Below are 128,069 nucleotides of genomic sequence, written 5' to 3'. Positions count from 1 at the left end.
CTCTGCACGGGGCAAAGTTTACTCCTTCCCCGGTTGACCCGAAGGCCCAGACGAGCTAGGTGCCGGAGCACTGGGTCCCTGTATTCGCAAACCTGGTCTCAGGAGTGAGCTTAAGACAGCCAGTCACCGAGATAGTTCAGGATGCGAACCCCGTGTTCCCATGGAGGAACAAAGGCAGCCTCAACAACCTTATGAAGGCGCGAAGAGACAGGGCTAGCCCGAATGGGAAAACAGCGTACTGATATGCGCGCGCCCTGACAGCAAACTGTAGGTATGGTCTGAGTCAAGGGAGAACGGAGACATAAAAGTAGGCGTCCTTCAGGTCGATCGCTGCAAACCAATCCTGTGGCCGCACACATCCAGAAATGCGTTTGGCCAGGAGCATCTTGAACGGCAGCCTGTGAAGGGAGCGGTTCGGACCAGGATTGGCCGTAACCCACCAGACTTCTCCGGGACAATGAGGTAGGGGCTGCACCCCTGGACCTCCTTTCGACTGGAGGGACAGTCTCAATCGCACCCTTCGCCAGTAGGGTAGCAACCTCCGCTCTCATGATAGGGCATAGCCATCGACCAAAGTGGAGCGGACTCCCCTGAAGTGGGGAGGAGACCGTGCGAACTGAATCGCATAGCCGAGCCGATGGTTCGTGCGGAACAGAAGGGAAGCTCTAGGCAGGCTCCCAACTGTGCCAGCGGCGTCGAGAACCACAGACGTCCCTCCGGTGGTGCAGCGAAGCGGAATGACCGGCCCAGACGTGGACGGCATAGCGGCCCGGTGTGGGGGCAAGGTCAAAACCGCACCCTGACAGAGGAGGCCAGGGAAGGACCAGCGTTCCACAGGGGCCTGCTCTGTCAAGGGTCTGGCGACAGAGGGGGACAGAGGCGAAGCGGTCGTGGACGGCACGCCATGTCAACCACCTCCGGGACAGAGGGGGACGAGGAGAGCACGGCATGTGGGCGGCGCTCTGTGTCGTCCGAACTCTCTGTGCTCAGAGACGGGAGAGTCAGTTCTTTGGAGAATAAGGATTCTTCCCCGGCCCTCACCCGGGGAAAGGAGTGGTCCTGCTACCAGCTCCTGGAAAGAACTGAGTCCCATCTCTGAGGAGCCCATCCCAAGAGCGCCGCTTAACCCGGCGTGTAGCGGGGGGCGGGGCTGGAGAGGACTGTTTTGGCGTCCGACCGCGGCCTCCAGAGCCGGCCCGGCTGAGCGGGCGGGGTGGGAGCCGCGGGGGAGCGCCCACGGCGGTGGGCAGACCGAGGGACCTGAGCGGACGGCGGGGCCGTCGGGACAGAGTCAACCTCAGTCTGCTCCATCCCCGAGGAGCCCGTCTCAGGAGCGCCGCTTAACCCGGCGTGTAGCGGGGGGCGGGGCTGGAGAGGGGCTGTGGCGTCCGCCCGCGGCCCCCAGAGCCGGCCCGGGTGAACGGGCGGGGTGGGAGCCGCGGGGGGGCGCCTTCGGCGGTGGGCAGACCGAGGGACCTGGGCGGACGGCGGGGCCGTCGGGACAGAATCAACGTCAGTCTGCTCATGAGCGGCTGAGAGCTGTTGGTTAAGCCCTCAACTGCACCGCCGGAGAGGCCGACCTGGGATATGGGAATGTCGGACAGACGGGTCCGTGCGACATCCAGCACATCAGACAGGTTCAGCCACAGAATGGTGAGCATCGTCGCTCGGAGAGCAAGGTCAGTGACGGCGCGCAGCTCAGTGAAGAGCCCTGGGTCAGTCCCGCCCTCGTGCAGGTCCATGAGCATCTGGGTCAGCCATGGCATGCAGAGAGGCGGCTGCCAGTCCCGTGGCACTATAGGATCTCGCCACAAGCGTAGACGAAAAACTACAGGCCACGGGCGGGTGCTTAGGATTGCGGCGAGAAGAAGCACTCTGAGGACACATAGCATCGCAACAGAGCGTTCAGCCGGGGGAACCCCAGTGTACCCAAGGGCAGCGGCCCCATCGAGGGGAGGAAAGGCGGATGAGATCAGCGAGCGGTCCTGAGAAGACAAGGGGGTCTTCTAGGACTTCGAGATCTCATCATGCACGTCCGGGAAGAGAGGTATTGGGGTTTGCCACGGACGAGGGTCGGCGGCCTTACCCAAAACCAATCGTCCCAGGAAAGCATGGCCGTCATCTCCGGATCAGACTCAGGCACAGCCGTATGCACACCGGAAGGTGGCAGCTGTGACGAGCCCTCACTTCCAGAAGACTCAAGCCCACCTAGTGATGCTGCAACAGACATGGCATCTTCCTCTGTAGCTTCAACTGAAACACGCGGGCCACCAGAGGGTAGACTCGCGGAAATCAGCAGTTCACTAGCGGGCACCGTCATTGAAGAGGGGGGCTGGGGTCACGGACACGTAGTCGGCGCCTTGTTCCAGACCGTAACCCTCAGGTCACCCTGGCCACCAGCCGAAGATCGGGGGGTGGATGAGGGGACTCTCACTCTTGCGAGTTCACCGAGTCTCGACCTACAGTATATATGACGCGATGATCACGTTCCCTTGCGAGAACATGAGTCACCCACGAGCGCTGTTCAAGCATGATCAAACACACTAGACAGCGCTCGTGCCCATCAGAGTCCGATACCAGTCCGCTGCAACCAGAAATGCACGGGCGAGCCGTCTTTAAAAAGACGTGCCGCGTGCGAGCTCTTTTATGAGAGGAGAGAAAAAAACTCCGCGATGTTGAAGCGCACAGGGAGACACACACACACTGGCAGATTACTGCACAGAACAGCAGGCACTGTGAGCTCGCTGCAGATCGCCGTCACACCAACACCGGAGAGAGAAGCTCGTCTCGTAGAGCGAAGTCAGAGATGACTGTGGAGTGAAGAAATACTCTTGGCTCCGAAGCGAAAACATATCTGCCTGTTGCCGGCGTCCTCCTTTTATACCCACGAGGTAAGGCGGAGATACGCTATGCAAATTCCGCAGACCCATGGCATTTCTTTGCCATTGGCTCGTTTTCTAATACTCGAAGTCGATAGGTGTTCTAAGCGAAACCCCATTCGTCGTCATCCGACGTAACTCGGAGTGACAACGAAAGGGAACAATGTTATTCACTTCACCTGTCAGTGGTTTTAAGCTTGTGGATGATCAGTGTACTTGAGAGTGCATATTTCGTTACAGCAAATGTGTCACAGCTCTATAGCCATCTTTGCTTGCATCTGAAAAATGTTGCAACTGTGCAGTATTGATAGCTCCAAAGTTGAATGGTTTTTAAACATCTTTTAAGCTCAAAGCCTTCCAGATGGTAAAGTTATTGCAGCCATCTGATCCACTTTTTAACAACTGATACTGGTAAGATGTCATCTCAGCCCAGATATTGTAGGATTGTATTAGCAGACAATACCACTGGACTCAATTCCCAAAGGAACATACATGGAACTATTTGTTGACGGTGGTGAACAGTAACTTTTTTTTTTTACTTTGTTACTGTACTTAGATAAATAACAGATACTTAAAATATGTACTTGAGTATTTTCATTTGGGGAAACTTTTACTTTACTACATTCCAAAGCATAATATCATACTTTTTACTCCACTACATTTCGTAAATGAAGAAATCGTCACCTGCTGCAAGATGCGATAGTGGTGTCCGATTCGTGAACGAGCTTATTCATTTCAATTTATCTGCTAAATCAGTTCGCAAATCACACTGAACGATTCATTGGTGAATTGGACCAATTCCAGAACTCGAGTATATGAAGGAGTATATAAAATTATAAATAAAACATCCAATGTCGTGTTTATTTTTCCAAATTGTATCTGTTGTTCTCTTTTTTTTTTTTTTTTTTGAAAAGATATGATGCCAAGTGTGATGTCTAAGCCCACAAATGTCACAGGAAAGATGTTTTCTGCATTCTTTGTCGATGTGCACAATACATAAACTCCACTTTCTTTTAAGAAGCCTGTCTTCTCTTTGTGGGACTGTTCCCCCAACTGAGAACACAAATCCAGTGTACGTGCACATCCACAGCATTCTTCTTTCCTGTAATTTCAGATTTTTTTAATTATAGTGGTGGTGAAGCTAGATCTTTTTATCCCAGAACAAGAATGTTATTTAAGTTTTACGAGCAAGAACCACGCCAAAACCATGAATGTTGAAGAATTGTTGAATTGAATAGAATTTTAGGGATGAATATGGAGATGATGAAGTGAAAAGGGGGCAATAGACAGGTTGATATGGGCATCTGGTGTTGGTGGATCATAGAGACTCAGGGTGGAGGTATTGTCTCAGTTATATGTAAGCCCAGAGATTAGGACCCCCTAAGATTGGAAAGAGTGATGTTGGCTTCGACTTGATGGAGATCATGGAAATTTTTCATGATGACCACCGGCCGAGGATTCAGATCGTCTCATTGGAGATACCTCATCGCCAAGGTCGCTGCTCCAATACAGAAGGAATGAAAGGAATATTGTTCTGGGGATATGCCGGAGATACAGAGGATGTGATAGGAGTGCTTGCTGAAACAGAATCTTGAGACCAATTTTCCCAGTTTCAGTAAGAAAGAGCGGATCTTTAAGAGATGCTTGGGCTGCGTGCGAATGGGTTGATGAAGGAGTTTAAACGGAAGATGTAAATAGGGTATGATGCTCCTGACTGGTCTGTTTTGCTTCTCCGAAGAGTGAATATGAGATGCAGGGATGGATGGATGGATTGAAGATAGATGAAGTCAGGGCAAATTCTGAGCATCGCAGGAAGCTGAAAAATGAAATTAGGAACAGGAATACAAGGAATAAGCCTTTACATGGTGATACGCTTTAAAACATTTTCAGCCAGTTAAGTATGCAGAAATCATGCTTGGGGCAAGGCAATTAAGGATCGCTTCTTAAGAAGCGCTAGTGAAATTTTTAGTTCAGCGGTGTTAGTTGAAGACAGTTGTCGAAAACAGTGGGACCGGTGTTTGGATGAATGTTCGAATCTGGAGCCAAGAGTCTGAGTTTCTGAAAAGAGAAGCGAGACAGTGAGTCAGCTATGAGATTGAGGTGTCCAGGTATGTGAGCAGCTCAGAGGAGAAACTGGTGTTGAGCAGAAATTCGAGTGAGCCTGCGCATGAATGAGTGGATGAGTGTTGATTTTCTAGACCATTTGTGCCCCCAAAGAATGGTGGCTATGATTCTTCTTCTTCTTCTTTCTCTATTTATAAAGCACAATTAAATACAACAACAGTTGCCCAAAGTGCTGTACAAATAACTTAAATATAATACTAATGATGCATAGAACAAATAATACAAAAATAGCATGCATACAAATAAACACAAATTCAGAGTAAAACATGCCTCAGCACCTAATCGAGATTAAAAGCCAGGGATAGTAAATGAGCTTTTAACCGTGTTTTAAAAATAAATATTGCAAATGTAATATTTTCCACAGTTTAGGTGCAGTGACTGAAAAAGCCTGAAGTTTCAGTCTTGATCTGGAAATGGTCAAGAGCAGTTGATCAGAGGTCCGAAGAGATCTAGCAGATGTGTGCCGTTTTAGTAAGCCAGCAAGGTATAGTGGCGCCAAGCCATTTAATGATTTAAAAACAAATAATTAATGGATTATCACTTTCGACCAATAGGTGGCGTAGTTACAAAATTGATGTGATGTGGTCAGAGTCTGGTGACCATGACAAACCTTAAGACCAGTGGCATTACAATAGGCAGATTTATTCAAAAGTTATTAGCATTTTTGGAAATTTTGTTATAACTTTTTTACCACAAGGTGGCGCTGCCCTGAAACTTTTTAAGTACCTTCAAGGCATGGTGCTGATGACTCATATCGAGGTTCGTAATGATGCGCTAATGCATTCGTAAAGTATAGAATTTTATATCACAGTACTGTATTGAAGTCAATGGGAATTTCATGTTTTGTTCTATTATAGTGCCACCAAGAGGCTCAATCCCACCATTTTTTTATATGTCCTCATAGTGAGCCCATACATCTGTGTGTCAATTTTGGTGAAAATATCTCAATTTGCTTCGGAGTTATAGACATTTATATGAAAAACACGTAAGAAATGACTGACACCTGACATGGATTGGATTTGACTATCCCTTACTATCAATATTTTGACATTTGGGCAGTAATTTATGGCCAACAACCTATCTTTCCAAACTTCTGACGGTGGTTTCGTCTCGATCGGTCTAAGAGTTTCGAAGATATTGGCAAATGTTTTTTAAGCGCTAAATCACAACTCTACACAAACCGAAAGGCGAAACCTAGCATGTTTGATATCATTGGACTTGGCAAGGATTCAGGAGTCTAAGGAGACGAGAATAAGTGAGAATAAGTCGACCACACCCAAAGTTATAAGCATTTGGAAAAAAATCCCCACTAGGTGGCTCTGTTTCGAAACTTCTCAGGCTCCTTCAGGGCATCGTGGTGATGACCCATACCGAGATTCGTGACAATCCGTTCATGTGTTCATTAAATACAGCATTTTAGCACATAATTCAAAATGGCCGATCTGGGAGAAATTGGATATTATGTCGACTCAGCATGATGCCCTGAATCTAACAAAATTTCGATTTTTGGACAAACCGTTCAGAAGTTATAAGCAAAAAAAAAGCCATTTTTTTGTATCTCTGGACCAGTAGGTGGCGCTGCGCCGAAACGCAGCATGTAGTCTCCGGTCATGCTTGTGATGACATGTACCAAGAATGGTCTGAATACGATAAAGCGTTGCGGAGATACAGCCTTGTGCCAATTTGGGGTGTTCTACATCAATTTCATTTGCGTGTTATTCGATAACAGTTGGGTATATCAAAAAGCTTTTGATAGCTTTGTGCTATCATAGTCTGGAGATGATCTGGTTCAATTTTGGTGAAAATCGGAGCAACGGCCTAGTAGGAGTTCTAAAAAGTAGGTTTTTCTGAGAATTCAAAAGGGCGGACAAATTTTCATGACGGAAAATGACGTCATAGGGTGCAATCAAATCGGCTTGAGCTAAGGAATCATAGGAAAAAAGATTTTTTTTTTCCTAGACCTTATGATTCAAAAGTTATTAACATAAACATGAGTGAAACTTTGGACAGTTGGTGGCGCTAGAGGGATTGAGTTAGAGACTCCAAATTTGCTATGGTGACAGTTCAGACTATCCTCTATTAGTGAGCCAAATTTTATAACTTTCCCGCAAGCGGTTCTATGGGCTGCCAGGAAGAATAATAAGAACACTAACGGATAAAATAGGTGCCTCCACACCTTCGGTGCTTGGCCCCTAAAAATATATTCTGTATAATAAGTAAGAAATGCAATGTAAAACATACATTATTTTATATAATTTCTCTCATCATTCTACCTTCTATCATGTTTTCACACAAAATCGAAACCTATGCTGCGTCTGCGTGAGACTGTTACTAACTTTGCTTGTTGCCAAGCAGTATTTACCATGGGTTTTTCAAATCGTGATAATTGGATGATGATTTAATGATGATTATAATATGAAAAGTTTTATTAACCATGGGGACTTTTTATAGTCAAACCGTTTCATCCCTGATTTAAGTGCTAAATTACAAATCACAGTTATTAGCAATAACAGCAATATTTTAATTTCTATAGTTTAACTGCAACACCATTATGACGTAGACTCATATTCCATTTCATCCCACTCATTTGAATGCTCGTCCAGGCTCTTCTTCCTCAACTATGTCACCTGTAAAAAAACACAAAAAAACACACACAAAATACCATGTAGTATGAATACTAAACCAACAATAAACATTGAACATTACTCACGTTTACAGGTATGTTTCTATTAATGCTGCTTTAAATAGTAATGCATAAGAACTCATATAATACACTTTACATGTTAAAGCAATGCTATTTGAAGCTGTTTAAATAGGCTATTGAATAAATTCATGTGTGTGTATAAACATCTTGAATTCATTATAGCTGTAGTTTTATGCGTAGTGTTTGCATTTAGGAATTGTTTAGTAACATCTCACCCAAAATACCCGTTCTGGTGTTTTTAAACATTTAAAATGTTTCATTTTTTTGTGCTGATATACTCACAGTTCCTATTTGAATATATAAAGAACATTTTAGATTTTGGTTACAGAAATCACATCACATGTATTACAGTAGTGAGAACCTTCTGAGGATTCCTCATCTGATGATGTCAGGTCTGTTCCTGTTGAATTCACAAGATCCTGAGCATTAGACCAGGATGTAAACCATCCACCAATGAGGTTTAGACCACTTCTGACCAGAGTCTGTTCACTGTCTACTCTGTAAGGAGGAATCAAAAGAGAAAATCAATGTTAAGTGGAACAATTTGCAAATTAGTTACTATATTTCAATTACGTTGAGTACAAAGTGTAATAGATTATAACTAACATTACATTACTGATTTTACATTATTTGTCATTTCTAGAACAATATTTGTTACATTCATATGTTTGTCTGTGCAAGACAAGTGTGACTTTGACAAAGTGATGTTTACTCACTTCAGTGTACAGTTTGAGTCTCGTATCACGTCTCTGAGCTGCTTTGAGTCTCTGATCATATTGTTACTCAGATCAAGCTCTTTTAAAAACTGAAGTGCATTCGTCTTATCCAAAGACTGAGTTAAAGGGGCAAAATCTGTAATGCTACAGTCATTTAGACTAGAGAAAGAGACAAACAGAAAGACAGGCAAGAGAAAAGACAGAATTGTTACTTTCACCCAGAGTACACAGTCACATTTGCCTTTTTCTTCTTGCAGGTTAAAATGGTCATCTCAATGTGAATCCATGTGATGAGGATTTCCCTCTAATGGACTTCCAATGCCAAAGAAATTCCCCTATATGAATTTTGCATCAAGTTCAAATTTGACAGGAAACCGATAATTTTATAAAAAAAAGAGTAAAAGACCCAAATAATTTAAATAACACTAACTTATAATTAATAAAGAAAAATAAAAGCCCAATCGAAGGTTCTGCAGGAACACACATTCACTCCTCTGCAACTTGTTATTTTTCTGTCAATGTTTTTCTGTCAATCCCATTACAGTTACTCTCTTATCACAAACATCATTTCATGAAGACATTTTAGAAAAATTCAACAACATATTGCAACCTTCTGTCAATTTGTTTCTGTGCTCCTTTGCTTACACTCTGTCTGGTTTGAGGCGCACGTGCTTTGGGCAACCTGGGTAATGGAGTTATCCTACTGTTATGCCATTTTTTGAAAGCTTCTAATACTTGCACATTTTTTATGGCTGTTAGTGAAGTTAGTGACTGTCAGAGATTCTTCGTGCCACAGTGCATATTTAAAGCTTAGTTGTAAGGAAATTATCACCCACCATAGTGGTCTGTGCAAAATTCAATGGCCAAAATGTACCTGCGCTTGGTACCTGGTGGGTGTTTATATCAGACCCTGTTTTCATCAGATCACAAAACACATCACTATTAAATTCCACAAATATAATGCAAACTCAGTCTTTTCATGAGATATTGAGTAAATGTGTTTTGATTCAATTCTAATGTTGAAGAGATTTTAAGCATTTTGATTCTTGTAGGTGAATGTTCCTCACTTCAGTCTCTCCAGTTTACAGCATGAATCCTTCAGTATGTCACACACGGCCTCCACTCCTTTGTTTTCTATTTGATTCCCACTGAGGTCCAGCTCTTTCAGGTGTGAAATGTTTAAACACAGTGTTGGAGTCAGGATGAGAACCTGTTTCTTTTTAATACTGCATTCACACAGACTGAAGACAGAAAGAGAAAATAATAATTTTAGTGTAATTTACCATCAATAAATACTAGTGGTGTGACGAGACACTTATCTCACGAGACGAGACACGAGATTGGGTTCATGAGAACGAAACGAGATTTTTGCACAATATTTTATAGAAATTCTCAATGACAAAATTAATGACTGGAAAAACTAATAATCTTGTAATGAATGTAATTTCAGTTCCCTTTCGTAGTCACTACGAATTACGTTGTGACGGCGAATGGGGTTCCGCTTAGAAAGCCTATCAACTTCGAGTATTACAAAACGAGCCAATGGCAAAGAAATGCCATGGGTCTGCGGATTTTGCATAGCGTGACTCAGCCCCACCTCGTGGGTATATAAGGAAGTACGCTGTCAACATGCAGTTATGTTTTTGCTTCGGAGCCAAGAAGTCCTCTTCACTCCTGCAGCCTATTCTCTGACTATCTTCGAGAATCTTCTAGACGAGCAGATTCCAGTCGGTGTTGGTGTGATGGCGTGTTCCAGCGGGTTTCACATTCCTGCCTGCTGAACTGAACAGCGTGAGTGTTTCTCCCCGGGCGCTTCAGCACTGCTGCAAGCTTTTCTCTCACAAAAAGAGGGTGCACGTCGCACGTCTTTTTAAAGGCGATCTGCCCGTGTATTTCTGAGTGCGGTAGTCTGATAGCTTCAGCTCATGTTTTGACGTGTTTGGGCTTCGATCAGGCTCAGACAGCTTTCGTGGATGCATGGACCATAGCAATGTAACAGTCGAGACTCGATGAGCTCAATAAAGCGAGAGTTCCCTCATCCACACCCCAATCTATTTTCTCCACGCGAGAGAATACTTTGGCTTGTGGCCAGGGTGACCTGAGGCGGCTGGTGTGGAACTAAACCAGAAAAATATCCTCGGTCCACACCCCCCTCTTTCACATTGCAACCCGTGTGGTTCTGAATGAGTTTGCTGACCAGAGCCGCGTTCGTGGACGCCGGCGGGCCCAGCATCTCATTCGGTTGGAATAACGAGGACTCGGTTCGCGCCCGCCCAGAAGCAAATTGAGGCTACCAAACATGTTCTGACCCCGCAGCCAGCTGCTGCCACCCAGCTGCCGGTTCAGACGCCTCAGTCCGCTTGCCGCCGAACGTGCCCTCCTGCGACTTCCGCCCCCTCCTGCCCGGCCCCAGCAGCAGGCTTCACCCGGGCCGGACTGTGGAGGTGGTCGCAGGAATGCGCCCCAGCCCGTACCAGTCCCGCAGCCTGCCACACCATGTATCATGGGTTGTGGAATCCCTCCATCTCCATCACTCTGTTTACTAAATAATAATTGCATGGAAGTTGATAATCTCCCACTCAGATACAAAAACCCATTCCTAATTTCTTTAACTATCGCCAAGAAAGTAATTTTGCAAGTCCAAAAACTGTATACATATCAATCACTGGACTAATCTTCTAATATAATACATCACATTAGAAAAAATAACATACACTAACAAGAATATTATATCTACATTTCTTGATATCTGGAAACCATTCCTAACTCATCTTCATGTAAATCAGTAACCTGGAACCGGACCAACGCACTCTCTCAACCACATGTTTACAAACTAATAATGAATAATCTCTGAGTATTACTGTACAGTACTACAATTATTCAGTATAGATGTCCTTTGTATGTATGTATGCATATGTGTATGTATTTGTTTGTATGTGTGTGTGTATGTATGTATATGTGTATGTGTATAGATGTATGTATACGTATATATATATATATATATATATATATATATATATATATATTATAACAACTTCAGCGCGCGAGTCTCTTCAGGCCAAATAACATCCTCCTGGCATCAACTTGAAAAAGGGATAATCACCGGCTGCACAACTCTCAGTAACTCTTTTCTCACTGGCCATGAACATGATTGTCAAGTCGGCCGAGGTGGAATGTAGAGGACCCAAGTCAAGATCTGGAACCCGTCAGCCCCCCATAAGAGCTTTTATGGACGACTTAACAGTGATGACAACATCCGTTCCAGGGTGCAGATGGCTCCTCCAGGGGCTTGAAAATCTCATCTCCTGGGCAAGGATGAGCTTCAAGCCCGCTAAGTCCAGGTCTCTGGTCCTAAAGAAGGGTAAAGTGTCCGACCGTTTTCGCTTTGTCCTGGGAAAGACTATGATTCCATCAGTGTCTGAAAAAACGGTTAAGAGCCTGGGGAAGATCTTTGATAGTTCCCTGAAGGACTCAGCTGCCATAAAACAAACCAAGTGCGACCTTACTTCCTGGCTCACAGCGATTGATAGATCTGGCCTCCCCGGAAAATTCAAAGCTTGGATTTACCAGCACGGAGTCTTGCCAAGAATACTCTGGCCCCTTTTAGTCTACGAGGTACCATCATCAACAGTAGAGGTTCTAGAGAATTCTATCAGCCAGTTCCTCAGAAAATGGCTGGGGCTCCCTCGGTCCTTGAGCAGCATTGCCCTGTACAGCCATTCCACCAAGCTGCATCTTCCTTTGAGTGGACTAACAGAGGAGTTCAAAGTCACCCGCTCTAGAGAGATATTGATGTACAGGGACTCCAGTGACACAAAAGTCGCAGCAGCAGGAATCCTTGTGAAGACTGGGAGGAAGTGGCTGGAGCAAGAAGCTGTCAATAGAGCGGAGGCGCGACTAAGGCACAAAATGCTGGTGGGTTCCATGGCAACGGGACGAGCAGGTCTCGGCTGTTTTTCCAAGCCACGTTACGATATGGCTCGGGGAAAAGAGAGGCGCAGACTGATTCAGGACAAGATACGAGCAGAGGTGGAGGAAGAACGCCGCACCAAAATGGCCGGCATGTCCAAACAAGGAGCGTGGACCAGGTGGGAATATGCAGATCCACGCAGAATAACCTGGGCAGAGCTCTGGAAAGCAGAGAATCAGAATCAGAATCAGAAGGTGCTTTATTGCCAAGTAGTGTTTTACACATACGAGGAATTTGCTTTGGTCGTAAGGTGCTACATGTAGACAAATATACAGTTGACATAAATAAATGTAGGAATATATATAAATATGAAATGAAATATAAATTGACTAAATAAAATATACAACAATAAAGATTAACTACAAGTATGTGCAATGTGCCAGGTTGTGCATGAAAAGAGAAGAAAGTTTTTACATGTGCAGAGACATTTGAGTAATTTACAAGGGGGGAGTGTCAGTGGGGGACCAGGCCCTTGTTAAGGAGGCTAGCTGCCGATGGGAAGAAACTGTTTTTGTGGCGAGAGGTTTTGGTCCTGATGGACCGCAGCCTCCTGCCAGAGGGGAGAGACTGAAACAGTATGTGTCCGGGGTCAGCTGCAATCTTTCCTGCTCGCCTCAGAGTCCTGGAGGCGTACAGGTCCTGAAGTGATGGAAGATTGCAGCCAATCCCCTTCTCTACAGAGCGAATGATACGCTGCAGCCTGCCCTTGTCCCTGGCGGTGGCAACAGCGTACCAGATGGTGATGGAGGAGGTGAGGATGGACTCAATGATGGCGTTGTAGAAGTGCAGCATCATTGTCTTTGGCAGGCTGAACTTCTTCAGTTGCCGCAGGAAGTACATCCTCTGCTGGGCCTTTTTGGTGATGGAGGTTATGTTCAGCTCCCACTTCAGGTCCCGGGAGATGATGGTGCCCAGGAAGCGGAAGGAGTCCACAGCAGTGACTTGGGAGTCACACAGGATAATGGGGGAGGGTGGGGCTGAGCTCTTTCTAAAATCCATCTCCCGATCTCTGGGTCTGGATCTGGGTCGATCTCCCATCTGTAGGCAGACTCATCTCCACCAGAGATGAGCCCAATGAGGGTGGTGTCGTCCGCAAACTTCAGGAGCTTGACAGACTGATGACTGGAGGTGCAGCTGTTGGTGTACAGGGAGAAGAGAAGTGGGGAAAGAACACAGCCTTGAGGGGATCCGGTGCTGATGGTCCTGGAATCAGAGACGTGTTTCCCCAGCTTCACGTGCTGCTTCCTGTCCGTCAGGAAGTCAGTGATCATCCTACAGGTGGAGTCAGGCACGGTCAGCTGAGAGAGCTTGTCCTGCAGCAGGGCCGGCATGATGGTGTTGAAAGCAGAGCTGAAATCCACAAACAGGATCCTAGCATAGGTTCCAGGGGAGTCCAGGTGTGGAGGGTGTAGTGAAGGGCCATGTTTACTGCATGGTCTACAGACCTGTTGGCTCTGTAGGCGAACTGCAGGGGGTCCAGGGGTGGGTCTGTGATGGATTTTAGGTGGGACAACACAAGGCGTTCAAAGGACTTCATAACCACAGAGGTCAGGGCGACGGGTCTGTAGTCGTTTAGTCCTGTGGACCTTGGTTTTTTCGGGACAGGGATGATGGTGGAGGCTTTGAAGCAGGCTGGCACATGGCATGTCTCCAGTGAGGTGTTAAAAATGTCTGTGAACACCAGAGACAGCTGATCAGCACAGTGCTTCAGGGTGGATGGAGATACACAGTCCGGCCCAGCTGCTTTGCGGGGGTTCTGCCTCCTGAATAGCCTGTTGACTTCCCCCTCTGAGATGGAGAGAGGGGGGGAGGGGGTGGAGCTGGCCAACTCTGATGAGGGGGGGGAGGAAGTGGTGGACTGAGGCTGAAGCTGAGCGGAGGAGTCAAGGGGGATGGTGTCCGATTGACTCTCAAATCGAAAGAACTGGTTCAGCTCATTTGCCAGACGAGAGTCATTTATGGAATGGGGGACTTTGGGTTTATAGTTTGTGATCTAGGATTTTTTGTTTATGAGACTTTTCGGATTAAGTTTCTTGTCCAATCGGTCTACGATGTCCTCCCAAGCCCAGCTAACCTGCATATCTGTGGCATGGCAGATACTCCTTACTGCAAGCTGTGTCAGAAGAGGGGCACACTGGAGCACATTTTTAGAGCTGCTCAAAAGCGCTAGGGGAGGGGCGGTACCACTGGCGCCATGACCAGGTGTTAAAGGCTTTGGCTGACTCTATCCGCACAGCGATCCAGTTCAGCAAGACCCAGGCAGCCCCCAAACAAATAATCACCTTCATCAGAGCTGGGCAGAAGGAACAACACCACCGGCCTAGCTCTACGAGGGGGCTCCTCTCCACTGCTCGTGATTGGCAGCTTCAAGTCGACCTTGGAAGACAGCTTAAGTTTCCAGGCAACATCACAGCCACTTTGCTCTGCCCGGACATGGTGCTAACATCTGAGTCTACTAAGCAAGTGGCCATCTTGGAACTAACTGTCCCCTGGGAAGATCGTATTGAAGAGGCCCATGAGCGCAAGAGGGCTAAGTATGCAGAGCTCAGCTCGGAGTGCCGTAACAACGGCTGGAAAGCTCGCTGCGAGCCAGTCGAGGTCGGGTGCCGAGGTTTTGCTGGTCGCTCACTGCTGCGAACCCTCAAACTCCTTGGAGTGAAAGGACTACAGTTGAAGAAAGCCACCACAAACATCTTAGAGGCCACAGAGAGGGCTTCTCGTGGCTGTGGGTCCGTGGGGGGGAAACGTGGAGCAACACGCCACTTGGACACAAGCCGCGGACTGATCACCCCCGGCTGAGGGTGTATGAAGATTAAAGACCCGAAACACCCTATGACCCCGGGTTCTTCACTGATGACGTGTCCAAGTAGCACCAGAAGGTGTATTCTAACTCTACTTTTATTTCATTTAAAATCTGCATATTATTACTATTGCTATTTATTTTTATTAAATATGGTGGTAGTAGGGATGATGATATTGGTATTATTATTATTATTATTATTATAGAATTATTAGTCTTCCCTTCCTCTCTCTTCCTATATAAATAACAATTCAGAAAATATTACGTATAAATATTAATACAATTTTGTTTAAAATATAAATGGTCTGGGTCGGGCATCTGTTCTAGGTGCTGTTGGTGGGTGCAACTGGCATGCCCTGTTGGCATAATCATTACAGACTCAGTGGTTGGGCTGACTGGCCCTTCCCTTTCACTGCCTCTGGCCAAATCCCTCCCTCATGTAAAATAATTGTATTGAATTGATACCTGGGTTGGATGTGGTGTCTCTGGCTGGGGAGCTAACCAGTGCACACCTTGGTCCAAGCCATGGAAGAAAAAAAGAAAAAAAGAGGGCAAGAGGGCCAACCACCCATAACAATTGGTTGCTTGGTTTGGAGGTGCCTGTTATGTTGCCCCGGCATACTTTTTAGAGGAAAACTTAATGGAGCTTAGAAGCTTAACTACGGGGGTTGGGTGTCGCTGGCGGCGGTGGGGGGGAATCGGGTTATTGAATTGGTTGTGCTCACTGGCAGTTGTGGATCAGCCCCCTGACCTAGAGTTTAGAGCAAATGTACGGTGACATTATTGACTGAGCTAAATGTATTGTTATTGTTATTAGTACTATTGTCACTATTGTTGTAGATTGCTAGAGCTAATGTTACTAATGTTGCCATGAATATTATCATTGTGAAAATTATCATTGATACTACCACCACTAATACTAATATTAATATATTATTGTTGTTGTTGTGATTGTTGGGTGATTATCACAGGTGCACAGGTAGACCTGTTTGCCTCCCATGACTCATCCCATTGCGACCTGTTTTACTCCCTGACCGAGGGCACGCTCGGCACGGACACACTGGCGCACAGCTAGCCGCGGGGCCTCCGCAAGTATGCGTTTCCTCCAGTGAGCTACCTTGCCCAGACCCTGTGCAAGATCAGGGAGGATGAGGAGCAGCTCATATTGGTTGCTCCTCATTGGTCTAGCCGGACCTGGTTCTCCGAACTTGTACTCCTCGCGACAGCACCTCCCTAGCCAATTCCTCTGAGGAAGGACCCTTTCTCAGAGACGGGGCACCCTATGGCACCCTCGTCCCGATCTTTGGAACCTCCACGTGTGGCTCTTGGATGGGAGGAGGCAGTTTTGAGTACCCTACCACCAGCGGTGGTGGCTACCTTCACTTCCGCTAGAGCATCGTCCACGAGACATGCCTACTCGTTGGAGTGGAACCTCTTCGTCAACTGGTGCTCTTCTCACCGAGAAGGCTGTCTCCCTCCACCCTGAAAGTGTATGTTGCTGCTATCGTCGCACATCACGATGCAGTCGAGGGTAAGTTCGTGGGAAAGCACGATCTGATCACCAGGTTCCTGAGAGGAGTTAGGAGACTGAATCCTCCTCGCCCTCCTCTCGTTCCCTCTTGGGACCTCTCAGTGGTTCTAACTAGGACTGGGCGATATAGCCTCAAAATTATATCACGATATTTCAAGAATATTTGCGATAATGATATTTATGATGATATATACATTTTTTTTGTTGTTGTTTAAAATTTTCTTATTATGTTTATCTCGCCTAAATGTTTGCTCACTCATTGTGTTTTTACAATGTGGTAATTTTGTTGTTAAGAGTTTACACAACACAAGGAAGCTTGATTTCAATATTTGAATTAAATGTTAAATGTGTGTAGGTCTAACACCAGTATTCAGAAATACTACAGAAACATAATAAAGTAATCAAATGTAAAATAACACATAGTCTTTTAGTTCTGTTTCCTGATTAAATTAAATACATAGGCTAATAATTCTCATTCATTACAATTAAAGCTATCTTTTGTTGTTTTGACGACAACATTAATGACAGACGCATAGCCTATGGCTGCTGTCACTTTTACAGCTAGTGCAAGGATCCATTGCTGTTTTCATTATACTGTCTGTCACACTGTCACATGCGTTTTATACATAACCGACTGTGTTTATGAGTATACTTACCAAGACCGGAAGTTTTACACAATTTTGCGTTTTTCCCCCCATTAATATGATCAATATAATCCGCGAAAAATTACTTTAGTTTCTCGCGAGCTGTACTCTATGTATGCACGCAGTGCAACTCTCTCAGAGAGTGCGCGAGTAGATAACTGGATAGTTTAAAACCGCTTGAATGTTTAAACTGATAAGAATTAAGAAGACTTGAAAATTATAAACTTTAGTTACGATGCACTGATGGCCCGATTGTGCAAGAGACCATTCAGTCATGTCCCGACTCCTAAACGCGCGCGTGAGAAGACGCGCGTCGGCAGCCCCGCTGAACACTCAAGCTGTTTGTGAAATTGCTAAATCGTCTTCAGAGGCTGACAGGCTGCTCTCGCGCTCAGACAGGTGTTGTTGTTGTGCGTGCTAGGGAACGTAAATGCGCCATACGTCATTGGGTCGCTATATCATTGATATCGCGATATGACACTTTTTTATCATGTAAAAATGTATACCGGTATTATCGTGGACGGTATGATATGGCACACCCCTAGTTCTAACTGCCCTGCAGAGTGCTTCCTTTTTAGCCTCTGCAATCAGGGGAGCTTAAGTTCCTGTCAATTAAGACAGAGCTCCTGGTTGCATTGGCCTCCATCAGGAGGGTAGGGGACCTGCACGCATTTTCTGTTGACGAAGCGTGCCTGGAATTCGGGCCGGCCTATTCTCACGTGATCCTGAGACTCCGGCCTGGATACGTGCCCAAGTTTCCCACCACTCCCTTTCGAGATCAGGTGGTTAACCTGCAAGCGCTGCCCCTGGAGTAGGCAGACCCAGCCTTGGCACTGCTCTGTCCAGTACGCATCCTCCGTGCTTACATAGACAGAACGCAGTGTTGCAGGACCTCAGACCAGCTCTTTGTCTGTTATGGTGGGAAGCTGAAGGGAAAGGCTCTCTCCAAGCAGAGGCTGTCTCACTGGATGGTGGACGCCATTGCTTTGGCATACCAGCAGCCAGGTCGACCGTGCCCCCTTGGTGTGACAGCCCACTCCACCCGGAGTGTTTCTTCCTGGGCTCTAGTGCATGGCACCTCGCTAACAGACATCTGCAGAGCTGCAGGCTGGGCGACACCCAACACATTTGCCAGATTCTACAATCTCCGAGTGGAGCCAGTGTCCTCCCATGTACTCGTTTCAACCAGCCGGTACTAGGACCAGCTCAGGTGTCTTCGCTTGCTCGCCATTCCACTCTACGGACTGGATACGTGCGATATATTCCTCAGGTGAGCTTCCCACAAGCCCTGAGTTCCTCCAGTGCTGTTGACGTCAACGCCAGAGTCTATGCCTGCGGCAGCTTTCGCGTTGGCTTGGTGCCTCCATGTGCTTGGTTCCCCACTGGTGACCCCCATATGTGTATTTCTATTGTGACCCCCACATGTGTATTCCCTGAGTAGGGAACGGAGACGTTACGTCTCCCTGCCACTTTCGCTGTACCGCTGGAACAGCCTGAGTTCAGTCTCAGCTCCTCAGCAAGTAACATAACTGCATGTTGCCAGCGTACTTCCTTATATACCCACAAGGTGGGGCGGAGTCACGCTATGCAAAATCCGCAGACCCATGGCATTTCTTTGCCATTGGCTCATTTTGTAATAATCGAAGTTTATAGGCTTTCTAAGCGAAACATTCATGTAATGCAAGTTGTCAAATTTCAGCATATGAAACTTTCTACTGACAGACATATTGAACCACCAGTTGAATCTTTCTTCAGACAGTGAAATGTCAGAAGATGCAGTGCTATAATTTATGTAACTTGGGCCATGTTGTCTTAAAAAAAAACTATTGAAACTGCTGTACAGTATAATGTTACTAACTGTAGCTTTTTCAGCTTGCATTGTGGGTTCATCAGTAGATTGCTGAGGTTTTTCACTCCAGAGTCTCCTAGTTTATTCCTGCTCAGGTCCAGCTCTCTCAGATATGATGGGTTTGATTTCAGAGCTGAAGTCAGGATGAGAAAACTTTTCTTACTAATCCTGCAATCCCTCAGACTGAAGACAGAAAGAGAAAAGAAAATTACTCAGATCTAAGTTACTAAGTGCATGTGTGTTAAATGCATCATGAGTAAACGCCATACAGTCACTAATACAGTACACCAGCAAAAACATAGAAACTTGATCATAACTAGGATTTGAAGATACCAGTCATTTCACCGTCTAGCTTATCTAAAGATCCTATATAGTCCAGCTATGAGTAACCCAATTCTAGCCAAAATAACATTGAATTTGGTTACATGTCGTTTTTGCCAAAATAACTTACCAGATGTATGATATTCCATCATGTAAGCAAAGTCAACAGTGATTACAAGGTGTTTGGTTTTTGTGTCTTTGACATGTTCTATGCGTAGCATGTGCATCTATTCTTGGGCTATGGTAAGACATCTATAAAATTTTCACTGACAGACCAAATTTTGCCTTTTTCAGCCTAGACGTCTTGGCTGTGTTTGGACAGCTATTAGACGTCTTTAAACGCCAAATTGCTTGCTGGGGAGCATATTTACACTCAGACATAAAAAGTTAATGAATTATAAATTTAGATTAAGATATAAAATCAACAGAGCACATTGAGAGAGAGTCAAGAAAATTTGCTATTTTTCATTTGCTAAAGTCAAGAAAATTGCATAGTAAATTGCATAATAAACTTTTATCACACAGTAACTGCTGTAAAGCATAATGTTACTAACTGTAGTTTCTCGAGCTTGCATTGTGGGTTCATCAGTAGATCACTGAGGTTTTTCACTCCAGAGTCTCCTAGTTTATTCCCGCTCAGGTCCAGTTCTCTCAGGTGTGATGGGTTTGATTTCAGAGCTGAAGTCACAGCAGAACAATATTCATCTGTCATATCACAGCGTAATGAGCGTATTAACCTACATTAGGAGAAAGAGAGAGCAGAAAATAAGACAGGCAAAGCTATCTCTGTATTCTGTAAAGTCACATCTTCTCAATAACAAACAAAACAAAAAGACAGAGAAAGAGAGATAATCTTTACTTTGCTAGATTACAAAATACTCTCTTCATGATAAATTGTTAAAGGGGTCATATGATGCGATTTCCTTTTTTCCTTTTTCATTAGTGTGTTATGTAGCTGTTTGTGCGTGCATAAGATCTGCAGAGTTACAAAGCTCAAAATGTCAAACCTAAACAGATATTCTTTATAAAAGTTACGGCTCAGCCACACCTTCCTAAAACGCTTCGTTCAAACACACCCCCAACAAATCTACGTCAATGTGTGGGGTCAGAGTTTCAAATGTATACGCAAAGAAAGAAGGCGTAACTTATTCTCGCTGTGTTATTGTTGCTAGTGGCGCTGCCATGTCGTGGAGACGTTTTTCATTACGAAAGGCTAACTACTTCGTTTGGCCTTCCAAAAGTGGACTGTGATGGAAACATTTATTTATTATTAATAGATTTAACAAAGGAATGCCATATGGGCATATTATCTGTATTCTGAGTACGGGAACCTTGTTTTCTGTTATTTTGTTTATACAGCTGGAAGGTATGTGTGAGGCACTCAGAAGGTGTTTGGGCAGCGACCTCTGACTTCAGAGGTGAGAAGACCCCCCTGGGCTGAGGAGGACTTAAAGGACAAGTTCGTTATTTTACACTTAAAGCCCTGTTTTAAGATCGTTTCTGATGAAATAGAATGGTTACTTACAGACTTACAGAATACACATATGACCCGGAGGGGGCTGCATATGGAAAAAACACTAGGATGTCCAGCCCGCAGGGTGGAATGTTTCAACTCCAGGGGTGACAAGGTGGCTTGCTAAGGGAAAGACACATGCTCAGCCGGAGGAAATATTGCACGTATCCAGTCCGTGGAGTGGAATGGCGAGCAAGTGAAGACACCTGAGCAGATCCTAGTACCGACTGGTTGAAGCGAGTACATGAGAGGACACTGGCTCCACTCGGAGACTGTAGAATCTGACGAATGTGTTGGGTGTCGAGAGAGCCTTTGCTTGGAGAGAGCCTTTTCCTTCAGCTTCCCACCATAACAGGCAAAGAGCTGGTCTGAGGTTCTGAAACACTGTGTTCTGTCTACGTAGGCACGGAGGGCGCGTACTGGACAGAGCAGTGCCAAGCCTGGGTCTGCCTCCTCCAGGGGCAGCGCTTGCAGGTGCACCACCTGATCTTGAAAGGGAATGGTGGGAACCTTGGGGACATATCCGGGGGCGAGCAGCGGGGAGTGGAGAACAAAAGATTATCCGCCGGCCCTCCACCGGGGGAAGAAGTGCCCCTGCTACCAGGTCCTGCGAAGAATTGACCACCATCTCTGAGCAGCCCATCTTAGGAGCACCGCTTAGTCTGGCGTTTAGTGGGGAGCAGGGCTGGAGAGGGCTGGGGTGCCTTCCTGTGGCTTCCTCCATAGTGCGGCCCGGGTGAAGGCTGCTGTTGGGGACAAGCGGGAGGGGTGGGATCCGCAGGAGGGCACCCTCGGCGGTGAGCAGACTGAGGGTTCTGTGCCAACGGCTGGGTGGAGGCAGCAGCGGGCCGTCGGGGCAGAATATGTTTAATCGCCTCAGTCTGCTTCTGGGCGGTTGAGAACTGTTGGGCAAAGTCCTCCACTGCTCCGCTGAAGAGCCCAGCCTGGGATATGGGAGGGTCGAGGAAGCGGGTTCGCTCGGCATCTCTCTTATTGGCCAGCTTGAGCCAAAGGTGTCTCTCCTGGACCACGTTAGTGGACATCACCTGGCCCAGGGAGTGTGCGGTCACTTTTGTCGCTCGGATAGCGAGGTCAGTGGTGGCACGCAGCTCATCAAAGAGCCCTGGGTCAGTACTACCCTCGTGCATGTCCCTGGGCCTGGTAGACCTGCAGAATGGCCATGGCATGCAAAGAGGTGGCTGCCTGAATAGATGAAAACCTACAGGCTTTGGAGGGGTGCTTTGGGTCACCACGGGAGATATCACTCTGTGGACACAGCTGCATCACAACAGAACGTTCGAGCTGGGGAACCCCAGTGTACCCATTAGCAGCGGCCCCATCGAGGGGAGGAAAGGCGGAGAAGGTCGCCGAGTGATCACGGGAAGACAAGGGTGTCTTCCAGGACCTCGTGACCTCCTCATGCATGTCCGGGAAGAAAGGTATTGGGGTTGGACGCCGACGAGGATCAGCGGCCGCACCCAAAAAACAATCGTCCAGCCGCGAGCGCTCAGGATGGGGTGGAGGGTTCTACTCCAACCCGATGCTCGCGGCTGCCCAGGAAAGCATGGCAGTCAACTCGGGATCTGACTCGGATAATGCGGAACGCTCATGGGTTGCAACACTAAATTGTCGGCGCTTGATTCCACACCCTCACCCTCAGGTCACCCTGTCCACCAGCCGAAGTACCAGCTCTCGTGGAGGGGGTAGATCGGGGTGTGGATGAGAGGACTCTCCCTCTGACGAGGTCATTGAGTCTCGAACGAAGTATTGCGATGATCATGTTCCCGCAGTGAGAACATGAAGCACCCACAAATACTGCCTTAGCATGATCTAAGCACAAACACGCGAGACAGCGAATGTGCCCATCAAACTCAGAAACCTGCCGACCGCAACCAGAAGTGCACAGGCTAGACATCTTTAAAAAGACGTGCCAAGCGCAAGCTCTTTTGTGAGAGGAAAAAATTCTGCAGTGTTGAAGCGACCAGGGAGAGAACACACCGACTATGGCAGATCACTGCACAGATCAGCAGGGAATGTGCACTCGCTGGAACTAGCTGTCAAAACAACACCTGGAGAGAAGCTCGTCTCGAAGAGAGTGGATCTCAGGATGGCTTGTGGAGTGAAGTGAAACACTTGGCTCCAAAGCGAAAACATATCTGCATGTTGCCAGCGTACTTCCTTATATACCCACGAGGTGGGGCAGAGTTACGCTATGCAAATTTCACAGACCCATGGCATTTCTTTGCCATTGGCTTGTTTTGTAATACCCGAAGTTGATAGGCTTTCTAAGCGAAACCCCATTCGTCGTCACAACGTAACTCTTAGTGACTACGAAAGGGAACCACTGTTCTAGATGAATGTCTACATGTTTACTGTTATGGTTTACTCACAATTGTCATAATTCTCTCTAGTCTGGCAATCAATGTTCTCTAGGCTTAAGAAGTCAAAAACAAAGACTTTGCTTTTAAAAAGCTTGTGTGTGATTCTCAAACAAGATTCTGCCATGAACTGGAAATTTTACGTAATGCAACACACTATAAATAATTACTTCGTTTTTTCATGCACTGTTAAATTTTGAGATTTTGCTTCCATAACTTGTCATCTTTCAGACTAGTGGAAAGGAAACATAGAATATACATATTTAAGCAACACACAGCAGTGTGTCGTTACTGAATGAATCCACATTTTTTTTATGAATCAAGTGAGCCAATGATTCAGTGACCCATTAATAAAGACAGTCACTTGCTTAGTTTCTCAATGAATCAGCAGTTTGAACGAATCGGTTAAATGAATGACTGAATGAGCTTGAATAATAAGATCCTTCTGTCCGCCCTCTCATCACTAGGCATTACAGGAACTCCACTTCACTGGTTTGAATCTATCTCATAGGTAGGTCAACAACTGATCATGTGTGTTCCTCAGGGATCAGTTCTTGGACTCCTCCTTTTCTCCATATACACTACATCAATGGGACCTCTCATACAGGCACATGGCTTCTACCATTGCTATGCTGATGACACACTGCTCTATCCAACAGTAGCTGTGCGAATCTCAGATGAGGCATTGATGAAAGGTGTGTCAGGCAGTATGTCAGGCATACAAGGTATGATTTTTGCTGTTGTAGAAGCTCGCAAGCTTTAATGGTTGTAAAGCATTTTGTCAGATTGGGAGAAACGTGGAAATCGTTGATGCTTGTATGGTGCTCGCATCGTGTGAGCCAAACACCTTACGAGCACCTCCCGAGCTCAAATTAAACGAGTTGGGGAGTCTGCCCAATTTTGACCGGTGTATAGGCTCTGTAATACTGCCAAATTATACAAAACCATGTTACATAGGGTAGATCTATGTGTATTATTATAGTTGAGTGACTACAATGGCTCATAACCTTAAGTGTCCAAACTTGCACAGTGTACGCGGCATGTCCGCCATTAGCCTACTGTTTAAAGCTAAACTCTTGTGTGTTTAATTGCCCGTTTAATTTTCATATTATTGTGACTCTTTTTGATGTTGAAAAAAAACACTGCTTTGACTTGAACAAATGAGGAAATAGTAGTAGCTATCAACTACAGTAATATTACTATTAAAAGTTATGTAACATGTTAAATGATCTAAAATACTCACTTCAGTGTGTTGAGTTGACAGTGTTTATCCTGCAGTAGAGCAGAGATCTGATTCACTCGTGTGTCTCCTATTTCACGATCACTCAGATTCAGCTCTCTCAGGAGTAACGGGTTTTTACCCACAATTTCAATCACATACTGACAGGCTTCATCTGCAGCAGGACTCAAAAACCTGCAGAAGTTGATGCAGGATTTAATTCAATTCTGAACTAAAAATGTCTATTGCATTACAAAACATGTTAAGACAAAATTCATTATAGTTCCTAATGAAAAGCTCTAGTTACTTTTAGCACTTTCACTTTGAGCATATAATTACACAAAAAAATTATTATGACTCTTTGACTTTCATATATTTATTCAAATATGGTCAGTGAAGTTGTGTCAATATCTTTCTGGACACCACACACCACAGCTACAGTAGATTGATACAGTGTTGGGAATCTGGCCTTGATGAAAATTAAACTAGCCTACAGTGCGTTTAACAATTTAATATCATACCACTGAAAACCAGCACATCTGGTGAACCATAATGTCTATTTAACATGTACTGTAGATTGTACCACAACTAAACTGTGCAGACTGTCATCAAGCCCACAGCACCCAGATGCAACAAAATTTGCAGCTTGCTGTATTACTAAAGTGAAATTTCATATGAATATTTAGCCTGCATTTTATTTATTTTGTATCATTTCATAATGTCTCACTTCAGTGTCCTTAGTTGACAGTCTGGATCCTGTAGTAAATCATTGAGCTCCTTCACTCCTGATTGTCCAGGATCATTTCCTGTGAGATCCAGCTCTATCAGGTGTGAAGGGTTTGATCTCAGAGCTGAAGCCAGAGCTCTATAACCTTCTTCACTGATACTGCAGTCTGAAAGTCTATAGAAAATAAAAACATGAAATAAAAGTAAAATTGTGGTTCAAATTAATTCATTACTGCATAATCACAATTTAGTGAGTGAGCTAATAAGATAAAATGTTATCCCTGCCATCTAGAATGTTTGATTCTGATGTGTGTTGATTATTTTTCAATAACTGCACAGCTGAAGTATTAGTTCCAGGCAGATCTTGACTGCACAGTTTCATCAGTCAGTTCCATATCACTTCATCAAATTACTTCCTTACAGCCTACAACAGCAAAATAACCAAAACCCCCGAAGACAATGATCAAGCAAACAATAGGATAAAAATGACAAATTATTCCCTTTTTCCTTTTCCCAATTAAATTACCTTTAATTATTTATGGCATACACGATTTCTTTCTTTTGCTCTCTCTCTCTTTCTTGTATACATACATGCACAGACAATGCATAGATAGAGCGAAAGAAATTAGACGAGGAAGAAGACGATGGGTCAGAGATTTATTTGCGTTCTGAACTACTTAGAACAATATCCAAGGCATACCTGTCAACTAGTGATGTTACGTATGAAACTGAAGCTTCGATGTGCGTATCGCAAATAGGTGTGTTCAACTTCATGCAGCTCTGCGCAGAGCGATTGGTGGCTGACTTGAAGCAGTGCATTGCGGTTAGAAAGTTTGTCCGACTTGATGCAACGCCGATGCCACATGACTGTGACGTATGCCATTAAAGTAGCGCGAGAGCGATTCGAGAGCAGCCGCAGGACTCAGCCAGCGCAGATTCTCCAGAGCAGCTGCATGAGCTCTGATGACGACACAACTGTTCCACAATTGGCCCGGATTCACCACATGACAACGATCAAATGTGTTTCGTGTTTATTCTCACACCTTTAGTTCCACTAAAGCTCACAAATATTTTTTTTATAACTATTTTCATGTAGTCACGATGTTATATTGTGTCATGTTTATCAAAATAAAACTGATTAAAAAACTTTGATTCCACTTCATACCCAGTGGGCAATTGATGTTGAAAAGACATCAAATTGATGTCAAAATCAACTTCAAGGAACAGGTCAAATATGTAAATTAAATTGACGTCAAAACCAATCCTTGACATTGATTTGATGTAAAGTGAATGTCAAACATATTGACCTGCATATACAAAAACCAATTTCAGTGTGGGTATTAACTTTCTCTTTTCATCTAATTACCACTGGAAGACATTTTCTTTTCAAACTGACCTTAAAATGATATACAATATCTTGATCAAGTCTTGACCAACTTTTGACGTCAAATTGATATCATGGTGCCGCTGGGTAGTAGTAACTTTATTCTTGTTCAAACAGACGCTGTATAAAGCAGTACATAAAGTATTGAATGGAAATGTCTCTGAAACATCTGTGTATTTTGCAAAAAGCATGCAAACACCACGTTAGCGGTCACTACGGGAACCAGAAAGTGTCCGACTTCACGTCTCTGTTTGCAGCTCCTCCCCGCCTGCACGCGGCGACTCTCGCCGATCGGTTACATCCAGCCGCAGCCGATGTCGAACACACCTAAATGTGATGCAATTTCTATTGAAGCCCCGTATCGGGTGTGTATTGGTTTCCCAGAGTCACGTGATCGATGACAAATGAAGCCTCACTTTCTATCCAATCACGTACACGTTTCGCTTTGGGTGTCAGAAGGCTCGAACCCCTGATCTTACTGAACGAGTCCTTGTTGGCTTAGTCTGGTTGATGGATTTGTGAGGAGAGTGCTGTACTTTGAAAGTTAATCAATACATTACATTTAAATAACCAAAACTACTCATTCTTTTTTGCTGTTGTTGTGTCTTTTTGGTTTTGTAAAATCTTTACACTTTTGGTGTTTGTTAGGTATTAGGGACCGTTCGGTATTTATGGAAAGGGCCACTGGAGGAAAATAGGGGAGGGTCATGTCTTTTTATTTTTTGTTGATGGGAGGGTCATTCAACTTTTTTTAGTCTAGGGGGAGGGTCACCCAACTTTTGTATTCATGAAAACAGCACAATTTCAAAGTGGCTTGTTTGGTGCATATTTTTTCCATGTAGCTTTATGTAGCTCTCTCTGTCTCGGTCCCCCTCCGCTATCAGATGGGTCTGACCCAACAAAAATCCAGTTTGGCGCTGTCTGACAGTGGGCGCTCAGAAAAAGTGCATCATGTACAGAACGCCAATGAAATGTTTACCCGGCATAGCTTTAAAGCCGGAGCAAATAATGAACTTTTCTGATTGCGAATAAGTGCAGTGTCCTGTGAGTGTAACCAGAGACTATTTATAGAGACATGCCACTTACTCAATCCTCAATACAACTATATAGGGAAAACCCGTCTGCCTTTAACAGTCAAGCCGGGAAACATTTAAGCCTATCGTCTGGTTCCACTGACGCATGCGCACAGTTGAGGTTTGCGACAGTGGAAAATACGTTACTGTTTGAAAAGGCGGCAGATTTGATATGCAGTGTATGTGTGCGTTGTGTAAATATCAGACATCCCAAGTGTCTACCGCATATTTATAGCGGCTCCCTGATGCCCGCAAATTAGTTCAAATCTCCCAGAATCTAGAGCGAGCGACCGAGAGCTCACACATACTGTGCTTAAAACCGTGCAGCGCGCGCACGTCAGAGAGGGAGAGAACCCTTGCGCATGCGTAGTAAAGTATAACCTGTGGGGGAAAAGGCGTTTTAAACCTTATTTTGGGGCAAAGTCATCAAACTTTTTCAGCGATTTTTTTCATATTTTACTGCTGTTTCTATACATGCAGTTTTTATGTCCCGGTGACCAGTGAATGTGCAGTTCTGACTCTCTGCCCCTTCATTTAGATAGGAGCCTGGTCTTGTTAGTCCGAAATAGCTGCCCGGAGGCGTTGCCAAGATGGCGGCCGAGTGGCATGACTTGCCTAAAAGGACTTTGGTGTAATTCTACCGCGGCATTAACATGTGATATGAATGTACGTTGAGTGTATTGGGACTGAGGCGCCAGAACTGCAGCTGATAGAATGTGCGCTGTACGATACTACCATATTTTAGTTTCCATTCTTATTGTGTTTCCACAACAATGTTAGTGAGTAAATTTACTGTAATTGCCACCATAACAGTGGAGTGTGATGTGTTAGACGTAGGGCTACCACATTTTTAAATTACTATTAGAATTATTTGAAGTTAACATAATAAAACACGCAGACCTACTCCAAAAAATTGTTGAGGATAAATTCTTTAAAATTGGGCAATTCCAGCGTTATGGATGTGACATTTGCAGTCAAAACTTGAAATATAAATTATCAGAAAATGCACTTAATACTGAAACGTCTGTTTATATATCCATACCCCATTAATAAAGGAGTCAAAACATTAGAAAAATATCAGTCTACACATGCGTTTTATATTTAATATGAGCGAAATACACATGTGACATGACACAACAAATCTTTAACTTTTAGGTGGCAAAATATTTTTTAGTAATTCTACGAGGCTACACTGCGCAAAACATAAGTAGGCTAATAACCGGATGAAGAAGGGTCGGCCTCCACAGAACATACAATATATATATTTTTTTTTTTCGTGTTCGCATTTATGAGGAAAAAAACAATGTTACGGACGTGACAGTTCTCCGTTACGGACATGACCGCTCTGAAAGCGACTTCAGAAAGCACAAAGCCTTTCTTTAAAGTAAATTTCGTTTTTTATTAATCATATCTTAATTTTAATTAATGTTTCATCAACCAATGGCCTGGATTTAATAAATAAGAAGTAAATATAGTAGAAAAATAGATCATCATGACACGGAGTCGCCGGCGCGTGAACTGGACTCTCGTCTCATAAATGAACCGAAACTCAGCGTATAATGTACTTGCCTCACAGATTTGAGAAATATATAGAAAGCTTGATGTCTACTTTTAAACAGAACATTTAAAAACGAAAAACAGACTGCTCTCTGCTTAAGTAATCGATATGAAATCTGCATTTCTCTCTGGCGCGTTACTGTGAAGATAGCGAGTCAGCATCGTCAACTTCATCTTGAAGCCGACACACTGACACAGAAAAACCTTGTTTATTAATAAACAATTAAAATCTCTCCTTGCTATATTTGACATATTCATAATCATTACTTTTGGCGGTTCTTTGTGGCAGCTTTAAGATAGGGCCTACTTTATTGGGAGCACCACCCTTGTTACATGAACGCGTCACCACTGCATCAGCACCGAAAACATGATTTTTTTTATTTTTTTTTTATTAAAATAAAAATTCATGATACGAACCGAATTGTAGGTTTGGTCTATCGTTACAGCCTTAGTAAGATGAGAAAGCAGGAGTTTAGTCGTTTGTCATGGTTGTAAAAAAAAACAATGGCTATCTGAACATCTTTGCCAAGCGCAAAGATGTCACAACCTTTTTCCAGGGGATGGTCATGCCTTTTTTCACAATCATTTTGGAGGGTCATAGAAAAATGTATTACTGGCGAAGGGAGGGTCAAGTCTTTTTTGACTACAGATCTCAAAACTCCTCCGGTGGCCCCTTAAATGAAAAACGAACAGTCCCTTATTATTGTTATTTGGGGATAGGGTGGGCTTAGGGGAGAGGGGATAGGGTGTTGGTGTTTGGTGAAGGGTTTGTTTGGCAACAGACAAAAAAAGGAAGACTTTCCCTATCTGGGAATATTTTGAGCTGATAGCTTCCAATGTATGTAGCCTATGCATTTCTAAAAAAGTAAATATAATAAATATTTATTCATTTATTATTTAAAATTTTAATTATGCCTATTTTATTGTTGTATTTTATAATTGTTGACCGTTGGTGTCTTGTTCAGTCAATGTACATGTACAGTCACTCCCAATCATTTTTTTCTCCTCACACTTCTGAGGTGGACACCTTTGTCTTCTGTTGGACAGTGCTGTAGACCAGCACAAACAAAGCTCAAATGCCACTTCTGATGCGATAAATACCTTACAGAGACAAACATACAAAGAGCTGAAGATCCACTTGAAATCTGGAGAATGCAGAAACATGTCTACCCCATCTATATACAGCATTACAGTTTCCTTGTACCCCGGCCTCCTCTGGGTCATGTGAAAGAGTGTTCTCTAAGGCTGGGGAAGTACTGTCTAAGAGGAGAAATAGACTCAGCCCAACACTGTGAAACAACTTTTATTTCTTAATAAATATAATTAAAAAATGTATCACCTTTCTGTCATTCCTACAGTTAAATAAGCACTATCACTGCCAAGTGTCATAAGCACATTTAATAACAGATGATCCTATCACACAATGTCCTTATTCACTGTGTGTGTGTGTGTGTGTGTGTGTGTGTGTGTGTGTGTGTGTGTGTGTGTGTGTGTGTGTGTGTGTGTGTGTGTGTGTGTGTGTGTGTGTGTGTGTGTGTGTAGAGAGAGAGATTGTAGGCCTACATTCAATCTTATTGAATCATATAAGCCCTTTTTATATTTTATTGTCACACTTTAATGGGTAAAGGAATGTATTTAATGGACAAATCAAACACAAACGTGTAAGGCTTTTATTTGTACACATAACATTGAAACTATGGAGTGTGTTGTGATTGCTTCATCTGAGAGCTTCTTACAAAGGCTTCTGGCTGCTTTATTTTAAATAAGCACCAGATGGCGCTGTTCTCGGCACTCGCAAAGCTTTGAATCTTTTCCCGGAACAGTCAGGGGAAAGCCTCATTGCTTCATGATGCTTCATTTCCCCATCCCTACTGTCAACACTCCCGTTTTTCCCGGGTTTCTCCCGTTTTTTAGCCCTATCTCCCAGACCCCTCCTGGTTTGTTATTTCTCCCGGGAAACTCCCGTAATTTGCATGGCCCAAACTCCTTTATGAATAATCGGACCAATATGTTTGTCTAATGTTGACCAGTTGCCAGGTCTTGTATTCAATGCATTATATTCACACACAATCCACACACCATATACAATTTCAAACCGTTTGTCATCTCAACCTGGCAACCTATAAAACCCAGTTGCGCAGTCGTGGAAAGCTTAACTCAAATGGAGTGTGGCGCGGGACTAGATTTGATGGCCGAGTGTGAGCGCGGGCGGTATGCACTCGCTCTGTGTGTGTGAGAATAAAACTATTCGTTTTTGAAAACCAAATGTTGACAGCTATGATCCAAGGCTGCATCGAAAGGTAACTTCGCGTCTGCTGCCATGTCTGATCCATAGGTATAAACAAACTGCTTTGGTGTAGTGATGTGCCGTTCATGAACGATTCGTTCATTTTGAACGAATCTTTAATATGACTCGGGACTACCAAGTTGTTTCAGAGAGTGATTCGTTCATTTTGTGTTGACCGCGCATGCGCATTGCGCAACATATGGGTTCTGAATCTGTATTGGAAACAGAAATGATTAGTTCATCTCTCTCGAATCTTCGGGTTCGGGACGGGTCCGAGTCTTTCGTTCTTCCTGTCAGTCCATAGAGGCTATGCTGTCAGTGCCGGAAAGAGAAATGATTAGTTCGTCTGGTTCGGGTTCGGCCGGGTCCGAGTCTTTCGTTCTTCCTGTCAGTCCCATATAGGCTATGCTGTCAGTACCGGAAAGAGAAATGATTAGTTCATTTTTTTCGAGTCTTCGGGTTTGAGTCCTTCGTTCTTTTGTCACGTGACTTGTCACCGTATTGAATAGCCTACTAATTCAAAACCTTTTTACAAACAGGCACGTAGTTAATGTATAATATAATAGTAGTTAATTAATGTATAATATATTATAAAACACACCACAGATGCACAATAAACATTTAGAAAAGAGACGGACAGGGACAATAGACGATGGAACTTTTATTTTTCAGATAATGTTTATTGCACATATTTTGTATTTTAATTCCTAAATATAAAACAATATACATTCAGACGCAGTCAATAATACGAATCTAATGTTTTATTTGATGCGAGATACCAGCGGTCACGTGACAAAAGAAGGATTTAAAACCCGAACTCGAGACTCGAAGAAAATGAACTAATAATGTTTCTTTCCGGTACTGACAGCATTGCCTCTATGGACTGACAGGAAGAACGAAAGACTCGGAACCGTCCGAACCTGAGCTCGAGACTCGAAAGATGAACTAATCATTTTTCTTTCTGGTACTGACAGCATAGCCTCTATGGACTGACAGGAAGAACGAAAGACTCGGACACGGCCGAACCCGAACTCGAGACTCGAAAGATGAACTAATCATTTCTCTTTCCGGCCCTGCTGCATCACACACGGCACGGTCGGTCGGCCCAGCAGACAGATCAGAGTCAGACACTGACGAGTCGACAACGTCTCGAGACACGAGAGGAGAACTAACCTGATAAATATGAAGTTGCAAAGGAAAGAACGTCTCGGATCAGGAGGTGAGGTGAACTAACAAAACCAGACTGCAATAGCTTGAACTTAAGACCCAACAACTAATCAATTAATAAAACATTTCGGTTTCTTATAATTTGACTTTGGCTGCATTACCCTATAGTTTATTTTTATTCTTTTTACAAATGTAATCAACATTTTCGTAAGTACTTGATGTCTTGGGATATTTAACATGCCATTTTAATTATATTATGCTGAAATGAATGAAATGACTCGAAAAAAGATTCGTTCATTTTGCTGAACGAGACTCAAAGATCCGAGTCAGTAAAATGATCCGAACTTCCCACTACTACTTTGGTGTGTCGCATAGACGTCGTCATCGTCTTGCTGCTCCCTCCCCGTTCTGTGATTGGTTCCCTAGATGAGGCGAAAATTTGGTCCATGGTGTCCAGACCATAGACATCATATAGATAGACGCCCTATCGACCGCTACTGCCTATTGGCGCGGACGAGCCATGGGGCTGCCATCTTAAACCGGTCACCCGCTCCGCTCAGTGTAATCTGTTGGCAGGTGCAATGAGCTGTCAGCGCATTTAATTAATCATATATCACTGAATACCGAACTGATTTTCACACAGGTTTTTTTTTGCTGCAAAGGTCATACATGTAGCTACGATACAGGACAAATTGAATATTTTATTCACAAAATACAACCAATAGTACGGCAATGTTAAATGTTAAATCTTACTTGTGAAAAGTAATCCCCGAGTGATGGTCTGCCGATTTGAGCTGGAATATGCTGCACAGTGCTCTGGCATCTACTGCTGCTATAAAACGCAAATAGGAGTATGACCGGTTTAAGATGGCGACCACATTTCTTGCGCCACAGCGGCCAATAGGGCATCTAGTCTCTATATGATGTCTATGGTCCAGACTGCCTAGCAGCGTGAATAAAATCGCGCTGTGCAAAGGCAGTATAGGGAAACCCAGGCTATATGACTCTAGTGATTTAAACCAATCTTCATTGATGCAATAAGATCAGTTTGGGTGATGCACGGAATGTGAGCCTTTATACACTTTGCATGTGCAATTTTGTGTGACCTATCTCTCTTAAACAAAATAAAAAACATTAAATCAGAATGGCCGTGAACGAAGTTGTGCCACACGTACCCACAGTAAAGATATATGTTGGATATCAGATGTTAAATATATCCAAAGTTTGTTGGAGCTACAGAAACTAGATGGCGTGTCTGATTAAAAAACCTGACAAATACCAGTCCTTTGCTCTCTTTTATTTTAAGTTCAGGATGATTAAGCCTTGGGTAATTCACATGACATGAAGTTCATAGATTCAATAGACCTCGACCAGGGGGTGTATGGGTAATGTAGTGCACTAGATTTAGTAGTGTAGTTTGCTTTGGAATTGTGGGATATGTAGTACAATATATATATATATATATATATATATATATATATATATATATATATATATATATATATATATATTAGAAAAAAGGGTAAAATTAAAGAAAAGGGCCAAATTTACAACAGAATAGTTCGCCAAAAAATGAAAATTAGCCCATGATTTACTGACCCTGAAGTCATCCTAGGTGTATGTGACATTCTTCTTTCAGACGGATACATTAGGAGTTATATTAAAATAATTCCTGGCTCTTCCAATCTTTATAATGACAGTGATATAGTGGCAGGGTGAGTTAAAGGGATACTTCAGGATTTAGCATTAAGCTTTGTATTAGTAGAAAACCTGTAGTATTTTCAAATTACCCTCATATCCCCCTGAGATGAGAGATTTATGTATTTTTTGTCTGGAAAAAATCCTCAGATGATGCAAAAATCGTCATTTTGCGTCATCTGAGGATTTTTTTGGCCAGAGGCTAAAGACTACAGCCAGTAGTAGGGGCTGTCCCGCATGTTCTCAACCCACCCATAGAGGGTGGGATCTCACTCACAGAATGTACACATAGTGTCAGCCATCTTTTTTTTGGAAGCTAAGCAAGCAGGCTCTTGTCCTGTGGAGAAAGCTGAGTAGTAGGAGAAAGCTGAGTAGTAGGGGTTACCGTAGACTTTTTCCCGGACATGTCCGGCCGTCGAGATCGTACAAAAAATATCCTGGATTCAGCTTTTGCTTTCTGAAGTCGCCATTCATTGTTTACATGCATACCGTTTGTTTCAGTCTAACTGAATTCATTCCGGTTGGTGAATCTGAATGTAGTGTTTACATGAACACTAAACAAGTGATCGGTTGATGTGCGTTTTAACATTGATAAGAAAATTCCCGCTCCTCCGTGTGAGATATGAGACCGGTGCGTCTCACAGGTGTCGCTCATCAGTAATCACGCCACCGGCCTCGCGCTGTTCTCCCGCGGCCCTCAGACTCATCCTGCTCACCACAGTAAACATGATGAATGGCGACTGTAAAACGCAAAAGCCGAATCCCGGACATTTTGGGCGATCTCGAAATCCCGGGCAGACTCATCACGGAGACTCACTAGTAGCCTAGACTTTGTTTAACTACTGCGCTCTGTTACCGGTAGGCGTGGCCTCCTAGGGCAGCGAAGAAAGTGCATTCAGGGAGTTGTTGTCTTTCATCCACATAAGCCAAAAATAAATTTCCTGGCTTTTCTCAGTCTAGAAAGCTCCAAATTCAAAAATAATTTCACAGTTCTTCTACATAAATGACCCATTTTAAATACACATTCATCTTTCCAGAGGTGAAGTATCCCTTTAATCATGGGCTAATTTTCATTTTTGGGTGAACTATCCCTTTAATACTGATATGGCATCTAACAGCACAGGTGCAGGAAATTGGGAGATGTATTCAGTTTATCAGTTTTAGTTCTATGGCTTAATTTGAACAAACTTAAAAACATGACCACCTTTACTTTTCAAGTGAAGTTACATGAGCACATGTTTAGGGTCACTCTGTGGTCTAACGTAATTAAAAAAGTTGACCCTAATTTTATACCGATTTATTTTCTACTGCAGGATACAGAGCCAGAAGACATTCAAAAGGGGAGAAGATCAGGATCTTAACTATCTTTAAAGATGATGTTGCCACTATCCACTTAAACCCAAATATAAGGTGCCTCTCTGTAGTACTATAAGAGCAGATTGGGCTTGATAATGTGCAAGAACTTTGCCACAGCTGTTACTCTCCTCTTTGGCTTGATTTATACCCTCAATGTGAACTATCCTAAATAATTAAAATACACTTTTGACAAAATTAAAAATTGTTTATTGGTCGTGACCTAAAGTGCTCAGTAAGAGTCCGGTCCTTCAAAACTTTATTGTTCAAGTAGCTGCAATCCATATGGATAAGATTGAGCATTTATTTATTCCAGTTTGTACTCTTATTTAGTGCATAGTCTTTTTATGGCTTCCTTTATTCTCTAGAACATAAAGAGAAGAATATAAATGTAAACCATGTTTTATATAAATGTAACCCATATGATTTAATCGATGTCTTCTGAATACAATCGGATATCAAGATTTATAAAGAATTGGTAGTTTATAGTTTACTTTCTCCCAAAACTGTATTACTTCAGAAAATACAAATTAAAGCTGCATGTTTTTATGTGTCTTGGACAGAAGAAAAGAAGTCATATGAGTTCGAGACAGAAAAAAGTAAATAATTATGATTTTGGGTTAAAATATTCCTTTGAATAAAACAAAAAGAACGTTCTTGTCATGATGACAGCTAATTGAAATTACATTTTTATTTGCCTTCAACATGCTTATGAATAAATGTTTTGTTAACATTGACTCACTGTTTTCAGTTTTTGACTTGGGCAATGTTATTGTAGTTTCCAGTCGTAACATATTATTACTTGGTATCAATTTTTGATAGGATTTTTTTTGTTCACTCAACTTTAGACATTGAGTTCTACAGACAAAATATGTTGAATTGGCTCAACTTAAAAAGGTTTGTTAAAAAATAGTTGCACCTCTCCAGAAAACGTCCTGGTTGCGTATGCAACCCACCGTTCCCTGAAGGAGGGAACGGAGGACGTAGTCGACGCGACTGAAATGGGATCACGCTAGGGAGCCTATCATCTTCGAGTACTATTGAACGAGCCAATGTAATTGGCGTGCGTGATTCGCATCACACACTCCGCCCCCGCTGCGCGGGTATAAATACGGAAGTGGATGCACGCACTAGTTGCTTTTCGCTGAGGAGCCGAGAGTAACCCGGGGTCAGCGGTGGTCCAGCGGTAGTGGCAAGGGGACTACGTCCTCCGTTCCCTCCTTCAGGGAACGGTGGGTTGCATACGCAACCAGGACGTTCCCTTTCAGTCGATAACGTCGGACGTAGTCGACGCGACTGAAATGGGATCAACCATTGAACACGCCACTAACGCTGCCACCTTCCAGTGCCTAAACCAAAGCCTCCTGATGCCCCCGCAAACTTAAGGCGGGGAAGGACAGGGCTTAGGCCAGGGAAGTCACTGCTGTTCCTACAGGACCACTGGGAAAGCGTTCCCCGTACGTGGAAGGAAGGGACGCTGCGGAAGCCACATCCAACCCGAGGGAGGAAATGTGGAGAATACACATATGAACTGGGCGGAAACCGGGCAGTCTAACATATGGAATGTCACTGGGGTGGCTCCAGCCTAAGACGGGGGGAGACACACCGGACAGTGACGGCAGAGAGACTCTGCCGAGGGAAGACACGGGCTCACCGCAGGGAGCCGTATCGTGGAAGAATACACATATGGGGTCACCGAAGGGACCGCAACATATGGACCCAGCCTAACACAGGTTCCACACTGCTTACGAGTGGTAGGCCTAACACCAGACGTTCCGCACGTCCGACGTCGGAGGGGTGTGGAGGAACTCAACAGGGTTCAATTTTAAGGGAACTCAACTGGAGTAGAAAGGCGCACGTATCCAGTCCATAGGAGGGGAATGGCGCAGCAAGCCGACACTTGAACCGGGCTCACGGTGAAACTGGCTTCATGAGAAGGGAGCCCACGGGAAGCAGCGGTTCAACTAGGTGTCGTCCAGCCCCCAACTCTAGAATCTGTTTAGCAAAGTATATCGTCAACGCCCAGGCGGAGCACTTTACACTCATCATAGAGGAGCTCAACACCTAAGTGGACATGTTGCATCTCGGATCTTTGCCGAAATGAAGGCAAGCACTAAGTGCAACTTTGCATGGAAACAGCCTTCCCTCTCTGCTGAATTCCACAGATATTTGAAGAGCTGGTCTGAGGTCTATGACTTGCATTCTGTACACGTCCAAGCGAATCGGACAGAGAAGCCAGGGCTGGATCTGCCTCCTCCAGGGCAGCGCTTGCAGGCTCACCACCTGCTCCTATTACGGGAGAGGTAGGAACCTTGGGCACAATCCGAGCCGGGATCTCAGCTTGTGAGAGTTAGCCGGCCCAGACTCCAGGCACAATACGTTGACCGAAAGCGAGCAAGTCCCTACCCTCTAGTAGAGACCACGCGAGCAGGAGAACTGATATAACAGAATTTTTAACTCACTACCTGCAGTGGCTCAGGGGCGGTCTCTGCAGTGCAGTCGCACCAGGGACAAGGCCCAAGAGGATAAAGAGGGACACAAGGATTTACAAGACCTTGCTCCTCAGGAACCTGACGATCAGAACGTGCTTCTGCATACTTCTGCAACACGATGAGCGTCGTTTAAACACCGAGGCAACATCATTTTGAGGGTGATTTAGGAAAACAGCCTACTGCAACCCATTTTGCAGGAAAGAGAGCACCGAAGTGATCGAAAGCTTTCAGGATCTCCTCAGGGGAGAAGACGCACTCAACGACTAGGTTCCACTTCTAAAGGCGTAAGCACGCTACCCAATTCTAGGGGGTGCTCGCAGAAGTGATGGTAACTAACACATGTTCTTGTGATAGCCACCTGAACCTCCGCGTTCGGATGTAAGACCGCCCGGAATCTCCGGGGGAAGAACGCGTGTGCCATCGTGCCCCGTCCCCGAATCCAGGGGAAGTCAGGAAGGCTGTTGAAGGGAACCAGGTCTAGTTGGGCCAATGAGGGGCAACTATGAAGACCTGTTCCTCTCCTGACATGGCACGTAGGTGCAAGTGACGGGCGCACAAGACAGGAGCATTGCTCAACACAACATGTGAAGATCACTGGGCTTCAGGAGCATTTTCTGCTCAGCACTTGGGTGTGACAAGTTCACTGAGCTTCAGGAGCATTCCTGCTCAACACCTGAGTGTGATAAACTCACCGAGCTTCAGGAGCATTTCTGCTCAACACTTGAGTACGAAGAACCTCACTGAGCGACAGGAGCATTTCTGCTCAGCACTTGAGTGTGACAAGTTCACTGAGCTTCAGGAGCATTACTGCTCAACACCTGAGTGTGATAAACTCACTGAGCTTCAGGAGCATTTCTGCTCAACACTTGAGTGCGAGGAACTTCACTGAGCACCAGGAGCATTTCTGCTCAGCACTGCGTGTGATGAATTCACTGAGCTACCTGTGATGGACTCACTGAGCTACAGGAGCATTGCTGCTCAACACCAGAGTGCGATGAACTTCACTGAGTTTCAGGAGCAAATCTGCTCAACATGAAGAGTGATGATTTCACTGACTTGCAGGCGCAAGGCGACCATGAGTCGCAGTCACTTTTAGAAGGCTCACTGGGGTTAAACGCATTTCTGCGGGCCCCTGGGGCCGCTGAGTCCCAGTGTTTGTCCAAGGGTAGTCCGCTCGGTTTACCCAAACACTGGCGGAAAAATAAAACCGGGGGGGCAACTGAGCGGCCCCGGAATGGTCATGACCCAGCCGGACCCAGGGGATGGAGTCTCCACTTGCCCTGGCTATAACTGTCGTGAGGCTCGATGGCGGCACGATTGAGTAAGCGGGAGGAGTGGAATAAGGCGCCCTCAGAAGCGTCTGACTCCAAGGAGGAGGTGACGGGTGAGTTTGTGACATGCAGGGGAAGCTTGCGCAACGGTCGCAATGTCTAACAACTCGAGGCACGAATGCCCGTGTAGTCGGGGGTCGCCCAGGCCCCCGTTAAAACACGCCCTTTGTACATGGCCGCTCTGTTGAAGAGGGTTTGGCAGCAGACCGGGATGAACTATAGTCACACAGGGTGAGCTGCTCTGCCACGGTCACCTCGGGACTCGATCGTGAAGCTAGCGCTGAAGCGGTCACATATGGAGGGAGCCAAAGGCTGCGACTACCATATACCCCAGGAGCCTCTGAAAGTTCTTTCAGTGGGACCCTTTCTCACTTCAACACCAGCTGAACACATTCTCATTGGAGAGACATGTTGGACCGAGTACCTCTCCAAAACTAGAAAAGAGATACTCAGCCCGTGGGCGAGATTACTCTCTTCCAGTTGACCTGAAGACCCAACGGGCTCTGGAGCACTCGAGGGGAAGGACACTGTACTGATACTCCACCCTTAGACGCAACACACAGGATGGCCTGCGGTGCGGGAGGTAGAGATCTGAAGCACATGTCTTTCAGGTCAAAGCTGCAGACCAATCTTGGGCCAAGATGGTCACGACCCACCACCTAGTAGCACGAAGAACGAGTTTACAACTGGCCTTCGTACCGGCTGGAGGAGCGGCTATATCAAATCCTTCGCCAGCAGGATAAGATAAGCACGCACAAGTCAGGAGCACTGCTCAACACTCGGTGTGATGAATATCACTGAATTTTCAGGAGCACGTCTGCTCAACACCTAATGTGATGACTATCACTGACTTGAGCGGGGTAGCCGAGCCAGAGGTGGGGCAGCAAAGTAGAGAGAGTGGTGTTAGTGTGCTGTGCAACACTTACCTGTCTCCACAAGCGGCAGGGGGCGCGTGAGAAGGCGGATGACCGGGTCCTCGAACGCACCAAGCTGCCTGCTGGCGACCAAGGGGGAGCTGAGGGGTGTAAGGCTATACAGGGTCACACCCGCCAGACTGGCCCTCTTGGGACCCAGGAACAGATGAAATTGCTCTCTCTTTGAAGTGTGGGTACCGCTTGCTCCGCTTTTTTTTTTTTTTTTTTTTTTTTTTTTTTAGGGAGCCAGCGGCGGAACAGACACACACACAAACAAAGGCTCCACCCGGCCCTCACCCGGGGGGAGGGAGTGATCGTGCCACTCCAAGAGCATCTCATCCATTCCTGGGCGGCCCGCTCCGGAATGCTTTCGCTGTCGCTTGCCACCTGGCTTGGCAGCGCCTGGAGCGGGCTGGGCGTCTCTACTGCGGCCGGCTCCCTGCTGAGGCCTGGGTGGAGGCTGCTGCGGAGGGCCAGCAGGAGCGGCGGCCGGAGAACGCCCACGGCGACGAGCAGGCGGAGGAGCTGCCACCGGCGGCGGGTGGAGGCAGCAGCTGGCCACCGGGGCAGGATGTGCCGGATGACCTCCGTCTGCGCTTGAGCGGCAGAGAACTGTTTGATGCAGTTCTCCACCGCGTCGCCGACCAGCCCAACCTGGGAAATTGGGGAGACCAGGAACCGAACCTTGTCCGCATCCGCCATACCAACCAGGCTGAGCCAACGAAGGCGCTACTGGACCACCAAGGTGGACATCGCCAGACCGATCACGCACGCTACGACACCCGTACCCCGGAGGGTGAGGTCGGATGCAGTGCGGTGCTCACCTATGAGCGCACGGTCTGGATTACCCTCGTGCATGCCATGGGTGCCCTAGCCTGCAGCAACGCCATGGCACGCAAGAGGAAGGGGCTTGCCCACAGGCTTTGTAAGCTCTGCCCGTCGGAACGGACGAAACTCACAGGCCTTAGGGGGGAGACGAGGATCCCCCCAAAAGGCAGCGGCCGCCGGACACAGGTGCACCTGTGTCGACAGACCGCTCCAATGGAGGGACACCTCGCAACCCTTCACCGTTCCTCCATCAAGGGTAATGAGGGGGAAAAGCTATTCAGGCAGTTTCTGGCAGAGAAAGATGCTGTTCACCACCTGATAAGCTCTCCATGCATTTCGGGAAAGAAAGGCACTGGGGCGGCGAGCTGAGAACCAGCGCGGCCCGCCCCAAGATACCAAACTCCAGATTCCAACCGAGACTGAACGGGACACGGTGGAGGTTCCACTCGAGCCCGGCAGCCTCGGCGGCCCGTTTCAGCATAGCTGATAATTCTGGATCCGGCTCGGGCAACATTGAACTCCCGGAGGGAGACAATGCAGCCGAGTCATCATCTCCAGAAGTCAGCTCACCCTCTGATGCTGCAATCGGCGTCCTGTCCTCCAGGGGAGCCCCGAGTGAAACCGCTGGCCCACCCATTACAGATGGACCAGCAGACAACACAGGAGGCTCCAGTGGTTGCAGTGGAAGGGAGGAGTGAGGAGCCCACAGGGAATGGTTACCGGGCGGGACATCCAACACTATCCTCCGGTCACCCATCCCACACAGCACCCGAGGGTGGGGCATGGTAATGGGGACTCGCTCTCCGCGAACGAAGGCGAGTCTCGCCCTCAACACTGCGACAGTCATGTTCCCACAGTGAAAACATGAGCTGTCCACAAAAGCTGTCTCAGCGTGCTGTAAGCCAAACACGTGACACAACAGTTGTGACCATCAGAGAGAGACAGGGAACGACCGCACCCAGAAACGCACGGGCGGAATGACATCTTGAAAAAGACGCAAACGCACCCGTGTTGCTCTTTCAGAAAATAGGACCGTCACCAGTGCCGGAGCACACAGGGAAATGACCGCGGCAACACTGAACAGAGAACTGAAACAGTGAAGCACTCACTTTTCCGCCCTCTAACCAGCCATCAACACACACAAACATTTAGAAATTTGTTGCTGTTAAAACAGCAGTTGAGAGCTCAAAGCTCGCGATCACCGCTGCACTCGCGCTGTAGAACACCAGCACTGGGAGAGTCTTCCTGAAGAACACCGACACACTCGCTCGTTGTAGACAACAGCACTCTCAGAGACATCAAACGATCGGCTCCGAAGCGAAAGGCAACTAGTGCGTGCATCCACTTCCGTATTTATACCCGCGCAGCGGGGGCGGAGTGTGTGATGCGAATCACGCACGCCAATTACATTGGCTCGTTCAATAGTACTCGAAGATGATAGGCTCCCTAGCGTGATCCCATTTCAGTCGCGTCGACTACGTCCGACGTTATCGACTGAAAGGGAACTAACCATCTTAAGTTAACCCAATTAAATATTTTTTATTTTTTATTACTCAGTATAACTGTTATTTACAAAAGTTGAGTAAACAAGAAAAAGCTTAATGCTTAATGCCTGCTGAGAGCGCGCATTATTCAAACGCAAATGATCTGAGGCAATCCATGCAAAACTGTGAACGCCCACATCAGGTCGATAAAACATCAAATTTATTAAGATTAATGTACTTTATGCATAGCTGTCAACATTGAACATTGAAAATAAGGGAGATTTCCCGGAATCCATCCCCAAAATAAGGGATTTTTTTACACGATTCTTACCAACAAACTTTAAAAAAAAAAAGCACTAATCATTAACAATCTAAAGAGTTTATAACTACATATAGGCCTACATATGTGAGAGAGAGAAAGAGACAGTGTGTGTGTGTGTGTATGAGAGAGAGAAAGAGACAGTGGGTGTGTGTGAGAGAGAGAGAGAGAGAGAGGTAGAGAGAGACAGTGTGTGTGTGTGTGTGTGTGTGTGTGTGTGTGTGTGTGTGTGTGTGTGTGTGTGTGTGTGTGTGTGTGTGTGTGTGTGTGTGTGTGTGTGTGTGTGTGTGTGTGTGTGTGTGTGTGTGTGTGTGTGTAGGGGTGTGACCGTAACCGTGAGACCGACGGTTATAGTTGAACACCGTCATTAGAACTCTATAACCGCCAAAATCGTGTTATTAAAATATTTGTTATATTTTTTATCATAGAGAATGTTTAAATACTAATATCAGCTTACGAGGGAAACGGAGGCGGAGTTAGTGGTGCTTCGGAAGTTCGGAGGCTGCTGCAGGAGATGATTTGGTAGAGGTCTGTGCCCCTTTACAGATCAGAGCGCACGCTGACACGGAGTTAGGGTTAAGCTTTGTTTATACCATGGTTTATACTCGACGCGTCCGCATGAGCGCGAAGGTGCGCGCGGCAAAAATGACCAGTTGGGTGCGCAAGACCACATTTCGCTTTGCTGTGTGCACGGCTTTTTTTGTAACAGCGATTGCAGCGCCGCATCCGAGGATGAACAACTTCAAGCCGAATCTGCCCGAGCTTGTACGTCTCACACAATCAGAGCGTAAAAATACGGGATATTTTACGGGAAAATACTAAAACGGGAAGACAGCGGGAAAAGAGCTAAAATACGTGAGAAACCCGGAAAAAACGGGAGGGTTGACAGCTATGACTTTATGTCCTCTTGCGATGCTGTGAGGAATAATACTATCATAATAATAATCCTGGAAATATTTACCTGAGAAGTGCTGGTTTAGTTTCACTTCGAGGAGCAACGTATCCGAGGATTGTGAATAATAAGTTCTTTATTCTTAAGTGCATTGTTCTTTTCGCGATATGGAATAGTGTCTGTAAACCACAAAAAGACTGTTTAAATTTGAATCGCCTTTCTGTGTGTGAATGAATGAACGGCACAAATGTAAACTGTTGTTTACAGGCACATACATTATTAAACATATTATTTTTACATGAACATCTTCTAGTTTAGCTTTTCCCAAACTATATTGCTATAGGCTACTGAGATTAGTAAAAATCGACTGAAATATGTTGAAATAAAATGTCTCTGTATAAGCAACGTATTAAACTACAAATTAACATTTATATGGCCTAATATATCATAAAAACGATATGTTACAGAAGAAATATGAAAGACAAGATTTCGTTGACTAGTTTTGGATATATTATTAAGTTTTTACTGTAAAATAGACTACTGCCACACCAAATTAGCTTTTGTTCGCCAATTTCTGCTCATATATTAAATATATAGTATGTTTTGTCAAATATGTTATTATAGTGTTTGTTCCAATGTACGCTGTATCAAACTAATGAATCCTTAACTTTGAAATACGTATGATAAAATGTATACTTTTTAAAACTAAATATTACACTTGAAATATTGTTAAAATTGTTATTGTTTTTGATTTACATGTGAAAACTTTATAATAAAATAGCAAAAAATATATTTACAAGGTAGATGTAAACAATATCTTAATAGTTCAATATACCGGTAAGCCTTCTTCTTAAAATAAATTTAAGATGTTTCCAACTCTAACTTTGAACCAATTCTGTAGAATGGCCCATATAGCCTATTTGAACAGGATTTATTTCCAGGTATGACTATGTACTAAAAATGTGCTTTTGACTTTCATTTATATTTGGATTATATTTGTGGCGAGCAGGACGAGGCCGAGGGACGTGAGAGAACGGTGCGAGGCCGGTGGCGTGAGTGAAAATGAATGACACCTGTGAGTCTCGCATCTCTCACGGAGGAGTGGAAGCATAAAGGAGGAGCAACGACAGTGAAGATCGAGAGAGGAACAGGCCTGATTTTATGTTGTGTTTTGTTTCTGTTTTATGTGGCCAGCAGTCATCCGTGAGGGGCTGCTGGCTTATACTTTCAGTTTTGTATTTGTTTATTTTAAAAGTGTTGAATGTTCATCTGTTCCTGCTTCCTTCTTCCCATAACAACTGAACCCTGTTACAATATTGTTATATATATATATATATATTTCTTTTGTCCTCGCATTCTTTCTTGTGGTACCCCCTCAGTGACACACCTGACTGAAAGGCTCATTATGCGGCTCATTATGCAGGTCATTGTCTTCTCAGGTGTGAATCAGAGCATTATTCATGATCATTCACGCCCCCACACATATTGTCTTTCCAAACAAAAAGTGTCTTACACAATTTAAGTCAATGTATTGTTTTATGTGAATGATTAGGCAGGATGATTTTCAAATAATTTTAAAGGAAAAATTCAAGGCGACAACATCCATTAGTCAAAAGTCTTGTGGATACATATTAAGTGTATGTTTTGTGGCCTTATTTCAGTATTTTTCAATAACCATGCATAAACATTATTCTCTCAAAATACAAACATGTACATACACGTTGCTCACATATTATGGTAGCCCTGTTTGTGCTGAATAGAGTGTAATGACACCTTTGCCATTAATATGTTTATAAGCAATTGAAAAAAGCATAAATGTCAGGGCATGTCAGAACATCTCACGGACCCCAAAAACACCTTAGACCCAAGATGATTAACCCAGTAAAAATGCAATTATGAACCAATGTTATAATTATTTTATTTCATTGTCAATATTTTTTTTATTTTTGTTTAGTTATAACTCTGTTATGAGGTTAATAATGACTCATGATTTCTGTGTAAAAATGCACAAATGTGTCTCTATGCACTGTTGAATGAATGAATGAATGAATGAATGAATGAATGAATGAATGAATGAATGAATGAATGAATGAATGAATGAATGAATGAATGAGTGAATGAAAACCCCTGTCTACAACACAAAAACAAAAAAAGTATATTCTTACAGTACATGTTTACCACTTCTTAAGGTGAGCAGGCTGAATTAATATATAATATTCTTGTGGTGTTGAGTGAATCTGATGTTGTACTCACTTCAGTATCTTCAGCTCACACACAGGATTCTTCAGTCCCTCACAGATCTCTTTGACTCCTGAGTCCAGCAGACGGCTGTTGTTCAGGTTCATGTCTTTCAGGATGGTTTTGGAGGAGAGAACAGTAGCAAGAACTGAACAGCTTTTCTCTGTCAGCTCACAATTATTCAGCCTAAACACAAAAACAGCATTGTTTATTATACAACACACATCAGATCAACAGGTCTTCATATCTGCTCACACATGTGACTGACAGGCTTTTATAAGGGATAATCAGAGATGTTTTAATCCCTAAAATCACGTCCACTCACTTAATTTTCTCCAGTTTGCTATGAGAGTCCATCAAAAGAGTAGAGAGCTTCTCCCAATCCAGGTCTCCTAGTTTATCTTCACTCAGATCCAGTTCTGTCAGAAGTAATGGACTTGTACCCAGAACTTTAGTGAGATACTCACACGCTTCCTCTGCAGCAGGACTTTTCAAAAACCTACAGGAAGCAGAATTACAGATTAGATGCCTTTTGCAGCTCCCATCCTGAACGAGTAGCAAAGTAGAGTAGAACAATTCACTACAAAAAAAAAAAAAATGTAACAACAGATTAAACCAAAATGAAAATGACAGCATATAATGAACATAAAAAAGCATGCAGCATATACTGTAAGCACAAATCTCTTCATACAGTACATGGTGAATTTTTAAGCTGGCTACTACACTGTTGTAAACTATTGTTTGTGTGTCTTATGTGTTTACATTCGTTCGTTCTGACTTGTTTACAGATGCTTGTCACAGCACTCATCTGTGATGCTGCCATTTCATCAGAATCAGAATCAGAAAGAGCTTTATTGCCAAGTGTGCTTGCACACACAAGGAATTTGTTTTGGTACTGAGGCTTCCAGTGCACATATACAAATACAATAAGAAACATAATACTACAAATTATAAGAATAAAAAATAAAAATATAAATATATGAGAATAAAAGTATCACAGTTGGGTTTAGTCAGAATAGACATTTTCAGATTTACAGATTATGAACTATGAACATATTTACAGTGTTTTGATTATTATAAATAAAAAAATCTACAAATAAGTATCACCTGAGTTGTAGGATATTGCACTAAACAGTGGGAGTATTGCACTTAAAGGGCGTATGCCTTGTGAGGAGTGTTAACTGTTCAGGAGGGAAATGGCCTGTGGGAAGAAACTGTTCCTGTGCCGAGATGTTCTTGTGGCCAGTGATCTGATTCGCCGTCTTGACGGTAACAGTTCAAACAGGTGGTGTCCAGGGTGAGGGGAGTCTGTGATGATTTTACCTGCTCTCTTCCTCACTCTGGAAGAGTACAGGTCCTGGAGGGATGGCAGGGGGGCACCAATAATCCTCTCCGCAGTCCGGACTGTCCGTTGTAGTCTCCTGATGTCTGATTTGGTAGCTGAACCAAACCAAACAGTGATGGAAGTGCATAAGACAGACTCAATGACGGCTGAGTAGAACTGAATCAGCAGCTCCTGTGGCAAGTTGAACTTCCTCAGCTGGCGAAGGAAGTACAGTCTCTGCTGGGCCTTTTTCACAGTGGAGTCAATGTGATTGTCCCACTTCAGGTCCTGAGAGATGGAAGTGTCCAGGAACCTGAATGACTCCACTGCTTCCACAGTGCTGTTCATGATTGTGAGTGGGGGGAGTGCTGGGCTGTTTCTCCTGAAGTCCACGATCATCTCCACTGTTTTGAGCGTGTTCAGCTCAAGGTTGTTGTAACTGCACCAGACAGCCAGCTGATCAACCTCCAGTCTGTAAGCAGACTCATCACCGTTTTGGATGAGACCGATGACAGTGGTGTCGTCGGCAAAATTCAGGAGCTTGACAGAGGGGTCTTTAGAAGTGCAGTCATTAGTGTACAGGGAGAAGAGCAGTGGGGAGAGAACGCACCCTTGAGGGGCGCCAGTGCTGGTGGTGAGAGTCCTGGATGTGTGTTTCCCCAGTCTCACTCGCTGCTGCCGGTCCGCCAGGAAGCTGGAGATCCACTGACATATCGAGGATGGTATGGAGAGCTGGGTCAGTTTGGCTGTGAGAAGACCAGGCATGATGGTATTGAAGGCCAAACTGAATTCCACAAAGAGGATCCTTGCATAAGTCCCTGGTCTGTCGAGATGTTGCAGGATATAATGCAGTCCCATGTTGACTGCATCATCCACAGACCTGTTTGCTTTGTAAGTAAACTGAAAGGGATCCAGCAGGGGTCCAGTGATGTCCTTCACGTGGGCCAGCACCAGTTTTTCAAACGACTTCATGACCACAGACGTGAGAGCGACAGGTCTGTAGTCATTAAGTCCAGTGATTTTGGGTTTTTTGGGGACAGGAATGATAGTGGAGCGTTTGAAGCAGCAGGGAACTTCACACTGCTCAAATGATCTGATGAAGATCTGTGTGAAGACCGGGTCCAGTTGGTCAGCGCAGGCTTTTAAACAAGCAGATGAGATGCCGTCTGGGCCTGAGGCTTTCCTAATCTTCTGTTTTTTAAAGACTCGGCTCACGTCCTCCACACAGACCTTAAGCTCAGGTTGGATGGTAGGAGGGGGGAGTAATGGAAGTGTAGGAGGTGATGGTGAATGTGTGAAGTGCAGGTTAGAGCCGGTGTGTGGTGAGAATGAGGGCTTTTCAAACCTGCAATAAAATTAATTTAAATCGTCAGCCAGGAGTTGATTGTCCACAGATCGGGGGGATGGTGACTTGTAGTTGGTGATGTTCCGCAGGCCATTCCAGACTGATGATGGGTCTTTGGATGAAAACTGTTTTTTCAGTTTTTCAGAGTAGCTTCTTTTAGCAACTCTGATCTCCTTTGTCAGTCTGTTTCTGGCCTGGTTATACAATATTTTATCCCCACTTCTGTAGGCATCGTCTTTGGCATGACGAAGGTGTTTGAGTTTCCCAGTAAACCATGGTTTATCATTAGTAAATGATAAGAATGTCCTGGTAGGAATGCATGTATCCTCACAGAAACTTATATATGATGTTACAGTATCTGTGAGCTCATCCAGATCGTTGGTAGCAGCTTCAGTCCAATCAGTGCAATCGAAGCAGGCCTGTAGATCCTGCTCTGCTTCATTAGTCCATCTTTTTACAGTCCTTTTTACAGGTTTAGCTGATTTCAGTTTCTGCCTGTAGGTCGGTATGAGATGAACCAAACAGTGATCAGAAAGCCCCAAAGCTGCTCGTGAGACGGAGTGATACGCATTTTTTATTGTGGTGTAACAGTGGTCCAGTATATTACTGTCTCTGGTGGGACATGTAACGTGCTGTCTGTATTTTGGTAGTTCACGGGAAAGATTTGCTTTGTTAAAATCCCCAAGAATGATTAAAAGAGAGTCAGGATACCTTTGTCCTGTTTCAGCTATTTGTTCAGCCAGCTGTTGTAGCGCTGCGCTCACGCACGCGTCTGGAGGGATGTATACATTCACGAGATTGAAAGAGGAAAACTCCCAAGGCGAGTAGAAAGGTTTACAGTTTATGAAATGTGCCTCTAAATTAGGAGAGCACATCTTCTTCAGTGTTGTTACATCTGAACACCAACTTTCGTTAATGTAGAAACACAATCCACCACCTCTTGTTTTCCCCGTAAGCTCCGCGATGCGATCTGCTCTGAACAGCTGGAAGCCCGGCAGATGTATTGCGTTGTCCGGTATGGCTTCACTCAGCCAGGTTTCAGTGAAGCACAGAGCAGCAGAGTTTAAAAAATCCTTGTTAGTGCGGGTGAGGAGAAGAAGTTCGTCCGTTTTTTTAGGAAGGGATCGGAGGTTCGCAAGATGAATACTGGGGAGTGCAGTGCGGAAGCCGCGCTCGCGGAGTTTAACCAGCGCGCCTGCACGCTTCCCGCGTTTGCGTCTGACCGCGCGTTTTAACAACAACGCTGCCCCTCCGACGAGAATGTCCAGCAAGACGTCCGAATAATCAAAAACTGTAGAAAAGTTATCTGGTGTGTGTTTCCTAATGTCCAGTAGTTCGTCTCTGGTGAAACTGATAGGAAAAGAATGACTAAACGCAGAACAAACGAACAAAAACAACACAATAGCTGGAGAGATCCACACCGAGGCAGCCATGCGCGGCGCCATCTTGATCGTTGTTCATAATAAAATAAAATAATAATAGGAGAGGGTAAAAACCTTACAGATCAGTTATATGTTTATCCAGATAGTTATAATTGCCTTCATTTTCACTGAGATAATATGTATTATACAAATAAGCAATGTTTCACATTGTCACACAAAATTTCAATTCAGTAAATTTCCTCTTTCTGTTATTCAATTTCACACTGGAACATTTAACTCGAGAACGTTGAGAACACATTGGTGGCTTATTTTGAACTATTTGAAAGCATTTATCACCTGATAATCTTTAATTTACAGCTTGCATCCTGTAGTAAATCACTGAACTCCTTCACTCCTGATTGTCCAGGATCATTTCCTGTGAGATCCAGCTCTATGAGGTGTGAAGGGTTTGATCTCAGAGCTGAAGCCAGAGCTTTATAACCTTCTTCACTGATACTGCAGTTTGAAAGTCTGTATATAGAAAAAAGAGAGTAAAAAAGTAAGTACTGCATGATCTACACTTCATAAACAAAATGCACATGTATCAAAACAATTGTAAAAAGAATTGCCATGGAAAGCGTGAAAAATGTGCCAATATTTTTATTTTAATATTGGAAAAAATATATCTCACCCCACTGACAAGCAACAAATTCAATAGCATCTGCTTAATTTGAATTTTCAATTTTTCATAAAATATTTAAAGATAGTAATGTAAGTAGTTAATGGTCATTTCAGCCTCTATAGCCTTCACTGTTGGTCATAACAGTTAATCTAATTAAGTGGATATTTAAAAATGTACTTTCACATGAGGAAGTGAACAAAAGAAAAAACACACTTTAATTTCTTCAAAAGGCATTGTGTGTTTTTCAACAGACAACAGATCTTCTCCATTCCTGAGTTTCCTAGTTTATTCCCACTCAGATCCAGCTCTATCAGGTTTGAAAGGTTTGAATTAAACGCTGAAGTCAGAGCAGCAAAACCTTCTTCTGTAATACTGTTATTATTCAGCCTGCAGAGAAAGAAAACAAAGACAGGACACATTCTTCAGTTAATCTCAAAACCTTCTTTAATGATCCACAATGTCTTGATTGCTTTGGAATTGTCATTTGTAAGTTGCTCTTGATAAAAGTGTCTGCTAAATTAATACATGTATAATGTTCATTCAAGTTATTGAATGTACAACATAAAAGAAAATGTTTTATATTAAAAACTATTTAATGCAAAGTATAAATATACATTTTATTATGTGAAATACTTACGTCAGTGTGTTAAGTTTACAGTGTTTATCCTGCAGTAGAGCAGCAATCTGATTCACTTGTGTGTCTCCTAGTTCATGATCACTCAGATTCAGCTCTCTCAGGAGTAACAGGTTTTTACCCACAATTCTACTCACATACTTACAGGCTTCATCTGCAGCAGGACTCAAAAACCTACAGAAGGGAAGATGAATGATTCAGTTCAACTAAATTTGGTGTTATCAGTAGTCAGTTTTTGTTTATCTTACATTTACTAACTTTTATGCATTATTATATAATGCATCACGTCTCACCTCAGAGTCTTCAATTGACAGTTTGGATCCTGTAGTAAATTATTGAGCTCCTTCACTCCTGATTGTCCAGGATCATTTCCTCTGAGATCCAGCTCTATCAGGTGTGAAGGGTTTGATCTCAGAGCTGAAGCCAGAGCTTTATAACCTTCTTCTGTGATACTGCAGTTTGAAAGTCTGTATAGGGGAAGGAAAGCTGTTAATGCTGCATGATCTACACTAAATAAAACAAAATGCACGTACGTATTTCAAAACATAAAGAAATCAAAACATAATTGTAAAAAGAATTGCCATGAAAAGTGAAAATGGGCTTATATGTTTATTTTATAAAAATAAACTAATAAAATAAATAAATATGTTTATTTATAGCCTTAACTATGTGTCATGACAGTTAATCTAATTAAGTGGACATTTACAAATGTATATTCACATGCAGAAATTAACAAATGAAAATACAAACTTCAGTTTCTCCAATCTGCATTGAGGATTTTCCCAAAGAAAACAGATATTCTCCATTCCTGAGTTTCCTAGTTTATTTCCACTCAGATCCAGCTCTATCAGGTTTGAAGGGTTTGAATTAAACGCTGAAGTCAGAGCAGCACAACCTTCTTCTGTAATACTGTTATCATTCAGCCTACAGAGAAAGAAAACATAGATGGGAAACGATCTTCAGGTAATCTCAAAACCTTCTTTAATGGGATAGTTCTCCCAAAAATGAAAATCACCCCATGATTTACTCACCCTCAAGCCATCCTAGGTGTATATGACATTCTTCTTTCGGACGAATACAATCGGAGATATATGAAAAAATGTCCTGGCTCTTCCAAGCTTTATAATCGAAGTGAATGGCTGTACATTTTTTGAAGTCCATTAAAGTGCATCTATCCATCCTAAAAGTGCTCCACTCGTTTCCGGGGGTTAATAAAGGCCTTCTGAAGTGAAGCGAAGCGTTCGTGTAAGAAAAATATGCATATTTAAAAATGTATCGACTAAAATTACTACCTTCTGGCAGATGGTCGTACGCATCGATTTACAGCGAAAGAGTAACACTTGACCTTGGCGCACAACGTAATGATGAACACGGAAGCGTAGAGGATAGAGCAAAACAAAACACCAGTCACGAATTAGAAGTCTAAAACGACAATTTTTAAAGAGAAATGTCAGAGGAGCTTGAGTTTGTTGCCCAGCCCTGTTTGTTTGAACCGCGAGAGGCGTCAAAGCTTACGCTACTCCTACATCTACGTCATACATCATCAAGTGTTATGCTTGTGGCGCAAGTTGACTGGCGTAGGCCGTCTGCCAGAAGCTAGTTATTTTAGTCGATAAAGTTGTAAATATGGATGTTTTTCTTACACGAACGCATCGCTTCGCTTCAGAAGGACTTTATTAACCCATTGGAGCCATGTGGAGAACTTTTATCATGGGTGGATGCATTTTGAGGAACATCAAAAAATATAAGGCCATTTACTTCCATTATAAAGCTTGGAAGAGCCAGGACATTTTTTAATATAACTTAGATGTATTTGTCTGAAAGAAGAATGTCATATACACCTAGGATGACTTGAGAGTGAGTAAATCATGGGCTATTTTCTATTTTTGGGTGGACTATCCCTTTAATGAACAACAATGACAGTCTTGATTGCTTTTTGTATTATTGTCATTGTAAGTTGCTCTGGATAAAAGCATCTGCTAAATGAATAAATGTATAATGTTCACTTTAACCAGTTATTGAATGTACAACATAATATATATTTTTTTATACTAAGGAACCTTTAATGCAAAGTATAAATATATATTTTTTAATGTAAAATACATACATCAGTGTGTTGAGTTTACAGTGTTTATCCTGCAGTAGAGCAGCGAGCTTCTTCACAATTGAGTCTTCTAGTGCATGTCCACTCAGATTCAGCTCTCTCAGGAGTAACAGGTTTTTACCCTCAACTCTATTCACATGCTGACAGGCTTCATCTGCAGCAGGACTCAAAAACCTGCAGAAGGGAAGGAGGAGGATTCGGTTCAACTAAATTTGGTGTAATCAGTAGTCAGTTTCTGTTTATCTTAAATTTACAAATTTTTATGTATTATGTATTATTTCATCATTTCTCACCTCAAAGTCTTCAATTGACAGTTTGGATCCTGTAGTAAATCACTGAGTTCCTTCACTCCTGATTGTCCAGGATCATTATCTCTGAGATCCAGCTCTATCAGGTGTGAAGGGTTTGATCTCAGAGCCGAAGCCAGAGCTTTATAACCTTCTTCAGTGATACTGCAGTCTGAAAGTCTATAGAAAATAGATTTAAAATCAAATTAATTTTACAATTAATATAACTGCAAAAATATATTTTGTATCAAAAGCCTTTGTATCAATTTTGTCTTCTAATTAGTGAAACAAAATATACACTGATGAGCCAAAACAGTATGAGCAGTCACAGGTGAAGCGAATATCATTGATCATCTCCTAACAAGGCCACATATTAAGATCTGGGTAGATTAGATTGTTAGTAAACAATCAGTTCTTGTAATCAACATTTTGGATGCAGTAGGAACTGGTAGGAATAAAGATTTGACAAGGGCCAGTTTGTTATGGCAATGCAACTGGGTCAGAGGATCTTTGAACGGTGAGGCTTCAATGTTGCTCCCGGTCAGTTGCTGTCAGGTCTTCTGTGGCACAAGTCACGTAAAATTTTAATGATGGGAGGAATGTGTCACAACACAGAGCGCTTCACACACTTGGCTGCATATGGAGCTGCGTATGACCCCATCCAAGAGCCTACAATGGGCATGTAGGCATCGGAACTGGACCTTGATCAGTGGAAGAAGATTGCCTGGTCCGATGTGTCCCATTTTCTTTTAAATCACGTGGATGGCCATGTAAATGTGCGTTGTTTACCTGGGTGCATTGTGGGATGACAACAAGGCAGTGAAGGGAGTGTGATGCTCTTGGCAATGTTCTGCTGGGAAACCCTGGGTCCGGCCATTCATGTGGACGTAAATTTGACATGTGCCTCCTAAACATTGTTGCAGAACAGACACACCCTTTCATAGCAATGGTGTTCCCTTATAGAAGTGGCACCTTTTAACAGTATTTTGCGCCCTGCCACACTTCACACATTTTTTAGCCTTTTGAGTGGAATGGTCCCATATATGGGATTTTTATTTCTGTACCCCTGAGAGTACGGTCCAACACTGAGCCGATCCTGGGGCCCTAAGCAAAATTATGTTAAGGAGCCCTCCTACCTGACCCATGAGCCATGTAAACCCTTTGCCATTGCCACACAGTCACACCTGACACCCCAGCGATCCCACTCCTTTAACTAATCCTAATGAAAATGTAATTCCTGATATCAGAAATAGACATTGTTACTAGAAAAAGTCAATTTAATTATTCATATCAAAAATGCATTCTGTGAATGAATAAAAGCTTAAATGGCTTGTCATAGGATGTCACCCGGTTTTGAATGATAAAATCAATACTTGATGGTTATTATTTACTGGGGGACGTGCATCATTGACCAGTATGTCCAGCCAATCAACATTTTAAATGCAATATAGCCTATAAATCAATAGTCAATGTCAATACATTGCTTTCCATCTTTCTTTATTGCAGAGTTGTAACTAAACTAACTTGGAGACTAGATAATCATTTTCTTGTTTTAAAAGTATGTGCGCCTATAATGAGGAGTGCCATTACGCCCATATTATATTATTATATTATATTGTACTGGTCCCCACAGATGTTTTGCTGGAAAGTGTACATTCCATTTAATCTTTTCTGAGCTGCAGTTCATTAACAAACAATGTTGCCCTTTGTCGTCTATCAAACGTAATAAATAGTTTTATTTCACTCTCACTTTTTTTTTTGTCAGGCACAAAGTCACAGAACAGCCCTGGAAGTGGCCGACATTAACAAGCAAGACACAGAAATACCAAATGCACTGTCCAGGTTAGACATACAGACAGACTAGAGAGAGATGCACATCAACTTAACTTTACTGTTCTTTACTGACATCAGTTAATGAGTTGCTTCAAGTGTGTGTTATTAGGGTTGCAGATGAACTGTGCAGGACAGTCAATCGACAGGAGCAGGATTGGGTACCCCTGTTTTAGAGGAACTAACCATTCATCTGACATTAAGAAAACTTGACATTATTAGTTTCTCTTAAAGGGGCTATATGTAGTTTTTCTACTAAAATGAATCCTTTTTTATTGCCTGTGTGTGAAGGGGTTGTAATCTCACATTAAAATGATCCACTTGGCGGGTTTTGCTATTACCTCTGAAAGCAAGTATTCCTATTTCTATGTGAAGGCTCCGGGTCGGATTTACCGCGAAACCCAGTTACGTGACTGAGACCTGCATGCGCGCTCCCGAGCCTCTCGCCTCGTCTACTGACTATGCACTCAACAGCGACGACACTGCAAATTATGACATGGAGTCTGCTAACACTAAGAAATGACTTGCTCCCAGCACAACACAGACTCCAACACAAACTCCACATAATGATAAAAAAAGTTGTATCTGCTGAAGCTCGTCAGGCCAAACGTGAACTCGCTTGTAAACGTATTGGTTGCAATCTGAAACATTACCGCTAGAGGCCGCTGAAAACTGCATATAGCCCCTTTAACAAAACAGAATTTTTGGAAAACATTCTTAGAACAAAAAATTGTTAACAAAACAATTGTTAACACGGAGGACCAACAGCATATTATGCAGGTGGTCATAATGTTTTGGCTCATCTGTGTAGTTGACAGGAAACATGTTTTAAACTTTGTTTCACTTATTTTACTACTGTAATGTTTACTTTGATGAAAAAAGGATACTATTATTAAAAATAAACAGTGGTTAATTTAATCACCTGAGTTTCTCCAGTGTACAGTTTGTATTTTCTAATCCGTTTATGAGTTTCTTCACTCCTGAATCCTGCAGATTATTGTTGCTCATGTCAAGCTCTTTCAGACTGTAGTTTGATTTCAGGACTGTAGCGAGAGCTGAACAGCTTTCCTCTGCTAGACCACAATTACGCAGCCTAAAATGATGAACAAGAGGGAGAATTTACACACAAAGTCCTTGATGCCAATATTCAGCGACTATTGACAATTATTATGTTTTGCTCACTGTACGGTTTAAATGTATAATAATAAATGAAAACAACACTTACTGAAGTGTGTTGAGTTTACAGTGTTTATCCTGCAGTAGAGCAGCGAACTGATTCACTCGTTTGTCTCCTAGTTCACGTCCACTCAGACTCAGCTTTCTCAGCAGTAACAGGTTTTTACCCACAATTCCAGTCACATACTGACAGGCTTCATCTGCAGCAGGACTCAAAAACCTACAGGAGAAGTGCATTGACACTACCTGCCATATAAAGATTTATTTTCACAAGCTTGTGAAAGGGCCCTTAGTCATATCAAAGCTTTTATGAAATTGTTTCTGACAATTCACCTAGTATTTGACAAGACTATTGAATGTTATTATTTTAATAGCACTCACCTCAGTGTCTTCAGTTGACAGTTTGGAACCTGTAGTAAATCATTGAGCTCCTTCACTCCTGATTGTCCAGGATCATTTCCTGTGAGATCCAGCTCTATCAGGTGTGAAGGGTTTGATCTCAGAGCTGAAGCCAGAGCTTTATAACCTTCTTCTGTGATACTGCAGTTTGAAAGTCTACAAAGCATAAAACATTGAATTGAAATTAACATTGCAGTTCAGTAATGTACAACCACAAAATATAACTGAACACACTACAGGTGAATTCCTTATCAGATATGCAAGAATTTAGTTTTATCCTGCCAAATGTGCGAGTTGATTATTTACAATTATTGATCACCAGGAGTCTGATTGTTGCATGTGTGAAAATTTAGTTCATTCTAAATTTAAATTGAGGGAATTGTGATACAGTGTTACTATTGTTATGGATTTTTTTAAAATGAATCATAACTAACATTTCATTTGTCTTCATAATTAACATATATATGCTTTTGAAAACTAAATATCCTCATCACTTGGGCCAAAGTATGTATGAATCATGGCCGAATATAACAAAAAGGAAATGTATAGATGTATAAACTCATGAGTAACACGGTGAAGTAATCAAGAAATCCAGATTTGCTTTTCCAAAGTAACAGAAGGGTTTGGTGAATTAAAAATGATGAAATGAATCATGTCAGTCACCTTTGCCATGCTCCTATTCCATAAAAACTGTTGTACTCTTTTTGTCTGGGAGATTATCACTGAAATTGGTATGAAATCCTCTCGGCCATGATTAAAGCATATTCAAAGGCATTGACTGGAGTCTGTTTGATTTTTGCTGTAGAGCAGTTTAGACACTAGGGGCCAGACTTACTAACAGCCTGCGCCAGCGCAAACCCTCTTTTGGCGTTAAAAAAAATGCTTAGAAATTAGCCTTGAAAAGGCATGGACTTATTTTTGCAGCTGACTTTATTGCATGTGCATTTGTAGGATTGTAGGAGTCTCTCTTTCAAGCACAAAATTCATGGGAGGAGAGAATTTAAATGAACCACGTAAGGTAATTTACCAAAGTTTGCGGTCGTCAATTGTGTTTGCGCTAGTGATGTGCATCTCCAGAGTTGAGGCCGATGCGATACGGATCTCGATTCATAGCCAACGATACGATACATTAAAGATACATATAAGCAGCTACCGATGCAATGCAATACGATTCACTACTATTACAATGAGGAAAAAAATATGATGCTATGCAATTCAATATGGTACAGATAGTTAACTTTTATTTCTTTTATTCAGAAATACAGCAAATCATAAAGTAGCTGCCATCTGACTTTCAACGCATGGCTCTTTCATCTTTTTCACAAAACCAAAAGATTAAATAAAAGCAGGTGCTGTTTTAACATAATAAATAAAAATAAAAAAAAACTTGCACAAACAGGTCATAACTTTCATAACTGTATTCAAAAGTTAAAAAATATATATGAAAAACTATGATTGGCAGTCACAGGCTGCTGTAAACCAGATTAACTTAAATGTCCTACTTTAAGGTTTAAATGTAGTTGACTCTCTGGACACGCCTCGCACTCCGTAGTGTTGTGATACGTCATATTCACGTAGCAGCTGCAGCAGTGTTGATGAGAGAACGCTCTTGAGCAACAGTTCAGAAAGGAGAAATCAATCTAGTTGAACTGGACACGCGAATGAGGCAAAATCGTGTCCATCGCGCCGTGCTAAACGCGTCTAGGACCTCGCGTCTAGGCGTCTAGGACCTCCAGACCCGCGTCAACGCGTCTTTACATTGACTTAACATGGAAATCACTCGCTCCAGATGCTCAATTTGCATTCGGTGTGAACGCAGCAGTTATGGTGTGTTCACACCGAACGTGAATAGAGCGTCAAATACGCATCTATCGCGTCTAGTTTGAACATCCGCTCGAGTTCAAATTTTTCAACTTGCGCGGAAGACTTTCGCGGCAAACGCGTCACCCAATTCGCGTCATTCACGACGCCCGGAGCGAATGATGCGTCTATTCGCGTCTTTGCATTGACTTTGTATGTAATCTACTCGCGCAAATAATTAAATTTGCGTTCGGTGTGAACACACCATTACATAATAAAATATTGGTCACAAATGATTGGTCACTTTCTAAATAGTAAAAGTATAGCACATCTACTAATAATTATATATGAATAAATCATTTTTTACCGATGCAGATATGATAGCTACGATGCATCGCGATACAAATGGCAATTTGTATCCGATGCACATTTATTTATCGATGCATTGCATCGTTAGCTTTTATGGCGATGCACCGATGCGAATCAGTGAATCTTACCATCCCTAGTTTGCGCCATTATTTACTGCCCAAAAAAAGCATGTCTTAGACCAGACGCTACCTGGTAGATTGCGTTGGTTATTATGGAAATGATCTGACCGCGTCTGTGTTCTTTAATTTGCGTATGCGTCGTAAGTAGATCTCGCACAGAACTTTTCACTCCCATTTGCATTTTTTTGGAATTGCCCTCTCATGCTAATTTGCCCTGTTTAGTATATGTGGCGAGCAGGACAAGGCTGAGGGCCGTGGAAGAACGGTGCAAGGCCGGTGGCGTGATTACTGATGAGCGAACTGGCGAACATTCAAACACTTAAATACAATAAATGAAACAAATACAAAACGAAAGTAAAAGACAGCACCCCCTCACGGATGACTGCTGTCACATCAAATAAAACTTAAAAATAAAATAAAATCCAGGCCTGACTTCTCTCGATCTCCACTGTCGTGGCTCCTCCTTTTATGCTTCTGCTCCTCCATGAGAGATACAAGACCGGTGCGTCGCGAAGGTGTCGCTCATCAGTAATCACGTCACCGGCCTCGTGCCGTTCTCCGACGGCCATGAGCCTCGTCCTGCTCGCCACAGTAAATCTAGCCCCAGAGATCTTACTTCTATTCACAAGTGATAGTATTTAGTGGAGCACTAAATACCTTATTCCCAAGTGATAGTGTTAAAAAAGGACAAGACGTCATCCGTCTCAAACCGGTTTTGAAGTACGCTTAGAAGAGTATACATTTTAAGTGTTGACTGTAGATGCTTTGATGTCGACTGGAGGACCCAGGTAAACTTATGTCAGGTGCTTAGGGGAATTTCTACCACACTATCGTTATGAGTTACAGAACTGACAATTAAGACTATTACAATAGAAAAAAACTAAAAAGTTTGCAACAATCAATTAAATAATATAATCACCCAACACAACTAGACTTGAGCTTTCTAAACAGGTAATACATCAACCATTAGAGTTTAAAAGCAAATTAAATGACAAAAATAGCTGTTACTAAATTCTTCCCTGATGTTGGGTCTATGTGTCTAATTTAGGGATGCACCGAACCGATACTCAGTATCGGTATCGTCTCCGATACTGCTATTTTTGCCGGATCGGGTATCGGTCAGACGAGGCCGATACAAATCCAATATTGTGCGTATATTATTTTTGTTGTTTTTCTTTATAATGAAGTTGTCTGTATTAAGTAGATTGTGTTTAACACACAAAAGAGTGATTATCAGTTCAACACACAGAGTTATAGAAATTCTACTTGATTTTAAAATAAAAACTGCGCTGGTATCGGATCGGTATCGGTCGATACTCAGATTTTTGGTATCGGATCAGATCGATTCTGAAAAAAATGGTATCGGGACATCCCTAGTCTAATTTGTGTCTATGTGACAAATGTGCCTATAAATTATTTCCACAGAATTATTTCCACACTTCTGGAGGTGAGCAGATTCATTAAATATATAATATTCCTGTGATTGCTGCATTTTTGAGTGTAGCTGATGTTGAAATGTACTTACTTCAGTATCTTCAGCTCACACACAGGATTCTTCAGTCCCTCACAGATCTCTTTGACTCCTGAGTCCAGCAGACGGCTGTTGTTCTGGTTCAACTCTTTCAGGATTGATTTGGACGAGAGAACAGTAGCTAGAACTGAACAACTTTTCTCTGTCAGCTCACAGTTATTCAGCCTAAACACAAACATAGCATTTTTTATTATTCAGCACCAGCAGGTCTTCATATCTGCTCACACATGTGACTGACAATCTTTTATAATGAACGATCAGAGAAGCTGTAATGGATAAATCATGTTCACTCACATCATTTTCTCCACTTTGCAATGAGAGTCCATCAAAAGAGCAGAGAGCTTCTCCCAATCCAGGTCTCCTAGTTTATCTTCACTCAGATCCAGTTCTATCAGAAGTAATGGACTTGTACCCAGAACTTTAGTGAGATACTTACATGCTTCCTCTGCAGCAGGACTTTTCAAAAACCTACAGAAAAGTCAAAATCAGTTTTTTTTTCATAGTGACTCTTAATTGTGCAATGCATATAGCTCCAAAATTTGGGCCCTTAGAAGACTGAAACCAGTGTGTCATCTTGACCTGCTTAATTTGTGATTTCTTTCACAGCAAAGCACTTATCCAGAAACCCCTTGGTAATTCCGCTAGTCAGGAATGTGGACAAAGATTCTATTCCCAAGAAATATGCAAACCGCATTTATAAAAAATAATTTTCACTTATCACTTATCACTTATCAGTTAACCCTTTGTCTGAAATGCACCTCTCTCTCTCTGTGTGTGTGCACTTCGGGTGTGTACGGCTGTGCGCACAGAAAACAGCGTGCGAGTACTGAATTGAGTTTTCTTTTGCCTCTTCATGTGCTGGAATGGTTTCCCTCTGGGGTCCAGGGGTTTTTTGGGTTTATTGAGATGTTTTGACATGCCCTGACATCTGTGCTTTTTTCAGTTGCTTATAAACATATTAATGGCAAAGGTGTAATTACACTCTATTTAGCACAAGCAGGGCTACCCTAATATGTGAGCAACATGTATGGGTAACACTTTATATTACGACACGCAAAAAACTGCTTAAGTACACCGAAATTACGGTGTACCTTTCTGTAATTATAGTGTACTTCCGTGTAGGTATAAGGGAACAATATGTTAAGTTTTGGGTAATAAAGGGGTAACAAGCAGATATACAACCTGCAAAGAACTTCGTAAGTAAACCGAAATAACGGTGTACGCTTCTGTAATTATTGTGTACCTCCGTGTTAGCCTAGAAATCTAGACGCACCCTAGCGGCAGCGAAAATTATTTCGCAGCCAGTGTGGTCTAGCAACTCTCCATAGGCTTTTGAGCTGGAAAAACCAAAAACTGGTCGGGCCAATCACATCGTGTATAGAGTCGGCGGGCGGGCTTAACACAATGACGGCACAGTTCATGACGTTCCGCGTGATTTCCATAGGTGATTTCCCTGCTACTTGAAAACAATGAAGATGCAGCGGTCTTTCGAATCGGCTTTGGCCGCGACTCTGGAGGACTTGGAGTTAAGAGAACGTCACTCTTAATATGTCAATTAGCTCCGCTGGTGGAAAAACTCATGGGACTCACTCATCCACAACCGTTCGTTGCTCTGGTTGGTTGTAGTGCTATCCTATTGCGTGCAGAGGGATTTTGAAAGGTAACCGTTTATCCCGCCCCTCGGATTGAGGCATGTCAATGGAGAGTTCCCAGACCTAACATCTTGATGTAGGTCTGGCATGCCAGGCTACCTCCGTGTAGGTATAAGGGAACAATATGTTAAGTTTTGGGTAATAAAGGGGTACAATGAGATATACAAGCAAATTATTTATAATGTAATTATTTTAAAACTAACAGGTACCTATTCTGTTAATATATTCCAGGCAAACATTGTACATCTGTTGTACAATTTTTATCACATTTCTGGCAAAATATGTACTTGTGCAATGTAGTTACAGGGTAATTTTGACATCTGTGGGTTGTAAATTAAACATATATATATATATATATATATATATATATATATATATATATATATATATATATATAAACTTTCATATTGTATTGCAATGACACTTAAATGTCAGGGCAAATATACTGTGTAATTAAAAGTTTTTTTTAGTGTTTTTACGTACCATTTAGTACTTAGTACTTACCTTATCACATTGTATTGCAATGACACTTAAATGTCAGGGCAAATATACTGTGTAATTAAAACGTTTTTTTTGTTTTGTTTTAGTAGAGTACCTTTCTCTGTAATTACTGTGCAAATAGTGTTGCTTCGTATTGTTACATATATTATGAGTCTTTTATTTTGGCGCATCCTAGTGGAACGTTAATTTCGCATCTAAAAAGGTGAGACTAGTTAGTGAGACGCACCCACGGAAGTAAGGAGGAAGAATCACATTTCGTTCTGAAATTGTAGAAAGCTCTTAAAGGATAATTTAAGCACCTAGCTGGAACGGGAACAAGGTATTGTGTTTAACTTGTTTAATGCTTATGTTCAGTAATATGTAGGTTAATCCATTCAACTGTGAAGAAGTGTTAGGCTGTATTTTTTATCTCTCGTGTCATGTGAAGTCAAGCTAACGTAAGTTTTTTAGCATTGTTAATTCTACATGGGTAACGTCACCAAAGGGTCTTTATAAATGACTGTTTGTACGGTTAATTCGGCCTTCGGGTAATGTTTATATTTGTAAGAGCAAATTTTGTGTCATTTATCTGTCCCGTAGCTCTTACGTTGTTTCAAGAAGAAAAGTTGTAATGAAAGGAAAGTAGATTTGTGTTTAACCAAGGCTGACGGCTGAACATAAATAAAGGCTTCTGGAAACATCAGTACGATTCACGATTGTCTGGCTGGGGGTTTGCTACAGTAAGAACTTGACCGCATCGATACCGACGACGACTCGTTGTCTACGGACCACTGAGGGTCTTCACGGCACCGGCTACAGCTTCCGCGACATCGCCACGAGGTGTCAGCGTGACTCATCGAGCGGCATCCTCACACCCCGCGCCTGACCTACTTTGGACAGCGGTCTCACGTATTCGGTGCAATGGTCAAGTACAGTCACACTCACGGACATTGATGCAGGACTGTGAGTATTAACCCATTATTATACTGTATAGTATAGCAATAAGGCGAACTACGGATGAATGGCTTCTTGGACTGAACATTTAATACTCAACGGCTCAGCAAAGAGAGCAACAAAATAAACTCTGGTTGCATTTTTTACACTCATGCCTGCATACATCCACATGGACTCTTTCTAATTAAGAACACATATACATTTTTTGGACTTTGCATCTGTCTTATTTGTTAACTGTGGTTCTCTTACGAGAGGTTCTCTCGTATTGCGTAAGTTTAGCTTACGCTACGGGAAAGATTCATCTTCTCGAGATACTGAAGCCAAAAAATTATCCTTAATTTTGTATAACTTGTCAACGCAGTGCAGCAGCTAGCAGACCTAGAGCAGGCCATCTCGCATGCTCATTGGCTGCCCTGCGGGCAACTGCTGCAGCCTACCAGTGCGCCCGGCGTGACGTCACGCCCAATGAAGGGCGCCCGCGCCTTTATAGCGTCACAGCCCACCAGATAGGCGTGGCTTAGCGTATAAAATAGGGGCTGTAGGCTGAATTCTCAGATTTTTCGACTCTTCAGCGAGCTCTTCGCATCGCTGGAATTGAGAGAAGCCACCGCCGCCGTCGAACAGCGAACAGCCAGCTTAGGACAGCGCTGAGGAAGCCGGCCGTCTTCGCCACCTTCAGCCATCCGTGCGAGCTACGCTATCCGGCGACGTATCCTTTTTTGCAAATCATTCTAAAAGAGCAGCGAGCGTCTTTTTAAAGATGCCTCGCACTTCCTGCGGCTCGTGTAAAGCCCCGCTCAGCGCCGGAGACCGCCACCTGATCTGCGCTCTCTGCCTGGGCCTGGAACACGCAGAGCTCGCCCTCGCGTCCGGGGGCTGCGAGCTCTGTGAGGAGCTTCCGCTGTCGACCCTGCGGGCTCGACTCGAAGCGTTCAACACCACAGCAGTCACTCCGCCCCCTGTGGGACCGCGCAGAAAGAAGCGCCGTTCCCTGAGACAGCCGGAACCTGTGGCCACAGCGACGCGCTCGCCGGAGAACCTCCCTCGAGCCTTGCTCTCGCCTTCCCCACCTCTCCTCACTGACGCGCAGCTGCCGCTTGCGAGCCTCACTGCCGTCACTTCGGAGGATGAGTCCGTGGGACACGCCACAAAAGACTGCTGCTCTATCCTGGCATCAGACAGCGAGGAATGGTCGCTTCACTCCGCCTCCTCGTCAATCCAGGAATCCGCCCGTACCCGCGCTGGAGCTGACGCGGAACTTATGCGCCTGCTGAAGCAAGCTGTCGACCGTCTCGGGCTCGAGTGGTCGCTGCCGAAGGAACCCGCGCTGAACAGGCTCGACGGCTGCTTCCTTCAAAGTCGCCGCCGCGCAGTTTCAGAAACCAGGCCCGCTCCATTCCTGCCGGAACTTCATGCGGAGCTGACGAAGTCGTGGAATTCACCTTTTTCTGCTAGACTTCAGTCACAGGCCTCCGCGTCGCTCTCCCGAGTGGACGGCGCCGCCGAGAAAGGGTACACAGCGATTCCCCCTGTGGAAGAGGCGGTCGCAGCGCACCTTTGCCCGCCCTCCGCGAGATGGCGGTCACGGTCAGCCCTCCCGTCTAAAGCCTGCAGAGCCACTTCCGCCTTGGTCGGCCGCGCTTATGCCGCCTCCGGCCAGGCCGCGTCTGCTCTACACTCGATGGCTGTGCTTCAGATCCTGCAAGCCGACCTCCTCCGTGAATGGGATGAGAAGGGCCGGGACCCAGCTGCGGTTACGGATTTGAGAAGCGCGACGGATCTTTCTCTCCGCGCCACCAAAGCTGCAGCCCAGGCCATCGGACGAGCCATGGCCGCGTTAACCGTGACGGAGAGGCACCTCTGGTTAACGCTCGCGGATATGAGGGAAACTGAGCGAGCCACCTTTCTGAACGCGCCGCTTTCCCCCACTGGTCTCTTCGGCCCAGCGGTGAACGGGATTGTTGACCGCTTCTCTATGGTGCAAAAGACCACGCAGGCCATGAACCTCTTCCTGCCGCGACGCTCGAGTTCCGCCACAGGCCGCTCTCGCGAGAGACAAAGCCAGCCTCCTGTGCGAACCAGCACCCAGCGTCCAGCACAGCCTCAGCATCAGCCTTCGCAGCGACGTCAGGGCGGCCGCCCTAGATCGCGCTCAGACAGCCGTCGCAGACCGCCGCCCCCCAGAGGGCCTCGGCAAAGGCTCACGCTGAAGTCTGAGCACGCGAAGCCCTCCTAACAGCGGGAGAGAAAAGACACGCGTGTCCCGCTGCGGCCGGACCGCCGTCAAAGTTCATTTCCCTGTCAGTCCCCTTCGAACAGGCTACTGCAGTGGTTCAACTAGCAGCCAACGAGCCGGTTTATTCACCCTCTCGCCTGCACACAAACGCCGTTTTCACGGCGACCCAGAGAAATCTCAAAAAGAGTATAATGTCTGGTCCGGCTCACGCCGTCAGTGTTTTAAGTGTAGTGAATGTGCCCACGCCCCAGTGTTCACCCCTACACATAAGCACTCAAAATCCCGTGTCACTCACAGAGCACACTCTCATAAAGCGCAGAAAAGCCGCTCGAGTGTTGAATATAAGAAATGTGTCCACAGGTCTGTGCCCACTATCTGCCCGCTCTGTTACACGATCAAAGAAGCTTATGAACGTAAGTCTCGTGCCCGCCAGAGAGCGCTCACGCTTGCTAACACAAACCCTCCCCCGGGTCCCGCCTGTGCGTTTAAGTGTTATCACGAAACACAGGGCGTTAATAAAACGCTCCCCATCTACTATGATCGGGGCGTCAGATATAGTTGTAAGTCTCGTGCCCGCGTGCGCGCGCTCACGCTTACAGAGAGCTCTCCCGCCCAGAGCGCTGCTCGCGCGTCAAAGTGTGGCAAAAGTATGTTCCCCATCCCTTATGATCGGGACATCTCACATAAGTCAGCCGGTCTCGGCTGTCAGCGAGCGGCCATTGCCCAGAACCGAGAGCGCGCACGCCGCGCTCTCGGCTCCGGTTCAGTGTCACAAGCCCGCAAATGGCGGCGGTCTGAACCCGGAGGCCATTCGCCCCCTGGCGGCTCACATAGCTGCGTGGGAAACTATCCCAGGGATTTCAGAATGGGTGTTGAGCACAATAAAGCAGGGCTATGCACTTCAATTCGTTCGCCGTCCTCCGCGCTTTCAAGCCCGGACCGCGACGATAGTGAATGCGGAAGTAGCACACCTACTTCACGCAGAAATAGCAAAGCTGCTGTGCAAAGGGGCTATAGAAAAGGTGCCGCCTTCTCTGAGCGAGTCAGGCTTTTACACCCGATATTTTCTCGTACCCAAGAAGGACGGAGCCTTCAGACCTATCCTAGATCTGAGATATTTGAACAAAGTGCTTGTAAAAAGACCGTTCAAAATGCTTACGACCAGAAAAATCCTCGCGCACGTTCGCCCGAGGGACTGGTTTATTTCTCTAGATCTGAAGGATGCCTATTTTCAGATTCAGATAGTACCCCGTCACAGGCAATTTTTGAGATTCGCCTTCGACGGTCAGGCATATCAATACACCGTCCTGCCGTTCGGCCTGTCCCTAGCACCCCGTACATTTACAAAGTGCATGGACGCGGCGCTCGCCCCCCTGAGAAGTCAGGGGCTGCGCATAATGAACTATCTGGACGATTGGCTGATATTGGCACAGTCAGAGACAGAACTACTATCTCACAGAACAGTGCTTCTCAGTCATCTGGAAAGCTTGGGTCTCACGGTCAACTGGACCAAGAGCTCATTACTGCCCAGCCAGTCAATTTCCTTTTTAGGAATAGAACTGGACTCGGTGACCATGACGGCTCGTTTATCGACACAGCGCGCACGCGCCGTGTTCGCCACCTAGCCGCATCTTTCCAGAAGGGCAGCTTTCTCCCTTTGAAAACATTTCAAAGGATGTTGGGCTGTATGGCATCAGCTGCAGCGGTGCTCCAGCTGGGCCTACTGCGCATGCGCCCGCTCCAACGCTGGTTGAACGCTCGCGCGCCTCGCCGAGCCTGGGTGTCTGGCGGCCAGAAAATCAGAGTGACTCAGACCTGCATAACAGCTCTGCAGCCCTGGTTAGTGGCCGATTGGTACCAGCACGGAGTAATGATGGGAACCATCTCTTATCGGAAGGTCATCTCGACAGACGCGTCCAACTCGGGTTGGGGCGCGCTGTTCGAGGGCAGACCGGCCTTTGGCCAGTGGTCAGACCAGGAGAAGGGTTTTCACATAAACTGTCTGGAAATGATAGCGGTCGAGAACGCGCTGAAGTGCTTCCTCCCGTTTATACAGGACCAGCATGTTCTTGTCCGCTCGGACAACACATCTGTGGTATCCTATGTAAACCGTCAGGGTGGTGTCAGATCCAGAAATCTCTGCAATCTGACGGAACGCCTCCTTATTTGGTCACAGACGAACCTGCGCTCGCTGAGGGCGGCGCATGTGCCTGGCCATTTGAACGACGGCCCAGACAGACTGTCCAGGGACAATGTTCCCCCAGGGGAATGGTCCCTGCACCCCCAAACGGTCCAGAAACTGTGGCGCCTATTCGGCAGAGCGGAAGTCGACCTGTTTGCGTCAAAAGACAACGCTCAATGCCCGATGTTCTTCTCGAAGGACGAGGACGCGCTGGCCCAGGTTTGGCCCAGCCTCCCGCTATATGCTTTCCCTCCGGTCTCTCTGTTGCCACAGGTGATCAAGAGGATCAGGGAAACGCGCCACTCGGTGCTCCTCATAGCCCCGCGTTGGGAGAATCAGACTTGGTTCCCGGAACTGGCACGGCTGTCACATACAGCTCCGTGGCCGATTCCGGTGAGGGCAGATCTCCTCTCTCAAGCTCGCGGCACGATCTGGCATCCCCATCCAGAGCGCTGGTCTCTGCATGCATGGTTGATCAACGGGTACTCGTTGCCCTGCCAGAAGGAGTGATGAACACGATCACGCAGTCTAGAGCCCCTTCCACGAGAAGGCTCTACGCGTCTAAATGGTCGGTGTTCTCTGGATGGTGCACCGACAGAGGTCTGGACCCGCGGACATGCGGGGTGGCGCATCTGCTCACCTTCCTACAAGAGCTGTTGGATAAGGGAAGATCCCCATCCACGCTCAAAGTTTACGTGGCGGCCGTAGCAGCATTCGCGGAATCGACGCACGGCCAGTCACTGGGAAGACATGAGTTGGTCATCCGCTTCCTTAGAGGAGCTAGAAGGATGAATCCGCCGCGCCCCCCGTCGGTTCCCATGTGGGATCTTTCACTGGTCCTCGAGGCCCTGAAAGCTTTTCCATTTGAACCACTAGACTCCGTGGAGTTGAAATATCTATCACTAAAAGCCGTTTTTCTGACTGCACTGTCGTCAGTAAAACGTGTAGGGGATCTGCACGCGCTGTCTGTCAGCGCGTCGTGTCTTGAGTTCGGACCAAATGACTCTAAAGTCATCCTCAGACCTAGACATGGTTATGTCCCTAAAGTGATGGGCACTCCATTCAGAGCGCAAGTTATTTCGCTGTCAGCTCTCCCAGCATCTGACAGCGAAAGTGATGTGAATCTCCTCTGCCCTGTCAGAGCACTGAGGTTTTACATTACACGCTCCGCCTCCTTCAGGCGTTCGGAACAGCTTTTCGTTTCGTTTGGTGGGCGCACCAAGGGGCTTGCCTCCTCGAAACAGAGCCTGTCCAGATGGATAGTGGACGCTATAGCGGCAGCTTATGCGTCAAAAGGCCTGCAATGCCCTCTGGGCATCAGGGCTCATTCCACGAGAGGTGTGGCCTCGTCGTGGGCATGGTCCAGTGGAATTTCTATCCATGACATATGTGTAGCGGCGGGCTGGAGCTCCCCGTCTACCTTTGTCAGGTTTTATAACCTAGAAGTTCCTGCCTTGCAGGCTAAACTGTTGTCAGTCTGAAAAGAGGTGTATTCTGCCCAGATCTCCTGCTCAGATCACGTTCATGACTCAGCTCTCCTGGTTGAGCTGCACTAAGTAGGGTATGTGCCATATGACTGTACAGACCGGCGCGCTGCTCTGTATTCCCTATGTGTGCTTATGTACAAGTGATGGCCCGCGTGGCTGGCCACCTTATTTTTTCCACTTATGGGGTTCCCCTTAAGCTCGGGGTCTCATGTGGATGCTTGGCGCGCACGGCGTTGACAAAGTGTTCCCGTAGCGTAAGCTAAACTTACGCAATACGAGAGAACCTCTCGTAAGAGAACGATACTCGGTTACTAACGTAACCTCGGTTCTCTCTAGAGAGGGAACGAGTATTGCGTAACCGGCCGTGCTCACGCCACGAGCGACTTCGCTTCAGTCGTCAAAAAACCAGAGAATTCAGCCTACAGCCCCTATTTTATACGCTAAGCCACGCCTATCTGGTGGGCTGTGACGCTATAAAGGCGCGGGCGCCCTTCATTGGGCGTGACGTCACGCCGGGCGCACTGGTAGGCTGCAGCAGTTGCCCGCAGGGCAGCCAATGAGCACGCGAGATGGCCTGCTCTAGGTCTGCTAGCTGCTGCACTGCGTTTGCAAGTTATACAAAATTAAGGATAATTTTTTGGCTTCAGTATCTCGAGAAGATGAATCTTTCCCGTAGCGTAAGCTAAACTTACGCAATACTCGTTCCCTCTCTAGAGAGAACCGAGGTTACGTTAGTAACCGAGTATCGTTATGGAGGCTGTTACATTTACATTTCTCACACTTTGGATTTAAGAACTTTGATAACTTTGTTTATTGTGGTATTTACATTGACATTTACAGTTATTTGAGTGTCTATATGTAAATGGGTATGTTCTAGCTATTTAATCTGATGTTCTGATGTTTTTTATGTTTATGCTGTTCATAACAAGGGCTTAATTATATCTTCTAAAGGGGTCTTCTTCTGCCATTAGAGTTTAAAAAAAAAATTTAGATGATAATGTCAGAGTCAGGTAATGAGAAGGAGGTGGAGGAGCAGATGGTTGGTTATCAGCATGAAGATTTACAAAGTGAAGCCCACATAATGGTAGACTCATCAGAGAGACCGTGTCTGAAGGAAACAAATTAAGCTAAACAACAAAGTCTAACTGACCTCCAAGGCAAGCTTAATAAGGATGATAATGCATTCGAAGGTCCTAGACGCTCTGAACGCACACGCCATCCCACAGAGAAGATGCGCGCGCATCAATATGAAGAGGCCAAGAAAAAAGAGAAAAGGCTGTATGCCATGTACGAGCAGTGGAAGCTCCACACACGCAAGGCAAGAGATCAGCTAAAGACTTATATGTCAGAGAGTCAGCTCTGGCCTCTCATTGAAGAGCTTAAGAAAGATAAAGAAGACATAATGACCATTTATTATGAAATTTGAAATCTCACCACACCCTCCACTGACATAAGAAGAAAAGTTGATACGTGTGAATCGGTGACCACAGAAATCACCAACATTGCCTACAACACAGCTATAGATGATGAAAGCGAGTTTAATGAACAGCAGGAAAGTCACCGCCTTCATGAACTGCTCCGCCATGACTATGCAAAGTCTGTCTATGGATCCGCAGCTTCTTCGATAAGTCACAGCCAGTCTGACAGCCACTGCTCCATAACTACATCCATGACAGCAAAACGTGTGGATGCAGCAGCTGAACTAGCAGTAAAAGAAGCAAATTATCAGATGCTGCTAGAGGAAGAAAGGCAAAAGGAATCTATAAGAGAGTTAGAGGAACAACAACGCAAAGCTCTAGAGGCACAAAGGCGTGAGTTGGAGCGATTGCAGGCAGAGAAAGAGATACGGGCAGCTCAAGCCAAGTTGAAGATCTACAATAAGGAGACAGAACACAAGGATGCTAACTATGTTAAAAAGGAAAGGAAAATGGAAGCAAAGAATGTGCCTGTAACTACAGTGCCCCTCTCTCAAGTCGCATCGCCCCGTTATACAGACATTCCCTCTCTCGCTCAGATTCTTCAAGACAACATAGCCTTAAATAGGCTTCCTGTTCCTGAGCCATTTGTCTTCAATGGCGACCCCATACAATTCATCGAATGGAAGGCAGCATTCACCTCACTCATTGACCAAAGGGCAATCACACCAGCTGAAAAACTATACTACCTGAAAAAATACGTTGGTGGCCCAGCACGGCAGGTTTTAGATGGCAACTTCTACCGAAATGACAATGAAGCCTACCGAGACGCCTGGGACAAACTAAATCGTCGCTTTGGCCAGCCATTCGCCATTCAGAGAGCATTCAGAGAGAAGCTCACCAACTGGCCGAGAATTCCATCAAAGGATGCTGAGGGACTGAGACGCTTCTCAGATTTTCTGAATGCCTGTCAAGATGCCATGCCTCATGTCAAGGGTCTCGACATATTAAATGACTGTGAAGAAAATCAGACGCTCGTTCACAAACTACCAGACTGGGCAGCTTTACGCTGGAACCGACAAGTCACGCAAAGCCTAAATGAAAATCAAGAATTCCCAAGTTTCAAGGAGTTTGCTAGATTCCAGTCAACTGAAGCTGAGATTGCTTGCAATCCCATTACGTCCTTTCATGCCCTTCGTTCATCAGATTCTAGCACTGAGAAGAGAAATCTCAGAGACGTGAAGAAAAACAAGGCCAGTGTTTTTACCATTCAAACAGTCACTGACAATGAAAACCACAAGTCAGAACAGAGGAAGGTTAAGACTTCATGTATCCTTTGGTCACGATAATAGACACCAGCTTCATGCATGCTCCAAGTTCACTGAGATGGTGTTGGTTGAGCGACGCAACTACATAAAAGAGAAGAAACTCTGCTATGGATGCCTGAAACCCGGCCACAGCGTGAGAGACTGCCGTCATCGTCATTTCTGTGACCACTGCAAGGGAAAGCATCCTACAGCCCTGCATGATGACAAATATAAAAGGGAAAGGTCTACATCAGAACCAGAGACAAATTGAGGTGCTGCTGCAACGTCACTCAGTGTAGCAGGTGAAGGCACATCCAACACATCCATGGTGATACCAGTCTGGGTTTCCTCTAAAAATTATCCAACTACTGAGAAACTTGTCTATGCGCTACTCGACACTCAAAGCGACACTACGTTTATTGATCAAGAAGTGAGTGATGGTCTTAATGCTGACAAGTATCCAGTGAAACTGAAGTTGACGACTATGAGTGGTAAGGATACAGTTCTCGCAAGCGAAAGTGTTTCTGGCCTTCGTGTTAGAGGATATAGTTCTGCTATTCAAGTCGATCTTCCGGTCGCCTATACAAAGGACTGCATACCCGTTAACCGCTCTCACATTCCCACGTGTGAGACGGCTAAACAATGGAGTCATCTTGCAGAAATAGCGGATGAAATCCAACCACTGAAGGACTGTGTAGTAGGCCTTTTGATCGGCTACAACTGCTCGAGAGCTATGGCACCAAGGCAAGTCCTTTTAGGAGGAGATGAGGAACCCTACGCTGTAAGAACGGATTTAGGATGGAGTATTGTAGGACACTCATTACAAACACACGATGCGTTGAGCACGCGTCATCTGTGTCACAGAATTACAGTTAAGGAGCTACCTCCTGTAACTCCTATCGACGTCATCCGCATTTTAGAGTCTGACTTCAAGGATGGCAGTGACGACAGCAAAATTGTGTCACAAGACGACATCACATTCCTCAACATACTGGATAAGGGAATAAGGAAAAATATACATGGCCATTATGAAATGCCTCTGCCCTTTAAAACCAGACCCAGCTTGCCTGACAACAAAGGCTCAGCTATGACACGTCTCCTTCACCTTAAAAGGAAATTGCAACGTGATGAAAGGTATAAGGAGCATTATGTTGAGTTCATGGAGGAGGTCATCGGAAAGGGAGATGCTGAGCAGGTCAAGGAAGGTGTGAGTGAAGGTGAGAGATGGTACATTCCCCATCATGGTGTGCATCATGCAAAGAAGCCGGATAAACTTCGTGTGGTGTTCGATTGCTCAGCCAGATACAAAGGAACAAGCTTGAATGATCACCTCCTCTCTGGACCTGATATGTTGAATAACTTAAGTGGAGTTCTCATCCGTTTCCGATAGCACCCCGTTGCATTGATGTGCGACATTCAGAAGATGTTCCATCAGTTTCATGTGGACGAAGCTGATCGCAACTTCCTACGCTTTCTTTGGTGGAAGCAAGGAGACTTGAACTCGCCGCCCAGTGAGTTTCGCATGAAAGTGCATCTGTTTGGTGCAGCTTCCTCCCCGGGATGTGCAAACTATGGGATGAAACATCTAGCTAAGGAGAATCGCGACATCTACACTCAAGGCTCGAGATTTGTTATGCGGGACTTTTATGTAGACGATGGGCTTGTAAGTGTTGAAAACACTGAAGATGCTATTCAGCTTGCCAGGGAAGCTCGTGAACTCTGCGCCATGGGTGGTCTCCGACTACCCGGCCTCCTCGAGGGGCGGCGTTCCCTCGTAGCCTCTTTCCTTCGCGCCGTCCACAGAGGAGAGCGACGAAGAAAAAGAAGGCTTCAGACGCGCAGAGTGGGGGGCTTTCCATGACTTGGTGAGTTCGTCATGAACTTCCGGGAAGAAGGGAGAAGGCCTTTGCCGAGGGGCCTACTGGCGCCCCAGCAGAAACCACTCATCCAGTCGGCTTCGGGTTGGTTCTTCGGTAGAAGACCAATCGAGCCCGAGGTCCTCTACGGCCTTCGAGAGGACGCGGATAATCTCCGTGTCCATGGTGGAGCCCCCGCTCGTGCTAGCTAGCGTCGACGGGGCAGGGTCGAGAGTGGAGCCCGGCCAGTCGTCCGATGCAGCGTCGATGGACAAGCTGTCATCCATTCCGCCATCGTCCTCGGACGCGCCGAAAGTCACAAGGCCCACCGCTCTGCTAGAGGGGTGTGGATCCGGCTGGGTGAACTGAACCGGCGGTGGGGAAGGCAAGAGCGGCGGTGAAGCACGTGGAGACTGGCTCGGCGTGACGTCACTGAGCTCCGGTTCAGGAAGCCTCTGTGAGCGGCGCTTTTTCTTAGTGCGCGGCTCAAACAGAGGGGTGGCGGCGATGGGCTCGCTCACGGCGAAAGCGGCGAGGCGAGCCCCCTCAGTGCGGAGAGACCCAGGTCGTCACATTCCGGGCATCCGCCCTAGGTCAAAGCAGCTTCTGCGTGGTCCTGGCCCAGGCAGCAAGCACAGATGATGTGACGATCCCCGTCCGGGAGAAGGTCTCTGCACGACGCGCAGGAAGGCATTTGAAACAACGCCTTGGAAAATTTGCTCGTTTACAAATGTCGCGGGGCGAACAGATGCAAAGATACTTGCCTGTGTGGCACGCCGGATGGCTCAGTAGGATGGCGTTCGAAGGCGGCTGAAGGTGCCGACGTCCTCGTAGCAGTCCCGCTGGTATGCTTTTTCGACGGCGGCGACGGCTTAAATAATCCGGAGGATTCGGCGAAGAAGGTGTTCGCTGAAGGAGATTAAATCTAAAGAACTCTCATGACGGGACGCCCAATAAATAGCTCTTGGCCACGCCCATCATGGCGGGCTCTGACGCGCGCGGGCGCGAAGCGCGCTCATTGATCGCGCATCCAGAGTCCCCCCGTCATTGGTTCGAGCAAGTTGCCGCAGCACAGCCAATGACCGAGCTTCCTTCGTTCATTGCTGTCAGCTGTGCAGCTGCAATGCGTTTTACATAAAGACTTCAATATTCTCGAGAAAAGGAGTTTTCCCATAGCGTAAGCTACTTACGCAATAGGAGAGACCTCTCGAAAGGGAACTGATGTTAAGGTCTTCCTTTGCTTTCCCTCTGCTTTTGGAAGTTATGGCAAAAACAACATCTTATTTTTAGCAGAAAAGGACAAAATTGACGCAAGATATTTGTCCACATGATAAAACTGATGTCCATTGTTCCAAATATGGCAATAACTCATTTTGACCAAAATTTAAGTTAAGGTCTTTTGCCTTTGCACGGCAGTATGGACGTGAAATCTGTAGTCAAAACTTGAAATATAAATTCTCAGAAAATGCATTTAAAGGTCCCCTGACATGAGGTTATTTTATTATTTTATAATGTTTCCTGGGTTGCCCTTATAATGTTTGTATGTTTTTTAGATCAAAAATAGTCATAATTTAGAAATAAAAGGCATTTTTCCTAGCCTGATTTTAGCTTCGGATTTGAATGCTCTGTTTGAAGGGTCACTTCACTTTGAAGGGTCTGCTGTGGGATTCAGTGTAACCGGCCACTGCTGTGATTGGCTGACATGCTTGCATATGAAATAGCTACATATTACATGTGAAACTCTCTCGAATACTTTTACTACAGCTATTACACGTTTTTACTATTACAGCTATCGAGATTAATGAATCAAAGAAGTTTTTAAAGTATTTAGAATCTATTCCCATCACATAAAATGTTGCCGTGATGAGCATTGAGCAAGTATGACAGTCTGAAGATCTTATCATTGCAACAGAGTTTCTGCACTCTCTCTAATGCTTTCACCAATGCAAACACGATGATGTACATACACAGTAAGTGCTTCATTGTGCAGTGTAACGTGCGTCATTGATTTCATAACGAGTTGTCCAGATAAACTTCCGCTGTGTGGAAAGATTCTTTGATCGTTTTCTGTATATAATTTGTTCACAATTTAAATAAGATTGTTTTCATCCTACTAAAAGAAATGATGTGAAGTTGATATTTTAGTCACTGGCTTGACTTACTGATGAATAAACAGTATTGAACGATTTTGAGAGAAAGATTACCTGTCTGAACTTAAACAATTAGGCTACACATCAGAAATTGTTGCTTGGTAGCTCGATCGATTTATTTTCAGACGTTCATCGAGGCCAGCTCTGTATTGGCCCAAGTTGAGGAAATAGTCATCGGTGAAATGTTTGGACCATACAAAACTTTGGGAAGTTGTGTCGGCCCATTTCCAGAAAAAATAAAATTAACCCATTGTTTCTTCAGAGGCTCGGATGAAGGAACTAAAAAATACTTTTGTGTTCATTTCTACATCGGAACACTGATCAACTGCCATGCTTCGGTCATTTGCAAGCCATGATATCTCTCGAAGAAAAACTCAAATCGCGTTCGCGTGTTCGTAGTACTTCCTAGCTCATTTTTTCATGGTCGAGCCAAATTCTCTGGGCGGGCAAAGCAGAGAAAGGGGAGGTTACCTTTCCTCCGTATGACGTCATACGGAGGAGATTCAAGATCAGCCCCTCTGTGCTTTAATTTTCTCTAAGGCAGAGAAAGATAGCCAAAGCTCGGTTTACACCGATTGAAATTTCTAGCCACTGGGTGACCATATACAGGCTAGGGGAACGTCTCGGTTACGTATGTAACCCTCGTTCCCTGAGTAGGGAACGGAGACGTTACGTCGGATGACGACGAATGGGGTTTCGCTTAGAACACCTAAGCGACTTCGAGTATTACAAAACGAGCCAATGGCAAAGAAATTCCATGGGTCGGCGGAATTTGCATAGCGTATCTCCGCCTTACCTCGTGGGTATAAAAGGAGGACGCCGGCAACAGGCAGATATGTTTCTTCGCTGAGGAGCCAAGACTGAGCTCAGGCGATCCCCGCGGTACAGCGGAAAGTGGCAGGAAGACGTAACGTCTCCGTTCCATACTCAGGGAACGAGGGTTACATACGTAACCGAGGGTTACATACGTAACCTTTTAATTGTCACTCCGAGTTACGTCGGATGACGACGAATGGGGTTACCAGTCTAATCACGTCACCTTCTCAGCTGTCTTCCAGTGCCCTGCGTAAATCTGAGATCCCTGTCGTGAGACTGGCATGGACGAAGGACTCCTATTTAGCACAGGAATACCAAGGTACACTGGGGAGCATATCCCAAAGTTTAGGGGAAATATGCAATTACTGCCAACCCAGAGGGGGGGACCATGCACACGGGAGGCACCTAGCCGACACGCCGGCAATAGACACTGGCGCCGACGTCAGGAGTGCTGGAGGAGCTCAGGGCTTTCGGGGAAGCTCACCTGAGGAGAATATCGCACGTACCCAGTCCGTGGAGTGGAATGGCGAGCAAGCGAAGACACCTGAGCGGGTCCGGTACTAGCTGGTTGAAGCGAGTACACGAGAGGACACTGGCTCCACTCGGAGATTATAGAATCTGGCGAATGTGTTGGGTGTCGCCCAGCCTGCAGCTCTGCAGATGTCTGTTAGCGAGGCGCCATGCGCTAGAGCCCAAGAGGATGCCACACTCCGGGTGGAGTGGGCAGTCACACCAAGGGGGCACGGTCGACCTCGCTGCTGGTATGCCAAAGCAATGGCGTCCACTATCCAGTGAGACAACCTTTGCTTTGAGAGAGCCTTTCCCTTCAGCTTCCCACCATAACAGACAAAGAGCTGGTCTGAGGTCCTGAAACACTGCGTCCAGTCTACATAAGTGCGGAGAGTGCGTACTGGACAGAGCAGTGCAAGGCTGGGTCTGCCTCCTCCAGGGGCAGCGCTTGCAGGTTCACCACCTGGTCCCGGAAGGGAGTGGTAGGAACCTTGGGCACGTATCCAGGCCGGGGTCTCAGGATCACGTGAGAGTAAGCCGGCCCGGACTCCAGGCACGCTTCGTCAACGGAGAATGCGTGCAGGTCCCCTACCCTCTTGATGGAGGCCAGTGCAACCAGGAGCGCTGTCTTCATAGACAGGAATTTAAGCTCGACTGATTGCAGGGGCTCAAATGGAGCACTCTTCAGGGCAGTTAGAACCACTGAGAGGTCCGAAGAGGGAACGAGAGGAGGGGGACGGATTTAGTCTCCTCGCTCCTCTAGGAACCTGATAACCAGGTCGTGCTTCCCCACCGACTTACCTTCGATGAGGTCATGGTGTGCGGCAATAGCGGCAACGTAGACCTTCAGGGTGGAGGGAGACAGCCTTCGCTCCAGCCCCTGTTGAAGGAAGGAAGGCACAACGCTGATCGAGCATCTCCGGGGGTCTTCTCGGTGAGAAGAGCACCAGCTGACGAAGAGGTTCCACTTCAACGCATAGACGTGTCACGTGGACGACGCCCTAGCGGAAGTGATGGTAGCCACCACCGCTGGTGGTAGGGTACTCAAACCTGCCTCGTCCCATCGAGGAGCCACACGTGGAGGTTCCAGAGATCGGGACGAGGGTGCCATAAGTGGTTCTTCCTCAGAGGGATCGGCCAGGGAGGTGCTGTCGCGAGGAGTACTAGTTCGGAGAACCAGGTCTGGGCGGGCCAGTACGGCGAGACCAGAATGACCTGCTCCGCGTGCTCCCTGACCTTGCGCAAGGTCTACGCAAGAAGGCTCACTGGGGGGAAACGCATACCTGCGGCCCAACGGCCAGCTGTGCGCCAGTGCATCCGTGCCGAGCGTGCCCTCGGTCAGGGAATAATACAGGTCGCAATGGGTCGGGTCGTGAGAGGCAAACAGATCTAACTGTGCGTCCCCGAACTGGTCCCAAATCAGCTGAACCGACTGGGGATGGAGTCGCCAATCTCCCGGGAGGGGCTGAAGCCGTGAGAGCTCGTCGGCTGCACAGTTCAGGGCTCCGGGGATATAAATGGCATGAAGCGACCTCAGATGCTTCTGACTCCATATGAGGTGGTGGCGGGCGAGTTGCGACATACGGCGGGAGCGTAGACCACCTTGATGGTTGATGTACGCTACAGTGGCGGTATTGTCTGAACGGACTAGTACGTGTTGGTTCTTGAGCACGGCCCGGAAGCGGCGCAAAGCAAGACGTACGGCCAGCAACTCGAGGCAATTGACGTGCCAGAGGCGTCGGGGTCCTGTCCAGGAGCCCGCGGCAGCACGTCCATTGCACATGGCACCCCAGCCCGTGGAGGAGGCATCTGTCGTTACAACAACATGCCGCGAAGCTCGTTCCAGGGGCACTCCGGCCCGTAGAAAACTGAGGTTCGACCACGGGGTGAAGGTCTGACGGCAGGTCGGAGTAACTGGTACTCGGAGGGTGCCGTGTTGCCATGCCCACCTCGGGACTCGGTCGCGGAGCCAAAGCTGAAGCGGTCTCATATGAAGCAATCTGAGCGGCGAACCGCGGCTGCAGATGCTATATGCCCCAGGAGCCTCTGAAGAAACTTCAGTGGAACCGCACTCTTGCGCTTGATAGTCTCAGGCAAGTCAGCAATGGCTGAGTGGGGAAGGCGACCAAGTCCATACCGAGAAAAGAGCTCCTCTGCACGGGGCAAAGTTTACTCCTTCCCCGGTTGACCCGAAGGCCCAGACGAGCTAGGTGCCGGAGCACTGGGTCCCTGTATTCGCAAACCTGGTCTCAGGAGTGAGCTTGAGACAGCCAGTCACCGAGATAGTTCAGGATGCGAACCCCGTGTTCCCATGGAGGAACAAAGGCAGCCTCAACAACCTTGTGAAGGCGCGAAGAGACAGGGCTAGCCCGAATGGGAAAACAGTGTACTGATATGCGCGCGCCCTGACAGCAAACCGTAGGTATGGCCTGAGTCGAGGGAGAACGGAGACATTAAAGTAGGCGTCCTTCAGGTCGATCGCTGCAAACCAATCCTGTGGCACACATCCAGAAATGCGTTTGGCCAGGAGCATCTTGAACGGAAGCCTGTGAAGGGAGCGGTTCGGACCAGGATTGGCCGTAATCCACCAGACTTCTCCGGGACAATGAGGTAGGGGCTGTACACCCGGACCTCCTTTCGGCTGGAGGGACAGTCTCAATCGCACCCTTCGCCAGTAGGGTAACAACCTCCGCTCTCATGATAGGGCATAGCCATCGACCAAAGTGGAGCGGACTCCCCTGAAGTGGGGAGGAGACCGTGCGAACTGAATCGCATAGCCGAGCCGATGGTTCGCGCGACCCAGTGGAACAGATAGGGAAGCTCTAGGCAGGCTCCCAACTGTGTCAGCGGCGTCGAGAACCACAGACGTCCCACCGGTGGTGCAGCGAAGCGGAATGACCGGCCCAGACGTGGACGGCATAGCGGCCCGGTGTGGGGGCAAGGTCAAAACCGCACCCTGACAGAGGAGGCCAGGGAAGGACCAGCGTTCCACGGGGGCCTGCTCTGTCAAAGGTCTGGCGACAGAGGGGGACAGGGGCGAAGCGGATGTGGACGGCACGCCGTGTCAACCACCTCCAGGACAGAGGGGGACGAGTTCACCGAGTCTCGACCTATATGACGCGATGATCACGTTCCCTTGCGAGAACATGAGTCACCCACGAGCGCTGTTCAAGCATGATCAAACACGCTAGACAGCGCTCGTGCCCATCAGAGTCCGATACCAGTCCGCTGCAACCAGAAATGCACGGGCGAGCCGTCTTTAAAAAGACGTGCCGCGTGCGAGCTCTTTTATGAGAGGAGAGAAAAACTCCGCGATGTTGAAGCGCACAGGGAGACACACACACTGGCAGATTACAGCACAGATCAGCAGGAACTGTGAGCTCGCTGCAGATCGCCGTCACACCAACACCGGAGAGAGAAGCTCGTCTCGTAGAGCGAAGTCAGAGATGACTGTGGAGTGAAGAAATACTCTTGGCTCCGAAGCGAAAACATATCTGCCTGTTGCCGGCGTCCTCCTTTTATACCCACGAGGTAAGGCGGAGATACGCTATGCAAATTCCGCAGACCCATGGCATTTCTTTGCCATTGGCTCGTTTTGTAATACTCGAAGTCGATAGGTGTTCTAAGCGAAACCCCATTCGTCGTCATCCGACGTAACTCGGAGTGACAACGAAAGGGAACTCATATTAATGTTATAAAACCTCAGAAAGTGAAAATTTCATGTCGGGGACCTTTAATACCAACATATTGAAACGTCTGTTTATATAATCATAGCCTACTCCATTAAGTAGGCTTGCTATATTTGACAGATTTATAATCATTACTTTTGCCGGTTCTTTGTGAGAGCTTTTAGGAGCGTTATTGGCATCGCCACCCTCTGGTTACATTAACGCATCAGCACCGAAAACATCGTGCACTCCTTTACTAGAGGAGTAACTAGTATTTGAAGTAATGCAGTAATGCAGAACGTGTGCATTTAGTTCCCATGCTTATTGTGTTTCCACAACAATGTTAGTGAGTAAATCTACTGAAATGGCCACCATAACAGTGGAGTGTGATGTGTAAGATGAGAAAGCAGAGGTTAAGTCGTTTGACATGGTTGTAAAAAAACAATGGCTTTCTGAACATCTTTTGCCAAGTGCAAACCAGTATACAATTAATACAGCCAGTACACAGAATTTTCTCACAATCATTTTGGAGGGTCATAGAAAAATGTATTGCTGGCGAAGGGAGGGTCAAGTCTATTTTGACTATAGATCTCAAAACTCCTCCGGCAGCCCCTTAAATAAAAAACGAACAGTCCCTAACAGGATCTAATGATGTATAACACTTATATGTAAGATCAAAATCAAATCTCTTTTGCACTGATAAGGAAAAAAGTGAGCTGGTATCGCCGGCCATACCGCCAACCCCAGAGGGTTAAAATCTCTTGAATGTAAAAAAAAAAAAAAATGGCAAGACAAATCACGTACAAATGATAAATTTTCACTTCACTCTGTAAGAATTGAGAAATTAGAAAATGCCGGACAGTCTGATTGAAGAGCGACCAGACCCTGAGAGTACAAAGGACCTCTCTTGAAATTAACATTTGATCTCCCCCTTGTGCACTATCGAGACGAAAGTCTCACCTCCGAGTCATCCTAATCTACATTCCTTCTCCTCATCCCTCACCCCCTCTCCCTCATGCTCAGATCACCTGAATTCACATAAGAACATATATAGTTTAATGTGAATGATTATCATCGAGTATTGTACATTTTGGTATCATTTAAAATGTCTCAGGGCGACTGGTACAAATGTCTCCATTCCAAATAAGTAAAACAAAAGGTAATAAGGTTTTTAAGAGTTTAGGGATAACTGGCACTCAAACGAAGGTGGTCTTCTGGCAAATGGTCTCCCACCCCCAAAAGGTGTAACCTCTGAATGCAAATTTCCATTGTTAGATGTTTCCATGTGAAAGAGGTTCTGAGGTACTCAGATGAGCCCATGATGTTGAAGGACCTCAAATAATTCAGCATCATGTATTTTAATGTTGGGTTCGCATCTCTTCTCTTTATTCCAGAGCATTTGATGTTTTGTATTGATTATCTTTGAATTGATTATGAAAGTGGCATGATACATTTACCTGACATAATAAATTGTTACATTTAATTATTCTAACCGTCTTTGACATTATTTTCATTAAAGAGTTAAAAGGGAATAGTAAAACATTCGCTCACATTTAATGATGCACAGATATCATTAAAACCTTTTCATTTATGGAGTAAGATGAAATAACGAGAGAATACATATTCAAATGTATTGCATTTTAATCAAAAAATACTTTGCCTCGAGAAAAGACAGTAACACGTAGAGACCTTCCGCGCTGGTCGGATGCCGGACTTTGGGCCGATCGAGTGCGAGCCTTACAACTCAATGATGGTTAAAATTGGCTCTTTATCTGCAAATCCCATGTGCGCTGAACCATGGGTCCTGTTCCAAATGGATCACAGATCAACTATGATCCGTTCAACCCCTATTTTAAATATACAATTTTAATAAGTATTTTAAGGTTTTAATCACCTGATTGTCTTCAGTTGACAGTTCTGATCCAGTAGTAAATCATTGAGCTCCTTCACTCCTGATTGTCCAGGATCATTTCCTGTGAGATCCAGCTCTATCAGGTGTGAAGGGTTTGATCTCAGAGCTGAAGCCAGAGCTTTATAACCTTCTTCAGTGATACTACAGTCTGAAAGTCTGTATATGGAAAAAAAGCTGTTATTCTTTTTTTTAAATAATGTTACAACGCTGTTACAACTACTGCATGTTTGTCACAAAAAAAAATGTGAAATTGAAATTGAATTCAAGTAATAATTAAAATGATAAATAACATAGTTACATAAATCATAAATTATGATTTTATTTTAATATTTGCAAACATCTCACATAAACAAATATATATATATATACATTAGGTAATGTGAAATTAATTTAAATAACCTTAATAACATAATCTTGTTAGTTCACCCAAAAATTAAATTCAATCATAATTTATTCATCCTCGTTTGTTTCAACATTTGCTTTCTTCACTCAAACACAGAAAGAGATGTTAGACAAAATATCAGCCACAGCGAAATTGTAAAACTGAAATTTCGCCGTATGGTCTTTTTTCAATCATATTTGATCAGGTAAGCTAATTAAACAAACATTAATAAATGTATATAAACATGTAGAAATGTAAATAAATTAAATTACACACTTCAGTTTCTTCAATCTGCATTGTGTGTTTTTCAACAGATGACACATCTTCTCCATTCCTGAGTTTCCTGGTTTATTCCCACTCAGATCCAGCTCTATCAGGTTTGAAGGGTTTAAATTAAATGCTGAAGTCAGAGCAGCAAAACCTTCTTCTGTAATACTGTTATTATTCAGCCTGCAGAGAAGAAAACAAAACAAAAACAACAACAAAAAAACAGTAAAATGTTTCCAGTTTCTTTCAGCCACAATACTACATTATTCATTAAATCTATACACAAAAAAAGATTAAATCTATAGGATATATTTTATCTATTCTCAGTCCTCAAATAATTTAAAGAACCGCAATGAGTCTTCATTAGACTTTAAAAATGTAATATCACACATGTTGGGAAGTGCTTTTATACTTTGTGAAGTATAAAACCATGTAAAATACTCACTTCAGTGTGTTGAGTTTACAGTGTTTATCCTCCAGTAGAGCAGAGATCTGATTCACTCGTGTGTCTTCCAGTTCATGTTCACTCAGATTCAGCTCTCTCAGGAGTAACGGGTTTTTACCCACAATTCCTGTCACATACTGACAAGCTTCATCTGCAGTAGGACCCAAAAACCTGCAGAAGAGAAGATGAAGCAGGATTCAATTCAGTCCTTAACTAAACTTGATCTAATGAAAAAATATAATGACATGATTCTGCATTTAAAAATGGTTTATTTTGTATTAGTGAAATAATATTTTGAAATATAAATGCTTATTTATGCATTATTTCATCATATCTCACCTCAGTTTTAGTTTACACTTTGGATCCTGTAGTAAATCATCGAGCTGCTTCACTCCTGATTGTCCAGGATCATTTCCTGTGAGATCCAGCTCTATCAGGTGTGAAGGGTTTGATCTCAGAGCTGATGCCAGAGCTTTATAACCTTCTTCTGTGATATTGCAGTCTGAAAGTCTAGAGGAAGACAAAAAGAAGCAAATAGTCTTCAAACTGTAATAATTAATTATTTAATCGAAAGAGGATCAATATGAGGATTATGTCATTAGGATATTTATAATTTCCAACACCCCCAAAAAACTTTGTCAATAAGATAAATTAATACGATTGTCTTTTTCACTAATGTTAGTGATGTTACTGACTGACAGAGGTTCTCCATGACACATCAAACTAATTATAATTAAAAGACTACCTTCTGGATTCTTATTTAACCGCATTTGGCATACAGAGTGTTAATTTCAGACCCAATTTACAGACAAGTTTTGGCTTCATACTAATTCATGTTTAGATTTACCAAACCTGAGTATCTGCAGTGTGCATTGTGAATTTCCCAGCAGAGGGGAGATTTCTGTTACTCCACAGTTTCCCAGTTTATTTACACTCAGATCCAATGTTTTCAGGTTTGAAGGGTTTAAATTAAAAGCTCTTGTCAGAGCAGCACAACAATTTGCTATAATACTGTTATTATTCAGCCTGAAGAGAAAGAAAATAAAGACAAGAAACATTCTTTGAGTTATTTCCAAAGCTTTTTTTAAAGAACAATGACAGTCCTAATCCAAACCAGTTACTGAATATATAATATCAAAAGATATATTTGAAATATGTTTTACATGGAAAGTATTAAAGCATGTCAAATACTAACATCAGTGTGTTGATTTTACAGTGTTTATCCTGCAGTAGAGCAGCGATCTGATTCACTTGTGTGTCTCCTAGTTCATGATCACTCAGATTCAGCTCTCTCAGGAGTAACGGGTTTTTACCCACAATTTCTCTCACATACTGACAGGCTTCATCTGCAGCAGGACCCAAAAACCTGGAGCAGAAAAAAGGAAGCAAGATTCAATTCAGATATGAGTAACACTTTATAATAACATTCAGTTGTAAGTCACTTATAAGTTATTAGCTAATGATGAACTAATCATTTACAAAACATTAATATACGTTCATAAATGATTAATAAGTGATATGCTTACATTGTATTAATTTTTTGTTAATTCAGTTTTAAGTCATTTATAAATTATTAGTTAATGATGAGCAAATTATTTTAAAAACATGACTATTCTTTCATAAATTAATAACTGTTATGCTAACGAATTACAAATGTGTTGTAAGTTATTTTCTATGTTGTAAGTATATTTTATATGTGTGTCAGAGAAGACAGGTGTCTATACCCTCACCAGTGTAGGGTTTCCGACATGTCAATTTAGCTCATAAGGAATTATTAATTCATTTATAGGGAATTCGAAAGAATCACTTATTACGGCCGATAACTTTCAGCTCTGCAGCGGATATAAATATCCCAACTATAGTGAAACACTATTTATTAGCAAGGTAACTTAGATCAGCAGTTTAAGACATTAAATTCATAAGCACATAACACAAGTAACACTTCTCTTTAAAATACAAACAAGACTTTATTGATTATTCTAACACATAAAACTAATATCTAACACAAACACACGCACACATTCATACGAGTTGCAGAAAGAAAGCGAGTGAGGAAAGAATGAGTTTTAAGAGTGAGATGATGAAATCCCATGTTTCTATATGAACTTATAAGACATGACCTGGACGAACCATCAACCATTAATTTAACCCTTCTATCGTTTCTTAGGGGGGTTATTAAATTTATATCTTATAAATTTTATAATTTATATATAAATGTAAATGTAAATGTATATCAATGCACCAGTTCAGCTTAAGAGTCTGGAGGCTACTTGCGTTCCTTTTGGGGATTCCCTTTGTCAGCGTAAAAGGGGTTTCCCGGGTTCATTGGCAGGCGTCTCCTTGTGCCTGAATAGATGTCTGGGGCGGTCAATCACGTGGTGTGCAGGCGGATGGATGGAAAGTGGTAACAATGGTAACGGGCTTTGCAGTCGAATCATGGACCGAAACTTTGCCACAAAACCTAACTTAGAACCGAGACTCACAACGGAAAAGAAAAGAAAACTAAGAAAAAAAGAAAATTGAGACGAGAGTTGTTAGATGGCTTGAATGAAGCTGTTTAACCCGTCTTCTGATCTTGATTTGGGTTCTTTCGTCTGCTCGTCTACATGATTACTCGTCTGTCTGGTTACTCCGTCACGGCTTCTCCATGAATCTACTCTTCTCAAAGCTTTGTTCGGGTCCTAAGATTTTAAACTCAAATGTTTGTCCAGCCTCCTGTATGAGTTCTGACCAATTAGACACTGTCTTTATTTGAGAGGTAGCATTTTCTTCACTTCTCATCATATGATCATGCGCTATCTGGGATCTCTTTACTCTCCAGCTCTAGCAGAGAGTACAAAGGCCACAGTTTAGACATCATTACTATTATAATTTTACTCAGATTTCAATCAAGCCATCTTTTGAATTAAGAACATACGATCGTAGTGATAGGAAACGAGACACACTTTCATTCATACATCTAATAGTTATAACAATTACATGACTCATATGGGATCTAAGCATAATAGACACACATATAGATTGTAGACACAATATAGAATTATGTAGTTGAACAATGTTTTATTATAAGTCCATCAAGTACTGTTTTGGGATGATTTGATGTATTTTTATAGGTAGTCTCAGTCTCTGTGGTTTTAGGAGATTTCAACCCTGGGGTCGTTCAGAGGTCCTTAAGAAGAAGGAGGTCTGTTTTGTATATCTGTCGTGGGATCAAGCAACCTCTGCCGTTATCTTGGTCGGGCCCTGAGCTTTGCCATCTCTGAACCAATCAGTCTTTTCCAAACTATCTAACATTGACAACGTTCTTCCTTTAGTTGGACTCATCTCTTTGAAGCTTGCATGGCCATTGAGTTCTTAGCTGGGGTTTTTCGTTGGTTAGCGTAGATTGACTGGAGCCTGGATTTTATGGTTCTGGATTGGTGATTTGGGGTCTGGAGTGTTGAGTTCTGTGTGGAATTATGTTTGCACAAATCACCTGGAAGATTCATTTGTGTTTGTTCGCCCTCAAAACCTACACCAGTCAACTTAGAGAATACACATATGACCCAAAGGATGCATATGGAGAACACTGGGGTGTCCAGCCGCAGGTGGAATATTTCAACCCCAGGGGTGGCAAGGTGGCTTGCCAAGGGAAAGACACATGCTCAGAGAGGCTTACAGTGGAAATACACATGTGGGGGTCGCTCAGAGGAGGGACCATGCACACGGGAGGCACCTAGCCGACGCGCAGGCAATAGACACTGGCGCCGACGTCAGGAGTGCTGGAGGAACTCAGGGCTTTCGGGGAAGCTCACCTGAGGAGAATATCGCACGTATCCAGTCCGTGGAGTGGAATGGCGAGCAAGCGAAGACACCTGAGCGGGTCCGGTTGAAGCGAGTACACGAGAGGACACTGGCTCCACTCGGAGATTATATAATCTGGCGAATGTGTTAGGTGTCGCCCAGCCTGCAGCTCTGCAGATGTCTGTTAACGAGACGCCATGCGCTAGAGCCCAAGAGGATGCCACACTCCGGGTGGAGTGGGCAGTCACACCAAGGGGGCATGATCGACCTTGCTGCTGGTATGCCAAAGCAATGGCGTCCACTATCCAGTGGGACAACCTTTGCTTGGAGAGAGCCTTTCCCTTCAGCTTCCCACCATAACAGACAAAGAGCTGGTCTGAGGTCCTGAAACACTGCGTTCTGTCTACATAGGCGCGGAGAGCGCGTACTGGACAGAGCAGTGCCAAGGCTCGGTCTGCCTCCTCCGGGGGCAGCGCTTGCAGGTTCACCACCTGGTCCCGGAAGGGAGTGGTGGGAACCTTGGACACGAATCCAGGCCGGGGTCTCAGGATCACGTGAGAGTAACCCGGCCCGAATTCCAGGCACGCTTCGTCAACGGAAAATGCATGCAGGTCCCCTACCCTCTGAGAGGTCCCAAGAGGGAACGAGAGGAGGGCGAGGAGGATTTAGTCTCCTCGCTCCTCTCAGGAACCTGATGACCAGGTCGTGCTTCCCCACCGACTTACCTTCGATGAGGTCATGGTGTGTGGCAATAGCGGCAACATAGACCTTCAGGGTGGAGGGAGACAGCCTTCGCTCCAACCCTTGTTGAAGGAAGGAAAGCACAACGCTGATCGAGCATCTCCGGGGGTCTTCTCGGTGAGAAGAGCACCAGTTGACGAAGAGGTTCCACTTCAACGCATAGATTTGTCTCGTGGACTACGCTCTAGCGGAAGTGATGGTAGCCACCACCGCTGGTGGTAGGGTACTCAAACCTGCCTCGAGCCGTCCAGGAGCCACACGTGGAGTCGCCATTCTCCAGGGAGGGGCTGAAGCCGTAAGAGCTCGTCGGCTGCACTGTTCAGAGCTCCGGGAATGAAAATGGCTTGAAGCGACCTCAGATGCTTCTGACTCCATAGGAGGAAGTGGCGAGCGAGTTGTGACATACGGCGGGAGCGTAGACCAGCTTGATGGTTGATGTACGCTACAGTGGCGGTATTTTCTGATCGGACTAGTACGTGTTGACCCCTGAGCAATGCCTGAAAGCGGTGCAGGACAAGCCGTACTGCCAACAACTCGAGGGCAATTGACATGCCATTGCCACTGGGGTCTTGTCCAGGAGCCCACAGCAGCATGTCCATTGCACATGGCGCCCCAGCCCGTGGTGGAGGCATCTGTTGAGACAACAACTTGCCGAGAAGCTCGTTCCAGGGGGGAAACCCGCCCTGAGAAAACTGAGGTTAGACCACGGGGTGAAGAACTGACGGCAGTTTGGAGTAACTGGTACTCGGAGCGTGCCTTGTTGCCATGCCCACCTCGGGACTCGGTCGCGAAGCCAAAGCTGAAGCGGTCTCATATGAAGCAATCCGAGGGGCGTGACCGCGGCTGCAGGCCTAAGCAACTGCATATGCCCCAGGAGCCTCTGAAAAAGTTTCAGTGGAACCGCACTCTTGCCCTCGAATTGTCTCAGGCAAGTCACCAGTGACTGCGCGCGCTCGCTCGTAAGCTGCGCGGACATGGCGACCGAGTCGATGTCCATACCGAGAAAAGAGATCCTCTGCACGGGGCAAAGTTTGCTCTTCTCCCAGTTGACCCAAAGGCCCAGACGAGCTAGGTGCCGGAGCACTAGGTCCCTGTGTTCGCAAACCTGATCTCGAGAGTGAGCTAAGATCAGCCAGTCGTCGATATAACTCAGGATGCGAACCCCGTGTTCCCGGAGGGGAACAAGGGCAGCCTCGACGACCTTCGTGAAGATGCGAGGAGACAGGGCTAGCCCGAAAGGGAGAACCGCGTACTGGTATGCCTGCCCCTCGAAAGCAAACCGTAGGAACGGTCTGTGTCGAGGAAGAATGGAGACATGAAAGTAGGCGTCCTTCAGGTCGATCGCCGCAAACCAATCCTGGGGCCGTATGCAATCGAAAACGCGTTTGGCAGTGAGCATCTTGAACGGCATCCTGTGAAGGGAGCGGTTCAGTATGCGCTAGTCCAGGATCGGTCGTAACCCACCGGTTTGTTGGGGACAATGAAGTAGGGGCTGTAAAAGCCGGACCTCATCTCGGCTGGAGGGACCGTCTAGATTGCACCCTTCGCCAGCAGGGTGGCAATCTATGCTCTCATGATGGGGGCATTGCCACCGACCAAAGTGGAGCGGACTCCCCTGAAGCGGGGAGGAGACCGTGCGAACTGAATCGCATAGCCGAGCCTGACGGTCCGTGCGATCCAGCGGGACAGACGGGGAAGCTCTAACCAGGCTCCCAGGAACTGAACCAGCGGGATCATGCGAACCACAGGCGTCCCCCCAGAGGGGCAGCGAAGCGGAGTAACTGGCCCAGACGTGGACGGCATAGCGGCCCGATGTGGGGGCACAGTTAGCAACCGCGCCCTGGCAGAGGGGGCCAGGGGAGGACCAGGCTGGTCGTCCCACGGGGGCCTGCTCTGCCAGGGGTCTGGCGACAGAGGGGGCGACAGAGGGGGACAAGGGCGAAGCAGTCTGTAGACGGCACGCCATGTCAACCGCCTCCGGGACAGAGAGGGGCGAGGAGAGCACGGCTTGTGGGCAGCGCTCTGTATCGCCCGAGAACTCTGTGAGCTCAGGGAAGAGGGGGTCGTTTCTGTCATTAACCACTTTAGGGTGTTCCCACCCATGGGTGAGCAGCGGGGAGCGGAGAACAAAAGATTCTCCCCCGGCCCTCCACCGGGGGAAGGAGTGGTCCTGCTACCATCTCCTGAGAAACGACCATCATCCCTGAGCAGCCCGTCTCAGGAGCGCCGCTTGGCCCGGCGATTAGCGGGGGGCGGGGCAGGAGAGGGCTGTGGCGCCTTCTTGCGGCTTCCTCCGCGACCGGCCCTGGGTGGAGGCTGCTGCGTGGACCGGGCGGGAGGGGCGGGAGCCGCAGGATGGCGCCCTCGGCGGGAAACAGGCTGAGGCTTCTGCCCGGCCGGGCGGGTGGAGGCAGCAGCGGGCCGGCGGGGCAGAATGTGTTTGATGGCCTCAGTCTGTTTCTGGGCAGTTGAGAACTGTTGGGCAAAATCCTCAACTGCGCCACCGAAGAGGCCGGCCTGGGACAGGGGGGCGTTGAGCAGACGGGTCCGCTCGTTGTCCCGCATGTCAGCCAGATTCAGCCATAGATGTTGCTCCTGGACCACAGCTTTGGACATCACCAAACCCAGGGAGCGCGCGGTAACCTTCGTCGCCCGGAGAGCAAGGTCGGTCGCGGCGCGCAGCTCATTGAAGAGCCCTGGGTTTGTCCTACCCTCGTGCATGTCTCTGAGCATCTGGGCCTGGTAGACCTGCAGAGTGGCCATAGCATGCAGTGAAGCAGCTGCCTGTCCCGCCGCTCTGTAAGACTTCGCCACCAGGGTCGACGAAAATCTACAGGCTTTGGATGGTTGCTTAGGCTTACCCCGAGAAGAAGCACTCTGAGGACATAGTTGCATGGCAACAGAGCGTTCAACCGGGGGAAGCCCAGTGTACCCACGGGCAGCTGCCTCATCGAGGGGAGGAAAGGCGGATGAGACCAGCGAGCGGTCCCGAGAAGACAGGGGGGTCTTCCAGGACTTCGAGATCTCATAATGCACATCCGGGAAGAAAGGTATTGGGGTTTGCCGAGGACGGGGGTCGGCAGCCTTACCCAAAAACCAATCGTCCGGCCGCAAGCGCTCAGGACAAGGTGGAGGCCTCCACTCGAGTTCGATGCTCGCGGCTGCCCGGGAAAGCATGGCCGTCATCTCCGGATCGGACTCGGGCACAGCCGTATGCACACCGGAAGGTGGCAGCTGTGACGAGCCTTCACTTCCGGAAGAATCAAACCCACCTTGTGATGCTGCAGCAGACATGACACCATCCTCTGTAGCTTCAGCTGAAACACGCGGGCCACCAGAGGGTAGACCCGCGGGAATCAACAGTTCACTAGCGGGCACCGTCATTGAAGAGGGGGGCTGGGGTCGCGAACACATAGTCGGCGCCTTGTTCCAGACCGTCACCCTCAGGTCATCCTGGCCACCAGCCGAAGTACGGGGGCTGGATGAGGGGACTCTCACTCTTGCGAGTTAACTGAGTCTCGACCTTAATGACGCGATGGTCATGTTCCCACAGAGAAACCCCAATACCTTTCTTCCCGGATGTGCATGATGAGATCTCGAAGTCCTGGAAGACTTGATCAATGCCCAAACATACTAGACAACGCTCGTGCCCATCAGATTCCGATACCAATCTGCCGCAACCAGAAGTACACGGGCGAGGCATCTTTAAAAAGACGTGCCGCGTGCAAGCTCTTTTAGTGAGAGAAAACTCAAGTGTTGAAGCACCCGGGAAGACACGCGCAAATCACTGCAACAGATAAGCAGGAAGCACGCTCTCGTCGTAGATCGCCGTCACACCAACACTCGAGGTACTCGTTCGTAAAGCTGACAATTCAGAAATGGCTTGTGGAGAGAAGAATAAACTTGGCTCCTAAGCGAAAACATATCTGCATGTTGCCGGCGTCCTCCTTTTATACCCACGAGGTGGGGCGGAGTTACGTCATGCAAATTCCGCAGACCCATGGTATTTCTTTGTCATTGGCTCGTTTTGTAATACTCGAAGCTGATAGTCTTTCTAAGCGAAACCCCATTCGTCGTCATCCGACGTAACTCGGAGTGACAACGAAAGGGAACTCAAAATACTCTGTTGATTTTGATCTTACATATTAAGTGTTGTACATCATTAGATCCTCATAATTGTCTATTTTTTTTTTGTGGATACTCACAATAAAAACAAAGTGTTGTGCTTTTCGCCAAATAAAGAAAAACAAACATGATGCGCGTTCTGCCTTCTCTCTGTCAGTTAAGTCCTAATCGCGATATTGAATAGTGTCTGACTGTAAACCGCAAAAAGACTGTTTAAATATGAATTGCGTGTCTGGTTGTAGGCTAAATGATGAATGAACGGCACAGGAGAGCGCGCATTTGTTTATTACAGTTATACAGCGCGTGTCTGTGCCGTTCATTCACTCTCGCACCTACATTAGTAAAAGTTATGTTTACATGAACACATCCAAACTATATTTCTATAGCTTACTAAGATGAGTAAAAATAGACTGAAATATGTTGAAATAAAATGTCTGTATAAGCAACAAACTGCAAATTCACATGTATATGCTAACATATCATACACAATATGTTACAGACTAAATATGAATGTTTAGACAAGATTTTGTGATTAGTTTTGGATAGATTATAAAGTGTTGACTGTAACAAAAGACTACTGTCACATTAAATAGGTACGCTTTTGTTCACCAATTTCTGCTCATAGTTAAATATACTATAGTATGATGTTTTGTCAAAAATAAAGTAGGTATATTGAATTATCAACTAAGATGTTATTATAGTGTTTGTTCCAATATTCAAACTAATGAATCCTTACCTTTTTTAATATGTATGATAAAATGTATACTTTTTACAAAGAAATACACTTGAAATATTGTTAAATTGTTGTTGTAATTGTAACCTATTTGTAATTGGTTACAATTTCTAACTGTAAAATATGTATATATAGATAATTTATTTTGTCCTTGCATTCTTTGGGATCCTGTGACACACCTGTGTGAAAGGGCTAATTAATATGCAGCTCATTATGTATGTGGCACATTATCCGGCCTTTGTCTTCTCAGGTGTGAACACGCCTCCACGCATATTGCCTTTCCAAACAAAAGGTGTCTTATAAAATTTAAATCAATGTATTGTTTTGTGTAAATGATTAGGCAGGATGATTTTCAGATCATTTTGAAGCAAAAATTCTAGGCAACAACACTCATTAGTCAAAAGTCTTGTGGACACATATTTAGTATGTGTTTTGTGGCCTTATTTCAGACACTTTGAGTTTTAGTTTTTTCAATAACCACACATCAACATTATTCTCTAAAAAATACAAACATGTACATACATGTTGCTCACATATTACGGTAGCCCCGTTTGTGCTGTATAGAGTGAATTTACACCTTTGCCATTAACATATTTATAAATAACTGAAAAAAGCACAAATGTCAGAGCATGTCAGAAAACCTCAAGGACCCCAAAAACCCCTCAGACCTCAGAGGGTTAAAAAGCTTTCTGCATCCCCTAATCTAAAGTGTAAATTATTCATCACTTGTAAATGTTTTACATATAATTTGTAAATCTTTCTTACCTGTTATAAATGATCTGTATATGTATACAAGCCATTTACAATACTTTCTGCATCCCCTAATTTAAAGTGTAATCTATTATCACACGGAAATGTGTTATAGTCATGTTTTGTAAATGATTAGCTCATCATTAACTAATAATTCATGAATTAACAAAACATTCATAAAATAATAATAATAATAATGCATTTTATTTAAGGCACTTTTCAAATCACTTAAGGTCACCATATATAATGTAGCAGCAACAATAACAATATAAAAAAAAGAAAAAAAGAAAAGTTATTAATCACTTATTAATCAATTATGAATGTATATTCATGTTTTTTCGATTATTAGTTCATCATTAACTAATAACTTATAAGTGACTTAAAACTGGACATTATTATAAAGTGTTACAAATAATTTGCATGCATATCATTTATTTTGTATTACTTCATCATGCCTCACCTCAGTGTATTCAGTTGACAGTTTGGATCCTGTAGTAAATCATTGAGCTCCTTCACTCCTGATTGTCCAGGATCATTTCCTCTGAGATCCAGCTCTATCAGGTGTGAAGGGTTTAATATCAGAGCTGAAGCCAGAGCTTTATAACCTTCTTCAGTGATACTGCAGTCTGAAAGTCTACAACAGAAATGAAAATGTAACATTTAGCTGATTAATCAGTGATTTTAGAAATGTCCTGAACAATAATTATGCAATAATTATGAAAAGTAAGTTTAACTTTGTTTCAGAAGCATTAACATTAACCATAAACATTAATATGTTAGACATTATCTCACCTGAGTTTCTCAAGTATACAGTTATCTCTTAGTCCATCTGAGAGCAGCTTCACTCCTGAATCTTGCAGACTATTATTGCTCAGGTCAAGATACTTCAGGCTGCTGGAGTCTGAACTGAGAACTGGAGTGAAAGCTGAACAACTTTCCTCTGTTAACTCACACTGACTGAGTCTGCAAATAAACAGCTTTATGTATACACTCTTAAGTTAAGAAAATGTAAAATACATGTTTCTAAAGTGCCTTATAAGACAAACCATGCAAACTGGATGAATCATAGTAATGTACTAGACCACAAATTTGTTCTAGATGAATAAATTAATCCATACATTTTAGAACTTAGATTGGGTCCAAAAAACAAGCCCGACCCTACCCGAGCCTGTGCACGTTGTGTCCGAGCCTGGCCCGGCCCGATACAATAACTGTAATTATGAGCCCGATTTAAACCCGACAATTTTTTGGATTTTTTTTTAACGCAGGGGCTGAGGGGGTGCTAGATATATCATATATAAATACTATTAATAAATAAGCAAACATTGCACACTTAATATTTAATAATCAATCATTTTAATTATCACAATTAAAGTATTAATTTTATTAAATTGAACAATCACAACATTCAGCATTCAATCAAATATTCTTAAAGATTTATTATTATTAATAATGATATTTCAACATAATATCTCATTATTTCGACAATGTATGTATGTGCAACAAGCAAGATGTGCATTTGCAAAAATAATAAAATTTTCTTATAAAATTTAAATCAATGTGTTGTTTTGTGTAAATGATTAGGCAGGATGATTTTCAGATCATTTTGAAGCAAAAATTCTAGGCAACAACACTCATTAGTCAAAAGTCTTGTGGACACATATTTAGTATGTGTTTTGTGGCCTTATTTCAGACACTTTAAGTTTTAGTTTTTTCAATAACCACACATCAACATTATTCTCTAAAAAATACAAACATGTACATACATGTTGCTCACATATTACGGTAGCCCCGTTTTTGCTGTATAGAGTGAATTTACACCTTTGCCATAAACATGTTTATAAATAACTGAAAAAAGCTCAAATATCAGAGCAAGTCAGAACACCTCAAGGACCCCAAAAACCCCTTAGACCTCAGAGGGTTAATTCTGAATTTTGCACACATAAGTTGAAAGGCATTTGTTTGTGCATAGTAAAACATATCTGCAACATTTTTCAAGTTCACGGATAATTGTGGGTGCACTTATTAATTATTATCTTAATGAATAATGCAACAAGGATGAAGAATGTAAACTGCGTTACTTGTTTATTCAGAATGGAATGGATCGCAAATGGATTTGAATGAAGAAACGTAAAAAAAAAAACGTGAACAATGATGAACACAGAAAATGAACAAGAATGAACTTTGGATGGCCTAGTAGGCCTACTACTCTGTTATAATTCAACAAGGTTTTAGAATATACAATATTTTTTAAACAAAATAAATATTTTTAAAGCCTATTATCCCGGCCCCGGTGTGATGCGAGCGAGTGGAGGAGACGCTGCGCATGACACGTGACGTGTTGCATTTTGTAACACAAATGCTTGATCAAGGGGATGCCCGAGGATAGTGACGGGAAATATCGGCCCGTCAAGTTCGGCTCGGGCTCTGGCAGAGAATCTAAGCTCTAATAAGTTTTACAGCAATGCGTGTTGGCAACTATATTACTACTAGCAACCAACTTTCTTTTCCCCTTGTCTTCTGATTTGCTAACATGCAGATAACACTTTCTGATTGTCATTCCTTGTCTTTTGAGTCTTTCAATAAGAGCCTTGCCACTAAAAAGAAAAAAGTAATATACCAAATAGGGGTGTGCAGCAGAGCCAGAATTAGCCAGATAACGTCTGTATTACAATAATAAATAGTATGTGTATTTTCTTAAATTCTCCAGTACCGACAGCAGAACCGGTATTGTCAGAGATTATCGATACTGCAGCATTTCATAATTTAGCCCAGTGGCCGGATTTATTCCAGGTTTTGTTAACCATCCCTACCAAAGTGTTTTGCGAAGTAAAGTTGTTAAATTTACAACTAGCAATCAGGCTTTAAGACAGGTAGCAAAAAATATAAGTGTATCTGGCTCAAATGCATTAATCTTCATGAGAATCTCCATCATGACATCATTATGGAAAAATATAATTCCCCCTTCTCACCTTATCAATGAAGATGTAAAATAAGCATATTGCCAATGTTTCAGAACAAATGATATAGTAAAGTGAAAAAATCATGATTATAAATTACATTCATGTAATCAAGGCAAGACACCCTTGCCTTGCAGGGAGTTTGATTGATGGGTGACTTGTCCAATGATAATCCGCCGAATCCGGCATTTTTGTCCAACAAAGCAGTCAGGAGAGTTAGTAGATTAACGTTGGTGGATTTGAACTTAAAAAACGGTACAGATGTCTTTCTATGGTTGAAACAATATTCCTTCTGATGTTCATTCATGTTTATTTGATGCTATAAATTAACTAGAAGGAAGAGATGATCGGTTAACGAGCAGCTTTAACTGAGGCGTTACAGCGATCGGTCACGACACATTAAAGAGCCACAAAACGGTATTTATTGTTTACATTACCAAAAAATTACCAAATTTGAAAGTTGACTTTGTTTAAAGCTTTGCTCAGTCCTGTTTGTCAGTGTGTTGTCAGTGTCCTCTTTGCTCCACAATGTATTTTTCACTGCGTGAGAACATGGTGTACATTAACTAAAGGGGGCGAGTTTTTGCGAACGGTCAATTGGACACTGTGCAATTAACAGTATTTCAATACATTATTTTGTACACCAATTTTGTAAAGTAAAACCAAGTCTAAAACCAATTATAACTTTTGTCTGTTGTGTCACAACTTACCTCAGTATCTCCAATTTACAATTTACACTCTTTAGTCCAGTGCAGAGCTGCTTTACTCCTGAATCCTGCAGATTATTATTGTGCATGTTCAGATCTTTTAGACTGTTATCTGATCCAAGAACTTTAGCCAAAGTTAAACAGCTTTTGTCTGTTAAATTACAATCATTTAGTCTATAAGAAAAAAAGAAATCAGAACACAAAATAAGATTGAATACAATTCATTTTCTAAATACAAATATTAAACATATTTTCCATTTATTATTTTGAAATTAATAGTAAATACAATATTGAGTAATTACTCACCCTAATGTTGTTCCAACCCCGTAAGACTTCAAAACTCAAATTAAGATATTTTGGATGTAATTTCATCTGCCGGCCCAGAAAAGTTAGTAAAGACATTGTTAAAATAGTCCAAGTGACTACAGTGGTTCAACATAAAGTTTATCAAGTGATGAGAATACTATTTGTGCACAAAAAAAACAAAAAAAACGACTTTATTCAACTATTCATTTTCTTCTGTGTGGGCCTCTGACGCGAGTTCACGAGAGAGCCACGAGAGGTGTTGATGTAGTGTTTAAAATGGTTCTAAAATGTGCATTTCCTGGATGTCCGAATTGTGAGAAACCAATGAGAAAACATGAAAGTTTCTCACCAATGCCGCAAAAGGAATGGCTTACCTTTTACACTTTCCCATTGTCAAGTTACTTCTTGGATTTCACACATCAGTTCTGCCTCTAACTTGAAAAAGGGCTTAGTCAACCACGGACACAGGAATCATATAAAAAATGGCTTTTACTTTCTCTTCAATAAAGTTGTTACAATCTTGATTTGCAGTCTGTTGATTTCATTCATCACAATAGATTGGAACAGATGAACTTTGTTTCCAGTTAGATTAGTCTTGAAACAGTCATTCCTTTAGTTGAAAAGTTCAAGCTCAAATTAGGGTGATAAATAGCAGCGTCTCGGGTTGATTAATCACTGATGCGCATCCAATTCCTGTTGTACTCATTAACTCATACCTCATGACTTTTCCTAGTCACAAAGTTCTTCCCTCAAAAGTAGATAAGCTGGATAAAACCGCCGGACAAGCGCTCTCACTGACGATTGTTTCTGCCCGTATTTGGTGTTTAATGTGCTTTAATTACAAGCGCACCTAGAGATTAATCACGAATTCGGCTTTTTCCGACGGATGACGTATATGGATGACGACGCTCTTCGTTGCTTTCCGTAACACCTTCTATGACAATCAGTTCGGCATAGAAATTTTCTCTTTTCTTCTTAAGTCGTCCCCAATAACGTATAAACTAATATAAATAAATGTGTTTAACTTCACACCCATCAAATGATTGTGAGCGTCATCTTCTTAGTTCTCGCTCATGCTCTCTTGAACTCATGTCAGAGCCCCACACAGAAGGAAATAAATAGTTGAATAAAGTCATTATTTATTTTTATTTTTTTGTGCACAAAAGGTATTCTCGTCACTTGATAAACTTAAGGTTAAGCCAGTGTAGTCACTTGGACTATTTTAACGATGTCTTTACTTACTTTTCTCGGCTGGCAGATGAAATTACCTTGCAGCCTATGAAGGAGTGAGCCAGCTCTCAGATTTCATCAAACATATCGTAACTTGTGTTCCGAAGATGAACAAAAGTCTTACGGGGTTGGAACAACATGACGGTGACTAATTACTGACAGCATTTTCATTTTTTGGTGAACTAACCCTTTAAGTTTATATCATAAACAATGGTCAAATATCGAAGCTGGAGTCTTACATCTTTCTAATGATAGACAGTTTGTCTCGATAGAGTAAGAGTGTGATGTTTGAACATGCAGTGAATGTAAACAACAATAATCTGGGGCAGTGGTGCAGGTTAAGGAGTTAGAGTTTATCATCTTAAAAGTATCTTTAGGTGGAGAATATGGGGGTTCTGTTGCAGAAGTTCAGAGATAGAGACATACTAGAATAACAATAACTATGGACCAATGTGTTGCCTAATTTTCTAGGTAATACATAAAAATAAATCAAAGTGCACCCAATAAAGTATATATCATAATTTAACCCATCTGTGTGCAAAATTTCATAACTTTTCTGCAAGCGGTTATATGGGCTCTCATAGACTTCAAGAGCCGAAGCAGAAGAAGAAGAAGCAGCAGAAACAGAAGAAATACAAGAAGCAGAAGAAGAAAACTAACAGACACAATAGGTGCCTTAAATGACTTACAGAGCTCTTTTGGAGTTTTTGACTACTTCTGATAGTCTAAAGAAACACTCGTCAGATTTCTTGAATTTCTGGAGCTCAAACTCCTCCTGTTCTTCTTCTGATGTCAACAACACAAAGGCCAAAGCAGACCACTGGGCAGGTGAAAGGTCACCAGATGAGAGACTTCCTTTGCTAAGTTGGGTTTGAATCTCTTTCACCAGAGTTTGATCATTAAGTTCATTCAGACAGTAGAAAAGATTGATGGATCTCTCTGGAGACAGATTGTCTTCAAATTTCTGCTTGATGTACTGAACTATTTCCTTTTTGATCTCGTCATTTCCATCTTGCTGTTTCAACAGACCTCGCAAAAGAAGTCGACTTGACTGGAGTGACAGACCGAGCAGAAATCGAAGGAAAAGGTCCAGGTGTCCATTGTCACTCTCGAGCGCCTTGTCCACTGCAGTCTTGAGCAAATTAATCATGGTTTCATTTTTGTTTTCCTGTTCTGTTGACTCATTAACAAACACACTTTTCTTGTCGTTGTCTAGAAACAGATGTGCATAAAGGGCTGCAATAAACTCTTGAATGCTCAAGTGAACAAAGCAGAATGTGGTACCAAGAATGATCCCTGTTTCCTCTTTAAAGATCTGGGTACACATGCTTGAGTACACTGATGCTTTAGATACGTCAATACCACAGTCTTTAAGGTCTGTGTCATAGAAGATCAGGTTGTTTCTTTGCAGCTGATGAAATGCCAGTTTCCCCAATGAACGGATGGCATCTTTATCCCAGGAAACATCTGGTGAGTATTTTCCTTCATACTTTCGTCTGCTCTGCTGGATCTGAAAGTGGAGAAAGTGTGTATACATGTGTGTCAGGGTCTTGGGAGTGTCTTCAGTATTTGATTCCTGCAGTGTTTTAGAGGCTTCATCAGACTGATTGTTTTTCACATTTCTTTTTTCCTCCAAAATGCTCTGGAAAACAGTGGCTGAAATCCAGCAGAAGACTGGGATGTGGCACATGATAAAGAGACTCTTTGATTTTTTAACATGAGCAATTATTTCATTGGCCAAATCCTCATCCGTGAATCTTCTTTTGAAGTACTCTTCCTTTTGTGCAGCATTGAATCCTTGTACTTCTGTCACCCGGTCGATACAGTCAGGAGGAATCTTAATGGCAGCTGCTGGTCTGGTGGTGATCCAGATGAGAGCAGAAGGAAGCAGATTTCCATTGATGAGGTTCGTCAGGAGAACATCCAGAGAGGCTGGTGACGATACATCACGCCACGTCTCATTACCATCAAAGTTTAGAGGAAGACGACATTCATCCAATCCATCAAGGATGAACAGGACTTTAAATTTATCATTTCTTGCAAGGTTCAGTCCTTTTATCTCTGGGAAAAAGTGACTTATGAGATCCATTAAACTTTGTTTTTCTTTCTCATTTAAGTTCATCTCTCTGAATGGAAGTGGAAATATGAAGCTGATATCTTGATTTTCTTTTCCTTCAGCCCAATCTACAATAAATTTCTGCACAGAGATGGATTTTCCGATGCCAGCAACACCTTTTGTCAGTACAGTTCTGATCTCCTTGTCTTTTTCAGATGCTTCAAACAAATGTGTGCATTCGACCTGTGTCTCTTGAGATTCAGAATGCCTGAAAACAGCCTCAATCTGTCTTACCTCATGTTCATTATTGACTTTTTCACTGCTACCCTGAGTGATATAGAGATCGGTGTAGATGCTAGTCAGAAGCTTGGAGTCACCTTGCATTGCAATTCCTTGAGATACAGATTGATGCTTCTTCTTCAGGTTTAATTTTAGCTGTCGCTGATGAATGAGGACCAGTTCATCTAAACACAAACAGGAACAAAAACATATAGGGAAGCATCCTTTTCTCTCCTACATTTATAAGTGTTAAAATGTTCACGAGTCTCTCACCTTCTAGAGTATCAGCAGCTTCATCTTGCTTCATATGTCTCAGGAAGTAGAGTGTAATATCAAGAGCTGCTTCTTTGATATTGTGCATGTCCTCCATAAAGTCCTGCACAAAGTAATGTGTGTTCTCTCTTTTTAATATTTTCTTAAACCTGCCCAGCTCATTCTTCAGGAAACGGATTATTTTCTTCTCAAGTGTCTGAAAACAAACCACAGTATTTACCATTGGCAAAGCAAAGTAATGGTTGTGAATACAAAAATACAGAGATACCAAAGAACCTGTTGTGGATCAAATCCATTAAATTACAATACACAATTTTACATTTGTTTGATAATCTATTTGTTTGTTATAATATACATTTTTAAGCATTTATGAATTTAGTCACCTGGAAGATCGGATGGAGATTTTCTCTGAAATGCTTGCGGTTGAGGTTATTCTTGATGTCTGAGTGTAGATTCTCACATTGAGACCTTTGTAACAAAACAATTGTGAATTTAATCCATGGTATGTTGAGCCAAACTCTATGTGCAAAACTTTTTAGTGAAAACTTAAAGCAGAAAAATAATTAAAACAATTACACTTTAATAAAACTAAAATAAATAATTTGAATTATTATTATGATTCAATGTCATTTATTGGTTTTATTTTATAAATCCCTTTACAAATAATATAAAAATATTTTATGTTGAATTCTATTCATAATACATTACATGCCATGACTGTTTTAAGAACACTATATCCCACCCAAAGCACAATAACTGCTTTAGCATCCTAAAAACATGGTTTGTTAATGCGATCAGTTGAGTGATAAGAGACCATGTATGGAATCAAATTAAGCAATTATTTGCTGGATCCGATCAGTGGACAATCGTTTGGAACATACCTATTTTTACATACATATTTGACCTCTAAGCATATAGGTTCCCTGTTCAAACAAATACAGCATTCTTGGTATATGGTCCTGACAAAAAGAAAAATGTTTTTATGTAATGCAAGATCATCAGTATTACCACTGGCTTTTTATTTCTAGTGGGGATAATTGTTACTTTGCACGTTACGATGCATGTAAGCACAAACATAATTTTATCTTAACAAAAACATTACACTTTAATGTTATCAAGCACAATAGACTTTGAAAGTGAAGCAGAAATTTAATCTGCAATAAGAAAATGAATTAAAAAACGTTTTAGTTGCACATGTTTTCCTCTTGAACCCAAAAACTCAAATGTATGATCTTATTGCATGGTGTTGAATTTAACTTTCAAAAATTGTGATTCATATTTCAAATGTGATTCATATTTTTATAGTTATATGGATCACTGCATAGGGTCGATTTGCTTCAATAGGCATATCATATTTCAAAAACCAGACATATTTTGGCTTATGTAGACTCCGGAAAAATGTATTATGTATGTGTATTATGTATTACATATGTCATGCATTACAGTTTGGCAAAGTAGATCCATTTATATATAGTAAAAAGTAAACTGTGGTCTCTTGTGTTCTCACCTGTTGAGAAAAAAAGCTGCCATTTCAACATCACTCTTCAATCCCTTCTGTGATTTAAGAGTTTCCCACCGTGCAAATTCTGCCCCAATATTTACTGTGGTCTTTTGTCCTTTGTAACTAAATCGCACACAAAAAGAAGATTAACAGGTTCACAGTTGTCTTTATCATTTGGTCAAACATCATTAAATCATACTCCTACTGTCACGGTCGCTGGTTGCAGCACAAAGGAAAGTTGTCAGGATCTAGATGCAGCAGCTTCTTTTTATTAAACTTATTGAATAAATTCAAAACTTTACAAAACACTGGAGAATCTCGGGAACAGGAAAAGAACAACCAACATATGTAATGAATGACAAGGAAAGACAATGTAATGACAAGGAAAGACAAAGAACTGAAAGAAACCCAGAGCTTGAACACACACTAAACAAGAGGAATTAATGATACACAAATGAACAGAACTAACTCAATCACTTAAAGTAGTAACCATAGAAACAAACAGGTGGGGGACGAGGAAGAGAGAACCAATTAACAGATTAGAAGAACAACAAAGAAACTCAAACATGAACAGAACAGAGAAACAGATCAATAGACAAACTGAAAACGTGACACCTACCAACTTCATCAGTGCAGAAAAGTGCTGGATGGTAAATTAACTTTCATTAGAAGGAACACATGAAATACCTTTTGGTAAACGATGGTTGTTTCTCGCTGAAGTTCGGTCCGTCACCTTTCGAACGGTCACTCTTCATAGAGACATAGCTGGACACAAGTGAGCCTGATCTAATGATACAAACAGCAGAAAAACACATTCAAAGTCGCAAGTTTGTTTAAAGGGTTAGTTCACCCAAAAATGAAAATTATGTCAGTATTTACTCACCCTCATGGTGTTCCAACCCAGTAAGACCTTCGTTCATCTTCGGAACACGAATTAAGATATTTTTGATGAAATCTGAGAGCTGGATCACTCCTCCATACTCCTCCATAGGCTTCTTGAGGGATTGAACTTGCAGGCCCCGAAAAGTTATTACAGACATCGTTAAAATAGCCCAAGTGACTACAGTGGCTCAATCTTAAGTTTATCAAACGACGAGAATACTTTTTGAGAGCAAAAAAACAAAAATAATGACTTTATTTCAACTATTCATGTCCTTCTCTGTGGGCCTCGAGTCAGTTCACTAGTGTAAAAGCGTAGAGCTTCTGTTGTTGTACGTCACACGCATCACACACATGACCAGCGTCGGCCAATAGTGAGCCTATGTGTAACGTAGCTCTACGCAATCATACTAAGTTAACTGACTACAGGCCAACAGAGAAGGAAATGTATAGTTGAAATAAAGTCGTTATTTTTGTTTGTTTTTGCGCACAAAAAGTATTCTCGTCGCTTGATAAACTTAAGATTGAGCCACTGTAGTCACTTGGACTATTGTAACGATGTCTTTCATAACTTTTCAAGGCCGGCAAGTTTCAATCCTTTTGAAGCCTATGGAGGAGTATGGAGGAGTGATCCAGCTCTCAGATTTCATCAAAAATATCTTAATTCGTGTTCCGAAGATGAACGAAGGTCTTACGGGGTTGGAACAAGATGAGGGTGAGTAAATACTGACAGAATTTTCATTTTTGGGTGAACTATCCCTTTAATGTCGCAAATGGTACTTAAATGCAGAATAGCCTTCTCATGACTATGTATTTAAGAAATGTATTTATGTTTGATTGCCTATTCTGTATTTCCATGTTGAATGTATAAGTCCTAGTGGCTAACAGGGTTTATATCGTTAACTAAAACTATTGAAAACAGTTCTGTTATTTGAAATAAACCCTGATTAAAAAATTATACATACATATTAGTTGAAAAACTTTAAATTAGAAAAATTAGAAACGTTGCTTTGTCAATAAACTGAAATAAGTTGAAGTAGAAGCACTAAAGAAGCACTTTACTGGAAACAAATAAAAAAACAGGAAACAAAAACTAAACTAGAATTTAAACTGAAATACAAATTCAAAAGCCTAAAAAGCATAAACAACTGACAAAAGCACTTAACGAAATTACAAAAAATTGATGAGAAATGTAAAAAATAATATCATAATATAATAATATAGAAATATAATAATAATATTTTGAAATCGCAAAGGCTGTGATTATGTGCAGCATGTCATTGATGTGTACGGCTCTGTAAACGCTGCTCCATCTGAAAGCACTGAGTTTGAGTCACTTATTTGGAATTTTGGATTTGAAAAAGCAACAGGCGTCAAACATCTTTCTAAACATGAGAAGGATTTTTAAACCTCTTGTCCAACAAAAGACAACATTTAATAACATGCATTTTACTCCAAACTCACTTCATAATAACAGTTGAGCATCCTTCTGTGAGATGATGTGGATTCTTACACAGAATAAGGCAGTTGTGTGTTTGCTAAATCAATCAAAGCGTTTCAATCTTCTGTTTATCCAGCTACAGCGATATGGATTTCCTGGAATGATGTGCGTTACCGTACTTTGTCGGCGGGGCATATTTGGCGTGTCTGTGTGAGACACCCTCTGGGTTTCAGATGAAGCAGCATTTACTACCGATCAGCCGTGCTGCACTGACAAGCTGCGCATAAAATAATTGCAGCCTTTTCCAAACTGTGTGTGGATTCACTGCGATTAATTGTGCAGCCCTAACTTATTTCTAATCTTTTATTTATTTCTTAAATACTAGAAAAAATGTGTCCGCTCAATTGTGCTCTTTTTTACAAAATATGTATGAAAAATTTCAGTCTAGATTCAGGCACATAGCACGGAAACTGCACTTAGACTTGTCAAAATTTGAAATGACTTACTTCTAGCTTCTGACCAAGGCTGTATCTAATTTTTGTACTTGATCTTAGTGCTGCATTCGACACTATAGATAATAAAATACTCTTAGACCGACTACAAAATTATACTGGTATTCAGGGACAGGAATTAAGGTGGTTTAGATTGTACCTATCAGTCCTTTACCATTTTGTCTATTTGACCCTCAGGTGCTCTTCGTTTGGAAGTCACACTTGTTATCTTCCCGGTCAGAAGTGACCGGACACCTAAAAATGAACCTTCCTCCATCCCAGTGAAACCAATGCAATTTATTTTTGTTGTATGATATTTTTTCTTTTTAATTTTGTATTTTGAGAGAATTTTATGTTACTTATTAATATTTATGCAATATTTATGGTCCATTTTTGCCATTGAAAATAATACAAATATTTGTTTTCTAATTTTTAAAAATATTTCTTCAATTATTGCAGTATTTCAGATTAATATAGAGACTAGGCCTTTTAAATCAATTTTTTTGAAGTCAGATTGGCGCCATCTGTTGATAGAAAATTAAATGAAACATGTTATTGCATGGGTTTACCACTAAATGCCTGTATAGCTCTCTATGGAGAGGCTTGTGAATTCTCTAGTTGTTTTTGGACCAAATTACTTACTTTTAAGATGTGGATTTGAATGTATTTTTTAGAAATTCTCAAATAATACTTTTTGCCAAGGTTTACATATTTTTTTTAAATAAATTTGATGTGAAGTGTGCACGTTTTTGCATTATTACGAAAGCCAAACCTGAATACAGAGAAAGCATTTTGTTACAGGTAACATTGCAATTCAATAAAAAAAATTACAAAAACAGACATTAATGTTTTATCAAAGCTTATTATTATTTATATTATTATTATTATTTAAATTATATTATATTTTAATAATTTTAATAATAATAATAATATATATATACATATATTAATGATGTTATTCAGAATTTATAAAGCATTAATAGACATTAATAAGCAGTTTATAAATACAGCTATAAATGCTTTATTCTTGGTTTATAAGCATATCTATAATGTGTTTAATAATTGTATTTTCATACTTTATTAATTATCAATTTATCATTTCTAAATGAAGTATAGCATTATTTACAAATCAGTTATTTAGGAGTTGTCAGTGGGTCATAAGATCACTTAGAAAGTGTAAGTAAATGTAGTAAATTCAGGTACTTCTAAAGCATTTAGTAGTGGTCAGTTAACTATTTTTGTGAGCTCATCTAAAGTAAGGACTAGTAATGCATTGTAAAGCATTTATAAAGGAGATTTAAAGGCTTGTTTATCTTCTAAAAAGAAAAAGGAAACAAACACAACAGTGATACAGAACATAGAAATATTCAAATGCTTTATAAGGCATAAATAGTCCTCACTTTAGATGAGCTCACAACATAGTTAACTGACCACTACTAAATGCTTTATAACTACCTGAATTAACCCTGAATTACAGTAGAAATACATGTTAATAAAGCATTTATTAACACACTAAGTAACTATTACTATATGTTTGAATAATAAGATGTATGAATGTACATTTTAAATAGTTTATTAATCATATACTTACTCTTTCTAAGTGATGTTATGAACCACTGACAACTGACAAATAACTGGTTTGTAACGCAATACTTCATTTATAAATGATAAATTGATCATTAATAAAGTATGAAAATACAATTATTAAACACATTATAGATATGCTTTTAAATCAAGAATAAAGTATTTATAGCTGTATTTATAAACTGCTTATTAATGTATATTAATGCTTTATAAATAATGAATTAACTGTTTACTAATGCTTAACTAATGATTCATAGCGTGCAGTTATTATAAATTGTTACCTAATTATTAATTACGTTATGTTTTTCACTATTAATGTTTAAGAGTTCCACCCCTTCATTGCTGAGCACTTTTTTGTTCTGCATCATGGCCGATTTGTAGAGAATTTTTGCGTTTTTGTCAATTTCCCATTAATTTCCTATGGGCGGCCATTTATGACCAAAGAGCAAAAGTGTGACTACATTTTTTACAACCACTTAGCCTGCTCGAATCATACCTTAATTTGTTTTGTGTATTCACATACCTAATGCCATAAAAGTCACCAAGTTTCATAACATTCAGATGGAGCTGTGATTTTTAAAAATCCAAAACAGATTTTTTTCATTCACAATTCATTGGTGTGTACAGGGTATGTGAATACAAGTGTGTTTGTATGTGTGTGGGTGTGTCTGTTTTGCACTCTTGATGTTTTAGAGTGTCACCCCTTCATTGTTGAGCACTTTTGTTCTGCATCATGGCCGATTTGTAGATTGTAGATTTCGTAACATTCCGATGAAGCTGTGATTTTTTAAAATTCAGAACATTTTTTGGTCAGAAATGACCGAAGAGCACCTGAGTTAAATGGGGAAAAATCGAAGATAATGTCTGTAAATTATGGAGTGCCACAAGGATATGTGTTAGGCCCTCTGCTATTTTCAATATACATTTGAGGTGGATAGAAAACTTTCATCAAAGTTGTATATGAATTTTGAACAATACCCGTTCTTGTCTTAGGACAACTTTGATTACCTTTTTTGATCCACTTCAAACGTTGATTACTGTATATGCTGCCACTTGGTAATATTATAAGAAAACATGGAATTTGTTTTCACTTTTCGGCCGATGATAACAGATGAAATCTCTAAATGTGACCCGATCTGGCGAAATTAGTCGGAAGTCGCAACGTTCCATTTTAAGATATGGGCCGATTATGTGGAAAAACAATTTTTTTTTTTTTTTTTGCTAATTTCAAAGAACAGACATTCAAAAATAATCTCCCAAAGTTTCGTAGTCCAGATAATTGAGTAAAGGTATTTAAATGACTATTAAAGTTTACAAAGTTTTACTAGATTCGCTGGAAATGAACATTGCTTTTCTCAACTCCTATCTCACCTCTGAGCATTTCCCGGGTATCCCCTGAAACGTCACTATCTCTGCTCTCCAAAAATGGTGTTACACGTTGTATAGAACCAATCAAAAAGCTCAGAAATGTATACAAATGCTGATCATTTTGACTCGCAGCGAGCGCACTGTGTAATAAAGCTAGCAGATCTCCTCAGAAAGATTAAATATTATTAATTTGAGAAATGTCGCTGTCAAAAGAGAGCAAAGTTGTCAAAGCGTCATCAAGCCCCCTGGCCATTTAATACTGAGTCCGCATTTTTCGTATTGATTCGGTGGCTCCGAATTGTCAAAACACCATTCAAACTGCTTGCTACGGATGCGAAAAACGTAATATTTTTTTTATATAACGGATGAAAGTTTCGTAGACAGTGTGCAAGCGTGATTGACATAATGCGAGGTCGAATTTTTTTTAACGTGCGAAAATTTCGGATGCGGATTTCAGACTCAGTGTGCAAAGGCCTTTATCTGTACAAAAATATCCGTGAGATTTGCCCAAAACCGCCAGTTGAGAAAGTAAGTTGTCCCTCTCCCTGCCCAGCTTAGAAGAAAAGAGCAGAAAGGTGAATTTAATGTCAAATTTGAATCTGAGTGAGTGTATTTACTGTGTATGGATGTGAGTGAGTGTAAATGTGAATGAGTGTACTATTTACAAAGATATGATTGCATAGGCTAGCATTATTTGATCTCTGTTTCCTTGTCTCTCTGCCTCTCTCACTTTCTCTTACACACACACACACACACACACACACACACACACACACACACACACACACACACACACACACACACACACACACACACACACACACACACACACACACACACACACACACACAGACACACACACACTCTCTCTCTCTCAAGCAAAAATTTAGCACCTCTGTTCTCTGATTTTAGTAAATTTTTGTAAAAGGTACTTTTCAATTATTTATTCAAATAAAAACTTTAAAATAATTTGAGCTTCAGCCTGGTTTAATAGCATTTATATATATATATATTAATGTGTTTGGTCAAATTAAGCTGTAAAAGAAATAGTTTATCCCTTTAAATGCAATGGATTTTGAAAGATATCAACAAAAAACGGGCAAAAAACTTTAAAAGCGATTTTCTCAGGTGTTCAATTGGAAAAAGAGGGCAGACGACCATCATTCAAATGTGTATATCTTTACAACCATTCAAGGTATGACTTTGACTAGGATATCATTTGAAAGCTTATGGTTCGCCTATTTCCATTAATACCAAAATCACAATTTTGAAATTTGGGTCACTGTGACTCATTTTGCTGGATCAGGTCACAAATGATCTAAGTTGACAGTGTTAAAGATCTAAAATATTGGATGACCTGCAATTTTCAATTAAATTTAGCTAAGACTGAGGTATTACTTATTGGACCAAAAACCTGTAGACAGAATCTCTTAGAATACAGTTTGCATCTAGAAGGATGTATTGTAACTTCATCCTCTACAGTTAAATACCTAGGTGTTATATAAGACAAAAACTTGTCTTTTGAAAATCATATTTTATATGCAACAAAAACAGCCTTCTTCCATCTCAGAAACATCGCTAAGCTACGGAACATGCTATCTGTTTCTGATGCAGAAAAGTTAGTTCGTGCATTACTAACTGGTTTTCATTCATCCTCAAAAAACAAGCTACAATTAGTCCAAAATGAAGTTGCAGGTCACGTGACAGTAACAATTTAATTCATCATATTATATAGAACTTATTTTTTTAATGGTTGCGAAGTAAGTTCAAATTCAATTGTTGTACCAACTCAGAAATTATGCGATTAAGAACGCACCAATTTTGTTCTCTGATTTATTTTATTTTATTTTATTTTATTTTATTTTATGTAGTCAAGTTCTGTCACATATAGGCTACCACAGTGAGGAGATTAGTTAACATTGCTGTAATGCAAAACACATAAAATACCTTTTGGTAGATGATTGTGTTTCCTCACTGAAGTTCGGTCCATCACCTTTTGAACGGTCACTCTTCACAGACACAGAGCTGGACACAAGTGAGCCGGATCTCTCCCTATTGATAAACATACCAGGGAGAAACAAAAAAAAATACTACAGGAAACACTTAAATGTTATTTGAAGAGGTTTCATGTTGTAAATGATATTGAATGCAGTATAGCCATGCATTTGTTCTTCTCAGAACTATAGGTGGATGGAGGCATATATGTTTGGCTGCCTGTTCTGTCAATTTATTGTATTATCCATTTATGTTCTATCACACAACCGTGAAGAATATATTTTTTTTTTATGTAAACTCATGAAATACCTTTTGATCCATGATGATGTTTCTTTACTGAAGTAGTGTGATCTTTCATTAAAGATTACGGACACAAAGGAAAGAGAGGACATAAAACATTTTACTACATGCAGTCAGAGATTTAGTGTTGCAATTAAGTTAACAACAGTATAATTGTATTCTCGGCTGTGAAAGTAGAAATTATCTAACACAATGCTGCAAATTTGAGAAACTAAACTTTAAAGTTTCATGATAAATATTTATTGAAATACTTTCTAAAAGTTTATGTGTGACCAAAAGTAAGAAACCAATAAATACCTTTTGGTAGATGATGGTGTTTTCTCACTGAAGTTTGGTCCATCACCTTTTGAACGGTCACTCCTCACAGACACAGAGCTGGACACATGTGAGCCCGATCTTACACTGATGACACAAACAGCAGTAAGAAAGAAAAAAAACTTTATTACAGGAGATTCTTCAGTTTCTTTTGAAGTGATTTAGTGCTAAATAAAAGTTAAAAATAAAAGTTAAAAGTTTATTTCAATAGTCCAAAAAAGTGTGCAAGCAATTATTAAAAACTGTATACTAACAGTTACTATGCATTATTATTATTAACTTAACCATAGAAGAAGCATTTAGCTAAAATAATTCTAAAGTTTTGAACACAATTGTTATATTTTTTTGTGTTTGATATTTGATTCCCTGAAAACCAAACTAAATTCAAAACCTTATCACTCTGCAGAAATTAAATGGACTACTTGCACTGAGCTTCATGACGCACTTCCATTTTGAAATAGTACAACTAATTTATTTTTGCTTATGTATATTTTCAATGTGCTGTAGTCACCTAGTTGACTAAACACCACCTAAAATGATTGTCCGCAATTAAAAATATTGACATTTTCAGGGACAGGAGAAGAGATATTCTGAAGTGTGTGAGACTTGATGAATTCGAACCTCTATTTATTAATTATCTATATTAATCACTATTCAGTGTAATTTTTCACTGTCAATAATTTTACTGTATGTAATTTACATGTTTATGCTCAAAATGCTTAATTAATATTCAAAGTAGTTTACTCATTCTCCTGTACGCTGTGTGGGTTACTGTTTAAGGTTAATTAAATATTTAACATTGTTAAATTTAAGGCCCGTAGGCCTATACTGCGTATTTATTAATTCAACTATTTTAAAAGACTGGAATAAGAGCACCAGCGCACACAAGCAGTCCTTTTTATCAGTCAAATTCATTAAAAAAGGTAAACTCAACAGGTTTGAAATATGACCATTAAGAGAAAAACACTGTTAATGAGAAGACGAGGAGTGGACTGCTGCAGGTTAGTGGGGAAATTTATTTATTTATTATTTAGAATGCACAGTTGGAAATAAATTGTATTTATTGAAACATTTCAGCAGGTACAATATAATTTATGTTAACGCAGAGATTCATTGTTTTAATCAATTGACAGCCATAAAAAGTAGTAATAATCTGCATTCTCATGTATGTGTGCTGAAAACTGTTACTGGAAACTCCTGAGTTGTACCGGTAATATAGAATGCGGAAGTAGTTGTGCAAGTAGTCCATTGGATGGGAACATGCTGTTGCTTCTAAAATTAAACTTCCTCTCCCACTGTCCTATTGTTTAGGTAAATATTATTGTGGGACGAGACATGGCCTAAATACCTGATTTTGCCCCATTACAATAGGTTCTAAAGCCAAAGACACTAACAGTAGAGTAATAAGCTGATTCCTTTCCTAGCTAAATGTTCTCAAATTGACTATAAAACACGGCTCAGAGACTTACTAAATGTATGGATTGTCACCCTGTTGTCTGTTCTGTATTTAAAACTTGATAAATAAACTCCACCACCAATTGCACCAATCTTATCTCTCGTTACTTTGCTCTGCCACAATATAACATGCCCTTTTGTCATCTGTGCAATTAGAAGAAGGATAAAAGGCACACCAACTATTTCCCTCTTTTGGACTTAAGTAATTTCCTTACCTACCTTATTGCTGAGTTCTTAACATTGTCTTTCATAAACTCTTCTAAACTGACTTAACTTGTCTATGGCCTCAAACTAGACTGAGTTTCAAAGTTTTTATCTCCTCACCACATCATCAGATTGAGTGTTTTGCTGATACTCACAAGTGCTTTATCTCAATAAATTCTGGTGATAAGTCAAAGGCCAAACAAATTTTTATGAGCTGAAAAATAATACAGCTCATAAATCATTTTCAAAATGTATCACTCTCATAAATTATTTACAAAAGTACCTTGACTGAATGTTGATCTCAAAGCAAACATTTATGGAAGTTATTGAAATAACTTCCATTGCTCAATACATGGGACTAAATAATAATAATAAAAAAAACATGAAATACCTTTTTGTAGATGATGGTGTTTTCTCACTGAAGTTTGTTCCTTCATCTTTTGAACGGTCACTCTTCAAAGACATAGAGCTGGACACATTTGAGTCTGAACTTTCACTAATGACACAAAGAAAAGAGAGAGAGAGAAAAATGTTTGACTATAGAAGTTCATCAGTCACACGTAAAGAGATTGAGCATTGCAAAATCCTTTGTACAGTTTAACACAAATTATGTCTTGGTCTGAGACCAAATCCTCTTAAAAATTACTAATTGTAATATTTTGAATTTTTTTCTCTTCAGATTCCAATGTTTATCAACCACCTTTTCTGGTTATATAAAAAAAAAAAAACTTGTGTTAATTTTAGTCATACATTGTGTCTATTCCCTCAGTCAGTTATCTTGCAATGATAAAATGATTCCTACATGTCCCAAAACATTTACAGTCATGGTAGAATGCCATGGTTCTAAATTTAAGTTTTGCACAGAATTTGACATGATGAAAGTGAGGAAAACACAATAAGGATTCCCTCTACAAAGGGAAAAGGCACTTAAACAGCATTTAAATTTTTTTTTTTTAAATCAGCGTTTACCTCTGTTTCTCTGAGAGACTCATCTTAGAGAGAGTCCTTTCCTCGCTCCTCTGACATACTGCAACTAAACTTCCATTGAAAACAGATCAGCCCTGGTTGGTGCAAACAAACAGTCCTTCAGTTTGACCTGGAGATGACAAGCTTTAATAATTTCAGATCATTGACAACTTAAGTTACTGAACACTTGGCTCTAAATATAAGTACATCAGGTAACAGACAGTACTATGAACACTTAACACATTTTTACATTATTGCAGTTAACATGATTTGCACTCATATTTACTCAGTGTTTTATTACCTTTATGTCTTTCATTTTAGAATTTAACAAATGTTCCACAAAATGTACAGTATATTATTATGGCCATATACTGAATATAACTGGCTGCATATTCTATACTCAGTCATAGCAGATATTTGTTACATTCTTATTTGACAAAAACTAAAATACATGAATAAACAGGTGGGGGTTATCTAGCTTAAAAAATATTTTAGATTTCACATTATCACAAAACAACAGCAACAATTAAAAGGAAATTGGAGGCTCAGACCTTCAGAAAAGTGTTGCTTGTTTTCAGTAACCATTTTCAATAAATTTCAAAATAATTTTTAGAGTAATTTCTGGCAGCTTCTACATCTGTTCCGAGTTTTAGAAATATTATAATACTATAGCTACAAATGTTAATCACACTTATAGGCCTACATTCACAAATTATTTCACAAAATTCCACCTGTAATTGAGGAAGTATTAAAACTTACTTGCAGACTTGTGTACTCAGATGATATTTTAGAAGTAAATGAAACAATTTCACTTTACTTTTGTCCTTTACACTTATTGTTCATCATGTATACGACTCCAAAGCAAAGTCCAATCTCTGATCTGCGTCATTCAACTGATTGTGGGTTTGTAGACTTTAGTAATTATTAATTACAGCATTGACTAGATAAGATAAAGATAACAATTACAAATACAAATACAAAACAAAGAACAATGAGACAAAGCTTATTATTAGCTTATGTATTACACCATAAAAGTCTTACATGCAATACACTTTTTATATTAACTTATATATATATATATATATATATATATATATATATATATATATATATATATATAGCAATATTTTTTTTGAAAATAAAAAAAATTGAAAATAAATACTTAAAATACTTAGAAAGTCAGCCCAAAATATTTTGCAATAAGCACAATCCCAAAACAAATTAATACTTGTTTCTTCAAACTGATGACAGAAAGAGCACGAGGGGGAAATATTATAATTGCTTTTATCAAGATTATAATATACTGAGTAGCAATTTTATATAATTTTAACAGAGACTTCAGCAGATTTATTAGACAACAAACATTTTTGTTGGAGAAGCCAGAAAACGTTCCATTCTATTTCACTAAACTTATTATTCCAAAACAAATCTGAGATCTGTGAAGAATCAAACAAATTATTTTGTTTTGACATGCTACTGAAAAGACATTTGTCAACAAATAGATCAGTGTTGTAAAAGGAGAAGAGCATAAAGAAACTTTAGGGCCAGGCTTGACTAAAGGTTTGACACAATCAGGAATTGCACCAGAAAACAATGGCATACTGTCATACTCCTCAGTCACCAGTGCTGTCACCACTGTACTTCATTTCCCATAATCCCTCCTGACTCACGCCTGCACACACTTCACAATAATCTACGCCTGCCATCATTCACCTTCATCAGCTCCACTCCATTTAATCAGTCACCATCCAGATCACAGTGTGTGGTATCATTGTTCAACCTTGAACGTCTACCCACCTGTGGATTACTACTTGTGCACCAAACTCATCTTCTGTGTCATCGTCTGCCAGCCTTCAGCCCACCAGACCCTTCTCTTCACTACCTGCAACAAGATAAGACTTTCATTCAAATGCCAGTATCACCAGAACTATCTATCTAATCTATAGCGAGAAACGTCTATGGTTACGTATGTAACCCTCGTTCCCTGAGTAGGGAACGGAGACGTTACGTCGGATGGCGATGAATGGGGTTTCGCTTAGAAAGCCTATCAGCTTCGAGTATTACAAAATGAGCCAATGGCAAAGAAATGCCATCGGTCTACAGAATTTGCATGACGTAACTCCGCCCCACCTCGTGGGTATAAAAGGAGGACGCCGGCAACATGCAGATATGTTTCTTCGCTGAGGAGCCAAGACTGAGCTCAGGTGATCCCCGCGGTACAGCGGAAAGTGGCAGGCAGACGTAACGTCTCCGTTCCCTACTCAGGGAACGAGGGTTACATACGTAACCATAGACGTTCCCTTTCGTTGTCACTCCGAGTTACGTCGGATGACGACGAATGGGGTTACCAGTCTAATCACGCCACCTTCTCAGCTGTCTTCCAGTGCCCTGCGTAAATCTGAGATCCCTGTCGTGAGACTGGACGAAGGACTCCTATTTATCACAGGAACACCAAGGTACACTGGGAAGCATGTCCCAAGCTTAGGGGAAATATGCAATTATTGCCAACCCAGAGGGGGGGGGGACTTAGAGAATACACATATGACCCGAAGGATGCATACGGAGAACACTGGGGTGTCCAGCCGCAGGTGGAATATTTCAACCCCAGGGGTGGCAAGGTGGCTTGCCAAGGGAAAGACAAATGCTCAGAGAGGCTTACAGTGGAAATACACATGTGGGGGTCACTCAGAGGAGGGACCATGCACACGGGAGGCACCTAGCCGACGCGCAGGCAATAGACACTGGCGCCGACGTCAGGAGTGCTGGAGGAACTCAGGGCTTTCGGGGAAGCTCACCTGAGGAGAATATTGCACATATCCAGTCCGTGGAGTGGAATGGCGAGCAAGAGAAGACACCTGAGCGGGTCCGGCAGTAGCTGGTTGAAGCGAGTACACAAGAGGACACTGGCTCCACTCGGAGATTATAGAATCTGGCGAATGTGTTAGGTGTCGCCCAGCCTGCAGCTCTGCAGATGTCTGTTAGCGAGGCGCCATGCGCTAGAGCCCAAGAGGATGCCACACTCCGGGTGGAGTGGGCAGTCACACCAAGGGGGCACGGTCGACCTTGCTGCTGGTATGCCAAAGCAATGGCGTCCACTATCCAGTGAGACAACCTTTGCTTGGAGAGAGCCTTTCCCTTCAGCTTCCCACCATAACAGACAAAGAGCTGGTCTGAGGTCCTGGAACACTGCGTCCTGTCTACATAGGCGCGGAGAGCGCGTACTGGACAGAGCAGTGCCAAGGCTGGGTCTGCCTCCTCCGAGGGCAGCGCTTGCAGGTTCACCACCTGGTCCCGGAAGGGAGTGGTGGGAACCTTGGGCATGTATCCAGGCCGGGGTCTCAGGATCACGTGAGAGTAAGCCGGCCCGAATTCCAGGCATGCTTCGTCAACGGAGAATGCATGCAGGTCCCCTACCCTCTTGATGGAGGCCAGTGCAACCAGGAGCGCTGTCTTCATTGACAGGATTTTACTTAAGCTCGACTGATTGCAGAGGCTCAAAGGGAGCACTCTGCAGTGCAATTAGAACCACTGAGAGGTCCCAAGAGGGAACGAGAGGAGGGCGAGGAGGATTTAGTGGAGGCTCCAGAGATCGGGACGAGGGTGCCACAGGGTGCCCTTTCCCTGAGAAAGGAGGTCCTTCCTCAGAGGAATGGGCCAAGGAGGTGCTGTCGCGAGGAGTACAAGTTCGGGGAACCAGGTCCGGGTGGGCCAGTACGGCGCGACCAGAATGACCTGCTCCTCGTCCTCCCTGACCTTGCGCAGAGTCTGCGCAAGAAGCTCACTGGGGGAAACAGCTGGGCCAGCTGTGCCCCAGTGCATCCGTGCCGAGCGTACCCTCGGTCAGGGAATAAAACAGAGCACGATGGGTCGAGTCGTGAGAGGCAAACAGATCTATCTGTGCGTCCCCGAACTGGTCCCAAATCAGCTGAACCGACTGGGGATGGAGTCGCCATTCTCCAGGGAGGGGCTGAAGCCTTGAAAGCTTGTCGGCTGCACAGTTCAGAGCTCTGGGAAAGAAAAGGCTCGAAGCGACCTCAGATGCTTCTGACTCCATAGGAGGAGGTGGCGAGCGAGTTGTGACATACGGTGGGAGCGTAGACCACCTTGAAGGTTTATGTACGCTACCGTTGGTGGTATTTTCTGATCGGATTAGTACGTGTTGACCCCTGAGCAACGCCCGAAAGCGGTGTAGGGCAAGGCGTACTGCCAACAACTCGAGGCAATTGACATGCCATAGCCGCTGGGGTCCTGTCCAGGAGCCCGCAGCAGCATGTCCATTGCACATGGCGCCCCAGCCCGTGGTGGAGGCATCTGTTGAGACAACAACATGCCGGGAGCTCGTTCTAGGGGGACACCCGCCCTGAGAAAACTGAGGTTCGACCATGCGGTGAAGGTCTGACGGCAGGTCGGAGTAACTGGTACTCGGAGCACGCCTTGTTGCCATGCCCACCTCAGGACTCGGTCGCGTAGCCAAAGCTGAAGCGGTCTCATATGAAGCAATCCGAGCGGCGTTGCCGCGGCTGCAGATGCCATATGCCCCAGGAGCCTCTGAAAAAGTTTCAGTGGAACCGCACTCTTGCCCTCGAATTGTCTCAGGCAAGTCAGCAGTGACTGCGCGCGCTCGCTCGTAACCTGCACCTTTTACATGGCGACCGAGTCGATGTCCATACCGAGAAAATAGATCCTCTGCACGGGGCAAAGTTTGCTTTTCTCCCAGTTGACCCGAAGGCCCAGACGAGCTAGGTGCCGAAGCACTAGGTCCCTGTGTTCGCAAACCTGATCTGGAGAGAGAGCTAGAATCAGCCAGTCATCGATATAGTTCAGGATGCGAACCCTGTGTTCCCGGAGGGGAACAAGGGCAGCCTCGACGACCTTCATGAAGACGCGAGGAGACAGGGCTAGCCCGAAAGGGAGAACCGCGTACTGGTATGCCTGCCCCTCGAAAGCAAACCGTAGGAACGGTCTGTGTCGAGGAAGAATGGAGACATGAGAGTAGGCGTCCTTCAGGTCGATCACTGCAAACCAATCCTGGGGCCGTACGCATTCGAAAATGCATTTGGCAGTGAGCATCTTGAACGGCAGCCTGTGAAGGGAGCGGTTCAGCACGCGCAAGTCCAGGATTGGCCGTAACCCACCGGTTTTCTTGGGGACAATGAAGTAGGGGCTGTAGAATCCGGACCTCATTTTGGCTGGAGGGACAGTCTCGATTGCACCCTTCGCCAGCAGGGTCGCAATCTCTGCTCTTTGATGGGGCGCCTTGCCACCGATCAAAGTGGGGAGGAGACCGTGCGAACTGAATCGCATAGCCGAGCCTGACGGTTCGTGTGACCCAGCGGGACAGACGGGGAAGCACTAGCCAGGCTCCCAGGGACTGAACCAGCGGGGTCACGCAAACGGGACACTCATACGTCCCCCCGGGGGGCAGCGAAGCGGAGTAACTGGCCCAGACGTGGACGGCATAGCGGTCCGGTGTGGGGGCACAGTTAGCAACCGCGCCCTGGTAGAGGGGGCCAGGGGTCTGGCGACAGAGGGGGACAGGGCCGAAGCGCCCCGTGGACGGCACGCCGTGTCAACCACCTCTGGGACAGAGGGGGACGAGGAGAGCACGGCTTGTGGGCGGCGCTCTGTGTCGTCCGAGAACTCTGTGTGCTCAGAGACGGGAGAGTCAGTTCTTTGGAGAATAAGGATTCTTCCCCGGCCCTCCACCGGGGAAAGGAGTGGTCCTGCTACCAACTCCTGGAAGAACTGAGTCCCATCTCTGAGGAGCCCGTCTCAAGAGCGCCGCTTAACCCGGCGTATAGCGGGGGGTGGGGCAGGAGAGGGCTGTGGCGTCCGCCCGCGGCTTCCAGAGCCAGCCCGGGTGAACGGGCGGGGTGGGAGCCGCGGGAGGGCGCCTTCGGCGGTGGGCAGACCGAGGGATCTGAGCGGACGGCGGGGCCGTCGGGACAGAATCAACGTCAGTCCGCTCATGGGCGGTTGAGAGCTGTTGGGCAAAGCTCTCAACCGCACTGCCGAAGAGGCCGACCTGGGATATGGGAATGTCAGACAGACGTCCCGGGTCCGCGCGACGTCTAGCACATCAGACAGGTTCACAGAATGGTGGGCATCACCTGACCCATGGAGTGTACGGGCACTTTCGTCGCTCGGAGAGCCCTGGGTCAGTCCAGCCCTCGTGCAAGTCCATGAGCATCTGGGTCTGGTAGACCAGCAGAATGACCATGGCATGCAATGAGGCGGCTGCCAGTCCCGTGGCGCTTTAGGATCTCGCCACAAGTGTAGACGAAAAACTACAGGCCACGGACGGGTGCTTAGGATTGCACCGAGAAGAAGCACTCTGAGGACACATAGCATCGCAACAGAGCGTTCAGCCGGGGGGACCCCAGTGTACCCATGGGCAGCGGCCCCATCGACGGAAGGAAAGGCGGATGAGATCAGCGAGCGGTCCCGAGAAGACAAGGGGGTCTTCTAGGACTTCGAGATCTCATCATGCACGTCCGGGAAGAAAGGTATTGGGGTTTGCCGTGGACAAGGGTCGGCAGCCTTACCCAAAAACCAATCGTCCCGGGAAAGCATGGCTGTCATCTCCGGATCACACTCAGGCACAGCCGTATGCACACCAGACGGTGGCAGCTGTGACGAGTCGTCACTTCCAGGAGAATCAAACCCACCTTGTAAAGCTGCTACAAACATAGTATCATCCTCTGTAGCTTCAAATGAAACACATGGGCCACCAGAGGGTAGACCCGTGGGAATTACCTGTTCACTAGCGGGCACCGTCATTAAGGAGGGGGGCTGGGGTCGCGGACACAGAGTCGGCGCCTTGTTCCAGACCGTCCCCTCAGGTCACCCTGGCCACCAGCCGAAGTACGGGGGGTGGATAAGGGGACTCTCACTCTTGCGAGTTCACTGAATCTCGACCTAAATGACGCGATGGTCATGTTCCCATAGAGAGAACGCTGCTCTAGCATGATCAAGCCCAAAGATACTAGACAACGCTCGTGCCCATCAGAGTCCGATACCAAGCTGCCGCAACCATTCGTTTTTTTTGTTTTTTTTTAAATGCACGGGCGAGACGTCTTTAAAAAGACGTGCCGCGTGCAAGCTCTTTTAGTGAGAGAAAACTCAAGTGTTGAAGCACCCAGGGAGACACGCGCTGTCTGGCAAACCACTGCAACAGATAAGCAGGAAGCACGCCCTCGCCGTAGATCGCCGTCACACCAACACTCGAGGTACTCGTTTGTAAAGCTGACAATTCAGAGACGGCCAGTGGAGAGAAGAATAAACTTGGCTCCGAAGCGAAAACATATCTGCATGTTGCCGGCGTCCTCCTTTAATACCCACGAGGTGGGGCGGAGTTACGTCATGCAAATTCCGCAGACCCATGGCATTTCTTTGCCATTGGCTCGTTTTGTAATACCCGAAGCTGATAGGCTTTCTAAGCGAAACCCCATTCGTCGTCATCCGACGTAACTCGGAGTGACAACGAAAGGGAACTCGAAGTCTCGCCAGTCTCTGTCACAAAGCCGACTTCGATTAAAATACTGACTGTTCAATTGAACGGTCGGACCCCAAATCTTATTGTGTCTATTTACCGTCCTCCAAAACCCTCTGCAGTTTTTATTAGCGAACTTACTGCTATTTTATCTGATTTATGTGCACTGTGTCCTAATGTCATTTTAATGGGTGACTTCAATATCCACTGTGATAAACAAACTGACACTTGTACTAAAGATTTTATTTCTGTTTTAGATAGTTTTGGCCTTACTCAGTATATTAATTTCCCAACTCATAATAAAGGCCATGTTTTAGATTTAGTCTGTTGCTCAGGAGTGACACCATGCAATTTAAATTCCACAGAGCTTCCCATCTCTGATCATAAAATGCTTTTCTATGATATTATTCTGCCTCACCTAAATTAAACTTGGAACGTTCCTTATCATTTCGTAATATTAAAAACATTAACCCAGATGACCTTAATAGATTAGTTAATACCTCAGTTTGTCCTACATCGCCTTCAGGCTGTACTGCTAACCTGGTGGATCACTACAATGACTGTTTATCCCATTCACTAAATTCCTTAGCTCCTTTGAAAACTCGTTTAGTCTCATTTACCAGGTCTTCTCCATGGTACACCCCTGAACTTCGATATATTAAAACGATGGTTCGACGTCTGGAGAGACTATCAAAGAAAACTGGTCTAACCATTCATCAACAAATGTATACGGATTATCTTCTTTCATATAAAGGTGCCTTGACTGCTGATAAATTCTCTTTATATTCTGATATTATTAGTACAAATGAAAATAACACTCGGATTTTATTTCCCACTATTAATAATCTACTTAAGCCTGTAGACACTGCAAATCACTTCACCTCCATAGCTCAGTGTAACACATTATTGGATTTTTTAGTACAAAAATTACCAATATTCACCACCAGTTGAAATGTGCTGTCTCTGCATACATAATCATCCTGGACTTTGGATCCTAATGACCCAAACAACTATCGTCCCATTTACCTTTCCAACATTCCATTTATCACTAAACTTTTAGAACGGAGTATAGTAACTCAACTTCAAGTTCACCTCCACGACAATGACCTCTACGAATCTTTTCAGTCTGGTTTTCGCCACAATCATAGCACTGAAACAGCCCTGGTAAAAATCACAAATGATCTCTTACTTGCAGCTGACAATGGCCTTTTATCTATCTTAATTCTCCTCGACCTCACTGCCGCCTTTGATACCATCTCTCACAAAATTATGTTGGAACGTCTGGCTGGCATCGGGCTTGCTAACAATGCACTAGACTAGTCTGGTTCAGGTCATATCTACATAATAGAAAACAGTTCATTCAGGGAAAAAATGTCACATCAAAAACTACAACAGTCACCCATTGGGTTCCTCAGGGTTCAGTACTGGGACCACTGCTTTTTATCATCTACATATTACCTCTTGGCAACATTCTCCGTCACTTTGGCATTCATTTTCATTGTTACGCCGATGATACACAACTTTACCTCTCCACAAAACCTAATGCCTCTCTTCCCCCCTCCACCCTCACCTCCTGTTTACAAGCTATCAGCAGCTGGATATCATTCAATCTTCTCAAATTTATTGGAAATAAAAGTGGGGTTCTCCTAATTGGTTCAAAGGCAACACTCTCCAAAAGTCATCTGTTCACCATATCAGTTGATGGCTCTCCGATTCCCATCTGCTCCCAAGTTAAAAGTCTTGGCGTCATTCTAGACAGTGCACTTTCATTTGGTTTCCACATCAGTAATATCACTCGTACTGCTAACTTTCACCTTCGCAACATCTCTAGACTCCGACCCTCCCTCTCCCAACACAATACACAGGTCCTTGTTCATGCCCTGATCACATCCTGCATTGACTACTGCAATGCCCTCCTCATTGGCACCACAAATAAACTCCTCCATCGCCTGCAATCCATTCAGAACTCTGCAGCTTGTATTATCACAAGCACAAGATCAAATTATCACATCACACCGATCCTTACTCAGCTCCACTGGCTTCCTGTTCCTTACCAGATCAACTACAAAGTTCTTCTGCTTACCTTCAAAGCTCTCCATGACCTAGCCCCCTCATACCTCTCAGATCTGCTTCTTCCTTACAATCCTCCTCGAACACTTTGCTCCTCCACGGCTGCTATTTTAACTGTTCCAACATTTCGACTGAGCACCATGGAGGGCTAGAGCCTACAGTCGCTCTGCACCACGTCTTTGGAATTCTCTACCACCTCACATTCGTCAACTAGACTCTCTTCATCAATTCAAATCACAACTTAAAACTCATCTGTTTAGATTACCTTATCCTACATAAATTTCATCATTTCGTCTTAATTTCCTGGATCTTATAGTTCTTAACATTTTGATTGTATTTATTATTTTGATTTTACTAATGATATTATTGTTGGGCTAGTATTAATGTTATGTTTAATTTTGTTGTGTAAGGTGTCATTGGGTGTCTTGAAAGGCGCCAACAAATAAAAGGTATTATTATTATTATTATTATTATTATTATTATTATTATTATTATAACTATCTGCAATAAAGATACTCACCTGCTAATCACATGCGTCATTCAATAAATCCATTCATATGTTACCTCTTTTTGCAATATTCTGTTCCATGACACATACTCTGGGGACTGGAAAAGAAAATGATTGCATAACATATCCGTAAGAGAACAAGACACCCCTATCATCAAAAAGTTGACTCACTAAAAGTATATTCCTTATCAAAAACAATCATGAATTGACAGCAAATATGAAATGACAGAAAATACAATTATGCTGTCGACCCCAAAAAACTACCGTCTAAGGACACAAAAGTGGATACAGGCTGGAACAAATGGGTAAATTTCGGGACGCTGACACTCATTATGCACTAAAAAACACACAATGTGTTCAGTAAACATTTTGTCACTGGTAAGTAAGTCAAATATCCAAATGTCAGTTTTATATAATTATATATCCGTAAGCTAAGCTATCCTGTCGCCGATTGCGTTCCCTGCTCCAGTGGACGTAGTTCTCAGAGTAATGACACCTTGCGCTCTGTCTCAATTGTCTTTATCCACTTTTGTGGTCGACAGCTTATAAAAACGTATTTCTGTTTTTTTAGCTTGTTTGCTGTATACCTTGTCACATAGCAGCTTTTAGACATTGTTTTTTTTTTTGTTATAAGTCAGAAATGACATTCAACATCAATAATGGCATTATTTTGTGATCCTAGGTAATGTTTGTATTAAATTAACGTTACTTGTCTGTGCCAGCGGTATTTTTGACAAAGTGTAACAGCACGTCTTTTTCAGTTCAGCTACATTCAATTTGACCAATCAGAGCCAAGCTTTTCAAGTCGAAGCAGACTCAAAGAGTTGAAGATACTGCCCTCATAAGTTATTGGTAAGTTTTAGTTTCTGTTTGCATAAATAAATAGCTCACTGTTAAGTTTTTTCCCTTGGTGGATAGATTTGCTATGCATTTGATAACAAGACTAACACTTGTTGGAATACTATGGAGCTAATATTGTGCCATAATTAAACAAAAAAATCCAGCATTTTGCAAACAAACTCGATCTGCTTTGCAAAGGAAAACGACTCGCAAACAAACAGAAAGCAATGTGCAAGTACAAAGGTCAATTTGAGCAAAATGCAGAGTAACAAATATGTACTGTGATTTAAAACATAAGCCTAGATAATATTTCACAATTAAATACAAACCATCCTACAAATTGCATGTGACCTTTGAACAAATACCAAATCTAGTGCATACAAATGCATATCTGTCAGGATACAGGCACAGAGGCGGAGGTAAGTGAAAGCAAACGTGAGTTTATTTACAGTGATATATGTGCAGAGAAAAAGTTCATGTGCAGGTGCGTTGACGATCACGTCGTGCAGAGGATCCCAGGTGAGCAGACCCTTCTTCAGAGAGTTGGACGTGGGTAGACAATGTCCAGTGATACGAATACTTTTCTGTTTCAGATCCAGGGAGGAACAGGGAGATCTCGGTGGACACGTGGAGCACTTGGATTCAAATGGCAGGACTCGGGAAACAGGGAACCAGACTGGAATACTGGAGACAGCAAGACAGGGAGACAAAGGTGAGTATATTCAGGGGTGAGTATCGTTACGTGATGGATCTTCGTTGGCAGACTTGGAAACTTCGGGAAATCGTGGGTAACGGTCTTCTCCTGTTGGAGGCTTGACAATGACTGGGGTGTGCGTGAGTGTTTTATAGGGCTGGGTAACGAGGTGACTGATTGTGAACAGGTGTGACTGGTTAATATTCCGGGGAGAGTGACCTTTGAGTGGTGGATGGGAATTAATCTGATTGATTCCTGACACTACCCCCTCCTCCAGCGTCCGCGCCAGCGGACCTAGGACCCCGACGTCGTGGGGGTCTACCTCGAGGTCGAGGAGCAGGTTTGTCAGGGTGTTGTTCGTGGAAGGCAGTGAGTAGCATGGGATCAAGGATGTCCTTACGAGGTATCCAACACCTCTCTTCCGGTCCATAATTTTCCCAGTCAACCAGATACTCGAGTAGACCACCCCGACGTCGGGAGTCCAGGATCTCTCTTACAGCGAAGATGGATTCTGTTTCAATGGGGAGTACCGGAGGATTTTCATCTTGTGCTAGATCTGTAGAGGGGACTGGAACAGGTGAGTGATGGGGCTTCAGGAGGGAAACATGGAATGAGGGGTGGATGCGGTAGTGACTTGGCAGACGGAGCTGGTAGGTAACTGGATTGATTTGTCTTGTTATGGGAAACGGACCGATGTATCTTGGACTTAACTTGCGACAGGGTAGTCTCAACCGGATATCTTTTGTTGAGAGCCAAACCAATTGTCCAGGTTGGTATTCGGGGGTGTTGCTTCGGCGAGCGTCTGCAAAGTGACTGTGGCGGTTTATGGCTTGTTGGAGGTGATGGTGAGCTTGGTTCCATATTCTCTCACTGTCCCGGAACCAGCCGTTAACTGCTGGGACTTCTGAGGGTTCCCCGGACCACGGGAACAGTGGAGGTTGGTAACCCAGAA

At 43.5% G+C, this 128,069-nt stretch overlaps 1 protein-coding gene and 1 pseudogene across 1 annotated transcript; one reads left to right on the top strand and one right to left on the bottom strand.

Moving 5' to 3' along the window:
• The first annotated feature begins 11,449 nt into the window (after positions 1-11,449).
• Positions 11,450-15,209, top strand: LOC143723676 (uncharacterized; annotated as a pseudogene).
• Positions 15,210-15,516: 307 nt separating this feature from the next.
• LOC143723674 (uncharacterized) lies at positions 15,517-103,048 on the bottom strand. Its single transcript, XM_077216377.1, has 28 exons — positions 103,004-103,048; positions 101,096-102,903; positions 98,874-99,044; positions 95,996-96,166; positions 95,664-95,837; positions 86,267-86,437; positions 85,924-86,097; positions 85,411-85,581; positions 85,072-85,242; positions 61,647-61,820; positions 61,347-61,517; positions 57,516-57,689; positions 57,184-57,354; positions 56,881-57,051; positions 54,135-54,308; positions 53,845-54,015; positions 52,488-52,661; positions 52,031-52,204; positions 51,741-51,911; positions 51,317-51,490; positions 50,779-50,952; positions 46,717-46,890; positions 46,407-46,577; positions 25,376-25,549; positions 24,673-24,843; positions 20,093-20,275; positions 19,223-19,400; positions 15,517-15,549 (listed from the first exon to the last, which is right to left on the bottom strand). Exons 1-28 carry the CDS (start codon positions 103,046-103,048, stop codon positions 15,517-15,519), a joined length of 6,213 nt encoding a protein of 2,070 aa, XP_077072492.1.
• Positions 103,049-128,069: the final 25,021 nt, after the last annotated feature.

This window comes from Siphateles boraxobius, unplaced genomic scaffold (genome assembly GCF_051911475.1).
Source record: "Siphateles boraxobius isolate OS27281-9 unplaced genomic scaffold, OSU_SipBor_1 7, whole genome shotgun sequence".
NCBI lineage: Eukaryota > Metazoa > Chordata > Actinopteri > Cypriniformes > Leuciscidae > Siphateles > Siphateles boraxobius.
This window is presented reverse-complemented; position numbering and strand designations above follow the sequence as displayed.

Bases quoted from the DNA above. Each gene is read 5' to 3' on its own strand.
- LOC143723674 (XM_077216377.1), bottom strand. From the start codon at position 103,048: ATGAAGCAAGATGAAGCTGCTGATACTCTAGAAGGTGAGAGACTC. The intron at 57,690-61,346 runs GTAAGTACATTT...TATGCTTTGTAG, and splicing joins TGTGAGCTGAAGATACTGAA to ACTTTCAAACTGCAGTATCA. The intron at 19,401-20,092 runs GTTAGTAACATT...TTCTGTCTTCAG, and splicing joins TGCAAGCTCGAGAAACTACA to TCTGAGGGATTGCAGGATTA.